The sequence below is a fragment of the Schistocerca gregaria genome, chromosome 4 (assembly GCF_023897955.1).
Source record: "Schistocerca gregaria isolate iqSchGreg1 chromosome 4, iqSchGreg1.2, whole genome shotgun sequence".
NCBI classification, from domain to species: Eukaryota; Metazoa; Arthropoda; class Insecta; order Orthoptera; family Acrididae; genus Schistocerca; species Schistocerca gregaria.
This window is the reverse complement of record NC_064923.1, coordinates 307942125-308051235: the sequence shown is the minus strand read 5'-3', so window position 1 is coordinate 308051235 and position 109111 is coordinate 307942125. Positions and strand designations below refer to the sequence as shown.

Genomic DNA, 109111 nt, shown 5'->3' with positions numbered 1-109111 from the left:
GCAGTAACATGTGGAATGCAAACCCGCTTCCTCAAAATCAGGGGCAAAAATCACAACAGCCCAACTTCACACAATATTCGCAGCAATCTTGCGATCCCCGATTCCAAAATTCCAACAATTACAACAGTTTTGGTAATGGTCAATTTTACCGAAAAAGTAATAGTAATGGCAACAGACGCAATGGTAGTTTCAACAACAATCAGTACTCCAGAGGCAACAACAACCGTAACCGAAACAACAACAATCAAAACAGACGTCAGGATGGAAGATACAACCCTGGTTATTTTGAGAGAAATTCGCCATATCAGCAGAATAATTCAAATTGTCAAAATTCTAGAGTCAGTTATCCACCCCCGCAGTGGGGAAACCCGAACTATACACCACACAACTACAATTATATGTTTCCGAATGCACGACACTTTGTACCAACAAACAATGCTAATAATCAGGACTGCGGTAATCAAACTCAACCGAATACCAAACATGTCCATGAAAAAAGGATAAATATTATTGAGGTAAGTGATGACCAAAATGCGTCGCCTAATAACGCGGCGGAAAACATTAGCAGACCGGCGTAAGCGCCCAACCCCCGGTCGAGAACGTGAGCACGGGCGCAAATAATCTTGCAAATTGTTTTTTGAGATTCCAAGACGGACACACTATGGAACATGACCTTCTTGCCGAGAATAATAAGTCTAGTAATAACGACAAAGTAAAGGTAACGGTTCAGGCAACTGCTGTTTTATCGTTAGAGAAATCCATTGTAGAAGTGTTATTCGACACTGGGGCGTCAGCAAGCATGATTTCTAGTTCCCAGTACTTGGATCTAGATAAAGGTTCTAAACTTCCGACGTTTCCAGTGCAGAACTGCCGAATCATCGGTGCCACTGGAAACAAATCAAAAAATGTCAAATTACAAGCTCTTCTAACTTTTGTTGTTTCCAACGTGCATGTTCGTTATCATTTCCTTGTTGTGGATAATTTAACAGTTCCATGTCTTTTCGGCATCGATTTCTTAAATCAGTATCGAGCAGTGATTGACTTAGGGAATGGTATCTGTCAATTGACGGTTGAAAAGCAAAGAATTTTGATACCTTTATCTAAAACAATTAATAACAACAATTCTTATCGGGACGTACGTCACTTGGAAGTACAATCTGTGCCCATCACTAATTTTTCTATGACAAACAATTGCAATTCTTCTTACAATGCTGATAGTAAAACTCTGTGGGAAAAGTGTGCCGAAGCCTACCATCTAACTGATTTGCAAAAACAGAATCTGTTTCACCTTCTTCAACAATTTTCAGTAGTCTTTCAAGATAAACCTGGTATCATACGTGGGTATGTGTACAAGATGGATGTCAAACCCCACCTAACATTTTGTCGTACACACTACAATATACCGTGGTCTAAAAAACCAGCGGTTATGCAGGAAATTAACAGAATGCTACGTTGGAAAATCATAGAAAATTCGCACTCGCCGTATTGCAACCCTTTGTTGTCAGTTTCGAAACCCGATGGAAGCGTGCGTCTTGTTCTCGATGCACGCGAAATCAACAAAATTATTATACCGGTAAATACTCGCCCTGTAAATCTGGACGAACAACTCCTGAAATTTCACAACGCCAAATTTCTGACTAATATCGACCTACGATCGTCCTACTTCCAGGTTCTTCTACATCCTGAATCACGTAAATATACCGCATTTTTGTGCGAAGGACGATCATACCAATTCCGTGTTTTGCCATTCGGGTTACGAATAAGTGCAGGAATCTTTATCGAGGCGCTTGACGACGTCCTCGGGCCAGATTTACTTTCACAAATCACTCCCTATGTGGATGATTTAGTTGTGGCGACTGCCACCTGGGAAGAACATGTCGATCTTCTAAGACAAATTTTGATTAAATTCGCCGATGCAGGCGTGACAATCAATTTGGAAAAATCAAGGTTCGCCCGACAACAGATTAAGTTCCTTGGCCACATCATCACGCCGGAAGGCATCAGGCCGGACTCTAAAAAGACTGAAGCAATTCGCAACTTTCCTGCACCCCGAACCAAAAAAACAACTTAAAGCATTTTTGGGTCTTTCGTCATTTTTCAGAAAGTTCGTGACACAGCAAGCTCTTAACAGCCCACATCTTCTAAATCTTCTAAAGAAAAATTCCCTTTGGCGATGGACTACAGAATGTCAAGCCGAATTTGAAAAAATTAAACAATCATTAATCCACGCACCACTCCTCTGTCATCCGGACATGTCAAAAGACTTCTGCCTATCGATCGATGCGTCATCTTATGGACTTGGGGCCTTTTTGTTTCAACTGTCTGTTGAACGTGATCGAACAATAGTAAAACCTATCAGTTTTGCCAGTCGCACCTTAACTGAATGCGAGAGATCGTATTCAGTTACGGAACGCGAGACCCTTGCAATTATTTGGTCTATGCGAAAATTTCAATATTTTCTCTGGGGAAAACATACACGCATCTATACAGACCACCAAGCTTTATCATTTTTACTGTCTTGCAAATTACTTCATTCCCGGCTCACTCGTTGGTGTTTGTCGTTACAAGAATACGATTTCGAAATTATTTACATCTCCGGCGAAACCAATATTGTTGCGGACGCTCTTTCTCGTCTTCCGCACGATGCGAAAAATCTTTCAGATTTGCATGAGCAAACTTCCGACTTTCAGGTCATGTTAATGTATGACGAATCCTACAACCGCTACTATCACCGAATCTGCAGGGATTTTGCACAGTTACAAGATGCCGATCCTAGGTGGTCTACAGTAAAAACAAAATTATGTCAGAATTCAAATTCTAATCTTCAAAATTACTACAAGATCAACAATGGTGTACTGTTTCATCGTTCCCATCTCGTGTCAGAGCGTTGGTTGGTATGTTTACCGGAAGCTTATGTTGACGACTTCATTTTGTTCACCCACAAAACCTGGGGACATTATGGCATTAATAAATGTGCCGCCAAGATCCTACGCTTCTGCTATTTTCCTAACATGCGACGTAGAGTCCTGCAGGTCATTCGCAAATGTATCATTTGCCAGAAGGCAAAATATTTGAACAAACATGCATCATTTGAATTGCATCCCATCCTTCCAAAGGAACCGCTTGATTTGATTTCCGTAGACATTGGCGGACCCTATCCACAATCCCGCGGTGGTGCTAAATACATTTTGGCTATATTGGACGTTTTTACTAAGTATGTGAAATTGTACGCCTTGCGCACAGCCACTGTTGCGGCTATCATTCGACGCTTTTCGGCCGACTACCTAGCCCGCGTCGGAAAACCTGTCGCTGTCCTAACGGACAATGCATCGTACTTTACGAGTGCAAAGTGGAAATCATTTCTGCAAGATTCCCATATTAAACATGTTCTTACTTCCCGATTTCACCCACAGGGTAACCTCGTTGAGCGAATTTTTAAAGAATTTAATCAATTTATGCGCATCCATTCTTCTACAAATCATTCCAAATGGATAGAATACCTCGCTCCGTTCGAGTACATTGTGAACAATTTGCCACATAGTTCAACCGGATTCTCACCTGCCGAGTTATTATCTGACGGACCAGAAAAAAACTCACGGTCAAGTCCCCTGCCTAAGTTGTCTTCGAACGATATTCCTTTGCAGGAAAAGGTAAGGCAAGCTGCCATTACCCTGGCACACACTGCGGAGCTCCGGAAGAAAAAATTTGATAAACGGGTCAGACCGACACGTGTGTTCGAAATTGATGATTTGGTATTGCTCACAACCCATCCCAAATCTACGAGGCTAAAACGTTTGCTTAAGAAATGGCAATTAGTTTACTCAGGTCCATACCGGATCGTCGATATTCCTCACCCTGGATGTTATTTATTAGCATACCCTACAACACAGAAAGTTAAAGGACTTTACGCCCACCACCACTTAAAGCAGTATGTAAAGTAAGAGAAAGAGAAAGGATGTGCTAGTTACAGCTAAAATGTTAGTGTTAATTGTTAGTCAATGCAAAGAATCATAACGCATTAAACTATAGCAAATCTACGTTAAACATTACATGCAATCCAAGAACTATTTAATCTACGTTATATTTACTATGCTACGAACAATTTGACTACTAGCCAAGGACAACGAAGTTAGCGAGCACACTTACTCCTTAAACAGGCATTTTCTAGAACAGGAAACTATGTACAAGAAAAAAGATTTTATTATGTTAATAACTGTGATGAATTTGAGAGCCACCAGAATGCTGTACTATACGACAGCATGAGTGAATGATTGTGCTGAAATGAGTGTGAAAGAATGAATGTGAATTTTAGTTTATAAGGTAGTTTTTATGATGATGATGATGAGGATTTCGTTGTGTGTGAGCCAATGATGCCACCACGTAGTATTATTTGATGATTTACGATTTATATTGAAGCTGTTCTATGAGAAGAAAGGTGAATATTAATTATATGAAGCTGTATGAATGAAAACGATACGTGTGTATGAATACTGATAGATGTTAATGAGAAATGATTCGCCGTGTAGGCAATAAAAAGGGAGAAAGAAAAAGTTATTTAGTATGTGCCCTATTTAAAAAACCATTATCTCACGCTTGGCATAAAGAGTTTGTGTGCTCTCCATCGTAACAAACGTAAATTTTGTACATAGGTCATTGTGGAGGAAAAATGTTTATCAGCCACAGCGAAATAAATAATCTGTTTACGTAGCGAATAAAAATTGCTGTCGTTATAGAATCTCATTCTTTACACAGGCTAATTGTGTAGTACCATGCATGCAGGCTGCCTTCGTAAGATTCGTATTCTACATTTACGAAGGTCGTGTTTAATGGTTACGAACTTATGAACTCACTAACATTAACACTATTTAAAAAAATGTTTTTATCCTGTGAAGTAATTTAGGTGAAATCTAGCACTCATTACTTGATACTGTGAGGACATGGACATATGTATTTGTGTAAGTGGGATAGTATATAAGTTATGCAATTTTATGTCGTTCTGTCTGGACCAGAGTTAAGAAAATGCGACTCTCATAAAACAATTGCTAGGATACGAAGTCTCCCGCTCTCTGCTCATGTTCTCGACCAGGAAACAAAAACTACACGACTACCGGTACGACGTACAATTCACGATTACAAGAAAACACACTTTAGTGTATGAGATTTTTCTTTCTCTTTCAGCAAAGTGGATAAGTTTTTGAAGATTTGTGTGTGAAGCAGTACGACGCAGCTGTCTTCGTGGACACAGCGATTTTCTTGTCTTTATGGAAACTAAAGCGCATTCATTTTCCTTTACCTACAGGAAATTCATATATTTATTTTACTACGTGATACTCACTAAAGTACACCTCTTATGGAAGGATCCTATAGTCATTTATTAGTACGTTTACTGACCGAATTTTTTTCAGGAATATAAACTACCGTGTCATTAAGCGCGTATTTACCTAAACATGACTGATTCAACGAGTGAATTAAACCATATACGGTACTCACATTGGTTCTTGAAAAATCTTTGACTGATTTACAGGAAGTGATTGACAATGATCATTGAATTTCTTTTTGCTTAAACAGCAATTCGGATCAACTTTAAAGGATGAAACTGAATACAACATGAATGGGCTTAAAGTCAGTGACACTTGCGCAATGGCAAAGTTTATGATGCATACGTTACGCAAACAGATACACTATTCGTCGCACACATGTGTGAAAACACTACTGTATTGATGAAGATTTTGTAAATATGAATATAACCCAATCCTTCTATCTTGATCCTACTCCCACCTCCTTGCCCACTGCTGGACGATGGATAGTGGGGTAGTGAGGTTTTTGCACTATTCTTTTGTATATTTTGTCCATTCATAATTTGCAGCACTTAGGGTCTCTCGTCGAGTTTTGCAGAATTCTTGATGGCAGATGCCATAGATTTCAATATTCTGTAAAGAAGGAGATAGTACTCCGTTAGTGCACATGCACAGCAAGAAATAGATGGCACAACCTGAATTTCGTGTACATAAATATGTCATGTCATGTCTAATTGTAAAATTTTGTAAATGTAAACAATATAAATCTGAATTTTGTAAAGTTTCACAGGAAACGACTAGCAAAACATGTCAAATTGTAAGTTTTTGAAGATGTAAACAACTAGTATTCTTTATATAAATATGAATTTTGGGAGAGTTTCACAGGTCACGACTAGCAAAGTATTTCAATGGCTATGTAGCAACTTAGCTACGAAGAAGTTCATTTGTATTATGTATATTGAATTTCATGTCTATAGTAGGTAATCATTTTATGTATATGTACATGGCCATTTTTTCTAAGTAATTTTGAACTTGCCTATTCAAAACTTAAATGTCCTCTTGTGAAGGCTACACACAAAACAGTCTTACTATGTGCATCTAATATAAAAGGAGAAAAGATGCAAAGTGTAATTTTGCTCAAAAGTGAAGTGTCTGTGAAAATGTGTTCTCAGAAGGAACAGGACGTCGAACCTCCCTTCTGAACAGTGTAAAAAAAAATCAAATAGTGTTGATAAAGAGAAATCAACCAGTCAAGAGTAAAAATATGATAGAAAAGTGTTTTCCGTACAAAGTGATAAGTTTAATCTCAAATTCTACGATAAAGTGCAATGATGCGTATCACAGTGATCCCTACCTTGGAAAGTGCTTGAAAGTCTGCGTTGTACGGTCTTCGGATGCGGCTACCAGTACTGTCGCGTCCGTCGTAAGGGGTGGCGCCGCCAGACGTGTCACCGCCTATTATACCTCAACAGCGGACCCGAGCGCGAGGCTGTACGCAGTGCCGCGGTGCGTGGTGGATGGACCACTTTATCAAAATTACTGCACTCGTGCACGCACAGCCACTCTTAAACACCAACAATACTGACATGAACTTTGTTGTCATCGACAACTTAAAACCAAATTGTATGACCTTTTGTGTTCTTTTGTCGTAAGCAGATTCATTACCTATTGTCCTGATGTGCAAACTGTAAAGTAAACAAAGTTGTGGTGCTGTGACTTTTACTGTGCTTCGCACGACGCACCACACTGAACTGAGGCAAAGCATAGTGTTCACTGGTCGACACAATAAGAACTGTGAATACAGGGTAGCAGCTATTGTTTTAATAACAGGACTGCCAACGGTGCAGGCATCTTTCTAAAAAAAATGAATCATCCATTGATCAATTTCAAAGTGGCTATTTTGTAATGTGCAACAATTTATGTATATTTACTTAAACTTTGTACTTTAGGCTATAATTCTTTATATATGTATGTACTTGTCATATGTTTGAAAATGTTGTATAATGCTGGTGCAAGCACTGCACAGCCTTGTTCGTCAACTCAAATCTGGTACTGCCGCGAAGTTTGAAAAACTTACGCACCAGTAGAGGGGGCCGTGTGGCGATACCTGTAAGACACCGCTAGCCCACGCCTCTCGCGGTGTGCGTTTAACCCCATTTAAATAACGCGCCAAGCGCGCGCCCAGCGGCTGTACGATTAATTAAATAATCGGCGTGCTAATCACAGTTGAAATCTCTGGTCCAGAGGGACGTGAAGAGGCTGTGGTCCAGAGAGAGAGTAGAGTTAGTCGAGTCTTGTTCAGTCTTAAGAGTCAGTCGAGCTAGAAAGTGTCTTGTGAAACGATCATTCTGTGGATAATATTAGTGTGATGATTTCTTTTATATGTGTTGTGTTGTCTTCTTCGATGAGTAAAAAAAATATAGGTAAAATAAATTTTTGTGATGTCCATCAATAAGTTCATTCCAGTAAAAATAGAACCACTTCCCTTCACCTTTATTCACCCTTTTTTCTTTCTTTCCTTTCAACAAAATAAAAACAAAAAATTACCACCCCCTTTTTTTTAATTCCGGACATCACACTGTGCATATATTAATTGATCAGCTTTTATTAGTTGCACACGGTCAAACTATTTTAAACTGTTAGGCTATAATCCACTAGTCAATAACAGCGGGTTTAATAGAGAGTGTTTTAGTATTATGAAAGGATTCTTCATTTTAAAATGCTTACGTATTTTTCACAAGATACTGTACTAGCAACTAAGACTCTGAGATAATTACACTGCCGAATTTTTAGCGCAGTAATCACATGAATATAATAAAGAAGATCAGAACATGTACAAGGAGATATTTGTAGACAAATATTAGATATCGATAAATTGTAGGTGTTAGGCTTCAGAATTTATTTGTGCGGTCCAAATCTTCTCGGCACTGTTGTAACATTCCCCCTGTACGTAGGGTGCTATTTGTATCACTGCGACAGCTCTCTACTTAGTCAGTCACTGGTAGCGGTAAAGGAAGCCTTGTAAATAAAGCACATCCCCGGATCAACCCCTATGTCTTTCCCTGAGAACTTTTTTGTCACTTACTCGAATGGATTTTGCCAACTTATCCTAGCAACATGCACATGATGCTTTTAGGTTGCAGTTTAGTCACATAACACGATAAGAAGTGGGCTCACACGACTGATAGACAGCTAGACAGCGACTATGTATTGTCGAGCTGTCGAATCGGTGTGGTTTCGAGGGAATTAGCATTGGTCTGTGAGTTTGCAGGTGACATTTTTTTATCGTCGAAATCAGATGGATTCAAAAGCTATACGTCGAAGAAAGATGACTCATGATAATGTGGTTGGTAAGCAGAACACAACGAAAGGACAGTTGAAAGAAGAACTCGCTACGGCGATTAAGTATTGTGGGCAAACATATTACAACCTCTCAAATATGTCTAGAGAAGTGACTGCAGTGAGAAAATTAGGGCCTGCCGCTGTGGCAGAGATTCTAGACGCTTCAGTCTGGAACCACGCTGCTGCTACGGTCGCCCGTTCGAATCCTGCCTCGGACATGGATGTGTGTGATGTTCTTAGGTTTGTTATGTTTAATAGGTCTAAGTCTAGGGGACTGATGACCTCAGATGTTAAGTCCCATAGTGCTTAGAGTCATTTGAATCATTTGAGAAAATTGGGGGCTAATACGAAGGTTTTTACCGATAGACAATCAGTAGCAGACGTTCTGCGTTTTGTTTTCTCGATAAATAAAAGACAACATTCTTCCGTGAATTTCAAGTGCCTGTAAATGAATGGACTTAAATGCTAATAGGTTAACTAAATTTACATCTACATCTATATACATATTTCACAAGCCATCGTACAGTGCCTGGAGGAGGGTACCCTGTACCGCTACTAGTCATTTTCTATCCTATTCGATTCGCAAATAGAGTGAGGTAAGAAAGAGCGTGTATAAGCGTCCATATGAGCGCTCATTTCACGTAATTTATCGTCATCGTCATTACGCGCAATGTATGTCGGCGGCAATAGAATCCTCATGCAGTCAGCTTTAAATATCGCTTCTCTACATTTTCTCAATAGTTCTCCTCGGAAAGAACATCACCTGCGCTCCAGGGATTACCATTTGACTTCCCGAAGCATCCGCCCGTAATTTGGAGGGAGCCAAGAGGAAGGCTTCTACAGGGCTGTATTCCGAGGGAAACCAGGTCAGAAGATTCGTACACGTTTGGGATGGGGTGGTCAGCAAACAGGTATTTTGCTATTCACTGGATCAGACTTCCAGGCATATTTCGAAAACACAACAGAACATTTCGGTTTCCAGGCACGAAAAGGAAAGCATTTTGTGCAACTTGGTTGTATTTGTCCCAGCGACATTTAAGTGCTCAGGCGTTTTGAGAAGTAGAGGACAGCAGAGTCTGGAGTCATTAACGGATGTTCAGCACGGCGAACATTGGCTTGTCGGCCACGAGCAGTGCAACCCTGACGTGTGTGTGGAGGTTCGTGAGCCGGAGGTCAGCAGGATTACTTCGGGAGCAGTATACCAGAATTCTAAGTGTTTCGCTTTCACCAGCATGACAAGGCAACCGACAGAGAGAATGTCATTATTAATGGATATCTTCAGCTATCCGACGTTGGTTACCATCCGTTTTGGTATTGGAGGAAGTGGCTACGTAGCCTGTGGGAAGCCCCCGGAAATGTTACAGAAGCGTCTGTAACAGTTATCTTGCGAATGTAATCTGAGTATAGGAAAAACATTACTCACCCTGTAAAGGGAATCTCGTGTTCATTTTAATTAATTAGTCAATGAATTCGATGTGAATGACGTGCCGCCAGATGGGTGGATGCAAGGGCGATGAGAGATGATCGTATGGCATTGTTGGACGGGAAGCCCCATGCGGAGGATTTCGGCCGCCGTATTGCAAGTCCTCTTTAGTTGGTTGGTTCTGAGCACTATGCGACTTAACTTCTGAGGTCATCAGTCGCCTAGAACTTGGAACTAATTAAACCTAACTAATCTAAGGACATCACACACATCCATGCCCGAGGCTAGATTCCAACCTTCGAGCGTAGCGGTCGCTCGGTTCCAGACTGTAAAGCCTAGAACCGCACGGCCACTCCGGCCGACCCTCTTTAGTTGACGCCACATCGGCGACTTAAGAGTCACTGATGACGATGATGACGATGATGACGATGATGACGATGATGACGATGATGACGATGATGACGATGATGACGATGATGACGATGATGACGATGATGACGATGACGACGATGACGACGATGACGACGATGACGACGATGACGACGATGACGACGATGACGACGATGACGACGATGACGACGATGACGATGATGACGATGATGACGATGATGACGATGATGACGATAATGACGATGATGACGATGATGATGGACACACAACACCCAGTCCCTTTGCCGGGAATCGAACCGGGTCCCCTGCGTGGTAGGCGGTAACGCTACCGCTTCGCTACGGAGGCGGACGACATTGCCATGGATATGATTCGCAAGCTGCAGTGGTAATCAGGTGTGGTTTCGTATCAGTGAGTTCTTTTAACGACATTTCCAGCTCCCACCAACGCAGTGAAAGATGGCCGTTATAATAAAATCAGCTATATAACCCAATTCATAAAGTGATACGTAGTATTAATCTGATACTTGTAACTCCTCTATGCTGCTATTTGACTACCATAAGAGACTTTGTAGGTGACGAGACATTTGACAATCTTATGAGTTCGAAATTGAAGAGGCATCCTGTGACAGAAGTAGACCATTCTCTTAGCTCTCTGTCAAGAGCCAGAAATGATTTTAATATTCTAGTCCTGTAATGCAGGATGTATCAGATGTGAAGCTGATCAGAACAAATGTTGTAACCGGATTGCAGATTTCATAGATGAAATACAGCCTAAGACTTACTGACGTACAATATTTTCGCAGTGATACTTAGCGATGTGAAAATGCGTGTATGCTCAGATTTCTCCTGTCTTCGGAAGTAACGGAGCGAAAAGGAAGAAATCTAAATTTCGCGTTAGAAATGCGAGGTATATGGACATAATATCTGTTTTGGGTAGGGTAAAGCCGATTTTTTAAACGTGGTGTCTGTGCCGCGGGGTGGAGTAGCATGTTGGAACTTTTTAAGTCCAAGCCGAACCTGCTTACCCCGTAGTGTCCACTGCCAGCGGCAGGTTTGGTGACGTGGCGTCGAAGGACGTAAAGACGCGGCTTAGCCTTTAGTGACCATCAAATTGCAAAGGGATGCCAATACTCACGGCATTGTTCTGGGCTGCGAGATCAAAGTATGCCGACATTCGGTATCACGCATTTCTCGGGTGCATTTAGTCACAAAAAATTTGGCTTGTGTCCGCTATCCTGGGGATCTCTCGGCGGCTTTATTGTGTACTATTACTCAGTACACATTAGGCTGCCTTCGCGTTCTTGTGTGTTGCGTGGGTTATGGGAAGCGCATGGAGGAGGGTGTTTGTGTGCACCCGAGACCTCTGATATATTTAGCACTATGGCGATCGTTCTTCGTCATTTGTTTTTTTCAAAATTTAATTACCCTATTTGTAAAAGCCATGTGTGGTTCACATGGGTGTGGTTCACATGGCTGTTGTGCATTATCATCTTTTGTTTACAAGTGCTGGTTTTTCTTGTGTGCGTGTGTGTGTGTGTGTGCGTGTGTGTGTGTGTGTGTGTGTGTGTGTGTGTGTGTGTGTGTAGTACCAGGGCCGTCGGGTAATTGTCAGAGCGGTTTCTAATAAAATGTGATCTTTTTAAATTGATGACCTGCAGGCTTTTCCTGGCATGTGGATGAGTGAGGACTGCTGCGTTAATACCAGTTTAAAACCTCTCCCGGCCGTGGTGTTCCATGGAGCATATGGGAGATGGGTGGGCGAGCAGCAATGGGTCTCTCCTGGCCGGCATGGCTGCGGTTCCCAGCACTCCTGCAGTTGATGGACGGCCGGCTTGAAGATGCCATGTAGTTGAAGATGTTAATGGTGTTGTGTGTTTTAAGCTCTCTCCTTTCCCTCCAACATAGTCAATACGATTATTTAGACCCAAATATGCAAATGAGCTGTAGCGATGAAGTAGGCTGAGTCTATTAATCAAAAGTGTGACAGTATTTCCACAAGGGGGTGGGGAACTGTGGCGTAGTGATTGGAGGCAATAAAAGATAATCACCTAACTGCACCAGTATCCACCAATAGGTAAGAGTGGAGGTACTACAGTTGAGGTATTTCCCAACAATATTTCTTTTATTTTAGTAGTGATGCAGGGTTAATGGGATGGGATTGGAATGGGTCGGAGGGACGTGATGTAGGGATGTGATGTTGGCTGGGAGATTTACCATAGCGGCAAAAGTGGCTCAGAACTGAACTGGGGAGGGTGTAACCAAAAAAGTGTTCCATGATCGGCAGTCCTTTCCCTACGAGGGGCGAAGGAGAACAAGGAGAGGGGGAGGGGTGGGTGATTTCTCAGGAGGAAGAATTATCCCCAGGAAGTCATAAATCAATAATATAACAATGGCTTAAGGGAAGGGGGAGGGGTAATTTGCTCCTGCATGTTTGCAACATGCACAAAAAATGCACCAGTTCACTCTTTGCCTTAATGCTTACATGCATACGTGTGCTTCTTAGATTTTCCTACACTGCTATGAACATCTGAATGAAGGGGCGCGTCACACGCGACCGTCCTTCACATACAAAACCCCTTAACTTGAGGACGAAATGAGGCACTGCTCTGCTCTCAGTTGTAAATAAATTTCTGTGTCCTATCTACATTTCATTCATTGCAATCTATTTGCTAAAATAAATCACACGCAAAGTTTATGCAGTGCATTTTTACCTCTGCAAAATCTTCACAGTTTCGCGCCATGCCTTACTTAATTTCATGCAGCGTGGTAAGTATGATATATAATGAAAATAATTCAGTCATTTATCAACAAAAGATGTTACACTATGTGGCAGGCATGCGAGGCGAGAGGCAGCACAGTAGATGCTATAGCTGCTGATAGAATATCGATATATAGCTATTTTTTCCAAAGAATGATACGTTGTTGTTGTTCTTGTGGTCTTCAGTCCTGAGACTGGTTTGATGCAGCTCTCCATGCTACTCCATCCTGTGCCAGCTTCTTCATCTCCCAGTACCTACTGCAGGCTACACCCTTCTGAATCTGCTTAGTGTATTCATCTCTTGGTCTCCCTCTACGATTTTTACCCTCCACGCTGCCCTCCAATGCTAAATTTGTGATCCCTTGATGCCTCAAAACATGTCCTACCAACCGATGCCTTCTTCTAGTCAAGTTGTGCCACAAACTTCTCCCCAATCCTATTCAATACCTCCTCATTAGTTACGTGATCTACCCACCTAATCTTCAGCATTCTTCTGTAGCACCACATTTCGAAAGCTTCTATTCTCTTCTTGTCCAAACTAGTTATCGTCCATGTTTCACTTCCATACATGGCTACACTCCAAACAAGTACCTTCATTAACGACTTTCTGATGCATAAATCTATATTCGATGTTAACAAATTTCTCTCCTTGAGAAACGCTTTCCTTGCCATTGCCAGTCTACATTTCATGTCCTCTCTACTTCGACCATCAGTTATTTTACTTCCTAAATAGCAAAACTCCTTTACTACTTTAAGTGTCTCATTTCCTAATCTAATTCCCTCAGCATCACCAGACTTGATTCAACTACATTCCATTATCCTCGTTTTGCTTTTGTTGATGTTCATCTTATACCCTCCTTTCAAGACACTGACCATTCCGTTCAACTGCTCTTCCAAGTCCTTTGCTGTCTCTGACAGAATTACGATGTCATCGGCAAACCTCAAGGTTTTTATTACTACTCCATGGATTTTAATACCTGCTCCGAACTTTTCTTTTGTTTCCTTGACTGCTGGCTCAAGATAGAGATTGACTAGCATCGGAAATATATTTTTCCACTGCATATGGGCACCGAAATGGCGATATCGAGTGCCGATACTTTTCGTTCATATTATTTTCGGTAAATAATTGAAAATGTTCGTTTGGAATTGTACTATAGCATAATTCTACTTTCACTGTGCGAAGGAGTCTTACTACTTTTTGAGCTTCCTTCACGTCCAGTCTTCCTCTTTGACTGTGCGAAGCAAGTACAGTTGGCGCGAAGTAGTAGTAAGATTGCACTGGTGGTGGTGAGGGGAGAGAGTGTGGACGGTGGCGGTGTGAATGGAATAACCGGGTTTCTGATGTGGAGAAAGAGGACACCAGTTGCGTTAAAAAGGCGATTTTTAACGCAACTAGTGTATTTCCTGACACCGGCATTCTTCAAAAACAACTGCTGTATAAGATGGCCATCATCTGAATGACAACATTAGTTTTTGTGGTGGGCGGAGACGTGTGAGGGAATATGCTGACGTAATCAGCTCTCGGCGCTACAAACAGTAACTGTACGCAATTTTTACCCCACTACTGCTAGGTCGCTGGCGCTAGCAGAAAAAAAAAAGACCAGGGAAGTCAGCATGAAATGTCCCAGACAAATCCGATATGTGACGAAACCGAACGACAGACCCATCGGACATCTTTTACTGTGGCACTTACATGCAGTTAGCAATGATAGCAAAGTGGTTATCGCCAAGCGTGAAAGTGCATAGTTTTCCTTTCAATTCTTGCCGTAAGGGGGATAGTCAGGCTACTAACGTGTTGATGTACAGAATATGTAGTAATAAATCAGTACTTAAATATAAAGCTCTAAAACCGGCAGTGTATTTACAATGTGCAGCCGATATTTTTAATGGGCATTGTGCTGTTACAAAATCAAATGATGTTGTTATTCAATGGAAAAGTTGGAATTTGATATTTCGCTAACTGTTTTAACAATCACAATTGGCGTAAGAATCATGGATTGACCATTGTCATAAAATATTGCATTGTGAAATGCGAATAGTCTTTACTTGCAGTTTCTCATGGCTTGAGGCAGTCACAGCTAGCGTGCTATTGGTTAAGGAATTGCATTATTGTCTTTCTAATTACTTCATTATCGTAGATACCATCATACCAGGTTGTGAAGTTATTGTTATAACAAAACAATTTCCTAAGGGACCAGAAAGTTCTTAAGGGCAGAAAAACAACTGTAACATCACACAATAGGGAAATTCAATATTAAAGCTGATGCAAGAAGACGATAAAACAGTTTTGTTGTTATCAATGTAACACGCACATTGTACTGCTGATCCTGGTTTCTGTAATCTTAGCAAAATGCATAATTATAATGAAAATAATATTGAGCAGATGATAGGAATGAGCACTGCGAACTGATTCAGTATTCCCAGAACAAATATTTATTATAACTAAAACATATATCGTACCTTAAGCTTAGTACTACAATGACAGTAGATTTTTTTGTCCATTGGGCGCTCTTTTATATGGCCATTGTCCTTTTGAGTCGCCCGTGCGTCGTCACGATATGTTATAACAATTCTTCTTTTTTACACTCCACTCAAACTTAGACGGAACACGTTTTTATACATTTAGTAAAATGTTAGATCAGACCGCCACAAAATCTGCGTCCGTCTTACTTAAGAAAAACAGTACAAGTCTTTAGCGCACAAGGCTTCATTTGTTCTCCAGCGAACAAAATAGTGAAGGATCGCATATCTATCCGTATTTTTCTGTTTATGTTGCCTCCCAAAGACGACGAATTAAATTATTTAGGAAATTCCACCGTCGCTATGCGACGCCTTATTATACATTAATCAGTCTTTATAAATAAGTATTTGCCTTCTGGCTGAAAGTATTAACTATTTGCTGTTTTAATGAAGTCAAAAATAGCGAATATCACAGCATGTACGACGATACGTTTATCGTTGGTATGCGGTATATCGATACTTTCTCGATGTATCGAGGACCGACATGATATTTTTCAACTACCGCTATATCACATTCCCGATTTTTTGAATAATATCAACAGTCCCAGAAGACATTTCCCCCGGCGCTGCTGTGTGCGGATGCACCGTGTGGTATGGCAGCAAAGCTGGCGCGCAGCAGCACCGAGGCTCAGCTTCCACCAAAATAACAACGGCATATACTGACCGGCCACACAACATTAAAAACGAACCGAAAGTGAACGCCCGGCCTGTCGACCGAAAGGTAGCAGCGGATCGCGATTCTGACTCCAATGTACAGGTGGTCGTGCGCTCAGGACTAGGGAGTGGGTGACCACACGCGTAGGCTGGCTCCCAAGATCGCTGTTCTCTAAACAGCATTCGCCAGCGAACTACAGGAGAGTGCTAAAGGCGTCTTTCGTCAGCAGATTTAATCAAACAGAACGGCCTCTGTTCTGAAAGGCAGGCAGCGTGGGCCACGCAGGCACAGCTGATGTTACTCTGGGATGAAACTTGTAAAGACTTGACTGAGCCCTTTCACCTTTTTTTAACCAGTTCGACTCGCTGCCACCTTCACAGTACGGCACTAACCTTACACCATGGGCCTGAACGCGTTTCTTCCTGCACTCCACTTCTTCTGCGTACCAACATCTCTCCTCCATAGTTTTGTGGAATTTTCGTATAGAACATTAAGGTTAACATTTCAGCAAATGAATGTTTGTTAACTGTAATTATTCGATTAGTTTTAGACTTGGTCATTTTCTTTTCTGTTGATAGATACACAATGAAGAGACTGTCGCATTTAGATATTAGTAACCATACTATTTAAACTGATCCATATGGGGAACTGAGGATATATACAAAGTTTTCATATATCCTTTAACATAGGAAATATTCTCAAGTTTATTTTTTTGTGTGGGTACTTCATCGTGCGACCACCTTCCGTCCGTATTTATAGTAAATACTGATTCACTGTACCTCCCAGTCACATACAGATTTTCCACATACTGTATTTTATTTGTAAGTCTTGACTGCACACCTGCAATGTATAGCTCTTAATAGGGCACGATTTACATCTGTTTGATACCTTGGCTTTTTCCTGACAGTACGTGGAATGACATTTAATGGATCCAGTGGTAAGCCGGCCGGAGTGGCCGAGCGGTTCTAGGCGCTACAGTCTGGAACCGCGCGACCGCTGCGGTCGCAGGTTCGAATCGTCCCTCGGGCATCGGTGTGTGTGATGTCCTGAGGTTAGTTAAGTTTAAGTAGTTCTAAGGTCTAGGGGGCTGATGACCTTAGAAGTTAAGTCCCATAGTGCTCAGACCCATTTGATGCAGTGGTAATTTATCAGTATCTGTATTTTAGCGTGTGGAGCACAACGTCCTTGATTGAGAACAACGGTTCTCTAGCTTTATTGTGTCACTTAAGTATAAGACAAATGTATTTCTGACGTAATAAGTCACCCTCGTTCTGTCAGCAGCCTTGTCAAATAGAGCAGATAAGTGGAGAGATGTTCAGGGCACTCGTCTGCCCTTGGAGTGGGAAATTTTCCCTAAAAGATGAATTAATCAGCAATGATAAACGGTATGACGATGCAGAAGGCTATAGAAACCATTGAATTGAAGACATCTAATGTGCGTCCACAGTATGAGAACGTGTGGCCTGTAACTAAAAAAGTATCGTCATGATTTCTACTTCTCACAAAATCCCCCTATTCAGATATTCAGGGAGGGACTGCAAGAGGTGGAGGGGGAAGAGGTGATCGTGAGAAAATTGGTCGAATAATCAACGAGACGGCTAGATTCCAGATACTGGTTTGCAAGGCATACCCAGGAGCAGGTGTAGACTCAAACCACAATTTGGTAACAATGAAGAGTAGACTGAAGTTCAAAACAATCGTCCAGTGAGTCAGTGTGGAAAGAAATACTGAGGAAAACTGAGACATGTTTCAAGTTTGTTAAATACGTAGATACTGCAATAAGGAATGCGACTATGGGCAGTCCTTTGAAGATCACTGGACATATCTAAAAGCCCAGTCACAGCCGTTGGAAGAAAGGTACCTGTGAAGGAACTTTGGGTAACAGAAGAATAATTCAATTGATCGATGAAGGAAGAAAGGACAAAAATGTGTCAGAAGTATACAAATACAGATGCAAGTCACTTAGGAATGGCTGCTGAAATATATGTAATGAAATTGAAAAAGATGACGTTGCCAGAAGGATTGATTCAGCACATAGAGAAGTCGCCCAAGTCTTCCCAGTATACTTATTCCTTAATGAAATTTTTTATGGAAAATATATCTTCTTTTCAATCCAACAGCTCAATTCATGGAATCAGTACTACAAATAAGAATAACTTTCACAAGGATTTAAAGTCACTTACTTGGGTTCATAAAGTTGTGCCCTGTTCAGCAGTATACATTTTCAATAACATAAAAACTTTACCTAACAATAAAGTTCAGTTTCAGAAGAGTCTAAAGGATTATTGGAGACCAACACCTTCTACTCTATGAAGAATTTCTTAGCAGAACCACATGATGTGTGTATATTATTAATAATATCACATAATGTGAATATTGCATACAATCTGCTCCTATACAAATTTTGTGCAGTAATGCAGTCATTGTAAATATATGCTATAGAAGTTTATTGTATTTTATTTATTTATTTTTATGGTGCACAGCCACAATAGTCTAAGAATTATCATATGCGCAAAAGTGTATTGAACATTTCATTTTGGATCCCAAATTTTATGGTTCAAATGGCTCTGAGCACTATGGCCCAAATTTCATATCCTCTGAAATGTAAATATGCTTAAGTTTTTTTGACTCATTCCACCTCCACAAGGCCAATGTCATTTGGATCTTTGGAAGGTACATCAGCAGATCTATTCTTATTTTGTTATATTTATTGTGTTTTCTTGATTTCTGACAATTCCCAGACGATCTCCTCACTATGCGTCAATTAGAACGAAAAGTACATCTATTCTAATGTAAGCTGTCCAGAGTGGCCGAGCAGTTCTAGGCGCTACAGTCTGGAACCACGCGACCGCTATGATCGCAGGTTCGAATACTGCCTCGGGCATGGATGTGTGTGATGTCTCTAGGTTAGTTAGGTTTAAGTAGTTCTAAGTTCTAGGGGACTGATGACCACTACAGTTAAGTCCCATAGTGATCAGAGCCATTTGAACCATTTTATTGCTCTGCTATAAGACCTTAAGATCTTAAAGAGGAACGCCTAAATTCGGGTGGCGTACTGAAGGAAGCAGTAGTGGATTGATTCTTGTCATATGAATTCTGGTTCAAATGGCTCTACGCACTATGGGACTTAACATCTGAGGTCATCAGTCCCCTAGAACGTAGAACTACTTAAACCTAACTAACCTAAGGACATCACACACATCCATGCCCGAGGCAGGATTTGAACCTGCTACCGTAGCTGTCGCGCGGTTCCAGACTGTAGCGCCTAGAACCGCTCGGCCACAACGGCCGGCAGACTGAATTCTGGGAACAGGGAATCTTTCGGCTATGCTATGCTGAGGCCTTTAGTTATTACTTTTAAATAAAGACTTCATTTATATCCACAGAGTTGCTTTGTACCGTTCATTTCGAATGCTCCTCATACATAAAGATGTAGATGAACAGATTCGTAGGAATCGTATTAAACATACTCATATTTTGAACCGCTGTTCTCATTCTGATGCGAAATAACGACAGTTTTTGTTATGACACAGTATTGTTCCGCGGCTAATTTTCGTGTTATTATTCTGGATAACTCGAGTGTAGTGATTTCTCACTTTATTCTGAAAAAAAAAATATTCTGTAGGTGTTCAGGTCTCAGCATCAATATTAGCAAAAACGGCAATAAATTGTATGCTCGTTAGTATTTGTCAAGTCATGTAGAAACCCTTAGCAGTAACACACAGCATTAAATTTAGATAGTTTATATTATAGAGAAGACCAGTTTCCTCATGTGAGGCAATTTAATCTAACAAAAAAACCTTGAAGTGCAACAGGAATTCGCTGCTGAATGCAGAGGAGAGAGTGGATGTGTGGAAAGAGTGCATTGATGGCCTTTGCGAGGTAGAGGAATTGTCTGATGACATGATAAAAAAAGAAATTGGAGTCAGTATGGATGAGATGGGACACTCACCATTAGCCACAGTTTAGAAGTGGTTCTGACAAAGGCGGCTCTCCTCACTGTCTTCCTTTGTCTTTTATGATCCTAATTACAATAGCTAGGAACTATTTCTTCTCATTGTTATTCTTCTCAAACATTTTGATGATAGAATTCGTTATCTGACCAGGGGCTATATGAATCTACAAACTAATGTAAATTAATTTCCCCTGTGAAAATTATGTATTCAGTTTATACAATTCATTGTTCTGGACATTTTGTATTAATTAGTTTTGCTGGTAATGATGTATTATGAAAGTTATTGTAATTCAAAGTTTTTGGTCTAGTAGGCATCCATAATATTCTAGTGAGCTAATAAATAGATTGTGAAAAGTAGATTACCTCTAAACCCTAGACCAATTTTTGCTCACTTCAAAGACTTGTTTATTTTAGCTCAAATGTAATTAGTACAGTTGATATAATGAACTAAAGATTTCAAATGGCCCACACTTTCAGCCCATATTATGACTAAATCACTATAAATTTCTGTAATATTTTAACGTTCTATTGAGGGAATAATTTTCTGAACCCAATGACACCAATAACAACTATGTAATTTAAATAATTAAGAATTGCATAATTTTTAATATCCAAATGTTAATGCTCAGTTTGGATGCCATACCTAAAAGTCATGAATTCCATTGTGTCAGCATAGCTTGGTCTTGTATACTTTAATAGCTACTGATAATATCAGTAACTTATTACATCTACTTAGAATGGAATTACGTGACCTAAGGAAATTTCAAATAACCAAAATCATATAATATTCTATCTCGCGTCCACATAAAGAGGAAGCATACGCAATTACGAGATTATGATTATAGTTTTTCTTGGAGTTAAGACTTGATCAATATGTAAGTTACCCCAGGATTTCAGTATTCTCTACGCAGTGTGCTCTGGTGTTGCTCAAGATTATTATAAGAATGAGACATAGACTTAACAAGTAACAATCGTAAACATGTCACTGTACCTTAACGAACTTACAAATTATTGAAGGCACTGTTACTTGAGTGTACACTTACGTGGAGAACAAGATGATGACTGAGTGAAATGTACAGTGGCAGGTAAAGTAACTTTTCGGGACAAAGTGACTGTTTTGATAGATTACTGGACTGGAGGTAGAACAACAGAAGAAGACCGTTGGAGTTGTGAATAACTCGACTGGTCTATAGAAGGAGGAATGATGGATACTGGAGCGGCTGAGAGGGAGCAACCTTGAAAATCTAACAGTCCATTGTTTGGTGAGCTGTAGCAGGCAGCATAGCAGAAGATACCAGATAATACCAAATGGATCCTAAGGTGGCATCACTAAACCCATCAGATAGATATATTTAAAAACTATTTCAATAACTTGTTCAATTCAGTGTTCCAATTTAGTTGTATAAAAATTTATCATAGGAAAAAAGTGTTAACAATAAGAAAATTGTTGTTGTTGATAAAGGAAATCAGGAATAGTGTGGTAGTTTTTTCTAATTTCCTAAATAAAACAGAAATTTTAAATTATGCTGAGGTAGATAATGAAAGAGTTTATGATGATAGTCAAATTTTGGAAGAAATGAAAAGGGCTAATGGAACATATTTAAGTAATGTGGAAAGTATCTACAGACTGATAAGCCCTGTAATGTCAAGCAAGAACTTGTCAGTGACCACTTATTATTTGATAAAATTAAAAGAGAACAAAATAATGGTGTGGATAATAGCATGCCAAAAGTAATAGCTATGCTTAACTTCAAATATGTTTGAACTAAAAGGAGAAATGAATTCTAATATTGGTGAAATAAAAGGGAATACTGGCAATATATACAAAAAACTGGACATTCTAAATGAAAATTTAACTAAATTTGACCAAAGCTATGCCAAAGTAAAAAGTAACTGAGAGAGCCAGTTGAGTGAGGCTCATATAGAAATAGATTCTAAATAGAAGGATGTAGCCAATCACTGTAGAGGTAGTAAGGAAAATGTCATAAAATATGTAAGCATGGGTTCGCAGCAGTAAATGCTAATTGTCAGAAAGTTCATGAGGATAACAAAACTTACTGTGAGAAACATAAAGATGATTGGGAAATATAGTTACAACAGACATAAGAAGCAGTGAATAGTTCAATTCTGTACTTCTTTAATTAAGAACACAATGTTGGCAGTTAGCGAAATCATGAAAGTAAATTTTATTGAAATTAAAAACAAGGTATGGAAGTGTTGGTGGAAGTGATCACTATGTATCAGGTGTCTCATCATTCATTAGATGTTTTAAATTTTGAAGCTTGTGACAATGTACACCCAATGGACTTTTCTAGCAAATTTGATAATTTATATAAAGGTTGTAGTGAAAGAGAGGAAATGTCTTTTGTGAAGAGGTTTTATGAAAGGGAATGGTTATAGTTGGGCAGCACAAGTAGCAAGTAAATGTACTTCTAGACCAGAATTCAGAATGGTCTTCATAGAAGAATACTGATCCAAAGTAGAACAACAACACACCTTGAGTGAGTTTTGTGGTAGAGAAAAATATAAGCGAAAGAGACACATTAAAAGTCTTTTATCGATAATGGGTAAACAAACTCAAATATCTTGATCAGGATGTTGGAAGTGAAAGAGCTATCTTTGTGTAAGAAAATAAACTGCCCCAAGACTGAAAGAATCACTGACATATATACCAAGAGGTAATTTAAATGATTTTTTAACTTGTGTGGGTAGAATAGAAAGTGTTAAACGTATTTTTTGGGAAAATAAACCCACTTCAGCAAGGAAAAATTGTAATAGAAACAATTACTAAATGGATATGATCAGTAGATTAGCTGATCAAAATAATCACAGGGATAACTGAAGAAGTAATAGTAATAGAAGAGGTAGAGATGGAGATAGCTCAGGTAAGCGGAATGAAAGGAGAAATGGTCATACAAATCAGGATCAGAGAAACTAACATTTGCACCAATACAGGTTTAAACTTGGACAAAAGGTTCCAAAGATTCATACAGTTTTAAATATAACACTGGTTATGTTCTAAAAAGTAGGTAGTAGAGTTAAACATTTTTCTAAAGATAAGGACAATATATACCCTTGAAATTATAGATATAGTAAGAAAGCAGCTTGTATACCAGGAAGGAAATGGAAGAAACCAAGTTATTTGCTAAATCAGTGTGAAAATGAACCAGTGGATGAATTGGTACAGACAAATAACAGAAGAAGTAAAAAGTATTAAAGGGGAAACCAGTAACTTTAGTTTACAGTTCAATAGAGCAATTTCCAGTAGTAGTAGTAGTAGTGTAGAAGATTGATTTGAAAAACTTGTCTGACCAAAAGGGTGAAATTCAGAATGAAAATATTGTTCCACTGTTACAAGTCGAAAACAGGGGCATTCAATAGGAGATACCAGAAGGTTAGTTTGTATAAGGAGCACCAATTTGGATGTGTCTCTTTGTGGTCTAATAATAACGAGGAAAAGGATCACATGATTAACCAAATGTTCAATAACAATGATAGTGACACCAGTAGCAGGTCAGAAGATAAGGCGAATGATGAACTGTCTAGTAGTGAAGATGAGGAAAACGTCTCTGAATTTATATATGGGGAAAAAAGTAATTTAATTAGTAAAGAGAAAGTAACTCTGAAAAATCTTATTGATGAAGAGAGGGATGAATAAGGAGAAAGTGGTGAGTAAGATACTGCTATGTATCATTTATGACTTAACTTTAATTGAAAACAATTTTGGTAATCTAGGTAACAGCTTTTATTTAGAAGAGAAATAAATTAAGAGTTCTTGTGTGAACGAGGCATTTCAGAGAATAATTCTGTGGGTATGGATAGGTCTCCAGGAGTAGTAGTTAAGTGATTTTTAGACTGTGGGAGTGTATTAAATAGTGTATCTCAAGCATTTTTTGATTCTATAAAAAACAAAGCGGGGGTAGTTACCCTGAGCGGTCCTGGAATTCGTATTTTGCTGCTACTAGAAAAATGTGAAAAAGGCATTAAAGAAGATGTAATGTTAACCACAGAATTGGCTGAACAAAGAGCGGATTGTAATTTCAGTTATTCCTGGTCTTATTATCAGTGTACTTTTTATAACTCCTTTTTTGTGCAGATGGAATGTCAAAATTTATTTTGCTGCTGCAAGATGTTCTTTTAATTAGAATGGTAATACAAAGGAAGTAAATTTTCTTGGTAAACTGGATAATTTGAGTCATATTCCTCTAATGTATCTTGCTACAGATAATGGAAATAATCAGAAGCACAAGGAAGAAAACTGTTAACTCATCAGTGAAAAACTAGAACATATTCATAGTGTAACTGTAGAGCAGAAAAATGATTTAGCTAAAATATTAATGCGAAGTATCGCGAAATATGGGAGTGTCACAGAAATGGTACAGGATTTGGGCTGGACATCATTATAAGAAATGCGTTTTTCGTCGCGACGGAATCTTCTCACGAAATTCCAATCACCAACTCTCTCCTCCAAATGAGAAAATATTTTGTTGACACCGACCTACATAGGGAGGAACGATCATCACGATAAAATAAGGGAAATCAGAGCTTGTACGGAAAGATGTAGCTGTTCATTCTTTCTGCACGCTATACGAGATTGGAATAATAGAGAATTGTGAAGGTGGTTCGATGAACCCTCTGCCAGGCACTTGATTGTATCCATGTAGATGTAGCTGTAGATGTAATAAAGTATTCTCTGGAAAATCTGGATTAGTAAAAAACTTTGAGGGAAAATTAAAATTTAAAGAAGATAAACCATTTTTTTAGAAACCTTATGTAACCCAATTTTGCTAAAAATGATGTTCTTCAAAAGTTATTATATTTCAAAGTTATCGATCTAGTAAGCATCTTTAAAATTCTAGTGAGCTAATAAATAGATTCAGAAAAGTTGTTTATCTGTTAACTCTAGACCAACTTTGGCTTATTTCAAAGACATGTTCATTTTATCTTAAACCTAATTAATTCAAGAGGTATTATTAATTAAAAATTTCAACCAGCTCAGACTTTCAGCTCATATTGTGACCAAACCACTATAAATTTCTGCAACATGTTAACGTACTGTTGATGTGCTAAATTTTCTGAATCTAGTGACACCAATAACAAATATACAGTTTCAATAACTAAGAACTGCGAAATTTGTAATATCCAAATGAAATAATCAATTTGGATGCAATATCTAAAAGTCATGAATTCCCACAGTGTGAATATAACTTGGTCCTGTATATTTTAGTAGCTACTGATCATATCGGTAATTTCATAGACAATATCTGACACTAATTATTACATCTATTTAAAATGGAATAATTTGACCTAGGGAGATTTCAAATAATAATCAATTATCGAAAATCACGTAATATTCTAGTGCATGTCTATATAAGAACGAAACGTTCACAATTCCATGACTACCCTTTTACTTTTCTTGGAATTAAGTCTCTGTTAGTATGTAACTTGCTCCACGATTTCAGTATTCTCTATGCAGTGTGCTCAGGTGTTTTTGTTTGAACTAGCTTTGGGGCTATTCGAGAATATGAGCAGTGATTATTAAAATCAGTGATACTTTCGTAAACATGTCACTGGACCTTAAGAAACTAGTATCATGATTCCGTGTGCCTTGTTGATAATTTGTTGATCTGCTATAGGAAAAATTATTTTGTGTGACAGTTAAGTAATGATTCTCATGGTTTTGGCGGAATATCATTTAAATTAATCAGTAAAATGTGGGTACAATGAGATCTGCAAAAATATTTGTGATCTGTAATGAGGTCTGGTCTTTAGTGACAGGAATCAAAATCCGTAAATACATTTTTGAAATGATTTCGTGTGAATATTTAATAACTGCGGCACGTCTCTTTCTATTTATTAAGAGATTCAGTCCTATCACGAACATTTTCAGCTAAAGGACTAGTGGCGGAGCCACCGAGAGGCAACATTACACTGTAGGTATCCTTACAAGCTCTGGAAAGCATGAGATCAAATAAGGGAGAAGGCTAGAAACCATTCCATTGAAATTTCTAAAATATTTGGTAGAAGTCATACCTAGACGACTATCCAAGTTTGGGTGTGTAGAATGTATGAGCCAGGCGACATACCATCATATTTTCGGAAAAAATGTCGTCCACTCAATACCGAAAACAGAGAAGATCAGATACATGCGACAACTATTGCACTGTCAGTCTAACACGTGATACATCCATCCATGATACTGCCGAGAATAACAGAATGGAGAGAAGATAAGAAAACGGCGGATGTGTTAGAGGACTATCAGTGTGGATTTAGGAAAGGTAAAGAGTCAAGTAAAATCAAGACACGTTCATACGACTTGTCGATCTTGAAAAAAGGCATTCGACAATGTAAAAGGGTGCAAAATGTTCAAAATTGTAAGAAAAATGTGAATAAGCTCTAGGGAAAATGTCGTAATATAAAATATCCAATAAAATCGTCTCGGATTTTACAGGCCCCGTCATTCCGAATAAGACTCTCGAGCTTTCTAGATGTCTCCTCCATCGTCATCAGGACTGTCGGAGATGGGACGGTTGTCAGCTTGGGTAGATGCAAAGGCAGGCTCTAAAACCTTCCAGAAACGGCAGGAGTGACGCATGCGCGGAGAGCCAATAGGCCAGTTCCTAGCACCTCCCGTCCCGCGTCGGTACCAGGTGACCTCAGATTGCGCGAGGGGACGGTGCCACATTTGAAACTGTCGCTGCCGCGTCCCTACAAGCTTCAAACCTATGTCTCTGCTTTCTTCAATGTTCAAATCTGGCCCACATACCCTATTAAATTTGTTCCCTTGGTCTCTGTTAGAAATGTTGCAAACAGCAATTCTAATTTCTGCCGCATCTTTTATAACGGAGTTAAATATGATGTCGTCTGAGACGAAACTCTCGTCTTTTCAAATTGTATTTTATGGCCGTTTTCTAGGCAATGCTCAGCCACGGCCGAATTCTCGAGGTTCCCTTTGTTTACCGAACAACGCTCAACAACAGTACGAATAGTTTGACCTATGTAAATGCTACCATATTCACGAAAGACACCATACACACCAGGAACTCGTAGGCCTATGCTGTCTTTAACGGGCCGTAACATATCTATTATTTTGGAGACACGCTGAAAAACTAGACGTCGTAGCTTTTGCCTCTTCAGCACGCGTTTTATCTTGTTACCAGTTGCTCCACAGTATGAAAGGAATGCAGCTGCTTGGCCTCTTCCGTCGATTCAGAAGATATCTGAAACTAACTCTATAATTTTGTTGTTTTGTTAAATATTAACCTACAGAATTGGCCGGACAAAGCTAACTCAAACTTTCCTATTCAGTTACTACCCACAACATAGAAGCCCAACGCAGTGTGCCTGCTATACATTGACAATAATTAACACGAATGAATGGTCCAGAATTGCTAGAAATCCAAACATTAATAGAAATCTAAACAATATGAAATTGAAGAAATATTAAACTGCTAAACAGATTTCAGTTACGAGTCCCGATATTGCTAACCTCATTCTTTTTCATAAGTCACTTACCTCATGGAAAATCTTCATAACACGAACTACAGCAATTATTTACGAAGGTTAAAGCCCAGACCATAAATTGACCAAAGATAACATTTATTCTAGAAGAGAGTTGTAGACATCGAGCTGTACATTCGTTGTGACTACAATGTAACTCGTCAATGGAGATGTTAAATTCTCTCTTGTACTCTTGCAATAGTAGTACGCATATTAAGCGCTACTAGATTGTTTTAAAACCGATCGGAAGTTTAAAAGTTTTAGGACTGGAAGTATTAGTCAGAAGTCGGAGTGAAGTAAAATCATCTTTACCCTTTAGACAGATAACGGGATAGTTGATATATGTGACAGAAAAGTAACTAGTATGATTGCTGATTTGTGATGGGCCTTAACTTTCGTGATACTTAACAGTCACGAACATCAAAGGCACAGAAACAAACTGATCGCCGACATAAACTCAATTATTAGACCTGAGTAGGCAACAGATAAACGCAGTTACGAAGAACTTACAATTGCGCCATGTTGTCAGAAGCTATCGTCAAAGTCAGAATTGCTGATGCTAACAGACGCAATTCCCTAAATGACAAATCGGTGTGTGTGCTCAGAGCAGGGACAAATTATTACGAAGAACAATAGTCTTTAATTTAACATTAATTCTTCTTGTCGCATACATTATTTAATGGACATTTAAAGTGAATTTGTGGATTTAACTGATTCATATAAAAGTGAAAGGTGATTTAGGGACAATTTAACTGAAAGCAGCAATAAGTTCGCACCGAACTACGACGCATTCTAAACGTTGCCCAAGGGTGTGTTATCTCTGGAATTACGTCATGTAGTTGTTGAGTAAGCGACGTAGCGACGCCCTGACGACGGAATGAGAATTAACAACTCAATATCGTCGCAAAAATCATGATGTGACATCGGCTTGGGTGATGGATTGATGATTCGAGAGATTATATTTTCAACGTTTGAATACCTATTCTCAAGCCCGGCATAAGAAGTACAGTCAGCAAGTTCGCGTGAACCGAAAAGTCTGTCGCGAACACCCGAAGGACTTTTGGTTATCATTTCAGATCAAGAGAGTCATCGCGTTATCGAGTGGTGCTGTCGCTATATTTATGTGTGGTGAGGATCGACGGACATCGAACACCATTCCTTTAATTACAAGCAAGGGCGGCGCACACACTCCGGCTTGCTGCTCCATCGAGGCGTTGATGTCAGTTTTGAGAGACAGTATCAGGAAAATAACCGTGAGAGGAGTTTTTTTTGAATATTTACAAATTGGCCTTATCGTGGTCTACGGACGCGTTTCCTCATCATCTCGACTAGGACAACCACCACCATCGAGCCGAGACAAAACGAGACGTCAGATTGGGTGATGACGATCGGGAAGGAAGGCCATTGCAATCAGCCATAGACAACAGTGTCCAAAGAATCGTGGAAATGATTAGCAGTGATGACAGATTTCCCGACAATGAAATTCGCACAGTGGCTGTCTAATGGCTCCGTGACCATGTAGTGGATTTCTATCGTCGAGGAACTGAACAGTTTGTAGAACACTCTTGCCGTTGTTTGTGAGAAATGTAGTGTCATGCATCAGTGTCACTTTGAAGTTTAGTAAGGCATTCAGTAAAAGCAAATTGGCCTGCCCTAATAATGTATATGTTACTTTTTTAAGTTTCCTCTTCTGAAAAATTTTCAGATTACATAATAAAACAACATTTCATGGTACTTACATAAAAATGTATATTGCTGTATTTCAACTGTCAGTTTATAAATGCAGTCCATCAAAGAATACCTAAAATCATTTCATTACCAGGGTAAAAATTTATTTGAGACCTGATGTAGCGTACCCTAACGTTCTGATGAAGCATAATAAATTTTATTTTAATTTAGTGTCTTATTCTTTCGAGTATTTTGTCATAGAATAACGCACTGAACACAAATAAGACTTTTATTTCACAAAACCTATACTCGCAACTACTGAAGTTAATTATTAGATGAAGTAATTGATTGCTGATTTATTTTATTATATTAAAGGAGATACACATTAAGAGTTTGTGTCGTATTAATTTACGAGACCACAAGCGGATTAAAAATTACTATGGATTTGTGTAATGTTACTGAAGTGGGCATGAGCACTGTGCTCGAAAATGTTGGTACAAGTTAACGAGGCCAAACAGCATTTTGACTGGTATGTAAATTTGCAACCTTCCCAACGCAAGTATCGTGCGCTTTAAGCTATCCTAACGGTTTCCATTTTGGCTCATGGCTTCAGAGTTCATAGGACGTAACACATTCGACTTAGCTTACCATCAGTGTACTGACGATATTGAATGCATGTGAAATTGTTTTTCAGGTAAAAATGGGAAGGAATTTTGTTATGGGTTACTTTGGACTTGGTGACCGTGAATGATCACTGTCGTCTTTTACTGCTGCAAGATACTGGTAAGATCAGTTACGCAAAATGTCTCTTTACTGATTCCCTAACTCCCAAGAATGACTCTGCTAGTAGAGGCTACGTTTGCTTGGCTACCACAAGTTCCAAACACAAAATTCCTGATTAGTGGGCAAATTTATTCGAATATTAATTAATTAAACCGATAAAGGGCGCCACCTAACATACACTACTGGGCATTAAAATTGCTACACCAAGAAGAAATGCAGATGATAAACGGGTATTCATTGGATAAATGTATTACACTATAACTGACATGTGATTACATTTTCACGCGGTTTGGGTGCATAGATGCTGAAAAATCAGTACCCAGGACAACCACCTCTGGCCGTAATAACGGCATTGATACGCCTGGACATTGTGTCAAACAGAGCTTGGATGGCGTGTACAGGCACAGCTAGCTGTCCATGCAGCTTCAACACGTTACCACTGTTCATCAAGAGTAGTGACTGGCGTATTGTGACGAGCCAGTTGCTCGGCCTATATTGACCAGACGTTTTCAATTAGTGACAGATCTGGAGAATGCGAAAGCCATGCAGCAGTCGAACATTTTCTGTATCCAGAAAGGCCCTTACAGGACCAGCAACATGCGGTCGTGCATTATCCTACTGAAATGTAGGGTTTCGTGGGGGTCGAATGAAGGATAGAGTGACGGGTCGTAACACATCTGAAATGTAACGTCCACTGTTCAAAGTGCCGTCAACGCAAACAAGAGGTGACCGAGACGTGTAACCAATGGCACCCCATACCATCACACCAGGTTATACGCCAGTGTGGTGATGACGAATACACGCTTCCAATGTGCGTTCACCTCGGTATCACCAAACACGGATGCGACGATCATGATTCTGTAAACAGAACCTGGATTCATCCGAAAATATGACGTTTTGCCATTCGTGCAACCAGGTTGGGTACACCATCGCAGGTGCTCCTGTCCGTGATGCAACATCAAGGGTAACTGCAGCCATGGTCTCCTAGCTGATAGTCCATGGTGCTGCAAACGTCGTCGAACTGTTCGTGCAGATGGTTGTTGTCTTGCAAACGTCCCCATCTGTTGACTCAGGGATCGAGATGTGGTTGCACGATTTGTTACAGCCGTGTGGATAAGGTGCCTGTCATCTCGATTGCTAGTGATACGAGGCTGTTGGCATCCAGCATGGCATTCCGTATTACCCTTCTGAACCCAGCGATTTCATATTCTGCTAACAGTCATTGGATCTCGACCAACCCGAGCAGCAACGTCGCGATACCATAAACCGCAATCGCGATAGGCTACAACCAGATATTTATCAAAGTCGGAAACGTGATGGTACGCATGTCTCCTCCTTGCACGAGGCATCACAACAACGTTTCACCTGGTAACTCTGGTCAACTGCTGTTTGTATATGAGAAATCGGTTGGAAACTTTCCTCATGTCAGCACGTTGTAGGTGTCGCCACCGGCGCCAACCTTGTGTGAATGCTCTAAAAAGCTAATCATTTGCGTATCACAGAATCTTCTTCCTGTCGGTTAAATTTCGCGTTTGTAGCATGTCATCTTCGTGGTGTAGCAATTTTAATGGCCAGTAGTGTATCATTTGATGATTTAATAAAACACCAATGCATGTACAGTAATGAGGATAAATTTCATTGAAATTTTGCTAAGACGAGGTGCAAACTGACTGATTTTAAGGATCCCGACTAGGGAGCGGAATAGCGCTGTGAGATATAATAAGAAAAAATTTAGGAATTTTCTCGTTAACAGTAACACACACACACACACACACACACACACACACACACACACACAGAAGTTAAAATATAGTTAAATGAGATGCTAGCGCGTGCATCGACACGTGGTACATTATACAGCGCAGCTTTTCAACCGATACGTGCGGGGCAAGACTGATAAATTACTGGATGAGATTTATCAAGACAACACACACGACGATCACATTGATCACTCAGACAACGAAAGTTAGAAGTTAGAAGAAAATCTTCCCTGCTCCACAGGTAAGCTTCCTGGGTCATAGTGCGACTGCCTTTAACGATCAAGTTCAAAGAACAGAGTCCACTTGTATAATTCCGTACAACTCAGTACTTTCGTAAATAAGTTTACCCAACAAGAACACATTTATTCCGTGAAGAAACTGAGGCTTCAGTTCGAACTTCAAACTGGGAATGAAACATAAATTGGACAGTGAATTAAATAAAATTTAGCACAAGCATTTCGCAAAGCACACAACACTTCCAGACACAATATGCTAAACTAACTAAAGCTCTACATCATGTGGTAGCACCGCTCCTCCTCGCCAAGGTACAGTTCCACAAAGGCTATCATCGTTTAAACTGAACATTACTGAAATTGACACCGTTCCCTGATTGAAGCAGTCGGTGCGCCATGATTATCAATGCCGCACACCAGAGTGAGTATTCGAGCCGGCCAGTGTGGCCGAGGGGTTCTAGGCGCTTCAGTGTGGAATCGTGCGACCGCTACGGTCGCAGGTTCGAATCCTGCCTCAGGCATGGAAGGGTGTGATGTCCTTAGGTTAGTTAGGTTTAAGTAGTCCTAAGTTATAGGGGACTGATGACCTCAGATGTTAAGTCACATAGTGCTCAGAGCCATTTGACCCATTTTAGTACCCGAAACCCAAACAAAGCTGTCACAAATTTCAAATCAGCAAACACAGATTCTACTCAGAGCATCCGTACTCACCGGCGTCCCAGGGAAGAGTAACCTAATCGTCTCTCCCGTCCGGGATCCACACACGGTGTCCGGAAGGGCCCAGAGGCCGTAAGCAGTTTTTACCTATACGAGCCTTACAATGGGTACTGAATAGTGGCCACTGATGCCTGTCTGACTAAACGTAGCAGTATTCGAAGCTCTACACAATGGTTGGCTGCAGTGCTCTTAACATTCATAGAACCATGTAACTAATGAGGAAGTATTGAACAGAATTGCGGAGAAGAGGAGTTTGTGGCACAACTTGACAAGGAGAAGGGACTGGTTGGTAGGACACGTTCTGAGGCATCAAGGGATCACAAATTTAGCATTAGAGGGCAGCGTGGAGGGTAAAAATCGTCAAGGGAGACCAATACACTAAGCAGATTCAGATGGATGTAGGTTGCAGTAAGTACTGGGAGATGAAGAAGCTTTCACAGGATAGAGTAGCATGGAGAACTGCATCAAACCAGTCTCAGGAGTGAAGACCACAACAACAACAACAACAACATGTAGCGTTCCACATGGAGCTGTTACAATCGTTCAGGAAAGTTCTGGGTTTGTGTGGATTTTTATTTTGTCAGCAATGGAGAAGCACTGAGACAATCTTACTGTTATTTATGATTAACTGATTGTGGTTTACGGAAGTGCAGATTTGCTTCATGGCACCACTTACGACGTTTAGAATCCCTTATACCTACGTGCAATGACATCAGCTTACCAACGAATATAGCACACTGGACTCTCATTCGGGAGAACGACGGCTCAATCCCGTGTCCTGAGTAAGGTTTTCCGTGATTTCCCTACATCGCTTCAGGCAAATTCTGGAATGGTTTCTTTGACTTGGCACGGCCGACCTCCTTACCTATCCTTCCCTCATCCGAAGAGACCGATGACCTCGCTGTTTGGTCTCTTCCCCCAAACCAACGAATCTTTCCAGCATAACTACAGAAATAACCTGTATGGTAAGCATATGATACTTTACTTCAGTTTGTTTTAACGAAACATTGTACATCACTGGTTATATCCTCCTTTGACACCAATACCAAGTGCAATTTCTTGTACGTCGTCTACTGAATCCACAGCATAATAGAAGAGCATTTCCACTGACCAGCCTGATTACTAGTTATGTATGGCCATAGTTGCCATCATAATTAGCTTGACTGTTTCCGCTTAAACTGTAATGATATGAAAGGAAATTCACCAAGTGCTGCGAAAATAACGAATATGTTTCTGCTCAACCTACATGCCCAAGAATGGTAATAATTAAAAGAAGTTTAGTGTGAAATTAGTACGCCTTTTGATAGACTTGAGAAAGCATCTCTGCAGCGTTTGTAGAATACTACATTACGACATTTTGATGTCGACATCTCTGCACAGTTTCAGAAATGCCAGTGCATTCTTAAGTCAGTAACAGTACTTAACTAGTTAAGGGTAGTTGGTTCAAGAAGGGATTGACCACGGACATTCCACAGAGATCTGCGTGCTCTAAGGGTACTGTCGCACACTGTTGAACGAACGACGCAATAATTCAGCATAAACATTTGCTGACGATAATTAAAATACACGGTCACAACGGATGCTTCACCGGTATGTATGCGAGAGCATGCTCTAAATAGTATGTTCGAAAACGCCATGCATACAACGAAATTATTTCGTGGTCTAATACCTCGAATTGTGCCAGCTGTGGAAAGGTAGGGTTAAGAGTTTTGGATAGTGCGTGGGCAGTGCATCACTTGTAAACCCAACAGTAGAATCGTCTTTGTATCACTATCCTACAGTACAGTACACTACATTACAGGTGTGAATATTACATAGTTCCTCCTACTTAGGAAAATGGAACAAATCGTTTAAGTCTTTTTGCATTTGATGTCGTCTACAGTGAGCCTTAAGGGTTTTATGAAGTCACGATCATTTTGTGAACTGTTCCCCAGGAAAGTTTTACTTTTTGTTTCGTACCAAAATCGAACCACGCATTCCAAGACGACTATGTACAGCAAATGGCTGACATTTTTACGATATGTTCCTAAGATACCGTTCTCGAACAACTCTGAAAATTTTCTTGAAATTTTCTTGATGCCTTTATCCGTTTCCGAGATAAAATCCGGTATGAGATGAAATGTGAATAATAAATAACCGCAGAAAGTGCTCAAAGTTTAATGGTATATTCTTAATGTGTTTCTCTAAAAGTGCCATTGTTACATTTTCAAAAATCTTTATTAGTTAATGGGCAGTTCCATAGAGAAAGCATCTTTTTAGTGCTTTTTCGTACCAAACCCGAGCCATGAATTCCAACACAGCAAGGGGCTGAGGTTTGTAGGATGTATTTCTAAGATCCCGGTATAGAACAACCTTGAAAACTTGTTGATGTCTTTAGCTTTTTGCGAGATACAGAGGTGCAAATTTACCTTATATGCACATGTAAAATGCGCACGTAAAATAGAATTGAACCAGCGGAAAACTCCTCCTGGTGGAGCACAAAAAAGGCGAATATGCTCCTGTTTGAAAGATTTTTTACTAAAAAGAGGGGTACCAGCTGCCTCATTCCCTTTTAATGAGGACCTTCAAAAAATTTTCCAAAAATTTTGCTTTGTGGCTGTCTTATGCTGAGAAAGGAGGAGACATTGGCACTGGGAAAGAGGCGGAAAAGTAATAATGGAAGATAGCAGACAGCGCTTGTGATACAGAAAGAGCAAGGGGCACAATGGCCATGTGAGAGGAAGAGAGGTACACAGTGGCAGTGAAACGTAGTTGACAGAGACAGAACAGTGCCAGGAAAAGCGTGAGTGTGAAAGTGACAGAGGTGGATGAATAAAGAGAAAAAGAAAGTGGAAGAGAGTGAGCCAGTGATAATGAAAGGCAGAGTACATGACACTGAGAGTGAGGAAGAGGGTGAGAGACAGCAGCAGTAGAAAGGAAGGCATGGTACTGTAGCAGTAAGAGAGGGCTACAAGGAGACAGTGACAGTGAGGGGGTACAGTAGTAGCGGGACAGAATGAAGCAGACTGTGGCTATGAGGTAGGAGACAGCAACGAAGAAACACAAAGATAAAATGACAGTGCGTTTGGATGAACGAGTAAGTGAGAATGGCCAAGTGTGAGTGGGTGGGTATGAGCGACTACGAAGATAGATTAGTGAGTGTGAGCGAGTTACAGTTCGGGTAGCTTGTGGGAGTAACAGGTGAGTTGCATATTAAAAAGAGCGCCAAAATGGTTGTAAAGCAAAATTTTTGGGAATTTTTTTATGGATGCTGAGGAAGGTGGAATGAAGGAGCCTGTAGCCCACTTTTCAGCCGGAGTCGTGTAAACAGGAGTTCTCCAGTAGGAGCATTTTCCTCTGGTAACCTTTCCCTAACATACCGTAGCCCATATACACAGCGTAATAATGATTTGCATACGGTGGAGAAGTAATCTGAATATCACGTATTCAGTAATACACTACAGGACCGGCTGGGTGCGAATCTCTGGCGCCGGCAGTTCGATGAACTTCCGGTCATATGTGCTTAGCGGTGTCTGGGTCTATATTCCCGTGCCAGCGTAGATGCTGAAAACCGATTGGGCAGCTCACGAAGACTGTAACGTCAGAGAGCCTCGTTCCGAAGTTGGTGGGACAAGAACCCATTGAATTCGTGGAATTTTCTAGTGCTCCATGAATCTTAGGACCGGCGCACGTTCCCGCGGCCACCATCGATTGGGAACTTTCTGAAATGGTGGGGTTCCAGATGGCTCAACTTGGAAAGTATAAGCGTATTGCACGTTAGAGAGGTTACTCTGGATCGCCCTGATATTATTCAGGTGCAAGATTTCGTGTTAGGCGATCTTCTCTGTTTCTCCTCCTGGAGTCACTTCATTGCGAGCTAACAAGTGCATTGTGTCGGTCACCCGGACAGAAGTAATTCGTATCGGGTTATTTGAAGAATCTGCTCTCCATCACTAGATCATACACTATGTGATCAAACGTATCCGGACACCTGGCTGAAAATGACTTACGAGCACTGCGTCACAGATCTCACCGACTGCACCCCATGTTTGCTGTTTTGCCGACTTCTTACTGCTGAAGGTGTTTGTTGTAAAGTGCACACATCAAAAAAAGTTTGGCATCACCTCGGTTCCGAGAGTTCCGGAACCTGTACAGAAAATTGGAATACAGATCAATATAAACATTATTTCCACCCTTTTTATTGCTCATGAAAACCACACATTGCATGTTGTACCTCCATATAACGAGACCTTGAAAGGTAGTGGTCCAGATTGCTGTACACAGATTAATACCCTGTAGCATGTCCTGTTGCACTGGTGTATGCCTGATTTCGTCTTAGCATACTCTCCATAACTTTATCAAGGCACTGTTGGTCCAGATTGTCCCACTGCTCAACGTTGATTCGGCGTAGATCCCTCAGAGTGGTTGATTGGTCACGTCGTCCATAAACAGCAATTTTCAATCTATCCCAGGCATGTTCGATAGGGTTCATATCACTCTAGTCGAGTGATGTCGTCATCATGAAGGAAGTCATCCACGAAGATGTGCACGAAGAGGGCGCGAATTGTTATCCATGAAGACGAATGTATCACCAATATGCCGCCGATATGGTTGCACTATCGTTTGGAGGATGGCATTCACGTATCGTACAGCGGTTACAGCGCCTTCAATGACTCCCAGCGGAGTACGTCGGCCCCACATAAAGCCACCCCTAAACAGTAGGGAAACTCCACATTGCTGCACTCGCAGGACGGTGTGTCTGAGGCGTTCAGCCTGACTGGGTTGCCTCCAAACCCGTCTCCAACGATTGTCTGGTTGAAGGCATATGCGCCACTCGTCGGTTAAGATAGCGTGATGCCAATTCTGAGCGGTCCATTCGGCATATTGCTGGGCTCATCTATATCGCGCTGCATGGTATCATGGATGCAAAGATGGACCTCGCCATGGACGTCGGGAGTGAAGATGCGGATCATGCAGCCTATTGAACAAAATTTGAGTCGTAACACGAAGTCCTGTGGCTGCACGAAAAGCATTATACAACATGGTGGCCTTGTTGTCAGGGTTCCTCCGAGCTATAATCCGTAGGTAGCGGTCATACACTGCAGTAGTGGCCTTTGGGGGGCCTGAGCGAAGGATGTCATCGACTCTTCCTGTCTTTCTGTATCACCTACATGTCCGAACAACATCGCTTTGGTTCACTCCATGACACCTGGACACTTCCCTTGTTGAGAGCCCTTCCTGGCACAAAGTAACAATGCGGACGCGATTGAACTGCGATATTGACCGTCTAGGCATGGTTGAACTTCATACAACACGAGCCGTGTACCTCCTTCCAAGTGGAATGACTGGAAGTGGTCCGCTGTCGGACCCCCTCCGCCCTCCGTGTAATAGGCGCTGTTTATGTATGCCGGCCGCGATGGTCTCGCGGTTCTAGGCGCGCACCCGGAACTGTGCGACTGCTACAGTCGCAGGTTCGAATCCTGCCTCGGGCATGGATGTGTGTGATGTCCTTAGGTTAGTTAGGTTTCAGTAGTTCTAAGTTCTAGGCGACTAATGACCACAGCAGTTGAGTCCCATAATGCTCAGAGCCATTTGTTTATGTATGGTTGATTACACCTTTGGGTAGGTTTAGTGACATCTCTGAACAATCAAAGGCACTGTGTCTGTGATACTATATCCACCGTCAAGGTCTATCTTCAAGAGCCTGGGAACTGGGGTGATGCAAAACTTTTTGTGATGTGTTTGTTTTGATTGTTCTGGCACTGTAGGGACTTTGTAAAATTTTTTGCGCTGGAGACCTGGGCAGCAGGTGTTTTCAGAATTGCTGATACCTTTCAAATTTGGTGCTTTTTGCGAATTAGACTTCTCTCTAGAAATCGCCATACTGTTCTATCGTCAAGGTTTGGCCTTTAAAGTGGACCTCCATTAGTTGATCAATCAGTCTTCTCACTGTTTGATAGTAGGAGCCCTTTGAAGTACGTGAGTAGTAGAATGATGGGGCTCCTACACCAAATCCAAGATGGCGGCAGTGACATGTCATATGGTAAGTAGCAATGTGTGGCAATGCATCAGCCACATGTCATGCAAGACCCGTTAGAATAGCTAAGGAGAAGGCAGCTTGTGATATTCTGGAACGGATTTCTGCAGCATCTTCGCCGGACTGCAGTTAGATGGAGGGTAGCGACGAATCATCGCGCGCGGCCCAGCTTGGAGCGTATGCGCTCTGTAAATAAGTCTTTACTCCCATCCGATTGTGCCAGCACGTGTGTCTAGGTGAACACATCTTTGGATAGGAATTTCTCAGAAATCAAGTCTGAAAGAGATGTCCCTGCCTCATGCATGCAGGCATCTGTGTGTGGTTTGACAGCTGATTATGCATCGCTTCGCGGTCTAATGGACCAGATTTTGGAGGGGGGAGGGTAATGGGGCTGTTCTTGCGCGCGTTGATTGCATTATTCTGTGAGTGGGCCTGTAGGCTGTGCCATGCGCTATTTGGACAGTTTACAAGTACTGAGAGTGTCTACACATCACTGTGCTGCATTATTCTTAGCAGTTTGTAGGTCTGTACTGAAATTATTTCGGAAATTTAGAAGTTGTTTGCGTGTCTGCAGACTGTATATTGTGACTCTAAGCACATCAGAGCGAGTTTTTTGCGTCAGTGTGATAAATATACTCAATCCTTAAATGAAATGTTCCAAAGTAAATAGAGTGCACTCCTTCCTTACTTTCCCGAGCAGCCCAACGCAGCCTGAGTCTGAAAAATGGCTCTGAGCACTATGGGTCTTAACTGCTGAGGTCATCAGTCCCCTATAACTTAAAACTACTTAAACCTAACTAAACTAAGGACGTCACACACATCCATAGCCGAGGCAGGATTCGAACCTGCGACCGTAGCGGTCGCGCGGTTCCAGACTGTAGCGCCTAGAACCACACGGCCACAACGGCCGGCAGCCTGAGTCATTTTCGCGCCATTTTCCCCGTACAGACCACTATCTGGGATTATGTCATAGGAGGGATAACAGTACCCTCTGGTGTCAGTAATGTGTACTAGGTCAGTTGGATTCTAGAACTCGTGGTGGATACATTGCTTGCAAAATAATAAAGACTTATGTTTAGCATAGGCAGAGTCGTTTTCCCGCCATTGCGCCCCACCACCTTGGATGATATTGCACGCTAGTGCACGTTAGTACACGCTAGCCCACCAACATGGGTTGGTAAGGGGACGTGGTGGTCGGTTGATGATGGTGGTGGAGACTTTAACTACACTTATGCTCATAAATTAAGGATAATGCTGATAAATGGTGAAACAACGCTCTGGAGGGCGATTTCCAGATTAAAACCACCTCGGGTTATGACCATGCAGTTCATTTTACCTGCAGTCGTCGCACGGTGGCGTTGCTAGCAGTCCACATACGCAAAGGTGTGTCACAGGTCACCGGCGTTGTAGGCACAGCTTGTACAGGTAGAATCAATCATCCTAAGAAATCGTTCAAATATATATTTTACGCCGGTACTTACAACTAAATATTACGATTGCGGTCTCAGTTGAAAGACATTCGACAAGGAGCAAAGTACCTGAGATACGTCCTGTTGATGGCTATGGCTCTGGAAATAGAAATATCAGCAACATTATGACTTGACACACCCTTCCATTTGCTATCACAGTACTAGGCGTCAGAGACATATCTTTCTTATGAATGGACATTGTCATTTCCTTTGCATATGTCGGAACACAAACACATACTTTATAAGCCTGATGCTCAAGGCGAACCCATCACACACACCCTACTACTAAGTATAATACTTCGTCAATAACTGATTACCTACGATACAAAATAATACTGAGAGTAAATCAGCGATGGATGGACATCTCTCATAAATTTTTCTTGTGAGTGATACCACTGTGTCTTAGAAAGAGCTCTGTAATCGTCTCATATGTTAAAAAACACGATCACAACAACTACTGTACGTTACTGTCAAGAACGGTCTTGGTTCTACAAGTGCACACAAGTATCCATGCTAAAAGCTATACATGCTTTATAAGTCCATATATGACGTTAGTTACTAATCACGTGGGTTTTCCAGACAAATACCGAGACGATGATCGCCTTACAAACTGCCAGATGTTAAAAAAACCGAGCGCAACAACTACTGTATATTACTGTCACAAGCAGTCTTGGTTCTATAGATGCATACAAGAATCAATGTTAAAAGCTACACCCGCTTTACAAATCAAGGTATGACATTACCTCTGAATGAGGTGTTTTTTTGCCCAGACAAATACCGGTACGGCAATCGCACGAGAGTATAGTATCAGACCAAAACGTCGCCGACGGTGCAACCTCGTAATAAAATTACTCAGTTCAGAAAGTGAATCCGCTAAGGAAAGTAGAATGAAACCGGTATTCGCAAATTCCTCACACCACCGCGGCTAGATATTTCCACAGTATTTGTAGCGCATTCTGTCTCGTTCCGATGTGAGAGGTTCGGTGATATATCCACTGAGCTATAGTCGATGGTTGATTGAGAAGGATCACAAACAGTAGTAGATGGTATGCTGATTGAGGTCATAAGAAAATGTACACTACGTTCTCGGATCTCTAGTGTTACGCTATTCGCTAGAAATGATGTCCATGATTTGGAATCAGATCTTTCCATTCAGGCACATACCTGTGTTGGAACCTATTGACAATTCCTTTGATGATTAAAACCTCTACTCAATAATATTTCTGGCACTCCCACATCTCGAAACCAGTTACCTTTCCTGCACCTAACTGCCACATTAAATTTCCAATGTGGTTTTAGTCACTCCCTATACACCTTGCAACTGCTCACATTTCTACACCTTTCCGCCTGTGATCATCCCAATTTAAGTCGGAACTCAGCAGATGTCGGAGAAAGACATATTCACCACCTTCCTCAACCTGTATAGAAACAGAACGACCTGAGTTAATGCTACAGGACTGTGTTTTGACCATTCGGTGGATATGCGCGCAATGTGATACGTCTCCAAGCTAGATACAGATTCTACAGTCCGAAGCAGATCCACGTCCATTCAAATCAATCAGCCAAACATGCTATCATCGTCATGTTTTACATCACAGAATGGACGACAGTGGCCTCTAGTTGTACTGTGTACTAGGTCAGTTGGAGTCTGGACCTCGTGATGAACACACTGAGTGGTGTAGATAACTCTAATTGTTTAAATAAAAACTGGTGCATGTTGAGGATCAGCAAGCATGTTTGCAGAGTCTTTTAGATGGATTATAATTTTGACAGTTTATGGGTTGTTTAGGTCTCTGGACATAAAGGTAATGCATTATTAATGAGTGGTTTGAACGTCTGTAGAATGTGTAATGCTTTATTTTGACAGTTTACAATTAGCAAGCACATGTGCAGAGCATTATACATGAGTTATTTAGGAGTAGTTTGCAGGTCTGTGTGTTGTATGGTATGTCAGAGCGTGTGTTCTCTATCACTCTGATAAATATACTCCATCCTTAAATAAATTGTTCCAAAATAAATAAAGAGCACTCCTTCCTCTCTCCACCAGCCCAGTGCAGGCTTAGTCCTTTTCCCGCCAATCCCTAGGAAGAGGTGGCGGTCAGGTGAGTTAAGTTAGTGGAGGTGAGCTTTGTTTTATGCAAATTTCTTATGTTGGTAGAGAACTTCCTTTATCGCCAACATTTAAACTTGGCGCCATTCCCTAGGAAGGGGTGTCGGTCGTGTCACTTAGGTTAATGGGGGTAGCCCAAGTGACCTATCTTACTGAGATTTTCTTAGGTTAGCAGAGGTAACCATGGTGTGTTGCATTATCCTGTTAAAATTTGAACTGCCCGCCATTTGGGGGGGGGGAGGAGGGTGGATTAGGTTAGTGGGGGTAGCCCAATTGGCCTATCTTCCCTCCAAAATTCAACCTTTCCACCAGAAGTCGCCATGTTGGTTCAAATGGTTCAAATGGCTCTGAGCACTATGGAACTTAACTTCTGAGGTCCTCAGTCTCCTAGAACTTAGAACTACTTAAACCTAACTAACCTAAGGACATCACACACATCCATACCCGAGGCAGGATTCGAACGGCTATGTTGGATGACGTCATCGCCGACATCTTGGATAACTGTACTTTGGGTTGGAACTCCCCTTGCTCCAATACTAACATTATGTGACATACCAGCAACAATTCCATTGCATGGAAATACCATTATTTGCCCTCATGTACAATATGCAATTAATGTGTAAAAATCGAGATATTTCTGTAATCATGTGATGAAACGACGTGGATAGTCCAGCGATCTGGAAGTGCTACAATACTGTGGAACACATGTCGCTTAGCTATTTATGGTAGTTTCAATTAGGTCTATTTAGTTATCATCACATTATTCGTTTTTTATTTACACAATGACCTCCGACAATGAGCACTGAAACATATAATTGAATGTAAAACCACCTGAAGATGACCACAAGTTCGAAACCGGTCGTGCATTAAATAAAGCCAACTGCTATTGTGACTGGCCGCGGTTATTATTCTACACCCCGAACGTTATACTGTACATACGTCGACAATCAGAAATACTCGTTTTATGCAACAAAGACGATCACCTTGGGCGACAGACCTTGCAACTGGTTCCAGGAGGATAAGCGATAAATGTTTAGAGATGTCTTGAGCACTGTAAAAATATCGGAGTTCGAACACTTAGATCAACATGGGAGTTTTGTGAGAGGATAGAACCAAGTTTGAGGCTTGCAGTGTATATCATCAGGATAGACACATGTGGACCAAGATCATATGGAACGCAACATGCTTAATACAATACAATTCCGACACAATGTCTAAGAGTGCAGATTATATTCAGCTACAGGAAGATGGTGGAAGCTCAGAGGTGAGTTGCCACTGGGATTAAAATTAAAATTAAAAAAAAGTGGACATAATTATGAGGCATAAATAACACGTGATTGTAAAGGGTCGGTAGAAATATAATATAATATAATGATTATAAGAGAGTATGTATCCTGTTCTTGGAGAATGATGTATATTTTTCGTACAAGTTCGTACACTTTGTTACATTTCAGCATAAGGAATGTCTTGGCAAGTTCTCGGTACATAGTTTCCCTTACTAAGTAATTTAATTGCTCTTTAGTAATATTCGACGTATTTTACAATGAGACAGTAGGCTTTACTCTCTAATTTCGAAAGAAAATTGTCGTTTCCGATATACAGATAGTAGAATCGGTGATTTGCATTCGGGAGGACGAATATTCAAACCCGCGACTGCCCATCCTGATTTAGGTTTTCCGTGCTTTCCCTAGGCGGCTTCAGATGAATACCCGAATGCCGGGATGGTTCCTGTGAAAGGTCACGATCGACTTCCTTCCCTTATCTTATGAGGCCGATGACCTCGCTGTTTGAAGAAAGTTCTGGACTGTTCGAGCAAATAAGTTGGCCATCCAAATCGCACGATATGAAGCCATCGAGCATTTATGGGACATAATCGACTGGTCAGTCCGTGCACCGGTAACACTTTCGCAACTGTAGAGACTGCATGGCTCAATATTTCTACACGTGACTTCCAACGACTTGTTGAGTCCATTCCACGACGACTTGCTGAAGTACACCAGACAAAAGGAGGTCCGACAAGATATTTGGGAGGTATTCTACGACTTTCGTTACCTCAGTGTAGTTCCTCCTTTTTAGGAAACCCGATATTCCCCAATGGTTTGCTTGAGCTGTTCTTCAACTGCTTTCAACAGCAATCTCGAGAATTTCTTGCGTCTGGTACTCAGTAGAGAGATAAACTTGTTTGCCCAGAAACTTACCATAGCCTTTCTTGTGTACTGAATAAATGTTGATTTATTTCTAGTATTGTCAGATATAACTAAGATTTCATTCCGTTGCGTTTCGTCACGCAGTACTGTTAATGGCTTCGTTAGAGCACTGGAGAATATTTATCTTAGCAATAGGCGAATACCTCTTCAGAGTCATCCCTCAGGAAAGCTATATAGGACAGCTACAGGTAAATTTAATTTTGTGGTAAACGATGGATTAGAAGCAGGGATTATGGGACCGACCGATATGGTGCAATGGTGCAGTCACTGCTTGCAAACGCGGCGTACAAACCGTAATCTCACCATCCGGATCCAGCTTTCCTGCGCTTTCCTTAAACCAGTTAAAGCGAATAATGGCACGTTCCCTTGAATGTAGACTCTGCTTTTTCCTTTCTGTACTTGGTCAGACCCAGCTCGCGCGCTATCAGCAACGACCTCCTTCGTCAAGACTTTGAACTCCTGTCTTACCTTTTTATGAACGCGAGAACTATGTCTGTGGCATGCATCGTTTAAGCTGGCTTTCGATGATTACTCATGTTTATTTCTTTTTCGTGTAAAGTACCCGTTAGCCAGTGCTGACTGGCTCACGTCTCAGATAGTAACACGTGGCTGAAAGCGTGTTCTTCAGCGTCTTGAAGACAACCCAAAGAAGACTGCTTGCTTCACTCCAGTAGTCCAGACGTCATCCTAACAAGGACGCGGTTGCTGTAGCAGGTGGTAATGCCGGATTTCTTTCACAAGTTTGTTGCGAGTCTTACGCTTATTTCTAGAAATAGACTATAAGCGCTATTGTCGGTTCCTGGTCACTAAATATGACAGTTTTTCTCTAAACTTCCATGTAACTACACTCATCTTTTTTTGACCTGTCTACACTTAACCCACATCTCACAGCTCACGGCAACGGAACTTTTTCAGCCACTTTTCCTCTTTTCACTTGCTGCTTTTTCATAGTTGGTTTTTTTTTTTGTGCCCACATGACGAAACTGGTCTTCTCTATTCTATAAACTATCTAAATTTAATGCTGTGTGTTACTGCTACGGGTTTCTACATGATTTGACAAATACTAACGAGCATAGAATTTATTGCCGTTTTTGCTAATGGTGATGGTGAGACTTGAACACCTACAGAATAATTTTTTTTTTTCAGAATAAAGTGAGACATCACTACACTCGAGTTATCCAGAATAATAACACGAAAATTAGCCGCGGAACAATACTGTGTCATAACAAAAACTGTCGTTATTTCGCATCAGAATGAGAACAGCGGTTCAAAATATGAGTATGTTTAATACGATTCCTACGAATCTGTTCATCTACATCTTTATGGATGAGGAGCATTCGAAATGAACGGTACAAAGCAACTCTGTGGGTATAAATGAAGTCTTTATTTAAAAGTAATAACCAGAGGCCTTAGCATAGCATAGCCGAAAGATTCCCTGTTCTCAGAATTCAGTCTGCCGGCCGTTGTGGCCGAGCGGTTCTAGGCGCTTCAGTCTGGAACCGCGCGACCGCTACGGTAGCAGGTTCAAATCCTACCTCGGGCATGGATGTGTGTGATATCCTTAGGTTAGTTAGGTTTAAGTAGTTCTATGTTCTAGGGGACTGATGACCTCAGATGTTAAGTCCCATAGTGCGTAGAGGCATTTGAACCATTTTCTGAACCAGAATTCATGTGACAAGAATCAATCCACCACTGCTTCCTTCGGTACGACACCCGAATTAAGGCGTTCCTCTTTAAGATCTTAAGATCTTAATGAACTTAAGATCTTTAAGATCTTAAGGTCTTATAGCAGAGCAATAAAATGGTTCAAATGGCTCTGAGCACTATGGGACTTAACATCTTAGGTCATCAGTCGCCTAGAACTTAGAACTACTTAAACCTAACGAACCTAAGGACATCACACACATCCATGTCCGAGGCAGGATTCGAACCTGCGACCGTAGCAGTCCCACGGTTCCGGACTGCAGCGCCTAGAACCGCAGGGCCACCGCGGCCGGCTTAGCAGAGCAAACACATGAAGTCACAGGGCGACATGATCGGGCTGTAGGGTGAATGCTCTAGCTAGTTACATTTGTACTTGGTCATTGGACTTGGCGTGACCTTGGAAACGAGTGGACCTGCGTTATCGTTGAACAAAATCACTCCCTCTTCGAGAAGCTCAGGCCGTTTGCTCTTGAAAGACTTGCCTAGGCTACGGAGTGCCTCACCGTACACGTCGTTGTTAATGATTTTTGTGTTCGAGGAATTCGATGACCTTCGGACGTCGAAAAAGACGGTGACCATAGCCGTGCCTGCTGAGAGCACAGCTTTGCAATTTGTAGCAGAAGATGACGCATGCGCATAACCACGTCGGACACCACATTCTCGTCCCGATACGTCTCACTACGTTATCCCAAAGCGTCATAAGCAAATTTGAACCAGTCTCATTGTTACAACACTTTGTACCTTTTCATTTGAACACTCCTTACACATCAGCACTCTGCAAACCACTGTGAAATGCACGGCAGACGATACGCGCTACTGCACCTGTGGTTAGGACTTCTTCGTGTTACTTTTGAGTATGGGGCGCAGGAAGACTGTTTAAATGTCTCTGTGCGTGCTGTATTTAATCTAATCTTGCCCTCACGATCACTACGAGAACGATATGTAAAGGGATGCAGAACTATCGTAGACTTTTCATTCAAAGCCGACGCTTGAAAGAAACTAGGCCTTCTCTGGATATTTTACGTGTGTCTTCAAGAGTTCTTTCAACATCACTGTGACACTCGCGAGGGACAAACAAACTTGCTGCCCTTCTCTATTTACGTTTAGTATCCTCCGTTAATACGAGTCCTACATACTTGAGCAATGTTCTAGAATGGGCCGCATAAGTAATTTGTAAGCAATCTTCTTTGTAGACTGATCTCATTTCCTCAGTATTGTACCAATAAACGGAATTCTACCCCCTGCTTCACCCACGACTGAGCCTCTGTTAACGTTCCATTTCGTGCCCCTACGTTGTTTTACATGCAGGAATTTGTATGACGTTACCGATTCCACCTGTGACTCAGTGATACTACAGTCATAGGATACTACTACGTGTTTTCCTTTTGTCAAGTGCACAGATTTACATTTCTGGACATTTGAAGCAAGTTGCCAGTCTTTGCACCACTTTGAAATCTTATCAAACATCTGAATAAATATTTGTGCAGCATATTTCCATGCTGTACGTAACTACAGATAATTGCATCATCTGTAACATGTTTGAGGTTACTATTAAAATTGTTCGCAAGGTCATTAACATACAAACATGAACAGCGACTAGGGACCCAACATACTTCCCAGGGACACACCCGAAGTTATCGCTACATCTCTCGTTTACTATCCACCCAACATAACTTGCGGCATCCTCCTTCCAAAAAATTCTCAACTCAGTCACAAATTTCCCTTCGTACCCCTTACGATTGTACTTTTGCTGAAAAGCGTACGTATGGTACCCAGTCAAATGGTTTTTGGGAATCGAAAAACATAGCATCTGTCTGACTGCTCTAAACTTCAGTATCTACTTTGTATTATTCCTCCCTCAACGCATTCTGCAGTGTACGAGATGGATGCTCCATCTGCACTACAAGTCAGTCTCTTCAGAGCTTTCCAATTTTTATGTGTATGAATCTGGTTCGGTGAATATGCTCGCTATTCCGTTCGTACTATGTATTCGCCTTCCAGTGTCTCAACAGTGTGAGCGATTATGCTTGTAGGGACACATGTAGATGAATACTCTGCTTACCCAACTGCAGAAAAGTTGATGCCATTACCTTGTGATAAACTCTACTGGAAACGATGTGGTGCTCGTAGTTTGTAGACGATACTGCCGTAATAGTGACGATGAAGCACACTTTGACCGCGATGACGCATTCCTCTTTCTGTCTACACGAGAGTGTATGAGGATTTTGATGTAAACATCATGTTACATTACCGCCATTGGTTCGAATCACGGTGTCAGCCACACTTGAAAAATCAGCATCAGTGTATGAGGGGCAGTGAGGCGTGCCTCGGGAGTCAAGCGTACACTCTCCAGCACTGAACAATTGCCGAAAAATGTTTCCAACGGCAACGTGGGTATCTCTAACACCTGTAAGAACTACAGTAATTTGTGCAACAGTAGCTGCCATGTTCCATTTCGTTAGTTGAGATGTAAAACTGTTTTCTATGCATTATCGTAGTGTGCGCGACTATCCTGAGTACCAAAACCCTTATGCCCTTATCAGTCGCAATCACTACGTGAAAGAGAGTTGCAGCCGCTTCAGCCAGGGCTTTTCTCCATCTGTTATTCTCGTCTGAGTCTCTTGTTTCTTATGACCGAGGATGAGCTGGTAATGGTACGTAAAGTATAACGCTATCAGCCAAGAAAATCTTAGAATATGAAAGGCAATCTGAAGAGAATCAAAATTTGCAAGTGTTTGGATATTATTAAAAATACGCCCATAAAATTAAAACTACAAACAGTCAAAAACATTTTTTAAGAAATCGATGATGATATATTTTGAAACGAAAAAGACACTAAACTTTCCTGTACATGAAGGGACAGGGTAAGATCAAAGTACGGAAGGGAAGGTTGATTGGTTTTTTGGAAAGTAGGTGAGGAGGCGATGCACAATATTAGTTTGCGAGGACTGGAATGTGGGGGTAGGTGTAATGAGCTAGTTCTTATTTTGGAACACAAGAGCAGGGCAATGGAATTTAGGACTAAGGAAATAATTATCATTGGCGAACTTGAGGAGCTGCCCAAAATTATTTTACACAGGTATATCAGCAGTATAAAAGACATATAGCACTGGAGAGGGGACTTCACCCGAGCGTCTGGTTTTCCACGATCTCATTTTTCTTCTTATTCATACAACTGACAACTCAATAACACTGGCTCTAGCTGCCAGAGACTGTGGTCATGTGTGTGTGTGAGATGTGTGTGTGTGTGTGTGTGTGTGTGTGTGTGTGTGTGTGTGTGTGCGTGTGTGTGCGTGCGCGTGCGCGTGCGCGTGCGCGCGCTCGTTTGTGCATGTGTTGTCTATGTCCGACTAGGGTCTTATTGGCCTAAAGCTCGCTTTTTGTTGTGCCTGTCTGCGACTCAGCATCTCCGCTATATGGTGTGTAGCAACTATCCTTTGCGTAACAGCCGGGCGGAGTGACCGTGCGGTTCTAGGCGCTACAGTCTGGAACCGAGCGACGACTCCGGTCGCAGGTTCGAATCCTGCCTCGGGCATGGATTTGTGTGATGTCCTTAGGTTAGTTAGGTTTAATTAATTCTAAGTTCTAGGCGACTGATGACATCAGAGTTAAGCCGCATAATGCTCAGAGCCATTTGCACGATTTTTTACGTAACATTATTACTCTACAACAAGATTATGCACTGTGCACAGGAACCAATCCACATTTCTAATTGAGTGTCCCCGCCAAATTTTTCTGTTTGTATGCGAAGGCTAATCTCAAGAACTACCTTAGAGATTTTGATACGGTTTCCACTAACAGACAGATTGATTCACGAGGAAGACAAGTCGTCCGGGCTTAGATACTTGTAATTAGTGCTACCCGTGAAAAGCCGAGGCGGACCGCCGATATAATACGGCAATTCACTGCCATTGTTCTAGATTTCTGACTGATTTCAACTTAATTTTCTTGATAAGCGATGCTTCAGAGAGCTAGTACACATACTACTGGCACCAGTCGCTAGTAATGCACTCTACCAGTTATGAATTTAAATTTTTTTCCTTTGACTATTGTACTTAATGGTGTACATATATCATACATCGTACTTTAAAGAAATAACTACACATCGTATACAATCATCATTAGATTTTTGACGTTTACTGTTGGATACGGGGTTCCTCTAAAATTTTCCGCGCATTAAAAGCAGTAACTTCCCACATTCTCGTTGTTCATGCATATTTTGTAATGTCAAAATTTAAAAAAAAATGGTTCAAATGGCTCTGAGCACTATGGGACTTAACATCTGTGGTCATCAGTCCCCTAGAACTTGGAACTACTTAAACCTAACGAACCTAAGGACATCACACACATCCATGCCCGAGGCAGGATTCGAACCTGCGACCGTAGCGGTCACGCGGTTCCAGACTGAAGCGCCTAGAACCGCACGGCCACAGCGGCCGGCTTGTAATGTCAGTCATCAGGCTATTGTCTTCGTTTTATTTCTTTAGTTCTAGGAAAGTACTTTCTTAGTTCATCCACCATCTACTGCCCTAACTACAATGTGAGCTCGCTTCTAACTCATTTTCATTACAGCCATTGTTATGGCTTGGACGATTTATTCAAGAAAAAGAGTTTCACAAGTTGAGGAAGACAATAACGAGTAGATAAAATGGTTCAAATGGCTCTGAGCACTATGCGACTTAACTTCTGAGGTCATCAGTCGCCTAGAACTAAGAATTAATTAAACCCAACTAACCTAAGGACATCACACACATCCATGCCCAAGGCAGGATTCGAACCTGCGACCGTAGCGGTCACTCGGCTCCAGACTGCAGCGCCTAGAACCGCACTGCCACTCTGGCAGGCAGCGAGTAGATACACCTGGCCCTTACACAAGCAGTTATTCGCCTTTTCATTGACTGTTAAAGTTGCTGGGTGTCCTCCTGAGGAATTTGGTGCCAAATTTTGTCCAATTGGCGAGTTAGATCGTCAGTACCGCGAGATGCTTTGAGGATACGGCGATCTTGATGGCCAATGTAGGGTTTGGAAAGCACGAAGACAAGCAGTAGAAATTCTCGCCGTGGGGGCGTACATTATCTTGCTGAAATGTACGGCCACGATGACTTGCCATGAAGAGCAACAGAACGGGACGTAGCATACCGTGACGTACCGCTGTGCTGTAAGGTGCCACAGATGACAAACAACGGGCTCCTGCTATGAAATGAACTGGCATCCTAGACCAACACTCGTGGCTGTTGGACTGTTTGGCAGGCGCCAGTCTGGGTTGTATCGCTCTATCTGCGAGTGGAACAGCAAAGGTAAATGACAAGTTGTGGTGCTGGGTACCGTCCGCCATGCACCGCAATATGACCTTCGGAGAATCTATGTAGATGTAGATGTAGATGCAGAATTTCTTTTCTCCCTGTGGTGCAGTTACTGCTGGAAGTCAGGAATACAAATCCAACATCCAACTCCCAAATAAATGCGAGGCTTCTCATTAACAGCGTCTCGTATATTGTAGTCTTATTAAAATAAATGTGCGCTACTAAGTTGTTGCCTTATGCAGAACCTCACAAAAACATGGATGTGGACAATGTACAAAACCGTTCAGCCTTTCTAACAGACGTCAGCTGAATGTATCTATATAACAAGTTCTGTCATGTTCCCGTGACGTAATAGGCACTGTCACGGCTGCTCTTCCTCTTTGGAGCGCACGGAATAAACCGCCCGACCAGCAGCTACCGCGAACGTAGTACGATGTTTGTTGCCGTCCCAGCTTGCGGTAACGCTCGTCCCTCCATTTCATGATATGTGTGCATAAATAAAACATACACCCAAACAGTAGAATTATTTTGCAGTAGTACACTGCTAATCTAAGAGTAGGGAAGGAAGCGACAGTTTGCGAAAGACTAATCCCAGTGCCAGTTTAACATTTGACTCATGTTTCCTTCACGGTGTAATATACTGTAATGGACAGTATCAAATTGCTTGTGTCTTGTTGTAACTAAACTGAAGAACTCCTGTCGAACTTGCTGTATTAAGCTCTTCCATTAGTTATTAAGGCCACGACGTTGCCGCAGTGAATACACCGGTTCCCATCAGATCACCGAAGTTAAGCGCTGCCGGGCGTGGCCTGCACTTGGATGGGTGACCATCCGGGCTGTCATGAGTTGTTGCCATTTTTCGGGGTGCACTCAGCCTCGTGATGCCAATTGAGGGGCTACTCGTCCGAATAGTGGCGGCTCCGGTCAAAGAAAACCATCAAACGACAGGGAGAGCGGTGTGCTGACCACACGCCCCTCCTACCCGCATCCTCACCTGAGGATATCACGGCGATCGGATGGTCCCCATGAGTCATTTGTGGCCTGAAGACGGAGTGCTGAGTGCTATTAGCTATTAAAGTTTATGTGTCCTATTTGAATTTCTGTGTTATGAGTAAAATGTTAATGGTCCACATTTGTGGCACTGGCACAAATCTCTTGTTTATAATAGTTCGCGAGTCTGAAACAACCTCTAGAGCTTCTGAGTATAGTTTTGTTTGTATGAATCTTCTTGTTCTTTCAATTCTGAGCTTTCCATCATTCTGGTGAAGTCGAAAGTAAGCTGTAGTACTGATACACACTGAAGACCCAAAGAAACTGGTACACCTGCCCAGTATCGTGTAGGGCCCCCTCGAGTATAAGAAGTGCCGCAGCACGACGTGGCATGGACTTGTCTGAAGTAGTGCTGAAGGGAATTGACGCGATAAATCCTCCAGGGTTGTCCATAAATCGGTAAGAGTACAACTACGTGAAGATCTCTTCTCAACAGCACGTTGCAAGTCATCCTACACATCCTCAATAATTTTGATGCATAGGGAATTTGGTGGACAGCGGAAGTGTTTAAGCTCAGATGAGAGTCCCTGGAGCCAAGGTGCAGCAGTTTTGGACGTGTGAGATGTAGCTTTGTCCTGATGCAACTGCCCAAGCTCTACGGAATGCACAATGGACATAAATGGATGTAGGTTATCAGACAGAACGCTTACGTACGTGTCACCTGTCGGAGTCGTATATAGATGTGTCAGGAGTCCCATATCACTCCAGCTGGACACGTCCCACACCATTACAGAGCCTCCACCAACTTGAACGGTCCCCATCTGACATGCAGGGTCAATAGACTCATGAGGTTGTCTCCATACGCATGCACGCCCACCCGCTCCATACCATTTGAAACGAAATTCATCCGACCAGGCAACATGTTTCCCGTCATCAGCAGTCCAATGTCGGTGTTGACGAGCCCAGGTGAGGCGGAAAGCTTTGTGTCACGTCGTGCAGTCACCAAGGATACACGAGTGGGTCTTCTGCTCCGAAAGTCCACATTGATGGTGTTTCGTTGAATGGATCGCACGCTGACGCTTGTTGGTGGCCCAGCAATGAAATCTGCAGCAATTTGCGGAAGGTTTGCACTTCTCTCACGTTGAACAATTTTCTTCAGTCGTCGTTGGTCCCGTTCTTGTAGGACCTTTTACCGGCAGCAGCAATGTCGGAGATTTGATGTTTTACCGGATTCCTGATATTCACGGTACACTCGTGAAATGGTCGTACGGGGAAATCCCCACTTCATCGCTACCTCGAAGATGCTGTGTCCCATCGCTCGTGCGCCGACTGTAACACCACGTCCAAACTCACTTAAATCTTGATAACTTGCCATTGCAGCAGCAGTAACTGATCTAACAACTGCGCCAGACACTTACCGACCGCAGCGACGTATTCTGCCTGTTTACATATCTCTGTATTTGAATACACATGCCTATACGAGTTTCCTTGGCGCACCAGTGTGTCAACTCATCTGCGTAGTAGCATAGGGAGACTCAATCTGTTGTTATAGAACTGCTGTTGGAACAGCAGTTTTTAAAATTTCGTCAGAAGTTTTCTCAAAGTCAATTAACCCCAGGCATAAGTACAGGTAGTAATTGCGATTCTTCTGTTTCTTGATTTCCTGCACAAATTGTAGATGCTCAACTATCAAAGGCTCGATTAAAATATGGTGTTTTTCTACACTGTTGACGATGTTTTTAGTGAGTGCCTTACACATTATTGAGAGTATACTAACAGCTGTATAGGTTTGTTTGGTTACAGAGGCAGCAAGATGGTCTTCATCCTTTCTTGCGAACCAGAAAAATTAGTCTACAGTTCGACATTTGGCCCTTGTCTGTAGTTGTAGACATTTTGCACATAATATTTCAATAGCTAACATTATTTTTTAATCAGTCCTATTAAAATACATTGGGGGTACGAAGAAAAGAAAGGCCTCTGAAGGTAATGGCATTACAGTAGGGAACGACACATAATAAATCGGTGTATTAGGTGACTCAAGGAACGATTTTCAGGTTCTTGTACTTTACTGGCAAACGTATCTTACTTCAAGTCTTGATTCGTGACATTCGACTCAGTCGTTTACAGACTAACGTTCCTTATCTCAAAAGGATACGTTCGCCCTTCCCCATCATCCCTCAAAGTTTTCACTATATAGAGTGAGTTTCTAAATCTTCACTTTCTTTTATTTTTCTTCTTATTTTCTCCAGCGTTTGTCCAGTCTGGGACCTGTTGGGTTCCCCTTTTCTAGGATTTGAAAAAAAAAAATATTTTTGTTGTTTTCCTTTGTGAGCTGGTGAACTTCCTGCCGTCACAGTCGTCAAGATAACCTGAAGTAGGTGAGTGGTGTGCGTCATCGGTAGGTGAATCGTATAAACTTTGTTCTGCGTGTTATGTCATTTTAACTGTTTGTGTATCGTCTTCTCTGAGACAAAATTTGTGGACAAGCCCAGGATCTGCCTAAACGAGCAATGGGAAACCACCTAAAACCTACACTCATACTGGCCAGTCCATGATCATTAACCCGCTGTCTGGGTCCGATCCGGTTGTGGCCCAATTCCCTAGCTAGCATACTGCACATTACGGTATACGAGCAGGTGAGTGAGATTCTGAATGATAACCGAAAGATGGGAGTTGGGCAAGATGCACAAAAGTTGAGATTCTGACCGTACTCTTCACCAGCCGGCGCTACAGAGAGTCGAAAATTGAGATAGAGATACAAATGGTATGTTACAAAAAATAAATAAAAATAAAAAAGCTTCCAGAGATACTCTACTGACAGGACGAGGTTTGAAGTAAATAAGTAGTATCGTTTCGTTTGTACGAATTTTTGAAAATATGAAGTTCTTTTGTTTTCACCCCTATATTTCAGTATTCACAGCGAAACAAGTCCACAGTTTTTCTTCGTGACAACACAAGTTTGCAAAATTCGACAAATTTCCTTCATGTGTAAATTAAAAAAAAACTATTTGAAATTTTCTGACTTGATCCATTGTAAATGGTTTTTGAAAGCCTGCGACTGTTGATACAATAGGTTTGTTTATAAATAAATAAATCTTCTGCTACCAGTCACGATTTTTCTTTACTTTACTATTCACACCACGCGTTTCGAGAAATAATTCCCATTTTCAAGTGCGTTTTTTGGTGTGTACTAGGCCATTTCTTTTGATGTTGTCAGTGTGCTTCATTTTGTTGACTCACACACACACACACACACACACACACACACACACTATCTATCTATCTATCTATCTATATATATATATATATATATATATATATATATATATATATATATATATATAAGATATTTTCGATGTGTAAAGTGTACAACAAGTTGTGTGTGATGTTAAGGGTGTGTGAGACTCTACACAAATGGACATTTAGAAAACTTAGAAGTCAACAAAATGAAGCAGACTCACACACACTGGCAACATCAAAAGAAATGGCTTAATACACACCAAAAAAACGCACTTGAAAATGGGAATTATTTCTCTAAACGCGTCTTGCGAATACTAAAGTAAAGAAAAATCGTGACTGGGAGCAGAAGATTTATTTATTTATAAATAAACCTATTATATTTGAAATTTTACCTAATGGGCCGTTTAAGTTAAACAGAGAATATTCGTAGACGTAAACGACCTCATGCTCACTATTGCTAGAATGAAGCAAATAAAACTACGTGAAACTTTCGAAGAGGTGGAATCTCAGCACGCCTAACACCGGCATACAGTAATTTTTACACTCAACCGAAAATCCTTATCGCATTGCGAACACTCACTCGCGCTGCAAGTGTCCTACTAAATAAATAATCTTAAGATTGTGCTGGGATTTCGTCAAATACATAAAAGAAACATAGCAATTTCAAAAATTCTCTCAAACTAAACCGTACAAGTTATTCGCTTCAAACTTTAACCTGTTAATGGAGCGTCGCTGGAAGTTTTTTCTTTTTTTACTTATTGACGCAAGCAGTTCTTTCATTACAGGCTGCCTCAATCGAAAAGTGTAACTATAGAAAGTGACAGCTAAACAGCACCATTAGAGCTGGAGTGCCCTTCATTCAGTAAAATGGGAGTCGTTAAAACTGTCCAACCAGCATTTCCCACATAGTTTCACCAAAAGGAAACTTCATATATGCCTGGTATAAACAGCTGAAAGTAGCATGCTTCAACTAGAAAGGTGTGGGTGACAAAACCTCTACATAAGAATGTTTCTTAATACCATTACTGTCAACATCGAACACTTTAGCAGTAGTATGAAATTCATTGTAATATTTCTATAAGAATACAACGTCTCAGTGAATTAGGATCTACTAGCAATGTGAAAACAAGTGCTCTAAATTCCGATTACAGTGTCGCCCACATATTCTTATCTAGAATAACACTTGCTCTCCTGCTACTGAACATGAAATTAACTATAATATGTAAACTACTTTCAATGCAACTGGCGCCTGTTACTGTAGACCGAATCTGACTCTCTACAAATGAAACAGAATACAAAGAATAGCTATCAGCAATAAACAAATGGCTTCTTCATTTAATCGTAGCACACTGGGTAACTGTCACGTATTGAAAGCTGTGCCCTGTTAGAAAACACATCTGCTGCATTATATGAACATTTTACAAATGAATACACTTTCACAATTCCAAAGTTAATTTAGACCCTATAATTTGTTTCTCACCTGCAAGGATAGCTCAGCTCTGCTCTGTCTTGTTCAGTTCTAAGAATATAAAGTGCTGTACTGCATAATCCTGAAATAAATCACTGACTGGCTGATTTCCTTATCATTTGTCGTTTAGCTGTTCTTCCAAATGAGAATTATGCTATCCTTTCAAAAACGTAGTTAACTGTCTACGCAATTGTGCTAGGCATACAGTGTAGAAATATTACAATTAGAATTCGAAGTGTGAGGGCAAACTTAGTGAAATGTTGGCAAATGAGTTGAAACGTTGTCTTAAATTGAAATGAGATTAAGATCCTTTTAATGACATAGAAATGAATCATACTCAATGGAACGAAGACCTTCCTTTGCATTATCGTAAACAATGAATAATGAAGACTGATTCAGACGAACAGTACTTAAGTTACAAGGTTTACTCTAAAACTACTCCTTGCTTTTCTTATAATAATTAAGATAATTCGCCTTAGATATCAAAATGTGGATATCTCTATGCAAAAGGGAATCTTTACACTACAATAATTATTTGAGTAGCTGCATCACCAAAATAAATGCTCTGTTTATGTTACCTCTTTCCAAATGTGCCTTCTCTCTATGAAATCATCTCAAAATCATCCTCTATCCCTAGTCACGCCACAGAGCATCTCAAATAAAATTCATTTTCTGTTCACTCAAGCACCATCAAAACTCCTTACTCACCGACTACACAATACTCTGTCTGCAGCGGACTCACTCTCTCTGTCGTGTATTACAACCTCTGTTAGCCAGAGAGGAACGTCTCATTCATGTGTTCAGGCTAAGCAGTTTGGGATAAGGGGATATGCCCTTACGCCACAAAAGTGAAGTCGCTGCCGCCATATTAGTGTGTCCATAACATTTGGTGTCAAGTGAGTATTCATACCGCTTTGCAGTGATACTTAATACTGTATCAAAATAGCCACTCAGATATGACTGTCCATTACACATATGAAAGCTAACAGGACGAAGGTCACACAGTATTTAACCGAAAAACTGATTTCCTAAGCTCAGTAGGATAGTGCCTCTGGCTTCAATAGATAGCCGTGCTTGGCGTAGGTAGTGCCATCTGCCCTCATTCTAACCTCTTTGGTTGAGGCATCCACAGAGTGGACATGTCTCTGGAGTGAGCATTCGGATGCGCAGAGCGGATTTTGTGTTGTCGGTACACACCGCCAGACCGGTCATGTGATCTCGGGTTTCTCCGCAGGGAACTTTCACATTCAGAATATCATTACACCGCTAGTACAGATAGATTCTCTTTGTAGGTGCTGTGCATTTTGTGCAGACATTTCGAAAGCATCGGAACATTTGTATTTGATATCTGGAATAAACCGGAGTCATAGGTTTGAAGAACTTCTTTCTGACAAAATCTGCCAGGAAGTCTCTTTCTGACCAGTTTCACAGCTCAGATGTGCCCACTTGGTATCTGTGAAGGCCACCGCTAATATTCACTATTATACGGCTCTTAATAGTATTGCTTTGGCTGTCGTGGTAAATTTTTGTTGCATTAGCTTTACAAAACGATGTGATAGCATGCCAGTGCGTTTGAAAGTGTGCGAAAAACTCTAAATTTGCCGCATATTAACTATTATACCGCTTGATTCCTAGTAATTCTTTCTTTAGAATTTAAGTATTTCTCTTTTTCTTTACTGTAGCTACAGCACATTGTGCTTACTGGTAACACTTTGACGTTTTTATTTACTGCATTTTATGGACAAGTTCACACTACTTTACAAAGAAAAAAGTGAAAAAATCCGATCGCTAGACATGAAGCAGTCTAATGGGACGATATGTAGTAATACCAAATGCTTGCTAATAATATAGTAAAGACAATAAACGGAAAGTAAAATTCAACAAAGTAATTGACTTTGCACTTTCACTGCAGTGTGTTTGTGTGTTTTTGTCTATTTTTGTTTCCCATGATTATGATTCACATTCAGTCTCTTGATTTCTTATTGACATACTTGCAAAGCCGAATACACAGTATAGGTGTGACGGTGCGAGTGTTGCGACAAAAATAAACAAACTAAGAGATCTGTACTAGAGACGCGTTGAAAATTTATTTGAAATAAATGTTGAAATTTCACTCAGTGCAACATATCATATTTCCTGGCTTTCATGCACTTTGAAGATCTTTATTTCACAATGCTGTGATTCCTACTTATTATCAGTTGTCTCTGCTATAAAAAGTTGTTTCTCTCTCTCTCTCCCTCTCTCCCTCCCTCTCTCTCTCTCCCTCCCTCACACACACACACACACACACACACACACACACACACATTCAGGTTTTCTTCTCTGTTCTGCAAAACATGCTGTCTGAATAAATGCGAAATAGTTCAATAACATTATGCTGCTGAACGAAACACTATTATTTTTGTGTTTCATAGTATAATATGGGAAGTACAAGCCTATTTCAGCTTCAAACAAACTGACCCTAAATTACGCATGTGTGAGTTACAAATGAATAAAGAGGAAAAGCTGGTGTGTTTTGAGGTTCATGATAGTTAAATTTTCGAATTGTAGATTTCTGTTGCCTTTTATGTGTATAAATACTAAGATGCCCAAAGACTTTGCCTAACAATCCCACACACTTCGAATACATCATTATAGATTTAAGGCATGTATTCAAAACGCAACCAAAACTGCAAATTATAATCAAGTATTCATACAAGACCCAACACAGACTTTTTCTCCTTTCGAGTATTTCTCTCTTTGCACCTGTCAGCAACAGCAGTAATTCACCATTGCCGAATAAACAAATGGTGAAAAGTCAACAAATATGTATAGTATTATAAGTTTCGAACTCGCCGGAAAACATAGACAAACGGTTGTGTACCGAGATCAGTTAACGATCCCAGTTTAATGTTGACAACATTCGCAGAAAGGAATGCTCACTCCAGAGATATGTCTACCCTATGGAGGCATCCAAAGACACTCAAAATGACAAGGATTTCAAACAAAGGACGGACAATGACAACGGCACGTCAAAGGGGTTAAAAAATGGGTCAAATTCCTCTGAGCACTGTCGGACTTAACTTCTGAGGTCACCAGTCCCCTAGAACTTAGAACTACTTAAACTTAACTAACCTAGGGACATCACAAACAACCATGCCCGAGGCAGGATTCGAACCTGCGACCGTAGGGTATCGCGGTTCCAGGCTGTAGCGCCTAGAACCGCTCGGCCACCATGGACGGTAAAGGGGTTAACCTTATCACTTTAGGACATGGTGTAAAAAAAAAGATCTGATGATGGTCATTACGGACTGAAACCGGTCACCGTCTAAAGAATTCATATTGTTATCAAAGACTAAAATAAAAAACATTTGACAGTATTGGATCACTGTTTGTACACGCGATCATGTTGCAATTGGGGGTTAACCTTCAGTGACATAGCAACGGTCACATTAATGGCGAAGGCAAGCAGCACAATGATCGTTTTGAGGGAACAGGAAACCACCATTTCTCGGCCAAAAACGAACGATATTCGTCAAAGGTGAAAGCGTCGATGAGAGAAGGTTTTTTGGACCGTCGTTTTCCACGGAGAAAATGACATGCTTTCTTTTTGGGTTCTGCCTCAATTGCAAGAGGACTTGAAAAACTTCATCTTGCAACAAGATGGTACACCTCCTCTCATCCATTTGGCTGCGGGGAAATATCTAAATACACATTTGCCTGTACGATGACTCGGCCTTGCAACTGCTGATGATGACGTGTGATGCAAATAGCTACCACAATCACCAGTCTTATCTCCTTGCAATTTTTTTTATGGAGCTATGTCAAACGAGAGGTGTGTGACCCGTCTCTGCCACAATCCTTGCCACAGTTACGGCAGTGAGTCTCAACTGTGGTAGAGTCTGTCACCATTGATATATTGCACATGGTTTGAGATGGGTATGAATATAGCCTCGGCGTTTCCCATGTGGCTTGAGGAGAAGTACCGTTTTGTTCGTATGAATTTTTGAAAATATGAAGTTTTTTGTGTTCTCCATAAATTTAAATTTTCTCAAAGAAAGAAGTCCAGCAGTTGTTCTATGTCAAAAGACACACGGTATTCCACGCATTGTTGGTCGCCATTCATGAACATTACTTCCCACCATCAAATTATTCCTCTAATCTCATTCTGTCCTATCTCAATGTGTTTTGGTATCAGTGTGATACGTTGTCATACGATCAATTCCGCCCATTGTACCTAATCAAATTCCACAGGTAATGAAATGGAGGACGCGCAGCTGTACGTCACATCTACACTCCTGGAAATGGAAAAAAGAACACATTGACACCGGTGTGTCAGACCCACCATACTTCCTCCGGACACTGCGAGAGGGCTGTACAAGCAATGATCACACGCACGGCACAGCGGACAAATGGCGCTAGCTGCGCTGCATTTGTGCACCGCCGCCGTCAGTGTCAGCCAGTTTGCCGTGGCATACGGAGCTCCATCGCAGTCTTTAACACTGGTAGCATGCCGCGACAGCGTGGACGTGAACCGTATGTGCAGTTGACGGACTTTGAGCGAGGGCGTATAGTGGGCATGCGGGAAGCCGGGTGGACGTACCGCCGAATTGCTCAACACGTGGGGCGTGAGGTCTCCACAGTACATCGATGTTGTCGCCAGTGGCCGGCGGAAGGTGCACATGCCCGTCGACCTGAGACCGGACCGCAGCGACGCACGGATGCACGCCAAGACCGTAGGATCCTACGCAGTGCCGTAGGGAACCGCACCGCCACTTCCCAGCAAATTAGGGACACTGTTGCTTCTAGGGTATCGGCGAGGACCATTCGCAACCGTCTCCATGAAGCTGGGCTACGGTCCCGCACACCGTTAGGCCGTCTTCCGCTCACGCCCCAACATCGTGCAGGCCACCTCCAGTGGTGTCGCGACAGGCGTGAATGGAGGGACGAATGGAGACGTGTCGTCTTCAGCGATGAGAGTCGTATGCGTGTTTGGCGCCGTGCAGGTGAGCGCCACAATCAGGACTGCATACGACCGAGGCACATAGGGCCAACACCCGGCATCATGTTGTGGGGAGCGATCTCCTACACTGGCCGTACACCTCTGGTGATCGTCGAGGGGACATTGAATAGTGCACGGTACATCCAAACCGTCATCGAACCCATCGTTCTACCATTCCTAGACCGGCAAGGGAACTTGCTGTTCCAAAAGGACAATGCACGTCCGCATGTATCCCGTGCCACCCAACGTGCTCTAGATGGTGTAAGTCAACTACCCTGGCCAGCAAGATCTCCGGATGTGTCCCCCATTGAGCATGTTTGGGACTGGATGAAGCGTCGTCTCACGCGGTCTGCACGTCGAGCACGAACGCTGGTCCAACTGAGGCGCCAGGTGGAAATGGCATGGCAAGCCGTTCCACAGGACTACATCCAGCATCTCTACGATCGTCTCCAAGGGAGAAAAGCAGCCTGCATTGCTGCGAAAGGTGGATATACACTGTACTAGTGGCGACATTGTGCATGCTCTGTTGCCTGTGTCTATGTGCCTGTGGTTCTGTCAGTGTGATCATGTGATGTATCTGACCCCAGGAATGTCTCAATAAAGTTTCCCCTTCCTGGGACAATGAATTCACGGTGTTCTTATTTCAATTTCCAGGAGTGTAGCAGCCTGCAGCAGGAGTTCGTCTCTCAGGTGCCGGATGAGCTATGGCCGTCCCTCATATGGCTGTCTGAGGAGGGCACGGTGCTGGACGTGGGCTGCGGTCTTGGTGACGTCACATTTCACGAGCTGCTGTCGCGCCTGCCACCAGATTTCACCTTCGTAGCTGCAGATATTTCTGCCAACATGCTCGCCAAGGCTTCCTCCAGGTTCTCAGGATCCCGTGTGCGCTTCTGTCAACTGGACATTGGCACAGCCAACATAGAGGACACGCGCATTTGGCAGCAAAGACCATCCTCAAAGGTTTTCTCCTTTTTCTGTCTGAACTGGGTGCAGGACCAAAGGTAAGCAACAATGCCTTCCAGTACCGACATATATTGCCGGAAAAAATGCAACACTCTCAGGGACTGTGTTCAGTGGCACCTAGATAGAGTATGTGCCTACTGAAACGATGAAGTGTTATTTATTCTTTTGTTATGGTCATCAGCGAGCAGTAGACCTGTCTGTGCACCCTCTATTTTCAATCTACAGGCAATAAAAGTGCTGAGTTTGCAACATTCATCCTAGGGTACAACCATGATCCACAGACGAATTGCTTCAGCCACTTGAATGGGTTTACAATGTGGGCCTGCAGGTAGCTGGATGGACCCTATCGATTGATTCCTGCACATGTTGGGGTCAGTCTATCAGTGGCACGTTGTTCCTTTCAGCATGGTCCATGGAACATTCGAACACCCGTAGACTAGGTTACGCACGTCCCTGCAGAATGGACGCACTTCAAAATTAATACACTTAAGCGACAATCAATGGCCGATCAAACGTCTTCTAGGGACGAAATGGGTGTGCATGTTGCACCTGCTCTGTCATCAGGGTTCACTGGGAATCGTATGGTTGCAGCGGGACTAATATATCGTGTGCCTCTGTCCAGACTCGCACAAACAACACCGAGCATGGCTACTCTAGTGTCGTGAAGTGTGGACTGGAGACTGGAATGGCGCTCTCTTGTCATCAATGAAGAGAGCAGATTTCGTCTGTATGTGAGTAAAAATGTATAGGTTTATGGCGTGGACCTGGCGAGCTGCCTATTCTAGGGTGCAATCCTCTACGACTAAGTTCCCATCCTAGGTATGGGGGACGATGAGTTAAAATTCGTGCTCACGTTGAAGTAACCAGTGCCCTCTACACTACAAAGGCTGTTACTCTGAACTACTGCCATTTATTCGACAGGATGGTGGTGTACATTTCAGCAAGACAATGCACATCCACATACGACTGTTGCCATGCGACACGCTCTTTTTGGTGTAAAACAGTTTCCCTGATCAGCAACAACACCAGATCTCTAGTCAATTGAACACTTATGGGACTTGATGAAATCGGAATTTAATCGTTCTCCAGGGCCTGCAAGAACCACTGCTGAACTGAAAAAAAAACTCACAAGATGCTTGGTAAAAACTATCGCAGGATTCCATTCGGCACCTGCATTGCCGCTAGGAGAGGAGGGTTACACAGTGTATTGATGCGACTGTTTGGACACGCTTTTTTTGTGACACGTGTGTTTCGTGTACTGTGAATTTTTTGTCATTTACCCCTGCAATTGTGGTCTACCTGTCACCCCACTTGCCAATAAACTTACTTAGTCCGTGAGGGTGTTGCTTCTTCCCGGCAGTGTTTTCGGAAAGAAGACAGCTATTTTGTTGAAAACATCGATAAAGTGCATCGAAGGTGCTGTACTGTGGCTGTACCATACTAGTAAAGTGATGCTCGTGGATAAGAGGCATATGTCCTCCACAGCACTAATCGCACAGTAAACATGACCTTGTGAGTGAGTTCGGTGTTAGTCCATGCTATTTATTCAGAACCTGACATGTAAACATCTGGTTTGACACAATGAAATCGTAAGAGAACTACAGTTAACTACAAGCAAGCTACGTACTGTTAGTTCCATGCACAGTGGCATCACTGATGAGCATAACTGAAGAACAACATTTTAAAAAGCATGTTTTTCTGAATAAACAATTATCCTCTGTCTCCGACCTGTCACTGCTCAAAGTTTGTCAGTGATGCTCTCATACGCCCTTTATATTCGTAATACCCTCTACCTGTCATAACAGGTACGCGGTGCGCTTTCAAACATTTCATCCATGCTACTAAGAAATAATAATGATGCTTACTACGGAAATGCCGAGAGCATTGGTAACCAAAATAAAATCTTAATAAAAGAAATAGGTAATTCTAATGCACAACAAGTCACTTGTTCATGCAATGGATGCAGATGGAAAGCTTAAACTAATGAGCTTAACGAAGTAGCCAGCTAATGTAGCGGCATCAGATACACCATGTTGAAACTCTCGCTCGATGTGCATGCGTTGTAGAGTAGGTGGTTTTCGTAGGCCAATTTGAGGTTATTTCCCGGCTTGATATGTCTAAGGTGCCCTATATTAAATTATTCTTGTCGATTTCCTCTGTATCACTGTGGTACGCTGTAAAAAGTTATCGTAAAAACCCCGTGTATTACGTGATATCTAAGGCATTATGTCAAATGGATAAGAATAATGGGTGCAGTAGTCTTTAGGTATACTCACTTTTTAGTAGGTCTTTGTGTGTTATGTTGTATTAGACATCGACATAAATTTCACAGAAGCTTTGAAGGTTTCGCCCAAAACATCTTTGTGATTTTGCAAGTCTTTTCCTTACAGGATTGCCTCCATTGTGGAAGATTCCATGTGTTAGAGGCCCTTTGTACCTACGTGGAAGCAGATGCATGTATCTGTATATTTCCAAATATGACTAGAGACTGAATACATGTCACATATCCCTAGCTAATCACTGAGCATTTCGAATTTCCATTCACGATTTGTACTGTGCCTTGAGTCAGTAACATCTTCTGTCTGCATTGCTCTATTTCTAATTACAACTACCTTATCTTTGTACTACTCAATGACATTTCTTGCCAGTTTGTGGTTTCTTTAATTACGACTCCATTATTATGCGAATATGTGTCACTTACTCTTGAAATTCTACCCTACAGGCAGGCTCTACGAGACACCATGAAACTCCTCAGTCCTGGTGGTGGAACAGTTTTGGTCATCGTGAGCTACAGTCCTATTTTTGTAGTGTTAGAGGCACTCGCGAAGACCTCTCATTGGAGTGCATATATGGTGGTAAGTCACAAGCCAAATGTTTCAAAGACATCGGGAATTGATTACTCATGACAAAAGAGAATGAACTGCATTATGTTGAACTTAGTTAATTCTATTTCGTTATATCAACCAACCTACTTTGTTAGAAACCTCATTGACTGAATGGCCTATGTTCCACAAAACATCATACACTACTGGACATTAAAATTGCTACACCAAGAACAAATGCATATGATAAATGGGTATTCATTGGACAAATATATTATACTTTTACTGACATCTGATTACATTTTCACGCAATTGGGGTGCGTAGATCCAGAGAAATAAGTACCCAGAACAACCACCTCTGGCCGTAATAACGGCCTTGATACCTCTGGGCATTGAGTCAAACAGAGCTTGGATGGCGTGTACAGGTAGAGCTGCCCATGCAGCTTCAACACGGTACCACAGTTCATGAAGAATAGTGACTGGCGCATTGTGACGAGCCAGCTCTTCGGCCACCGTAGACCAGACGTTTTCAGTTGGTGAGAGATCTGGAGAATGTGCTGGCCAGGGCAGTAGTGGAACATTTTCTGTACCCAGAAAGGCCCGTACAGGACCTGCAAAATGTGGTCATGCACTATCCTGCTGAAATGTAGGGTTTCGCAGGGATCGAATGAGGGGTAGAGCCACGGGTCGTAACACATCTGAAATGAAACGTCCACTGTTCAAAGTGCCTTCAATGCGAACAAGAGGTGACCGAGACGTGTAACCAATGGCACCCTATACCATCGCGCTGGGTGATGCACCAGTATGGCGATGACGAATACACGCTTCCAATGTGCATCCACTGCGCCAAACACGGATACGACCATCATGATGCTGTAAACAGAACCTGGATTCATCCGAAAAAATGACGTTTTGCCATTCGTGCACATAGGTTCGTCGTCGAGTACACCATCTCAGACGTTCATGTCTGTGCTGCTGCGTCAAGGGTAACCGCAGGCATGGTCTCCGAGCTGATAATCCATGCTGCTGCAAACGTCGACGAACTGTTCGTGAAGATGGTTGTTGTCTTGCAAACGTCCCCATCTCTTGACTCAGGGATCGAGACGTGGTTGCACGATCCGTTACAGCCGTGCCGATAAGATGCCTGTCATCTCAACTGCTAGTGATACGAGGCCGTTGGGATCCAGAACAGCGTTCCGTATTTCCCTCCTGAACCCACCGATTCCTTATTCTGCTAACAGTCATTGGATCTCGACCAATGCGAGCAGCAATGTCGCGATACGATAAACTGCAATCGCGATGGGCTACAATCCGACCTTTATCAAAGTCGGAAACGTGATGGTACGCATTTCTCCTCCTTAAACGAGGCATCACAACAACGTTTCACCTGGCAACGCCGGTCAACTGCTGTTTGTGTATGAGAAATGGGTTGGAAACTTTCCTCATGTCAGCACGTTGTAGGTGTCGCCACTGGCACCAACCTTATGTAAATGCTCTGAAAAGCTAATCATTTGCATATCACGGCATCTTCCTTCTGGCGGCTACATTTCGGGTTTGTAACACGTGGTGTAGCAATTTTAATGGCCAGTAGTGAGAGTCCTTAGAAAATGCAGTCCATCGACAAATTAGGTGGCTTACAAAACACTCTTTCGACCTATACTTGAGTATTGCTCATCAGTGTGGGATCCGTACCAGGTCGGGTTGAGAGAGTAGATAGAGAAGATCCAAAGAAGAGCGGCGCGGTTCGTCACAGGGTTATTTTGTAACCGTGATAGCGTTACGGAGATGTTTATCAAGCTCAAGTGGCAGACTCTGCAAGAGAGGCGCTCTGCATCGCGGTGTAACTTGCTGTTTAGGTGTCGAGAGGATACGTTTGAGGATTAGGTATCGAATGTATTGCTCCCCCTACTTATACCTCCCGAGGAGATCACGAATGTAAAATTAGAGAGATTCGAGCGCGCACAGAGGCTTTCCGGCTGTTGTTCTTCCCGCGCGACTGGAACAGGAAAGGGAGGTAATTACAGTGGCGCGTAAAGTGCCCATGCCACACACCGTTGGGTGGCTTGCGGACTATAAATATGTAGTGTAGAAAAACCTCAGTGGTGGTTGTATTCCCAACCTCTCAAAACTAATTGTGAGCAGCCCTCTTGTTTAAGATGTACTTTATAAAGATTGCACTGAGAACAAAGTGAAGTGATAATACGAAATTACAGCCCTCGGCATAGACCTTACGGTTGGGAATTGCCATAAATCGAAATGTGATTGATAGTTACTGGAAAATATTTATTTGCATATGGTGTACCGTGATTGAAAGCATATCCTGATTACTGGTTGACTATATCTAGCTTAATACACTCAGGTGACAAAAGTCATGGGACACCTCCTTATATTGCGTCGACCTCCCGTTACCCGACGCAGTTGGTTGGGTTGGGTTGTTTGGAAGGAAGAGACCAAACAGCGAGGACATCGGTCTCATCGGATTAGGGAAGGATGTGGAAGGAAGTCGGCCGTGAGCTTCCAAAGGAACTATCCCAGCATCTACCTGGAGCCCCGACGCAGTGCAGGAGCTCGACCTGGCATGGACTCAACCAGTCGCTGGAAGTTCCCTGCAGAAATACTGACCCATGCTGCCTCTATAGCTGACCATAACCGCGAAAGCTTTACCGGCGCAGGATTTTGTGTGCATATTGGTTTCTAGATTATGTCCCATAAAGGTTCGATGAGACTCATGTCAGCCTATCTGGGTGACCAAACTATTCGCTCTAATTCTGCAGAATGTTCTTCAAACCAGTCATGAACAATTGTGGCCTGGTTGGCGTGACTCATTGTCATCCATAAAAATGAACTCTATGAATGGCTGCAAATGTTTCCCACTAGCCGAACAGAAACAGTCAGTGGTCAGTTCAGCTGGACCAGAGGACTCAGTCAATTCCATGTAAACATAGCCCACTCCATTATGGAGCCACCACCAGCTTGCACAGAGCCTCGTTGAGAAGTTGGGTCCAAGGCTTCGTGGGGTCTGCACCACTTTTGAAACCTACCTCAGCTTTTACCAAGATTTTCCAGTCGTCGTATGTCCAAACTATACGGTCGCCAACCCAGGAGAGGTTTTGCAGGCGCAGTCGAGTCATTAGCAAAGGCACTGATGTAGGTCATCTGCTGCGATAGCCCATTAACGCCACATTTCGCCGCACTATCGTAACGGGTACGCCCTTCGTTCGTTTCACACTGGTTTATGCCGTTATTTCATGCAGTTTTGCTTGTCTGTTATCACTGACAACTCTACGTAAACGCCCGTGTTCTCGCTCGTCAAGTGAGGGCCGTCGGGCACTGCATTGCCGTGGTGAGAGGTAATGCCTGAAATTTGGTACTCTTGGCACTGTCTTGACACTACTGATCTTCGTATATTGAATTCCCTAACGATTTCCGATTTGGAATGTACAAAGCGTCTATCTCCAGCTATTAGTCTACGTTCAAATTGCGTTGATTCTTGAAGTGCAGCCATAATCACGTCGGAAAGCTTTTCACATGAACCTCCTACATACATAAGATAGCTCCAACAATGCACTGCCCTTTCATACCTTGTGTAGGCGATACTACCACCACCTGTATATGTGCATATCGCTGTCCAGTGAGTTTTGTAACCTCATTATATAGTGAAGACGCTAAACAGGAGCACTGATTAATTAAATACTCAGTTTTACGCGCAGATACATCAATTAAACAATATGTAAATTTTACTGTGAAAACCATGACCATTCTGTTTTCAAACTCAGGTGCAAGTTCAGGTGGACAGCAGTGTAATGATATTACTACTTGCTCATTTGAAAATTTTCACTCTTTAATAAAGTACAACGATGATTGCAATCTATATGTGCCGCAGATCTTGAGTGAAACAGTGAATGGCAGTTGGTGACTATCCCCAGATATTCAGTACGACTGCGACCAACTTGAGACAGGCGAACGTCATGGACTCCACGAGTGTGTAGTCGAAGCGAACTACTCTGCCGGTACTGCGGATTAGGCTGTACGCTATAGAAGCGCTGACCCTTTCTTAAAGACGGTGTCATCAGCACTCGGTCGCACTAGTATCTGGCGAGCTCAAACGCACTGCAACGCCAAGTCAGTCCGTCCTCCATTGCTACCATCCCCTGATTCGATATGGACATTTCCACAACCAAATCTGAAATGCCCCTCTTATGGATTCACTTACGCCCTCGTGTTTGCTTCCCGCCAAACAGAGCTATTTGCCAATTTCAAAATTAAGAAGCCCTGCCTCTCCCCACACTCCCACACCCCTCCCTTATCGTGAGGATTCCTCCAACTAGAGAATACCGCCACAACAGCACGTCTTCTTCAGAGGCCAATCACAACATTAACACCTCCTGTGCAACCAAACAATACTGAATTCAGCGCTACGCTCCTGACATCACAAACGATTACGCCAGTCGCTTACTCTCTCGCCTACGCCGTTAGCTTTGCAACTGAGGGCTTGAGAAATAAAGAAACAGCTGCTACGAGGCTAGACTTCGTGTTCTGTGGCCCACGATTTCTATAAGCGCTAGAGGGCTATCTTCAATGGGGACCCACAAAACACGGAAAGTCACCCACGCCTCCTGCGCCTAGTGCCGCGGTACTCTCCAACTAGGTATTTGGCTGTGCGACAACATGCCAAAACCTCTGGACGGCAGTTCCGGCCTCCCTTCTAAAATTCACCACCAAGGTGGCCGGTCCTTTCTCCCAGCCGGTCCCGTTTGGCCGTAGCGTTCTCTGCTCACCGTCTCAAGTACAACGCGCTCATTAATTCGTATGCCCAAAAACATTTACAAATCAGCGTGCCCGTCACTGTGTTAAAATAGGAAAGAAATAAAAATTACAAGCAGCACCTTATTGCCAGTACAACGCTAGGCTAACAACATGCCAGTCCATATCGACATCCAGGGACGCATATGTGTGAGGATGACGCGACGGTCGGTCGGTACCGTTGGGCATTCCGAGGCCTACTTGCATGGAAAGAGATAGAGGGAGAGAGGGGGAGGGGGGAGACAGACAGACATTCTCTGAATTACAAAATAACATTCTCATTTTGTTTGAATCTTATTTCTGCCATCTGACTGTGCAAAGATCTTTATTTTGTATTACTGTCAAGATCGCGGCCTTAATCATTATCAATTGCAACAAAGTTTGGTATGATTAGACTTTTCCAAGTGAAGTTATGGGGAGCAGGGTTAATAATAACATTGAGTTATATTTTGTTCGCCGTCTTCTACGAAAGCGTGTAAACTATTTTTGCGGTCAGCCAGAAAGTGATGGAGAGCTTGCCGCCTGAAAGTCCACATTCTTCATGTACTCACTGAAAGAAATGTTTCTACTCTCTATTTACTCAACGGGATCAGGAACTCTAATTATAAATGAAAGTTTTGAGTTCTGACATTCATATACTTGATAAAGTATCACATGCGCAGCATAGGGATATTCCTGACAATAATAATAACAATATCTCTATCATAAACTGCACTATAAGCAGTTCCGAGGCGACCTCTTTGGTAAATTCCCATTAAATGGTCTTTCGCGCCGACATCTGAACTAAAAATAAAACTCCGTCCAAACAGGCTATTAAGGCGCAACGGTATAGACTGGTCGCCGTGTCTTCCTCAGCCCACAGGCGTCACTGGATGCGGATACGAAGGGGAATGTGGTCAGCACACCGCTCTCCCGGCCGTATGTGAGTCTACGTGACCCGAGAAGCTGATTCTCAATCAAGTAGCTCCTCAGTTTGCCTCACAAGAGCTGAGGGCACCCCGCTTGCCTACAGTGCTCGGCAGACCAGATGGTCACCCATCCAAGAGCTACACCAGTCCGACAGCGCTTAACTTCGGCGACCTGACGAGGACACAGCGTCAAAACCGGTCGTTTGCCCTGACTTCTAATAATTAAAATTAATTTCTCGCCACAAAAGTGGATATTAGTCTCACCACTTGCCACGCGGTTGTGTTAAGATTATGGGCGATACACAAACATTTACTTCCGTGAAATTTAAACAATTCAGGACGGTGTACAGCTCTCGCCAGTTCACTTCCTATTTGTGTCGAAAACATGCATTTAGCAGCAGCCTGGCTGTGACGTCATCCGAGGCATCGCATAAGCCGGCGTTTGACTGACGCGGACAGTATGATAGCTCTCAGACCGTAGATAACACAGACTGCGCGTGACGTCATTACACAAAATCTAAGTTACCCGACTCCTCAGGACGTAGAGTTCCTGTTATTACGCACTTATAGTTTTTCTCATTTATAGCTGCAATCAAGCATGCATTTTAACAAGGAAACCAGTTGCAGTAGAACCCCCCTAATCCGACCTTGGATGGTCCGTCATTCCAGTTAGTCCGATCACACTCACGCTCGCGAACCTGTGCCGACTTGTCACTGACTAGACGCCTGTTGGGCCATTGTTGGTGTGTCTATCGCTGTGCATATTGTTATAGTGTAAGTTATTGTGCGGTTTTATCCTTTGATGGGATTAAAAAACGTCGTTTTTTGCTTTATTCCGTGTTCTCTACATTACTTATTACTGTAGACTCATTGAGTGTACATTTGTCTGTTTTTCAACATGTCTGGATTCAAACGTAAACACGTAACTCTTTCACCAAATGAAAAATTAGCAGTGCTACAAAGACTGGACGAAGGAGAATCGTTCGAAAAAATTGTCCAAATAACTGAATGTAGGTGTTACGACAATTAAGGATTGGACGAAGAATCGGAAAGACGTTGAATCCTATACAGTTACGATTGATGGTGGAAACACTCGTAAGAATCGCAAAACATTAAAAAAGCCTTAACTTGAACTACTTGAGAAAGCATTGTGGATGTGATTTTGTCAAGAAAGAAGGTAAAGAACTCCAATATCTGGGCCAATTCTCAAAGAAAAAGCGATAGTTTTGAACAAAAAACTGGATGCTGAAAGTAAATTTGCTGCCATTGAAGGCTGGATTGACCGTTGGAAAACTCGTCATGGAGCCCGATCTGTTTCTATTGCCGGTGAAAAACTATCTGCTGATGCCGCAGCTGCTAAGGAGTTTTCTGTTAAGTTTCAAGAAATTGTTGAAGAAAATAAACTGTTACCCTGCCAAGTGTATAACACCGACGAGACAGGGCTGACCTTTAAAATGTTGCCAACAAAAACTCTCGCAGCTTCAAATGAGTCCGTGGTAGGAACGAAACTTATAAAAGATAGAATAACAGTCATTCTTTGTAGTAACGGAGATGATACCCACAAACTGCCCTTGTTCTTCATTGGAAGATCTAAGAATCCAAGGGCATTCAAAACTATGAAATTATCTTCCTTGCCGGTTTATTACTGCAATGAAAAATTGCTTGGATGGACTGCTGCAACCTTTTTAAATCCTGGTTTTTAAACGAGTTTGTGCCATCGGTCGAAAAAGACTCGAAGTAAAAAAATTTGCCTGTTCGTGCTCTGCTGTTGTTCGACAACGCACCATCACATCCATCTGAGCAAGATTTGGTGAAAATGACATAAAAGCTCTCTCGCTGCCTCTTAATGTGACCTCACTCACCCAACTAGTGAATCAGGGCGTTATCGAATGGTTAAAAAGGCGATATCGCACAAATATATCAGCTCAATCTTGGAAAAATCTGAAGGAGGTCATAGCTTATTTGAAGCAATGAAATCCCTGAACATCAAAGATGCTATCTACACAATCGCTGCAGCATGGGATCAACTGAAAACTAACACACTGCGGAAATCGTGGCCACAAGTTATGACTGAAAATGAGCATACCAGAGATGAGCAAAACAACGACGCACCGGAAATCATTAAAGATCTACAAACGTTGGAGCCGAACGTCCCTGCCAATGAAGTTGAAGAGTGGATCCATGAATGTGACAAAGACTGAGACACTTTTGAAGAGCTCAATGGCGACCAGACTCTTCATCGAGCAGAATCAAACTTCAACTCCAATGGACGTTTTGTGGATAAAAAATGGAAGGACACTGCAGCTAAATCTAGAAGAACATCTACTAAACAAAAATGAATCACTGACTTTTTTTTCCAAGTAATTTATTTTCGTTTTTACCCTAAAAACAATGCATACAGTATAATCATTTCTTAATTTATACATGCAGTAGTTTATTTCTTTGTAAAAAATTTCTTTTTTGTATACAGTGCTATAAATATTTTTTAGTTTACAGTATATATCGTTTATACGTTATTAAGTACAGTACAGTACTGTAATTTGCTTGTCGTATTTCCTTTTAAAACCAATACATATTATACATATTTAGTTTGGACAAGAAGAGAATAGAAGCTTTCGAAATGTGGTGCTACAGAAGAATGCTGAAGATTAGATGAGTAGATCACATAACTAACGAGGAGGTATTGAATAGGATTGGGGAGAAGCGAAGTTTGTGGCACAACTTGACTAGAAGAAGGGATCGGTTGGTAGGACATGTTCTGAGGCATCAAGGGATCACAAATTTAGCACTGGAGGGCAGCGTGAAGGGTAAAAATCGTAGAGGGAGACCACGAGATGAATACACTAAGCAGATTCAGTAGGATGCAGGTTGCAGTAGGTACTGGGAGATGAAGAGGCTTGCACAGGATAGAGTGGCATGGACAGCTGCATCAAACCAGTCTCAGGACTGAAGAGAACAACAACAACAACAACATATTATAGTGTGTATATACGTTTTTTAGTTAATATATTGTTTAACACTGTGTAAAAAAAATCTTTTCATATTACTGTAGAAGTCTTTTAGTTCTTAAATCGTTTAATTTTTTGTACTAAATGTCGTTTTATATTTTTTTCAAAAATATATTAGATTTTTTGGATAATCCGACCTTTTTTACGTTTCCCCCGTGGTCCCGGTCCCGAAGGTGACGGATTAGACGGGTTCTACTGTGCCTTATTGCTGTTATGCGTGTAGCAGTGCACTTAATATGATTTCTCCAAAATTCCTAATATTAATGCGGTGAATATCATTTTCACATGTGGCAACCGGCCGGGGCGATCGAGCGGTTCTAGGTGCTACAGTCTGGAACCGCGATACCGCTACGGTGGCAGGTTCGAATCCTGCCTCGAGCATGGATGTGTGTGATGTCCTTAGGTTAGTTAGGTTTAAGTAGTTCTAAGTTCTAGGGGATTGATGACCTCAGAAGTTAAGTCTCATAGTGCTCAGAGCCATATTTTTCACATGTGGCCAGGTGAAACATACTGACAGTCCTGTTTACAAGCAACAGAACGACAATTCTTCAGTGAATACTTGTTTTTGTTGCACTGTAAATCGTTTAATCCACCGTATCCACAGAAGTATTTTGCAAAATATCAGTTTGGCAGCCAACATTACCTTTCCGATGATTCCTCAATAACATGTGTAGAATGTTTTGTTATCCTTTTATAAGAAATGAAATTCATTTATAACCGTAAGGTCCGGCTTTTGCGCAAAATAAGCTTCATGTTTTATGACTTCTGCCACTTAGTGATGCAGGTATGTGAAGCAAGTAGAAGTTTACGTTAAAAGAATCTCCTTAGAGAACTTATCTGGTTCACTCAACAAAAACAGAATTTATAGTTATAATTAACTGTCTATACTCATCTTTAGTTGTGTATGGCGCCGTCATAAGCAGATCTGCACCACAAAGAACTTTCTAACTGGCATATAAACTCTCTGAAGATCTGCTGGAAGTGTAATTTAATGCTGGCATAAGTCGAGGAAAAGCAGAATATCAGTCGAGAAGTCTGAGGCAGCTTCCAAGAGATTTTTGTACATATTCAGATTGGTACATTTACCAGTGCTAATTGCTCTACCATTGAAATAAATGACGAATATGATTACATACCTCATCCAGTTTCTTACGCTTAATATTTGGCTAGGAAACTGAACAAAAAACTAGACTTCCACATTTGGCAAATTTCATCATGTTCTAACATTTCTAGCACTGGTATCTTGAACAGAAAAAACAGAGGCTGCTTTTCTATCACTTCCGATGATCATGTTTATCTGTGAAAAATGGGCCGGAAACTATTACACAAATGTCAATTTTGTAATGCGAAAAACCCTTTTAAGAAATTAGTTACCTCAGCTTTGCAGGACGTAAGGAATGATGCTTTCCTTCAACTGAATAAAAATGTTTCAAACAGTCCTCCCCTTGATAATCACATTTATCAACTGAGAAAAAGTTGTGCTCATTGAGTATTATAAAATAAGGCTATATAATGAAGTGACACTCCACAGCAAGAAGCTACACCATGCTCTGATTAGAAGTGTCCGTTCAAAAGTAGTTCTGTTTTACAATCAGCGATTCTGTGATTGTTTCGAAAATAGAATTACATACACACGTGGTGGCGTCTGCAGCTGCAGAAGTTAAGTCACCTACAGCTGAACTGTAGCTTTTGTGTTTGTTTGGGTGAAATAAATGAATGAAATTGAGTCCCATTCTGTAAGCCTTCTCTGTATTTTTCTCAAACTCCATTGCCGACAAGTGGGATATTAATGTCTTGTTATTGTGTGCAATTCAGAATATCAGTTTGTAAATTTCAGTGTCCTAAAAATGTGTCATCATCTTAATTTTTTAAAGGACTGGACTATTTTCTTGGCATTACGGAAGCGTCCATTCCACCCGTCTGCTTTGACCCACGAGATAATCAATATGGCGGAAACGGCTGCTTCCAGCGTATACAATATTACGACAATGACGTCACTACAAACACAGGCCAACAAACGATAGCAAAAATAGAAATGACACAATAGCGCCTCACTCCACAAATGAAATGAAACTAACGAGACAACCGCGGAAAACTGGGAGTTTAATGCGGGTACAAGCTACATATACAACAATAAAAAAAGACCAGACCATACCAAAGCAAATAATATCCAAACAAATTTAAATTAAAGCATTCCGCAACAAAACCACAGGAATTGTACATTTCTCTTGACCTACATAGACTAACTACCGATACCAAAAAACAAACACGTACAACCCCGAAATGTGGAATCAAAAACTGAAATACTCCATATTCGCTACATCAATTAAAACACAATCAAGTACCATAAATATACAAAACACAAAATATCACAGTTACTATACAATAAAACCGAAACAAAAATTTCTTACCAAGAAAAGCCGGAAATAACATCTAGGTACACACACACACACACACACACACACACACATGCGCGTAGACAACGCCACGCCAGAGACTTGACAGCTAATATACTGAGCAATAAGACGAACATCTGCAGAAACTGTATGACAGATTATATCATCATACATTTCAGAACGTAATGATACACTCGGGAACTTCACTTTCATATCCATACCTAACCAAAAAGCAATAAAGAAAAAATAGACTTCTTTCCGCACAACAAACACCAAACTAATAGGACCTAACAAAAGTGCCAAACACGAGAACAGAAAACAACCTTAATCACTTCCATAACACACGTTAGAGCACCAACTACCTAAACTCAAAACCACGTTAGCACGATGACAACCAAAACTCAAATTAACCCAATACCTCAAATTAAACTCCACATCCACCACCAGCGGGCACCATCAACTTCAACAAGACGACATCTACAAAGACAACCAACTCAAGAACTTCGCGCCATAATGACGTCAAACACCACTCCATTGCGTCATGAGTCAAAGCAGACTGGAGGAATCGGACGCTTCGTTTACCCTTTTTTTCTTTTTCTTCTTCTTCTTCTTCCCCCTCATACAGAGTATCCACTCTAGCGAAAATTAGATTAAATAAATTTGATTCTAAGAAGATCTATGTTAAGTGATAGAGTTTAAATTTAATAGTATAAGGATATAAATTTTGCATAAGGGCTGTTTTCTGGGATACATTAAGTGCTTTTACTATTGCCATCAGTACTTGTGTTAATCGCTGATCTTAGAATTCTGTTCAACATTTTGGCATCAGGTCAGGAAGCGAAAATGTCGTCATCAGAAATGTACTCCCCCCCCCCCCCCCCCCCCCCACAGACACTTGACCAGAAAAAACTACAACCTCTACATACATAATATAGCCTATTGCAGATCCTAAAGATTTCACGATACTGATATTGATACTGATGAAAATAGGCTCTTTACCTTACTCAGCAAAGAGAGCTGTTGATCCATAAGAAATATACAGTAATATTAAGACAAACAGTGCTATCAAGCTTGATTAATGTCTGTATATAGTGTTTAGAGTGTACATTACTGTCCATGTAAATGATGCTTGTTTGTGAGGAGGGGTAAGTGCCGGCATTGGTGTTGGCATATTTTCTCTCTGCTGTAAATAAATCATCTGCGCAGGGCTCTTTAAGTACATAAAGTGTTTGGACATATGTAGTAAATAGTGTATATTTACCAGAAGTGAGCAGCAAGATCAATGTGTCTAGCAGGTAACTACACACTGTGCAGAATGCTTTTTAAGGCTCTTGGAATTCTTACTACCCGATACCTGTACTCGTTAATGGTTTTTCTTACGACAGCAAAAACAAGTTTCAGCTGAATTGTAATGTACTTAACACGATACAAGGTTATCAAAGTCATTTTCATGTGCTCTTTGCATTCTTGCTTAGTGTTCCGAGAGGAGTAATGGGATCTGCTGTAAAGCTATGGTATTCAGCAAGCTCCCATCTAACATAAAGAAAGAAACTGCGAATTTCTGTTAATTCAAAACAAAACTATATTTAAAATAGGCATTCTTTTTGTTTCTTTAAGATGTAGATTCAATAATTAAATAGTTCTGTTGGTTACTTAGTAGGCTTGAATGTGTATTATAAAGCTATATTTTAAATAGTAAAGCACTGCAAGCAAGACTCAGTTTTTGTAGCTATAATTAACTACTTTGTTGGAAAAATTCAAATGTAATCAAGTTAGTATTAAGCTGCCAGTGGGAGGCAAACAGCAAGTATTTAGTGTAACTGTGGATACTGCAGCTCTTTTCAGAGTAGCAACTTTCTTTTTACTTCAGTTAATTAGATGCTGGAGATATGAATATAGCTAGGCAGCATAGACATAGGTACATTTATGTTTATACAGACTGTCCACAGTTTGCTTGTGGTAACTATAGATCTTGACTCATTCTTCATCGCTCACGGTTCTCCATCTACAGTATAATTCCGTTAGCGATCAAATTTTGTGCTTTGTATTGGGAGCGTAACTAGTGACCTTCATATATGCCCAGAGAAGTGTTCTTTTGGCCCTATACACTTCACAAACGGATGAAAATCTCAATTGTGAAAGGGAACTATTTCAAAATCCTTGTAGAGGTATTTCCATGAGTTGAAAGTTGACGGATGACTAAGATTTTAGACGACATATCGTTAATATCTAGCTCACTACATAAATATAATCAAAGTTTTGTAATAGATTGTGCTTCCTTTCTTGTTATCGCTCCGGTATCTGCATTGGATTAAGAAAAAGAAAATATACGCGCTTGTTTTGTATAAATACCTGACATTATGCGCATAAACGAGTTTCCTTTCTTACAAAAGCATACTAAAATATCTCACACATATTCTTGTGGAATAGTTGGGAAACTAATACTGTGAGTGGAATTGTTCTTTTGTCTTTCGCTCCTACAGAAGCGATGAACTAGAAGAATCCACAGTGAAAAAAAAAAAAAAACAAGTATTCACTAAATAACAGTGATTCAGTCATTTGTTAAACAGAAATGTCAATACATTTCAAACATACCACGTGTAGAAACGCTCACCATTGCTTTATTATCAGGAACTTCGGCGAAACTAGGTTAACTGCAGTACTTCATGAAGAGATAACCCATCACATGTCTAACAGTAGTTCTACAGTTTGTTGAATCGTGAAAATCAACGCTTTATTTCAGCTATAAATCAGTAAAACATTGTAGTTACACTTCACACAGCTCGTAATGACAAGAACTCTTCTTTCTGCCTCGAATCACGTGATTTAGATGTTGTTTTCAAGCCTTAACACGGCAGAGATAGGGACACGCGCAGTCTGTGCTATGTATGGTCTCTGGCCGTATTTATGTGTGGGCCCAACGGACGGAAGAAGGGAACATTTGCCGTCATCTGCTGTATGTCCAAGTAGCAGCAGCTAAATGAGCGCTTCCTTGGACACACATTATTTCTTATAACTCTCTCGTGATTCAGTTTACAATCTTCGCAATTTTTGTATGAATGGAGTTAAGTAGGCTTTAATTACAGAAAAAAGTTTTAGCTCGATTGCATTTAACTTTGCCGGCTAGAATTTCTAGAACGGAACCGATAGTAGAACATGATCTCTGAACTACAACTTTAAAGAGACCTTGTATTGATTGGTACTTGCGTATAAGTCTTAAAACTTGTTATAGCTTTATTATTTGATGGGTATAGTCAAGTGCTGTTAGCAGAGCTGTCTATCAGCTTAATCTACTACTTAATCTACTACAAATAGGGACGTTTTTGTTCCAAATCGAGTTTTCAGTAGATTACTTGAAAAATATTAGAGGTAGTTTAATGGGGTCACATAGTTGACGTTTTTGTATCAAACGGAAGCGTCTTACGAATTTTAATATTTCTGAGTCTAATATTTTGCGCCTTCAGTTTTTCGTAAAAACACTGATTTCGACCAAAATATTGCTCCGAGACTTTTAACAGTTGATTGCGACATACTTATGCATATTCTGAACAATTTTTGGATTTGTAGCTTTATTATTTAGCAGAATTTGTTTTTCTTTAAAACATGTATGTAGGGAAACAGATTCTGACATTTAAGAGTTTAAACATTTATATACTGAAGCATATACTGAGAGAGTTTGAGAGAGCAACTTTAATTTCTAGCGTCATCCTCAGATTATGGTACAATACTTGTATGCTACGCAGAGGCGCGTTATGATGATGTGGTGCTAGTAGCAGTGAACTGGGTAAGTCCCGGTACACTTGCTTGCCTCTGTGTCTCTCAAATGAGGAGCGCTGGAACAGAACCCGATATATCCACTTTTGCTGTATTCGCGTGTTTGAGCTGTAGGGGGGAAATACGGAAGTAATAAAACATGCTGCCACAAAATAATTTTCAGCACAACGCGACATCAAGTGTTTTACGGCGTGTTTCTTCTTTTTATAGCTTATGGAGCCATTTATAGATCATTAACAGCAAATACCGATTTATCGGTTTTTGTTCCGGCGCTCCTCAAATGATACAGCGCTTGTTTCGTCACAAAGTCATCATCGAGATCAATTTGATGTAAAGGGCGTGCAGAATTGCCGGCTGCGTTTCAACATCTTTAATGATCTCGATGCCGATAATGTATAAAACTCTACTCTTCCTTCCCATCCATTTTCACACTGTACCTTATTAAGTGCTATCTTTCATAGTTAGCCTGTGAATGGATCTTTTATATCCCTCTTTCATTTTATTTCCATTCCCACGCCTTCCTCTCTCTTCTTTAAAGCCTTTCAGATGATATTTTAGGCGTCCAATCTAACTATTGGCATGTTATAGGGAAACTAGTATGATGTATCAATCTTGTTTTATTTCTTTGCGATCGGCAACCGTTTCCTTTTCCTTGCCATGGCTTGAATAATTCCTGTGGTATGTGGCTGTCTGAGTGAATCATTGCAACTGTATCAGTAGAGGCCAGAGAAGTTTCATTTCATCACAGTAAAGCAGTGCAAACCTCACAGGCACTTTTCCGTAGATATCCACTAACATAGAGTTCTGTAGACCGTGGACTTTCACGCCTTATTGATTCGTTCAATTGGCCAGGTCCACGAAACGGGTTCCTCCGCCACCGTGTGAAAACAGAGGCCCCGGTTGCAATGGTTATCCACTTCTGGTTTCTTAAGACACTCTTCTTCCGGCCTTCAAATTGTGAATACCTCTGTTCTTTGGAACGTTGTCCATCATAAATTCAGGTCTCTTTATGTAGTTTTAAAAGCTTACTGCAATGAAGCAACCAGCATGCTTATATCGATTTAGCAAACACCAATGTTTTAGGCGATGGTCGCGTTTTTATTACAATAATTTTTTTGTGTAATACACAAACTTGTTATTGCGCTTTCTTCATGGCTGAATCAAATCGCTTGTCCTCAATATGTCCGATTTCAATAACTTCAGTATCTTCCATCGTGTGTAATAATTAAGGAATGATAGCTCACGCAATACGACTTTTGGTAGAGTATGTAATACCAATGACATTTCTCAGATGTAATAGGATTTACCAGTCATCACTGATAGGCCGTTGTACTAGTCTGAAGTACTCGAAAGTTCCCTAGTCAGTCTGTTGCCTTCATCGATTTCCCGACAACATCTGCATACGATTCCCCTTAGTTTATGGTGCTTTCACTGTCATATATCTTTTTGGTTGAACTTGTCCTCCGTTCGGTACCAACCACCAGGTTTGATTTACTCTTAGGGAACATCCCGATTAGGTTGGGCTAAATTTACTGAATAAAATGAAACCCTATATCAATGGAAATATTAACATGAATTGGGTTTTATCAATAATATTGTGTTTTTACGCTTGATTCTGAACTTGATTTCTAATATCAGTAAACATCTATGACTACATAGTGCTGATATTCCTGGAAAAAAAACTAACCCCTGTGTGTATAGTGGTATTTCATGTATATTGATAATTATCAGATCTTTTTTCCAGCTGTAGTCGACTATAGTTTCAATCCTTTGTAAACACCTGTAACCCGAGTTCTTTCTTGTATTGGTGTAGTACACAATATGACCAAATTATCCGGACACGTGGCAGAAAATGACTTACATGTTCGTAGAGCCCTCCATCGGTAATGCTGGAATTCAAATATGGTGTTGGCCCACCCTTAGCCTTGATGACAGCTTGCACTGTCGCAGGCATACGTTCAATCGGTTTCTGGAAGGTTTCTTGGCGAATGGTAGTCCATTCTTCACGGAGTGCTGCACTAAAGAGAGGTATCGATGTCAGTCGGTGAGGCTTGGCACGAAGTTGGTGTTTCAAAACATCCCCAAGGTGTTCTGTAGGATTCAGGTCAGGACTCTGTGCAGGCCAGTCCATTACAGGGATGTTATTGTCGTGAAAATACTCAGCCACAGGCCGTGCATTATGAACGGGTGCTCGATTGTGTTGAAAGATGCAGTCACATCCCCGAATTGCTCTTCAACATTGAGAAGCAACAAGGCGCTAAAAACATCAATGTAGGCCTGTGCTGCTATAGTGCCACGCAAAACAACAAGGAGTGCAAGGCCTCTCCATGAAAAACACGACAACACCATAACACCATCGCCTCCGGATTTTACAGTTGGCACTAAACAAGCTGGCAGATGACGTTCACCGGACATTCGCCATACCCACACCCTGCCATTGGATAGGCACATTGTTTACCGTGATTTCCACTGTTCAATAGTCCAATGTTTACGCTCCTTACACCAAGCGAGGCGTGGCTTATGAGCAGCCGCTCGACCATGGAATTCGAGTTTTTTCACCTCCCGCCTAACTTTCACAGTGCTTTCAATGGATCCTGATGCAGTTTGGAATTCCTGTGTGGTGGTCTGGATAGATGTCTGCCTATTACCCAGTACGAACCGATTAAACTGTCGGCGTTGGTGTTCCAAAACATCCCCAAGGTGTTCTGTAGGATTCAGGTCAGGACTCTGTGCAGGCCAGTCCATTACAGGGATGTTATTGTCAACAGACGAGGTCGGCCAACAGGCTTTTTTGCTGTACGTGTCCCTTCACGTTTCCACTTCACTATCATGTCGGGAACAATGGATCCAAAGATGTTTAGGAGTGTGGAAATCTCGCTTACAGACGTATGACACAAGTGACATCCAATCACCTGACCACGTTCGAAGTCCGTGGGTTCTGCGGAGCACCCCATTCTGCTCTCTCACGATGTCTAATGACTACTGAGGTCACTGGTATGGAGTGCCTGGTAGTAGGTGGCAGCACAATGCAACTTACATAAAAAACGTATTTGTTTCGGGGTGTTCGGATACTTTTGATCACATAGTGATTGTAGTAACTCCCTTCTTTCGTGCTTAGGGGGAATGAGAAGCAGTATGAAATTATTCATTCCTCAATAGTCCCCAGAGGATGCATTTTAATCGTCATGTGAAGTGCCTATGCTGATGAGTGTGATAAGAAATTTCACTGGCGATTTCTCGTTTATGTGTGTGAGTGTGTGAATTAATGTATAGAGTCTATGTTTATCCCAGGATGAATGCAATACATCGTATAGTAGTAAAACAACTTTATAATAAATATCCATTTGATTTAATAGAATATGATCTGCTGTTGGCTTTACGCCCTCCCAGATTCTGCTTTCCCTTGTAATTTCTGGAAATTCACTGATCAGAGCCACCAAGCTTTGTAAATATTTGTTTGTGTAACAGAATCCAGAAAGACTAGTTTGTTCTGCAGTTATGATAAATCCTCAAAGAGTCGATAGTCGCTGTGTTGAGGTGTCGAAGCCATACAGATTTCCATTGCCCGCTTTAAATGTTTGGCACTTAATTTCCCAGTAATTTCTCGCGTGGTTGCACGCACAGGGAATGACGATATGGAAAAAAGAAGATGGATAAATTTCTATCTCCGTCTACCGAGAGATCCAAGTGTTTAAAAGAGTCTTGTAATACGGCGAAAGAGATAATTTAATCAATAACTACAGTCGGTGAAAGAAGGTATAGAGTCCATCTTCCCCATCCCCTATCCAAGTATAATCACTAAAATAAACATGTGTACTTATTTTTAGCCGGCGGGGGAGGCCGAGTGGTTCTAGGCGCTACAGTCTGGAACCGCGAGACAGCTACGGTCGCAAGTTCGAATCCTGCATCGGGCATGGGTGTGTGTGATGTCCTTAGGTTAGTTAGGTTTAAGTAGTTCTAAGTTGTAGGGTCTGATGTTCTCAAAAATTAAGTCCCACATTGCTCAGAGCCATTTGAACCATTTGAACTTATTTTTACCCGTTTCATGCCTCTTGACTTCGTGGATGATGATATGTGTCATTTAGGACTTGATCTGATTACCTCCACTATACATAGTTGCTATCTCTTTAATTAGAATTGTCTATCATGGCTGCTGAGCAGATTATAGGATGTACTCAGCTGTGAGAAGCAAAATATTAATTAGCGTAATACGGTACGCGCAACGTGTCACAACCCTAGGACATGAATAGAAACGTTACTGAATATCACCAATATTTGCAACAAGCAATATTTTGATCTGTTGCAGGACTACCGACAGTTTGTGACTCCCTACCAGTTCATAGAAGATCCCAAAAGAAAAATGAGGAATTACCTGCAGGAGGTCGGATTCACTATAAACACATGCCGCTATGTGAGAGACGTCACATACACTTCGAAGGACGAGAGAAATGTAATAAGTAAGTCGACAACAATGGCACTCGAAAATCTCGAGAGAGATCCAGACAGACTTGTGAAGAAGAAGTATCGTGAAAGATGTGATGGGACCGTTGGAAAATGGAAGTCGGTCAATCCAAATGAATTTTCTTGTGAACGATACAATTGTCGAGAACGAGAGTCAAAACGCATAATTCGCGAGACACAATTGTCTTGGAATACCATATATATCTCATCATCATTCTCGCAATATAAACATGAATGTTGTTTAATGAGAATATAAATGAGGACTGATACCAAAAGAAACATTATGAAAAACTAGCATCTATAATTCTACCACTGATAACATGCACAAGCATTAAAATGTTCATGGCGTTCAGGAAGTTCTAGCCAATTTCTTGTTTCGTTTCTTATCCAAATCTCTCATTAGTTGGTTTGTTGATTCGGGGAAGGCATACAAACATCGGGTTCATTGGTACCATCGGATTAGGGAAGAATGGGGAAGGAAGTCGGGCGTGTCCTTTCAAAAGAACCATCTCGGCATTTGCCAGAAGCGATTTAGGGACGTCATGGAAAATCTAAATCATGATGGCCAGGGGCGTGTTTGAACCGCTGTCCTCCCGAATGCGAGTCCAGTGTGATAAGTATTGCGCCACCTCGCTCGTTCAAACAAGTGTACACTATACAAACCTACACTTTCGAGATAGATCAGTTTCTTCTCTCGTTTGGGGCTATTAGACATAACATCCAGTAACTACACTAAGGTGAGAAAGATCATGGGATAGCGGTTTACACCTATGCAGATGGCGGTAGTATCGCGTACACAGAGTGTAAGAGGGCAATAAACTGGCGGAGTTCTCAGTTGTACTCACATGATTCATGTAAACAGGTTTCTAACGTGATTGCCGCCGCACGACGGGAATTGACGGACTTTGAACACGGAATGCTAGTTGGAGCTAGAAGCATGGGACATTCCAAATCGAAAATCGTTAGGGAATCCAATAATTCGAGATGAACAGTGTCAAGAGTGTGCCGAGAATACCAAATACAGACATTATCTCTCACCAGGGAGAGCACAGTGGCCGATGGTCTTCACTTATCGACCGAGAGCAGTGGAGTTTACGTAGAGTTTTCAGTGATAACAGACAAGCAACACTGTGTAAGAAAACTGCAGAAATTAATGTGGCACGTACGACGAACATATCTCTTAGGGCAATGCAGCGAAATTTGGTCTTAATCGGCTATGGCAGCAGAGAACGACGAAAGTGCCTCCGCCAACAGCACGACATCGCCGTAGCGCCTCTCCTGGGCTAGCGATCTTATCGGTTGGACACTAGACGAATGGAAAACTTTGGCCTGGTCAGATGTGTTCCGATTTCAATTGGTAAGAGGCGATGGTGGCGTTCGAGTGTGGCGCAGACTCCACGAAACCATGAACCCAAGTTATCAAAAACGTACTATGCAAGTTGGTGGTGGTTCCATAATGGTATGGTCTCTATTTACATGGAATGGACTGGTTCCTCTGGTCAAGATCAACTGATCTTTGGCTGTCAATAGTTACGTTCGGTTATTTGGAGACCATCTGCAGCCGTTTTTGGACTTAATGTTCCAAAACAACGATGGAATTTTTATGGGTGACAATCCGCCATGTCACCGGACCACAGTTGTTTGCGATTGGTTTGAAGAACTTTCTGGAAAATTCGAGCGAATGATTAGGCCACCAAGGTCGTCCGACATGAATTCCGTCGAACATTTGTGGGACGCAATAGAGAGGTCAATTCCTGCACAAAATCGTGCACCGGCAACTCTTTCGCAATTATGGACTGCCATAGAGGCAGCAGGGTTCAATATTTCTGCAGGAGACTTCCAACGACTGTCTGGGTCTATGAAACGTCGAATTGCTGCACTACGCCGGACAGGAGGTTCGACAAGATACAAGGAGGTATTCTACGCCCTTTGTCACTTAAGTGTCTAAGGCATTTATTGAAGCCCTTTCTTCCGACCAAAAGAGGCATTCCTTCTCTGTCCAGCCATCGTTCTGCTTTTCCTTGTCGTGGAAGCTCTTAAAGCTGTTAACGAGAGATTTGTGCTTTGATCATTTAAAAATCCCTCCTGTTCCATTTCGGTGCCCTTCAGGTTCTTTCTTGTTTCCATGAACCATTTATCAGAGACTTCAGGAATGTTATCCAGTACATTCAAAATCTGTTTCGTAAGTCGGTTTGCAGCCATCATGAGCAGATGTGCATAAACTTAAATCGTCGTTTTCTTATCGACTCCATCGGCTGTTCATTATACCTGTATATCTCTTCTCTTCTTCTTTCTGTCTGTCTGTCTGTTATCCTAAAACCCATTATTTGGCCAAGGATCTTGCGTTCATTGTTCTCTGCTTCTCTCACTTAAGCCTTTACTGTCGTTCTGAAGAATTCGGTTTTGATCACTGTGTCGTGCTGCCTGAGTTGAGTTCTTGAGATGGCCGTTTCCTTGCTTGGGGCATGCGTCCTACAAAAAGCAGTGGTAGTCTTCTCTCGCTTGCTGTCGTTGGTTTCTTTTTCGCTAGTTTTCATGTGCACTGTATCAGCAAAGTATCTAAAACTGTCCACTTTTTATCTTTTACCGTACTCAGTTGTTGGGTGATGAGGTCCTGTTCCGATGTTGTTACGTTATGTCTTATTTTCAAAAGAAATTTGGAGGCCAGCTTTTTCTGCCTGTTCCTTCAGCAAGTTTATCTGTTTCCTGATAGGATCTTCAAGTCATAGGAAAAAGCAAGGTCGTTGTCTCCAAGACACTCCACTGTCAACTTCAATCAATAGCCCTTTCCCAGAACACTACTTCTTCGCCTCCAATGTAAACTATGTTCAGTAGTCCGTCCCTGGAACACTGTAAATGATCCTCCAATGCTAACTTATTTCTGGGTCGACGGTCTTCCGATCCTCCAATGTGAACTTCGCTCAGTAAGCCTTGACTGAAGACCATTTCTTGGCCCGCATCTCGTGGTCGTGCGGTAGCGTTCTCGCTTCCCACGCCCGGGTTCGCGGGTTCGATTCCCGGCGGGGTCAGGGATTTTCTCTGCCTCGTGATGGCTGGGTGTTGTGTGATGTCCTTAGGTTAATTAGGTTTAAATAGTTCTAAGTTCTAGGGGACTGATGACCATAGATGTTAAGTCCCATATTGCTCAGAGCCATTTGAACCATTTCTTGATCCACCAACCTGGAATTTCTTCAGTACTACTATTCCCAGGCCACAATTTTTTAATCTTCAAACGTAAACTTTGTTCAGAATCCTTATCCCAGCTAATTCCTTTTCCCATTCTCGAATGACCTTCACCAATATGCACTTGAACTGAATTGGGATAGTCACTCAACCTGTCGGTTTACCTTTTAATTAAAAATTCCTATGAGAATTTTCCCATGAATTTATTTTTGAATATGTTTGCCTTAATTGATTGATGATTTCCACTGTTTTGGGGGTCCACTCCAAATTCTGTCAAGATATCAAATAATGCTTACCAGTCTACCGTATCACAGTTCTTAAAATCGACGGAGGCTACTTTTAGGCCCTTAGAGATGTAATTTTCCAGTAGTCTTTCTAGGCTCCGGCGGCGGCCTTGCCGCAGTGGATACGCCGGTTCCCGTGAGATCACCGAGGTTAAGCGCTGTCGGGCGTGGTCGACGCTTGGATGGGTAACCATCCAGGCCGCCATGATCTGTTGCCATTTTTGGGGGTGCACTCAGCCTCGTGATGCCAATTGAGGAGCTACTCGACAGAATAGTAGCGGCTTCGGTCAAGAATACCATCTTACGATCGGGAGAGCTGTGGGCTGACCCCACGCTCCTACTACCCGCATCCTCCACCGAGGATGACACGGCGGTCGGATGGTCCCGGTAGGCCACCCGTGGCCTGAAGACGGAGTACTTTCCAGGCTCCAAAACTGCTTGGCCCATTGTCTTCTTTTTTTGAATGCACATCGCTATCCGCCAAGCGGGTGATTTGCTTGCTCAGCCAGCCTAGACTGCTAGAGTACCTTGAAAGTCTGCGGTACTCTATAAATTCCACAATAAATGTTCAAGTCAGTTCTATCACCCTTTGTGTACGGAGCGTGAATCAGTGCTGTTTCCCATTCAATAGGTTTTATTCCAGTTTTCTATAAATTTTCCCTGTATTTATTTAGGGGATTACCGACGTGTCCGGTGCAATCTAGTCTTTCCCGATGACTTAACTGTTCTTCAAATACGCAACAATTTTGGCAAGTTCATTAGGAGAAGGAGCAGTGGAATTGTTGTTTCTTACCTCTAGAATCATTGTCGGCTATTTTTCTCTGTGCTATTCACTTTTTAGCAGTGACGCATGGTACTTGACTAGAGTCCCACAGTTTCGCTACCGGATTTCCATCGTCCCTTTTGAAGTTGATACTGCCGATACCCTTTTATATGCTCCTTGAAGATCCTGTAAAATTTCGTACTGTTTCTTTTGAATTCTGACTCAATGCTTGAGATTTTTTCTGTGACTTTGGCTCTTTTGGCTTTAGAAAGAATTTTTGCAGTCTGCTTCCACACTTTTTTGTACACCTTTCTTCTCTTCTACTTTGTGCATCTTTCATATCTTCTGTTTAGTCAGCGTACAATATTTTATATATCGTTGCGCTTTGATCGACTGCCTTATCACGGTCTTCAGTCCACCATGGCTGTTTGCGACACCTTTGTAACGCTGCTACTTCTTTCAGCATGAGCCATACTTTTCGGATATCCTACTCTAACAGCTCTTGGAAATTTGTTTTGCTTTAGCTTATCGAGGTCGACACTAATAACTTTATTCTGAGGTAAGTTCTTATTTAATGAAGTAAGGTTTACCTTTACGCGAATCGGAAGCTGCTCTGAGAAAAGGCTGTCTCCTTTCCTCACCTCTACATCAATCATTTCCGTACTATTCGGTTTCGATACTGTTACGTTGTCCAATTGAAATGAATCACGATCTTCTCGTGCAAAGAGCCAAGTTTTCTTTTTCCGTGGTTAGCTTTAAAAAAAAGTAGACGTAAGTTTAAAGTCAAAGGTTTCACACACGTCAATAAGTCTTCCGCCAGTTTTATTTGATCTATTGCCGGCAAGGTAGTGGCCAACGATATTCTTAAACTGTCGCTCCTCACCAGCTTACACATTGAAACTGCCCATTAGATGTTTGACATTGGCAAAAAGGTTTGTTTCTATTTCTCTCTCTAGCTGGTCCCAGAACACGTTTATTTTCAGGATTTCTTCGGTTGCCTTCATTTACGGGCACGAGGGCACTGAACAAAGTGTACCTTTCTGCATGCTCATTTCAATATTAGAGAAGACAGCCTTTCCGAAGGGGAGCTGAAGTCTCTTATGGAGTCAGACACTTGTTTCTGAAGACAAAATGCAGTGGCCGTTTCCTGAACATTTGCTCCGATCCTATGCCTAATTTTCCTTTAAATGTCTGTAATTCTCTAAGTCGAAGGGGTTTGAATCTGTGAATCGCACTTTCTGTAATAGAAGGAGCTGAATGTTTCTCGTTTCAATTTCCCGCTCTGGAGTATAGTTTGTATGTTGACTGTTCCAAACTGTGATGCATCTTAGCTCGTAAACTAGACCTGACTGCATTGTCTAGAGTGTTTCTATTTTTATTGCCTAAAAGACTTACAAAAGTCTCCGACTCGCTTTTTCTTGTTGGTACAGGCTCCCCAGAACTCAAAGGACTGTGTCCGCCGCCAAAAGCGAATGTGGATTCCCGTTTCCGGCTACCATCTGGACTACTTCTTTCTGAATGTGTTTCCACTGTGCATATTGTTACTGTACAGTACGTTAGGGAGACCCGATATTTATGTCCGCTGTTATACCTACGGTTATAAGCCGTAGGGCCGATTCTTCCGCCCACATTACCGTTGAGAATGTTCCTCTTCCACCGTCCGTTCAGAGCTATACCATACGTAAGTTAACTGGGTGGGGGAGGTAGTTAAATTGTTACTATTTTCTTCTTCTTCTTCTTCTGCTTCTTCTTCTGCTACTACGACTGCTTCTACAACTACTGGTACTACTACTAATTCATATACTCCAAAATATCGTAGTTTTTAGTCTGCTACTATCGTTTTTGTAATACAAAATTTGCAGTTTTCCTACATCCGTACATTGTAAGTATTCATTTCATTTTCTTCCGTATTTTCATGCACACAGCACTGCATAACATTTTTTCCTATTTTTTCCCCTTCTGGTATCAACATCTTCATTTCTGTCTTTTTATTCTTTCTTTTTAATGTAACCACCATCATTCTATTATGCAACAAATGTAGCAAACATAACACTGCGGAGAGAAGGAGGTCCTGTCAAAGAGATGATCCTGACTTTTGCAGTCAACGAATTATGGAAAACGTAGAGAATATTTGATATGACTTAGTGGAAGAAGGACGCTTCGTATGATGACGTTATAGAAGAAGAAATAGGAATCGATCTAGAAGGTACAAGTGACCCAGTAGTAAAGTCAGACTTTAACAGAACTTTGAAAGACTTCTGACCAAATAAGGGAAAAGGAGTAGATAACATTTCTTCGGAATATCTAAAATCACTGGAGGAAGTGGCATCCATACGGCTATTCGAGTTGGTATGTGGTTTTGTGGGACATACAGACTTTCGAAAAAATCATCCACGCAATCGCGAAGATAGGAAAAATGGATAAGTGAGAGAACTATAGTACTACCAGCTTAACAGGTCAAGCATCCAAACTGCTAAATAGAATAACATAAAAAAGAGTGGGATAAATTGAGAACCTGTTAGCTGACGGTCAGGTTGGTTTTCGGAAAGATAAAGGCACCAAAGACGCGGTTCTGACATTGGACTTGATAGTGTAAGTATTTGTATGGAGTGTAGCATGTATGGAAGTGAAACATGGACGATAAATAGTTTGGACAAGAAGAGAATAGAAGCTTTCGAAATGTGGCGCTACAGAAAAATGCTGAAGATTAGATGGGTAGGTCACATAGCTAATGAGAAGGTATTGAATAGAATTGGGAAAAAGTGGAGTTTGTGGCACAACTTCACAAGAAGAATGGACCGGTTGGTAGGACATGCTCTGAAGCATCGAGGCATCACAAATTTAGCATTGGAGGGCAGCATGGACGGTAAAAATCGTAGAGGGAGACCAAGAGATGAATACACTAAGCTGATTCAGAAGGATGTAGGTTGCAGTAAGTACTAGATGATGAAGACGCTTGCACAGGGTAGAGCAGTATGGAGAGCTGCATTAAACCAGTCTCAGGACTGAAGATCACAACAACAACAACAGTATAAGCAATACTTAAGGAAACTCAAGACGCGTTCATACGATTTTTAGAGCTAGAAAATGAGTTCAACCCAAATGGGGCTAGATGTTCGAAATTCTGAGAAAAATAGGAGTAAGCTCTAGGGAAAACGGGCAATAGACAGTGTGCACAAGAACGAAGAGGGAACAATAAGAATCGAAGACCAGAACAAAGAGCCCTGATTACAGAGGGTGTACGACAGGATGTAGTCTTTTGCCCCTACTTTTCAACCTATACATCGAAGAAGCAGTAACGGAAACAAAAAAGAAGGTTTAGAAATGGGATTAAAATTCCAAGTTAAAGGAGATCAATTACAATATCAGATGATGACATTGCTATCCTCAGGGAAAATAAAGAAGAATTGCAAGACCTGTTAACTGAAAAGGGTACAGAATAAGGATGAAGTGTATAGCGAAGAAAGACAAAAAAATGACAAACAAAAATGAGATTAGCGATAAACTTAGCATCAAAAATAATAACTAAGCAGTAGAAGAAATTCAGGAATTCTGCTATCTCGGAAGGGACGAACCGAGAAGAAGGTAGTATCGCCGTCAAAGAGGGTATTGCCGGCCAAAAGAGGTGTGCTGGTGTCGGACATAGGTCTTCATTAGCGAAAGAAGCTTATAAGAAAAAATGGTTCAAATGGCTCTGAGCACTATCAGACTCAACTTCTGAGGTCATTAGTCCCCTAGAACTTAGAAATAGCTAAGCCTAACTAACCTAAGGACATCACACACAAACATGCCCGAGGCAGGATTCGAACCTGCGACCGTAGCGGTCTCGCGGTTCCAGACTGCAGCGCCTATAACCGCACGGCCACTTCGGCCGGCAAGCTTATAAGAATGTACTCCTGCACAGCATTGTAAGGAAGTGAACCATGGGCAGTGCGAAAGCCGGAAAAGAAGTGAATGGAAGTATCTTAGATACGGCACTATAGAATGGAAGACCAGAACGTGTGGAGTGCACATGGAGGTTTTTTAGGTTAGAGAATTGCCTCCCTAGGCCATGTAACGCTCCCTGGCAGCACACACACTATTAATAAAATGAAATGACATTTAACTGTACTATGTACGCCGCTATGGAGCAATTCGAATGTACTGTAATTGTTTAACAAAAAATGTTATGTAATTTTGTGTAAAGGACGTTGGTTATTATTGTAATATTTTCTGTAATAATATTCTCGATGTATTTACGATTGTAATACTTCTATACTCATAATGTAATTACGAAATTGTTAATATCTGCGATTAAAAAATGTAAAATATAGCCACAGATGAAAATAATGTTGTAAGATTACAAAGAGATATTCAAAATCAGCAGTAGTATAAAAAGCGCTACATAATGTGTATTCTTTGTAGGCTTCCTCGAGAGCTGAGAGAGAGAGGAACCTGTGGCGTAGCATTATATGAATGAGTAGACTTCGTTTGTCTGTATCTATCTTTAGTCGCCATTAGAGGAGAAATCATCAAGGTGTGTAATTTTGAGTATTGTTATGGTCTAAATACATTAAAATTTATCAAAATTGTGTATTAATAATGTAAATTAGCTTGCCCATGTCATCTATAATATTTCTTTAAAGAATTTTCAGCACTTTTAGCGATTATCGTAGCTGTTGCTGGGCTGTGCCGCGACCGAACGATTTGCAGCGGCGGCACATTTAAAAAATTGTTCCGCCATAAAATTATCCAAACCCGTAATCGGGAGAAGGTAAAATTAGCAGTGAATTACGAAATATTTTTCTTCTACAGCGATCCCGAGGCTGACTGAATTTATTACTGGTTTTACATTTGTGCATTCATAGGCGGATAATTAACGTTGAAGTTGTTAATCTGTTGGTTCTTTCCATTTCTAAAGCAAATAACTTAAACGTATAGTGAAGTGTATTTTGTCAATGATATTTAAACGTTCAGGTCGGCTTGGCAATATTTAACCATTTTATGCTAACAGAGACAGTCTTGTGTTCCATGGCTAACGCCGGGAAAGAATTCAGTAAATATTTAAAAAATCCACTGCATCTAGAATATGTGTGCCAAGGCCGAAATACGTAAAAAAAATTAATTTAAATAAGTTTCAAATAAATGTTATTAATCAGTTAGTTTAACTTTATCAGCATGAGAGGGTTGCTAAGGTTCACGTAATTTTAAATGTGCTTAATTCTGTCTAAATGAATTTTTATTACCACACGTAAATAAGGGGTTCTACAACGAAGTTCGTACTGAAAGAGTAAATAACATAAATATTTGAAGTCACTTCTCCCCCATTTTCATTTTTTCATCCATTTTCATTTTTTACATAATAAAAATATTTCTTTTATATATTATTTTCAAAGCCCGACTGGACGCCCCCTGAGACGCGGCAAGGTAGGAGTAGGCAAAATGCAACAGGGAATAACAATATTAATGTGCTAATAGTAAACTGCAGGAGCGTCTATAGAAAGGTCCCAGAACTGCTCTCATTAATAAACGGTCACAACACCCATATAGTACTAGGGACAGAAAGTTGGCTGAGACCAGACGTAAACAGTAATGAAATCCTAAACTCAGATTGGAATGTATACCGCAGAGACAGGCTCGACAGTGAAGGGGGAGGCGTGTTTATAGCGATAAGAAGTTCAATAGTATCGAAGGAAATAGACGTAGATCCGAAATGTTAAATAATTTGGGTGAAGGTCACGGTTAAAGCAGGCTCATACATGGTAATTGGATGTTCCTATAGGCCCCCGGGCTCAGCAGCTGTTGTGGCTGTCCACCTGAAGGATAATCTGGAAAATATTTTGAGTAGATTTCCCCAACATATTATAGTTCTGTTTGGAGATTTTAATTTGCCGGATATAGACTGGGAGACTCAAACGTTCATAACGTGTGGCAGGGACAAAGAATCCAGTGAAATTTTTTAAAGTGCTTTATCTGAAAACTACCTTGAGCAGTTAAACAGAGAACCGACTCGTGGTGGTAACATATTAGACCTTCTGGTGTCAAACAGACTCGTAGTATTTGAAACAGTTAACGCAGAAAAACGAATCAGCGGTCATAAAGCGGTTACTGCATCGATGATTTCAGCCGTAAATAGAAATATTAAAAAAGGTAGAAAGGTTTTTCTGTTTAGCAAATTGTGACAAAAAGCAGATTACAGAGTACCTGACGGCTCAACAGAAAAGTTTTGCCTCAAGTACAGATAGTGTTGAGGATCAGTGGACAAAGTTCAAAACAATCGTACAATATGCGTTAAATGAGTATGTGCCAAGCAGGATCGTAAGTGATGGAAAAGAGCCACCGTGGTACAACAACCGAGTTATAAAACTGCTGCGGAAGCAGAGGGAACTTCACAGCAAACATAAACATAGCCAAAGCCTTGCAGAAAAACAAAAATTACGCGAAGGGAAATGTAGTGTGAGGAGGGCTCTGCGAGAGACGTTCAATGAATTCGAAAGTAAAGCTCTATGTACTGACTTGGCCGAAAATCCTAAGAAATTTTGGTCTTATGTCAAAACGGTAGGTGGATCAAAACAAAATGTCCAGACACTCTGTGACCAAAATGGTACTGAAACAGAGGATGACAGACTGAAGGTCGAAATACTAAATGTCATTTTCAAAGTTGTTTCACAGTTCCTTCTCTAGATTGTCGCACAAAATGGTAGATATCGAAATTGACGACAGAGGGACATAGATACAATTAAAATCGCTTAAAAGAGGAAAGGTCGCTGGCCTGATGGGACACCAGTTCGATTTTACACAGAGTACGCGAAGGAACTTGCCCCCCTTCTTGCAGCGGTGTAGCGTAGGTCTCTAGAAAAGCGAAGCGTTCCAAAGGATTGGAAAAGGGCACATGTCATCTCCGTTTACAAGAAGGGACGTCGAACAGATGTGCAGAACTCTAGATCTATATCTCTAACGTCGATCAGTTGTAGAATTTTGGAACACGTATTATGTTCGAATATAATGACTTTTCTGGAGACTAGAAATCTACTCTGTAGGAATCAGCTTGGGTTTCGAAAAAGACGGTCGTGTGAAACCGAGCTCGCGCTATTCGTCCACGAGACTCAGAGGGCCACAGACACGGGATCACAGGTAGATGCCGTGTTTCGTGGCTTCCGCAAGGCGTTCGATACAGTTCCCCACGGTCGTCTAATGAACAAAGTAAGAGCATATGGACTATCAGAACAATTTTGTGATTGGATTGAAGAGTTCCTAGATAACAGAACGCAGCATGTCATTCTCAATGGAGAGAAGTCTTCCGAAGTAAGAGTGATTTCAGGTGTGCTGCAGGGGAGTGTCATAGGACCGTTGCTATTCGCAATATACATAAATGGCCTTGTGGATGACACCGGAATTTCACTGAGCCTTTTTGCAGATGATGCTGTGGTGTATCGAGAGGTTGTAACAATGGAAAATTGTACTGAAATGCAGGAGGATCTGCAGCGAATTGACGCATGGTGCAGGGAATGGCAATTCAATCTCAATGTAGACAAGTGTAATGTGCTGCGAATACATAGAAGGATGGATGCCTTATTATTTAGCTACAAAATAGCAGGTCAGCAACTGGAAGCAGTTAATTCCATAAATTATCCGGGAGTACGCATTAGGAGTGATTTAAAATGGAATTATCATATAAAGTTGATCGTCGGTAAAGCAGATGCCAGACTGAGATTCATTGGAAGAATCCTAAGAAATGCAATCCGAAAACAAAGGAAGTAGTTTACAGTACGCTTGTTCGCCCACTGCTTGAATACTGCTCAGCAGTGTGAGATCCGTACCAGATAAGGTTGATAGAAGAGATAGACAAGATCCAACGGAGAGCAGCGCGCTTTGTTACAGGATCATTTAGTAATCGCGAAAGCGTTACAGATATGATAGATAAACTCCAGTGGAAGACTCTGCAGGAGAGACGCTCAGTAGCTCGGTACGGGCTTTTGTTAAAGTTTGGAGAACATACCTTCACCGAAAAGTCAAGCAGTATATTGCTCACTCCTACGTATATCTCGCGAAGAGACCATGAGGATAAAATCAGAGAGATTAGAGCCCACGCAGAAGCATACCGACAATCCTTCTTTCCACGAACAATACGAGACTGGAATAGAAGGGAGAACCGATAGAGGTACTCAGGGTACCCTCCGCCACCCACCGTCAGGTGGCTTGTGGATGTAGATGTACATGTAGATAGAAGAATGTTGAAAATTAGATGAACTGATACGAAAAGATATGAGAAGGTTCTCAATAGAATCGGCGAAAAAAGAAACGTACAGAAAGCACTGAAAAGAAGAAGAGACAGAGTGATAGGACATTCCTTGAGACATCTAGAAATAACTGCCATGGCACCGGGGGGACCAGTAGAGAGCAAAAACTGTTGGGGAAGGCAGAGACTGGAATTCTTCCAACATATAACTGAGGACGTATGTTGCAAGTGCTAGTCTCAGATGGAAAGGCAGGCACAAGAGAAGAATTCGTGGCTGGCCGCATCAAATCAGTGAGAAGACTAATGATGCAAATTTTAAAAAAAAGGAAAGAAAAAAGTGGGCGGAAACTTGGGTCAGCCTGTATACGTCTAGTGGCCTACCCACTGCTCCCTCTCACTGGATTTGAAGGTACAGGCAAGGAGGTAGTGGGAAGTTGAAATTCGGAAACAGCAGGAACCTGTGTGTTCGGATTGCAGACCTCGTAACTTACTCCGAGGTTGCCAGGGACGTGGGCTTGAGGGTCGAATCAGCACGGTACTCAGAGAATATGCTGTAAATTAATCCAAGATATAAGATATAAGGATGAGTAAAACAGGTTGTCAACATTTAGTGAGGCTGCAGAATGAAGGTGTACATGTTTGTCCAGCAGCACTCATTCGCGTGTGTCTATAAAAGTGAGAGTTATGCTCAGCTGAGTCAGTGGAGAACCTTCAATCGCAATCCAAGATAGGCGATCAGTTTGGTGCAGTGATGGATGCACTCCGCGGGAAGCAGTACATGGATGTTAGAGATGTTATTGATGTGGCAGGATGATGGCTCCGACGTCGACCAGTAGAGCAGTACGAAGCGTGCATACAGGCCTTCCCAACAAAGTGGTGTAATGCCGTCGCCTTTAACGGAGATTATGTTGAGAAGTAGAGTTTTGTAGCCAAACCAGAGCGGAATAATATGGTGTACCCCTGGTAGAAGATAACTGTCAACAAAGAAGTACATGTAGAGTTCGGTGAACCAGTAAAAGACGCTCAAAGTAGCTTCTTTGCTGTTCTAAGAAAACTTGGCGTCTTTTCAACACTAATCTACAAATTTTGTTGCGAGAGTCCTGGAACTGTAACGTTTCAAATTCTAATTGGATACATTCCTTTAAATACTTGTCATGGCGAATCTTGACGGATTAAACCTCACGTTTAGTACATCCCAGGCTACAAAAATCCATGGGTGTGGAATTTGGGGATCGTGGAGTCCATAAAATAGTACCCCGTCTGCCAATCAATTCTTTAAAGTTTTCATTTAGAAAGTCTCTCACAATAATTCCGTAATGCAGGGGGTTCTCCATCTCCTTGTCATATGAACTTATCGTTAAGCGGCTACAGATGCTCAAAACATGGACTGTTTTACAGTTACAACAACATTTATGAAGATATATAGATACTTTACAAAACTGACAGTACCATTAAAGAAAACAAAGCCCGATTAGCCCACCACTAGCAATATTTGCCCGTACACCACAACAAAAGAGATTAACTCTGTCTCCATCACCACATGGTGATTCGTAGAATCCCAGGAGACACACTTTTGTCTCTTCACTCTGCCACCGAACTTAAGAAACCCTTCGCCACTGCAAAGAATGCTTTTGTAAAACTTGTAATCGGATTCTACTCGGATTGTGCACAACTTTCAGAATGCCATACCCCTGTCCGCATACTCCTCGTTTATGCCTTCAAGTAAAGTACCTCTATATTATCTGAATTTCAGCTTCTCTAGAATCCTTTGTAAGCTTGTTGTTGCCAGTTCATACTTCTTGGGCATTTTCATCGCTATTTGGTCGGTGATTAGACAAAACATTGGACGACTTCTAATACTTTTCTATAGTAACAGAATTTGGCCATTGTGAACGACCCACTCTGTTCATACATCAAATTTAATTTGCAGACATATTGTCAAGATGGAGGTTGAATGTTCTGAAAACGTTCCACAAACAAATCACAAACATCGTTGTAATTATGGTCATGTTTGCAAAACAAATACACGCAGTTCTGTAGTCAAATTATCTATTCGTTGTGTCTCAGATAACAACAGACAACTTAACCTTAAAATACTAATGTCTGTTGCCTTATCGATACCACGCACTAGTCAAATTCACAAATGAATACCGTTACTCTAGGCAAAACAAAGCCTAAGGATTACCAGTGACAACTGACGTACGCCCCAACCTGTGTTTCGTACCATTACAACTACTTGCAAGTAAGTATTATAGACAAGAATGTATGTCGCGAATAATGAAAAACTGTGCACCGGGTAATGAGCAGGATATTTGTTGGAGGACCAGATAATGAGAATACGGCTCGCTAAAATGAACATACTGCGATGTGTTACTAGAATCAGAACTAGATCAATTTGAGATGTTTTTAAGATAATCAATTTTTATTGGAAAAATCTGTTTTGCTATAAAAGGGTCGCCAGCCGAAGTGGCCGCGCGGTTCTGGGCGCTGCAGTTTGGAAACGCGAGACCGCTACGGTCGCAGGTACGAATCCTGCCTCGGGCATGGATGTGTGTGATGTCCTTAGTTGGGTTAGGTTTAACTAGTTCTAAGTTCTAGGGGACTAATGACCTCAGAAGTTGAGTCCCATAGTGCTCAGAGCCATTTGAACCATTTTATAAAAGGGTCAGAGGAAAAAAACCAGGTAAGTCAGATTTTCTTCGAAACTGAAGTATTGCTACAATTCAATTCAGACTAGAGATACGCATTTGTTGAGAGGCTATAACACTAAAAAGAAAAGACCAAGTGAGTCCAGAGATATTAGCATTCAATATTGTGCTGTAAGGTGAAACAACAAGGCAAGCCAATTTTTGAGGGGAAAGAAGTAGACAAGCCTGTGGTGACTCATCCAACCACGGGAGGGGGAGTGAACAGTATTCTTATGCATCACCCCCATTTCAATTACAGGTTAGAAAAAATAAGAAATCTGCATAGATTTTGCAAAATATTTATCCATTCAAAAACATAGCAACCAATAATGCTTACTTTAAGAAGAAAATTTCGATGTATTCGTTCAGTATCCATTTTCTGCAATATTTTTGTGTTTCTTCTTCTAAGTATTTAGAGAAATGGTACAAATGAAGTGACGTCGCTGCTTTTTCACTTCAGCACTCTCGTCTTGGATGAGGACACTGAAGACTTCTATACAAAGCGGCCCAGGAGCAATCGTCGATATTCAGGGATACAACAGGTACGATCATTCGAACCAAAATAGTGCAGTAAACATGGTCTCCAAAATGCATACCTTAAGAATTATGAGTATTTCTTCATCTTCGAGACTGTGAAACAAATCTTGTCTCTGTAGTATCTTTGCTTATTTTGGGAATCATGTGGGATTGTGGATCAAAACAAGAAAAATATGTCTAGTAGACAAGATCTCAAAAATGTTCAAATGTGTGTGAAATCTTATGGGACTTAACTGCTAAGGTCATCAGTCCCTAAGCTTACACATTACTTAACCTAAATTATCCTAAGGACAAACACACACACCCATGCCCGAGGGAGGACTCGGACCTCCGCCGGGACCAGCCGCACAGTCCATGTCTGCAGCGCCTGAGACCGCCCGGCTAATCCCGCGCGGCAAACAAGATCTCTAAAAATCCTCACCTTAAGAGATACGAACCTTTGCTTAGCAGAAGACGTGTTTCAGAGTATCGAAAGTGAACAAGTGCTCATACCTTTTCAAGGTATGCACTTTAGAACCTGTGTTTATTACGCTTTTCTTTGCTCCGCGTGATCTTTCCTTTCATATCTCTGAATACTGGTTATTCCTACTGGGATATCCTGGATATTTGGAGATTCTACTGGTGTTCAGTAAAAACGTCATCGTTTTCCCATTCATTCATTATAACCCTCAATCAGTGGCCTGAAGAAGATCAAAAATACATTTTCTGTGCGTGGCGACCTGAAGATTTCAAGAAATAACAGAAGCATCCAGATGTTAGCCATCCCCTTTGACCAGGGTCAGTGTCAACCAAAAAATCGAACGTTGTTTGACTCAAAGTGCGCTGCAAAAAGCCGCATCAAAACTCAGCCTATTAAGATATATCACCTGAATTCAGCCACTATCGTTGATGAAATATCAAACGACATATCACGGAGGAATGCAAAACGACGTTATAAGAAGACCATGACAATGAACTGCCTATATCGACTTACAATGGAATTGCGCAGCTTTAGAATTATTTACTTGTCAATCGCACAACAGCTTTGTAGTTATCTTCTATTCGCTGAAATCTAATTCGAACAGTTCCGTTCTTTATTTTTGGATCTCCTTAAAATCTCCTACCTAAAATGCAAAAATTTTCAAAAACTGATTAAGATTTTCCATCCTTTTCCTGTGAAGTTCTGCTTATACTGCCCACAGCAAAACATTAGTTATATATTCGTTAAGTCGTGATTGTTACGGACTTAGTGTGTCTGTTTGGCTTTCACTTCCCTGCTTCTTTTACCTTACTGATTGGTGTTTAGGCACATTTCGGAAAATTACTTAGTTCTTGGAACACTTTGGGTGCGAATAACGCTATTTCCACATTATATGCACCGAAGTCGTTTAATTTATGTCATGAAAAGTACTGTACGTTCTTATATTAAATAGACGTAATCACAGTTCAAACATTAAAATCGGTTTTTCTCAGGTTTAATGAAAAATTGGCTTTACTGGTTCTTTCCCCCAGACCTTAAAAATTTGTTACTAATATAACTTTTGTTCTCTTTTCCTCGTTTATGTGATTCTGTTACTTGCTGTACGATTTACTTCTCCTTCCATATAGCAAATTAGAGAAATGACAGCAAGTATTTAAGTACATAAATAAATAAAAAGAAATAGATTTGAAGATGAACCTGATTCAGATTTTCTTCTGTAGATCCAATGATCATTTGTCAGGAGACTATGAATACATTAAAGTAAACTGGAACTGCTAATATTTATATAAGTAATATACTGTCGAGAATGAAACATAGTTAAGCATTTTTAATAAATTTGTCACACACAAAGTACCTTATCTTGACTGGTGTGACCAAGTGCTGTCAAAACTGAAATATCACAGACATTTTTAATTAAGCTGGTCTAACAGTTCCTGTTACGATATTCATCTATACAATAGAAGGGGTTCCCTACCAAAAAGTGATTCAGGCTCTGTTTGAACTGTGCTTGATCTAAAACCAAGTTTTTAATGTATCGTTTAACAATACTTCACTTGATAGCTTTGCTTTTTTTCTCTGTAAGTTACTAATATTTTAGTGTTGCATCCCTCCTATTTTCGCCACGCCACTTGTTGTTCAATGATAGAAATAATTCAGGTCATTAAGAAACTTTTCACCATTGTAAAAAGAGTCCGCATGCTGCCTGTATTATTTATCGTTTCTCTTCTGTAGATACGGTGACTGCAATAAACCCCTTCGTCAGAAGAATCCCAAAGGAGCTCCGCGAGCCGTTCTTGCAGGACTATGTGCGGGAGGCCTACAGACTGGGAGTCGTGGCCGGACACAGTCTTCCCGATGATGGCGGCTGCTGCTACACTTTCCGCTATGGCGCGCTGGTCGTACACGCAGTCCAGGCATGAGTCACTGTTGGTGCTCTGGCATTCAGTTCTGTACTGCCTTCAACCCTTCCCATTAAAGGTCACTATCAGCTATCACACAAAAAGTGTTTCTCAGTCCGAAAGTAAAAAATTCCGCCTTATTTTAAAAACATGGGATGTTTTATTTTCGAAGGAAAAAGCCTTCTGTAAAACTTATGTAATAATGTGTCTACACTCGAAAAACTAAATTTAACTCCGAATTTATGTATGTGTTTCAATGTTGGTATATACTAAGAACATTCAATGCAACTCATATAAACATGAACTACTTCAACGAGTCCTAACATTTGAACCAATAATAGGACAAATTTATAAGCTTGGGAGACGATACTACACATTTTGGAGATTAAATATTGTTAAGTTCAATAAATAATTTTTTTTGGATACTTAAGAACGTGCATGTGAAGGTAACAAATAAATTGAATTGACTTCCATCTAAAGCAGCAACAGTAAAATGTGATATATTCTGGCCTCTCATGAAAAAAATAGAAATATGCTAACTACAGGCTCAGTGGTGTGCAATGCTACCCGTAATACTTTGAAAAGCTTAATGAATTCTTTTGGCTGATAAATGAAAACGTTTAAGAAAAACCCGACGTCTTCAAAAAACGCATGACCTCGACAAGGAGGCGGTAATGATTAAAGTGATTTACCAACACCGATTTTTTGTGAAATTATATTCGAAGTTAACTTCTGCTTCTCAAACCTTTTGACAACTGCAATTACATTAAACAGAAAAATTACATCGTTTTACGAATTGATTCACAAACAATTAGATTTAAACAGCAAGTATTATTTAACCTCACTAAAAATAGTATAAATACAAATCATCGTATTACGTACACCTGTCTTAACAAATCTTAGAAACGTTACAAAAGGGAAATATCTAACTAGCCTTTTCATCCCATCAGTGTATGTACATTCTGGGGTTACTCAGCAATTACAAATATCAGCCAACTCATCTACACTAACACACTTGCTTGTGAGGAGAATTCTTCTTACATGTTCTCGTAATTCCTACATTAATCTAACACTTGGTGGCTTCACAGAGCACACCACAAAACTATCTACTCCATCCTTTTTCGCTCACAGCCAGGTACCTAGTAGTGTGCTCCACGCGCTCTCTTACTCCAAGACTACAATCACAGACTAGAAACAGTATCTCTTGCTCTGAGGTCGTGCACAGTCAACGATCTGCTTTATGAACCCTACCAGAGATTTATATATACATTTATAATATCATTTACAATTCGTACAGAAACCAGATGACAGTTATAAGAGTCGAGGGACATGAAAGGGAAGCAGTGGTTGGGAAGGTAGTGAGACAGGGTTGTAACCTATCCCTGATGTTATTCAATCTGTATATTGAGCAAGCAGTGAAGGAAACAAAAGAAAAATTCGGAGTAGGTATTAAAATCCATGGAAAAGAAATAAAACTTAGAGGTTTGCCGATGACATTGTAATTCTGTAAGAGACAGCAAAGGATTTGGAAGAGCAGATGAACGGAATGGACAGTATCATGAAAGGAGGGTATAAGATGAACATCAACAAAAGCAAAATGAGGATAATAGAATGTAGCCGAATTAAGTCTGGTACTGCTGAGAGAATTAGATTAGGAAATGAGACACTTTAAAGGAGTTTTGCTATTTGGGGAGCAAAATAACTGATTATGGTCGAAGTAGAGAGGATATAAAATGTAGACTGGCAATGGCAAGGAAAACGTTTCTGAAGAAGAGAAATTTGTTAACATCGAGGATAGATTTCTCAGGAAGTCGTTTCTGAATGTATTTGTTTGGAGCGTAGCCACGTATGGAAGTGAAACATGGGCGATAACTAGTTTGAACAAGAAGAGAATAGAAGCTTTCGAAATGTGGTGCTACAGAAGAATGCTGAAGATTAGATGGGTAGATCATATAACTAATGGGGAGGTATTGAATAGGATTGTGGAGAAGAGAAGTTTGTGGCACAACTTGACTAGAAGAAGGGGTCTGTTGGTAGGACATGTTGTGAGGCATCAAGGGATCACCCATTTAGCATTGGAGATTAAAAATCGTAGAGGGAGACCAAGAGATGAATACACTACACAGGTTCAGAAGGATGCAGGTTGCAGTAGGTAGTGGGAGATGAAGAAGCTTGCACAGGTTAGAGTAGCATGGAGAGCTGCATCAAACCAGTCTCAGGATTGAAGACCACAACAACAACAGTGTAGCCTTAGACCAATATGCAGAAAGGAAGGCATGATAAAAACTTCCTTCACTGTGACAGTCGCGATTAACCGATCGCATTCTTCACCTGAATCATTTTCTAAATAGCCACACATAAATTATAATCTATGCTCTAATGATCAATTTGCAGGAAAGCAATGAGAAAACTGACGAAGCCAAGCTTGCGGGTGTATGTCATTACTAGAATTCTTGAATGTTTTAAACTTACGCGCTGTGATGAAGAGCTCATTGTCGAAGTCATCGTGTCGGCGAGTCGCAGATCGGTCACAGTTAAGTCGTATCGGCGGTTCCATCTCAAGTCTCTGTGCACCCTCTCCACTTCTTTCAAAATCTCCGAAATACCATGTATTATTACCGTGTGACTTTTCGGTATTTCTAAATCCCTCTTCCCGCGTCGAAGCGCGAGTATCCTCTAAAATATGCACACTGCTGCCCATTAAAATTTCTACAACTCGTAGATGACGTGCCAAGGATGCGAAATTTAACCGACAGGAAGAAGATGCTGTGATATGCAAATGATTAGCTTTTCAGAGCATTCACACAAGGTTGGCCCCAGTGGTGACACCTACAACGTGCTGACATGAAGAAAGTTTCCAACTGATTTCTCATATACAAACAGCAGTTGACCGGCGTTGCCTGGTGAAACGTTGTTGTGGTGCCTCGTGTAAGGAGGAGAAATGCGTACCATCGCGTTTCCGACTTTGATAAAGGTCCGAATGTAGCCTATCGCGATTGCGGTTTATCGTATCGCGACACTGCTGCTCGCGTTGGTCGAGATCCAATGACTGTTAGCAGAATATGGAATCGGTGGGTTCAGCAGGGTAATACGGAACGCCGTGCTGTATACCAACGGCCTCGTATCACTAGCAGTCGAGATGACAGGCATCTTATCCGCATGGCGTTAACGGATCGTGCAGCCACGTCTCGATCCCTGAATCAACAGTTGGGGCGTTTGTAAGACAACAACCATTTGCACGAACAGTTCGACGACGTTTGCAGCAGCATGGACTATCATCTCGGAGACCGTGGCTGCGGATACCCTTGACGCTACATTACAGACAGGAGCGCCTGCGATGGTGTACTCAACGACGAACCTGGGTGCACGAATGATGGTCGCATCCGTGTTTGGCGACATCGCGGCGAACGCACGTTCGAAGCGTGTATTCGTCATCGCCATACTGGCGTATCACCCGGCGTGATGGTATGGGGTGCAATTGGTTACACGTCTTAGTCACCTCTTGTTCTCATTGACTGCACTTTGAACAGTGGACGCCACATTTCAGATGTGTTACGATCCGTGGCTCTGCTCATCATTCGATCCCTGCGAAATCCTACATTTCAGCAGGATAATGCACGATCGCATGTTGCAGGCCCTGTACGGGCCTTTCTGGATTCAGAAAATGTTCGACTCCTGACCTGGCCAGCACTCTCTCCAAGTCTCTCACCAATTGAAAACGTCTGGTCAATGGTGACCGAGCAACTGGCTCGTCACAACAAGCCAGTCACTACTCTTGATGAGCTGTGGTTGTTGAAGCTGCATGGGCAGCTGTACCTGTAAACGCCATCCAAGCTCTGTTTGACTCAATGCCCAGCCTTATCAAAGACGTTATTACGGCCAGAGACGCTTGGTATGGGTACTCATTTCTCAGGATGCATGCACCCAAATTGCGTGAAAATGTAATCACATTTCAGTTCTAGTATAATATATTTGTGCAATGAATACCCGTTTATCATCTGCAATACTTCTTGGTGTAGCAATTTCAATGGCCAGTAGTGTAATTCTTGTATCACCTGTGCCAACTGATCTTGCACTTTCCGTATTTCTCTTTTGTCTTGCGTATTAATTTGTTTCTGACTCTGTTTAAATTTCCTAATTTCCTCTTACTCCTCTGTGTTAGTAAACGCTACCGGTCTTGTATCACTCAAATCATCATCTAACTTCGTAGATAAATTTGTTAACTGATCCGAAAGTTCGGCTACATTTCCGATAGAGTGCTGATTTCCTCCGTGCGTTTTTCTGTGCCAAGTTTTATTGTGTCCATTTGTGTCGTAATAATATCTACCGTGTCCTTTAAGTTTTACGGTCTTCTACAAGTTGCGCAACCTTATCGGTAGATGCAACAGAATCAGTTTTAGCCTGCAATGTGTCGTGATTTTCGAGTACACTGGTCTGCAGTTCTTATATTTCTGCTTCAAGGGTCTGTAATGGGTCTTCATATCGCGAAAAAATAGGCTTAAACTGTTCACAACTTTGTGTTTTACGTCTTCAGAAATGTTTCGATATTTAGATTCTATTTTGTGTATCTCAGCGGTTAAATTTTCACGTGTTTGTCCAAGTACTTAAGGTCCATCACCGTTCCCTTTCGATCCCTACGTAATTCGGTGCTCTCCGATACACACGATCGAACAGCGGAGGAGTGGTACTCAAGCGTCAACTTTAGGTTACAATATGTCCGGATGTAATTAACATTTTACAGTGCAACAAACGACACTGATTACGTATTTCTTTATATGTTCAGATGTGCTAACAGAACTAACGGGGTTCCATTTAAAAAAAACGAAAATTTGTGTTAAAAAACATACTCCCGTGCATTTTTAATGGTTTGTATTAACCAATTACACTAGCCCCTCTCCTCACATTCGGTCTGTGGAATCGATTCGTCAGTATTTGATGTGGCTTACGAAATATATCCTGCGGTAATGTTAGGTGACTCACCCTGTATATATATATATATATATGACTGTAAATGCTGTCATATATTGTTACATGTGTTTATAAGGTCTGTTACAGACAACTAGGAAACAGATCATGTATGCTGATAACCTCAATATATGAGTGGCTGAAAAACTCTAGGCAAATGCTAGAATCTAGCGCTAACATCGTTATGTTGTGAAAAGCACGAGATGATCTTTCAACCAGCACAGTAACTGTCCTTGAGAGAGACGTCGCTGCAGCAACTGGGTCAGCCACTGTATTATTGGCTGCTAGACATACTTATCATATTGTTGTTTGAAGCTCTTACTGTTGTATTTCTTCGTGTTTGCAAAATAGTTATGGTTTTCAGACTGTGCCCTCCATTAAATATATTTTTTTTCTTTTCTTTTTCGATTTACATAATCACTTCTGCACGCTACCAGCAGGCATGCACACCTGGCTTTGTACTTCACAAAAACAATATGACGACCAAGCGGG

General features: G+C 41.4%; 1 protein-coding gene and 1 pseudogene across 1 annotated transcript; both read left to right on the top strand.

Moving 5' to 3' along the window:
* The first annotated feature begins 43806 nt into the window (after nt 1-43806).
* Nucleotides 43807-103675, top strand: LOC126267698 (juvenile hormone acid O-methyltransferase-like). Its single transcript, XM_049973000.1, has 5 exons — nt 43807-43860; nt 63144-63490; nt 66175-66307; nt 85470-85620; nt 103488-103675. The coding sequence occupies exons 1-5, from the start codon at nt 43807-43809 to the stop codon at nt 103673-103675; spliced, it is 873 nt and encodes a 290-aa protein (XP_049828957.1).
* Nucleotides 52548-52665, top strand: LOC126268288 (5S ribosomal RNA; annotated as a pseudogene).
* Nucleotides 103676-109111: the final 5436 nt, after the last annotated feature.

Bases quoted from the DNA above. Each gene is read 5' to 3' on its own strand.
- LOC126267698 (XM_049973000.1), top strand. From the start codon at position 43,807: ATGTCTAAGAGTGCAGATTATATTCAGCTACAGGAAGATGGTGGAAGC. The intron at 66,308-85,469 runs GTAAGTCACAAG...GATCTGTTGCAG, and splicing joins ATTGGAGTGCATATATGGTG to GACTACCGACAGTTTGTGAC. The intron at 85,621-103,487 runs GTAAGTCGACAA...TCTCTTCTGTAG, and splicing joins GGACGAGAGAAATGTAATAA to ATACGGTGACTGCAATAAAC.